This window comes from Danio aesculapii, chromosome 10 (genome assembly GCF_903798145.1).
Source record: "Danio aesculapii chromosome 10, fDanAes4.1, whole genome shotgun sequence".
Taxonomy (NCBI): Eukaryota; Metazoa; Chordata; class Actinopteri; order Cypriniformes; family Danionidae; genus Danio; species Danio aesculapii.
Window position 1 is genome coordinate 33,803,243 of NC_079444.1, and position 131,022 is coordinate 33,934,264.

The following is a 131,022-nucleotide window of genomic DNA, read 5'->3' on the forward strand; positions in this document are numbered from 1 at the left end:
TGTGTACATTGTGAAGTTTGCTGTTTATGTTTGCAATGAGGCAACGAATACATGTAGAGTGTTAAATACAAGTGTTCGATGCATGTTTATGTATTGTGTCATATCACTCAGCTCTTGCTATGATTTTTCTAGAGTGAAAGGGTTAAGGTGGTTATTAATTCCTACCTGTGATTTCTCATGTGTTAATGCTTCAAAATACAACTCTAAATACATCTCTGTCAAGTATAGTCAAAGACTATAGAATACACAAGACATGTCACTCATTTCTTTTTGAATGAGGAAAAGTGTAACAGTCAATATGATGAATAAAGCCTTGCCTACCAGTACATTAACCAATCATCGATCGCGATATGGCGAATAAAGCCCGTCTTCTAGTACAGGAGCCAATCATCGATCGCTATATGGCCAATAAAGCCCGTCTTCTAGTACAGGAGCCAATCATCGATCGCTATATGGCGAATAAAGCCCGTCTTCTAGTACAGGAGCCAATCATCAATCGCTATAGACTGACAATACTCTGGGGGAGGGGCTCGGACCAGACAAGAGTTTCTGCAGATTTGTGTGATTTGGACACTTAGAATTGAAACTAAAGAGACAGTTGTTGTTTAATTTTCTTAGTGATTCCAAATATGAAATTCGATCAAAAAATTGGCAGTTTTGGAGAATTTGATGTTTCCCTATTCAAACTGAGTGCCTGAGCATACTGCCTGAGAGGGGTTTCAAAGATGGCCACCGTGTGAAATTACTTGCCTTAAATGGACTTTAAAGGGTATAGGGTATAGACCCTTACAATTATTAGCATATAAAACAGTTTATGAAGAATATACCTGCTATGTAGACTTTAGAGAACAATTTAACTAGAATCCGTTCACTCTGTGGCACCTTTAAAGTGTAAAGGTTGATTTTGTTCGCAAGCAGTCAATAGCTATGTTTCCAACCACCTATTTTCATGCACATTTTGAAATATTGCATAAAAAAACCCTGGATGGAAATGCCAAGATGCATATAAATTTTGAAAATTAGCAAAAAAAATTTTGAGTAGGATAAACTTTTTATCTGATGAGAAAAAATGTGCATAGACTACAATATAAACACTTTTACTGAATAAATTCCAGTATGCGCATTAAAAAATGTCATGTGATTTTGTTATAAGTGATCATGTTATGATAAAAAAAAGTATTAATGGGCAAACCAGTGGGCTGATTGTCAGTGGTTCAATATTATTATTATAATATTACTATTACCTTCAGAACTATAGCATCACTGCTCCCAAAGAGCACCTCGCGGCTCTAAAATTCACCACCTGTTTATTGCAGTTTGGCTACGTTCACACTGCAGGCAAATGTGGCCCAAATCAGATTTTTTTTGCCCACATGTGACTCAGATCTGTTTTGTCTTGACAGTGTGAACAGCTCAAACTGCACGGAATCTGATCTTTTTTCATTCAGATTTGTGCCACTTTCATATGTAGAATTAAATCAGACAAAGATCTGATGTTTTCCAATCTGACCGCAGTGTAAACGGTTATGTCGGATTTCATGTGACTTTTATATAATCTTTGAGTGACATGCGTCTTCATTCTGTGCTGCGAACACCATCTACTCCTCAGCAGCATAGTAGAATGGCACACAGGGCAATTACTTTACCACAGTAAGTTGGTTGTTCATTTTGGAAAAAAAATGAAGGCAAAACTGGTGCTTGTTAAACAATTTGGACAACGATTGAGGCATGGGTTGATCACGAAGCTGAAAAGCGTCAGGGGGGTTTTGCGGATAGGAAAAGGTCAATAATAATATTAAGCATAATCTGACAACGTGCTTACTTCACACAGTATACACATTGTGTGCATAATTAGACATTTTGTACTGTCCGTAGTTGTACTTTTGCAAATCTGGGTCAGTTTAGGACCATGATCTGTTCACACTGCAAATCTATTATTGGCCGCATTTATAACAACAGCTATGCAAAAAAATCAGATCTGAGAGAAAAATCTGATTTAGGCACTAACCCTTGCAGTGTGAACGTAGTCTTTGTCTTCTGAGGTGCAAGTCATTTATAATATAAGAAAAAGACTCACGCAGCTTCTCCTACCTCAGCAAATTCCGTTTTTATTTTGGATATTTGGTGCCAGTTTATCAGAAAGTGACGATTTTTGATTCGTTGGATGGAAACTCTGCATTATTTGCAAATCTTTTATGCGATTTCCAGTTTTGTGCATACATTTATTCACATCTTTGGATGTAAACATCGCTTATGAAAGCGATGATAGGCTGGCATTATGCAAATTACAGTCTTACAGCCTATGCAGGTTTGTGCAGAAAGACTAGAATTACCAACAACTCAAGTTTCAGATCAAAAGTAGAGTGGGAAGCTCTATTTATTCTTTGCTTTGTTCTTTTTAGAGCTTTTACGTTCACATACAGCTCTTTTACACAATACATTAAGGGCAATATCCAAACAAACAGGTAGTTTGATAATAGTAAATGACTCTTTAAAGTCAGCCCTAACTGTTGTTTGTCATTGAGAATTCCTTTGATGTAACGTGTTTGTCTGCCTTTATGGTTTGTCCTCAGGCTATGTCTGCCGTATTGTGTTGTGGGCCTGTGTTTGACAACGTGGGCCTTTCTACAGATGGATACCTGTACAAGTGGCTGGACAATATCTTAGCCTGCCATGATCTCCGAGTAAGCACACTTGCTCTTTTTTATTGCTGGAAGGATCAGCTGTAGTCCTTGTTATAACCTGCTGATGCTGAACAGACTTCCTGTTTAAATCTTTTGTCAGATTTAATAACCATCATTAAAACTAAACCAGCAAGCCTGACAGGATTAGCATAAGAGGAAAATTTGTATTATTAGCTTTAGGATTAATCTTGTTTGTTTAGGCCTACAGTAAACTATAATGACTAGTGTAATGTTGACGTTTGGATTAACTTCAGTTCAGTTATGATTGAAGGAAAAGCACTCATTTAATTACTAATGTTTATATCACCGCCTTGGGATACAGGTGCATCGGCTTGGCTGTGAGGTTGTCATTTTGCTCCTGGAGCTCAACCCAGATCAGGTGAATCTGTTTAACTGGGCTGTGGATCGCTGTTTCACTGGATCATACCAGCTCGCTTCAGGATGCTTCAAAGCTATTGCTACTGTGTGCGGTAGCAGGTAATCAGAGCTGAAATCATCAATGCCATGGTGTTCCTTAAAGAAATTTGAAGATTTTATTATTAGACAAAACATATTTCTTTTTCTTTTTTTTAGGAATTATCCATGTGACATCGTGACTCTTTTGAATCTGGTGCTGTTTAAGTCATCTGACACAAGCAGAGAGATTTATGAGATATCCATGCAGCTCATGCAGGTACGTTTAGTTGCAGTTTTAAGAAAAGGAATCTACAGTGCTCAGCCTATATAACTACACCCCTCACAAATCTCTCTTTTAAATTCAATGCAGCATGCACACAACATCATAAAACATTAATATTAGGTTAGATATAGGTCATGACTTCAGGTGACAAAAATTCAGTGTCTAGCCAGCGTCTAAGGAAGTTATTTTGACGTCCAATAATGACGTCAAATTACGTTGATATTTGGTTGATTTTAGGTTGTCTTGGAGAGTGAAATCCAATGTCTGATAGATGTCATAGTGGTAACTTCCACACAACGCCAAGGTGTAACATGATTAAACGTTGATATTTGGTTGATTTTAGGTTGGATGTGGACATTGGGTTCTGACGTCAACCCGATTTTCATTTCCAAATAAAATCCAAAAATCCAAATTCAAAATGTCCCCCCATGGGGTACAATGTCAATATGATGTCATGTTAATGTCTTGTGGGGGATATTTTCAATAGGAAGCTATACAATATTATATTTGTGCATATACATTAGATTAGTCAGTACTGAAACCAAATCTGGACTAGTAAGTAAGTAAGTAAGTAAAGTTTATTTATAAAGCACATTTAACTTCAGTTTAAAATAACAATAAAAGTAATAACAAGAATAATAGTATTACAGCAACAATGCACAATAAAGATTAAAAGCCTGGGAAGGCAATAGAATAAAAATGAGTCTTGAGTCTGGACTTAACAATAGAGAGAGAAGAAGCACTCGTAATGTCCGGTGGCAGCTGGTTCCACAAACGTGGAGCAGCGATTGCAAAGGCTCTAACTCCTTTCAGTTTAAGTTGTGGCCGAGGAATTTGCAGAAAAATTTTATTTGATGACCTACTGTAAGGGACCGAGGAGTTGACTGTAGGTTAATAAGTTCAGATATATAAGAAGGTGCTTGCCTATTTAGTGCTTTAAAAACAATAAGTAAAATCTTAAACTGAATTCTAAAATTAACAGGAAGTCAATGAATGGATGCTAAAACTGGTGAGATATGAGCAGTTTTTTGGTCCCTGTTAAAAGTCTAGCTGCGGCATTTTGAACCAACTGCAACCGTGGCAATGAAGATTGATAAATAAGGAATTGCAATAGTCTAGGCGAGATGTGATAAAAGCATGGATGACTTCTTCCAGATCTTAAAAGGAAAGAATGGATTTGAGTCTGGAGATGATCCTCAGCTAACAAAATCTAACAAAATAACTTACAATAACGGTCCAAAAATGTATATGTTATAGAAAAATATTAAATACAAATTTAAAAAAGAGGAAAATCAAGAGAAGCAAAAAAATTAAAACATTTAGTTGAAATTTTGTAGTTTGTAAATTTTTTTTAAATATTTTGCTTAAATTTAATTGTATTATCTTTCAATTTCTAAATATGTTTGGTGACTAAAATATTATTTTAATAAATATACCTGTTTAATAAATCTGTTTCGTTTAAATGCACCAAAATACATTGCCTATATTCACTGAGAAATGGATAAAAATATTTATTTGCAAAATGGGGTGTACTCAGTTATGCTGAGCACTGACAATATATTTATTTTAATTTCTTGTATTTTCTGTATCGCTCAGGTTTTGGAGTCCAAGTTGTCCGTTTACTCCAAGAGGACTGTGGGCCAGAAATCAGGAAGTATCCTGTATGGCACACATGGTCCTTTACCACCATTGTACAGCGTCTCTCTTTTCCAGCTCTCAAACCAGCTGGCCTGCATGTATCCTGAGCTCACCCTGCCTCTCTTCTCAGGTCTGTGTGTCTGTGTGTGTGGCATATTTACTCATGCTTTACAAGGAAAACTTCTCAACCACATGTTTAAATGTGTCATCAAACTGTTGCTCCATCAAAAGCAAATAAACACATATGTGCAAAAAAATGGATGTCTTTTCTCACATGCAGAGGTCAGCCAGAGGTTCCCTACCACTCATCCCAATGGTAGGCAGATCATGTTGACCTACTTGCTGCCATGGCTGAATAACATAGAGCTGGTGGACACAGGACTGCTCCCCCCGGCCTCCAGTCCGTGCACCCCAGAGGAAGAGACTCGTGAGCAGGCAGACAATTTAGGAATCACCCACAGACTCAAGGGCAATGGTTGGGGCTCACTTCAGGCCACCTCTCTGGTCCTAAACAACCTCATGTTCATGACTGCAAAGGTAAGTGTGTTGCATTCAGCTGTAATGTGCTAGTTACATGTTAGCAATAAGACAAAATGTACTTTGTAAGCTCACAGTGGTCTTCGTATTGCTAGTTTTTCTGGTAATCGTTAATCCAAATGAATTAAATGGGTTTAAGAAACATGCTAGTAATGTGTTAAGTCATGCTAGCAACATGGAAAACATGATAGCAGCATGTTTATTCATCATTGAAATATCCTAAAACATGCTAGCAATGTGATAAATGTTGTGTAATATGCTTACATGTCAAATCATTTAACAATATGCTAACATTTTCTAGCAATGTGCTAGTAGTAGATTTAAAGTGAGCATGCTAGACACAGCAGGCTTAAACATGCTAGCAATATTCAAAATCATGAGCCTTCAAACTTTAAGCTTTTATAAAGTTATTTCAAGCTTTAACAGTCATTTATAATCAAACTTTACTTGTGTACATGACAATTAAGCAAGATTTGTTGTTATAGGTGGACTAGGGAAAAATACAATATTATGAAAGTATTAAAAATTACCCCTTTAAAATTTCACCAAATGACTATGGATATCATTTTCTGTATTTTTTCTCTACAGTATGGGGATGAAGTCCCAGGTCCTGAGATGGAGAACGCCTGGAATGCTCTTGTGTCCAATGACAAGTGGAGTAACAACCTGAGAATAACACTGCAGTTCCTCATTAGCCTGTGTGGAGTCAGCAGTGACACAACACTGCTGCCATATGTGAGCCATACAGACGGTCTTAACCCACATTCAGTTTATTAGCTCTACATAATGGACTAAATTTGTATTTGACTGTTTTAGATTAAGAAAGTGGTGATATATCTGTGTCGGAACAACACCATTCAGACCATGGAAGAGCTGCTTTTTGAGCTTCAGCAGACAGACCCAGTAAACCCAGTCGTCCTACACTGCGACAACCCACCATTCTACCGCTTTGCTGCCAGCAACAAGACCTCCGTTGTGGCTTCAGGTAAATCAAAGAATAATGTTTGACAGTTTAACTTTAGTTTAAGTAACAATTTCCTCTATGAATTAGTGGCTTATTACATGCCTAATATTAAGATATTAGAACTTATCAAATACATATTCTGCATGATCTTATTTTACACGCCTAATCCTAAATATATAAACCTAAGTAATAATAGGAAGCAATATAGAAGTAGCCATCAGAAGATGAGTACACTGTGGTCATAAAGAGATGGACATCATCAGCAACAATACTCAGGTAGGCTGAGGCGTTTACACGATGCTCAATTGGTACTAATGGGCCCAAAGTGTGCCAAGAAAATATCCCCCACACCATTATACCACCACCAGCAGCCTGAACTATTGATACAAGGCAGGATGGATCCATGCTTTCATGTTGCTGACACCAAATTCTGACCCTACCATCCAAATGTCATAGCAGAAATCGAGACTCATCAGACCCGGCAACGTTTTCCCAATCTTCTATTATCCAATTTTGGTGAGTCTGTGCAAATTGTAGCCTCAGTTTACTGTTCTTAGCTGACAGGAGTGGCACCCGGTGTTGTCTTCTGCTGCTGTAGCCCATCCGCCTTAAGGTTCGACGTGTTGTGCATTCAGAGATGCTCTTCTGCATACCTCGGTTGTAACGAGTGCTTATCTGAGTTACTGTTGCCTTTCTATCAGCACAAACCAGTCTGATCATTCTCCTCTGACCTCTGGCATCAAGATGGCATTTGCGCCCATAGAACTGCTGCTCACTAAATATTTTCGCTTTGTCAGACCATTTTCTGTAATCCCTAGAGATGGTTGTGCATGAAATACTCAGACCAGCACGTCTGGCACCAACAACCATGCCGCGTTCAAAGACACTTAAATCCGCTTTCTTCCCCATTCTGATGCTCAGTTTAAACTGCAGCAGATCGTCTTGACCATGTCTACATGCCACATGCATTAAGTTACTGCCATGTGATAGGCTGACTAGAAATTTGCGTTCACGAGCAGTTGGACAGGTGTACCTAATAAAGTGGCCGGTGAGTGTATATTGCATCACCAAAAATGATTGAGGTCATGTCCATGTGTTGTGCGACAAGTCAATATTTTGATTATTGTGACAGGCCTAGTTCTTACTTAATATTCTGTTTTTTGTTTGTTTTGTTTATTGGCAAAGGTACAACATCTAGCAGTAACACAGTAGTGGCTGGGCAAGAAAACTTCCAGGACGCAGATGAGGCAAAAATCACCAGAGAGACTGAAGACAGGTGCAATTTTCTTTAAAGAACTTTGATTTTTATAAATGGAGAAAAAGCTTATTTATTTATTTATTTATTTATTTATTTATTTATTTATCCATTCGTTGCCAGATTTTTTGGAGATCTCTAAATTCTAAACCACATATGGGCTTTACACTTCTCCTCCACTGTATATATGCTAGTTTGAAATATAATGAAATAAAATATAATGAAAATAAAAAAGTTAATATATTATGCACTTTATAATGCATGCATGTTCTGTGTCCCCTAACATAGTTTGTGTACATGTTTCCTCAGGTTAAGCAGTGCTGCCCGAGCTCACAACCGTCTGGAATCACGATACAGCAACAGCTCTGGAGGTTCTTACGATGAGGAGAAGAGTAAGTTCTGTATAGTAACAGATTATTTTGTGGTTTAGAAGCCCTGTGTGCACTTCCACCACACATGATAGGTTACTGTCAGTAATCCCCCAGATTACAAGAACAGAGCAACAGATGGTTCACAGCTGTCAATTCACTCACTAATACATACAGTGAGGATACGTACACACTCATTGTTTTACAGCTGTACATTTTAAAAGCTGATATCTGTACATGTGGCTTACCATTTGGCACATAGTGTATATGACACCAACACTACATGCTCATGAATACATACTGGCATTGCTTGTCCATATTAAGGAATTTTTGCACGCATGTAACTGCATGTCATCCAGTTGTGCTCTTGGAAGTGTTTGCTTTGGGTGTGAGAGCTGCCAGCTTTTGTCCTGCTCACATACCTGTCATGACAGCAGATTGACATGTTGCAGGATAGCATGTATTACTGGATGATGTGCTCCGAATTAACATCACATTAGCTTGACAGACTGCAACAGACTGAAAAATAATAATTAAAAGAAATGAGTTATTCTAGTGTAAAATGATATTTGAATTCTGAATTGACCCCTCTGAATTGTCGTGTCACACAGGATTAATTGATTAAATTAGATTTAAACAATTATCTAAAAGTTATTTAATAATTATTATGAACTTCCTAATTCATATTTGTATTATAAATTATACATATTGGGAATTATTATAATTTCTTATTTTATTCAGACTGGTCATATACAACGGCAAACAATATAATAATATTTTTATTTATATAAATTATAAATAGTCTGTTTATTGATAATTAATATAATTCCTTATATAATTTTAGAAAATATCAAGAAAGCAAGAAAGTATTTTTATTTAGACATTACATTTAGCAGACGCTTTTGTCCAAAACAAAGTACAATTAGGGAGGCATTCAGCGATTGAACAAAAAGAGGCAATACACAAGTAAAGAAGTGCTAGTTATACAAAGGAACCGTTAGTACTCGAGAATTAAATGCTAAAGTATGGAGGGAGGAGTTTTTGTCTTTTTTAATTTAGAGAGAGAAGAGTGTTTTCTACAGGTGGTTTGTCAAACCCACTCACCTCTGTGAGGCACACCCAGAATTGCATAATGTTTTGAGGTTTTAATATAAATCATTGCATAGAAGGTAATAGAAACTCAGCAGTTCATCGGCAGATTTAATGCTAATTGTATATGAAAATGTTATACTCATTAATTTTTGTTTACATCTATACATTAGGGTCCTAATGTGCTTGCTTTATGAAAATGCACAGCAGATTTTTATTTTCAGCTAATTATTATGTGTGTTTGTGTTGACAGATGACCCTCTGCCTCCATATGCTGCCTGGTTGATCAGTGTATTGGAGAGTAACAGACCTCAGTCTCTTCCTATGCCTGTAAATGGAGGCTGTTGGGCTCCGCTTGTTGACTACCTGCCTGAAACCATCACCCCTCGAGGACCCCTTCACAGGTACCAAACCAAGAATTTCTTCTTTTCTTGACTTCGCATTTAAGACATAACTGCACAGAAGATTTATGAAAGTTCTTAAATGCACAGGGTCATTTTCTTCCTTTTGTGGTTTAAGTTTTACAACACTCCAACAAATTCTCCTCACACATAGAATACTTACCAAATGTTGACCCAGACATGCATGGATTCACCATAAACTTAAAGTCACTGTTCATAAGCAGCGGATGGATTTTATTAACCCAGTCCCATAAAACTCACTTGTGTTAGTTTGCTCTAGCGTTTTACTGCAGTTAACTATAACTCGGGTTTGTTGACGTAAGACAAACTGTTTGTTCCGTTTCCACAACAACAAGGATTCTTACCAGCATCGTTTTGACATTGAGGGATTTTTTCGGGAGGGATGTGCGGACTGCCTGACATTCATTATAAGGCAGTACAGCAGCATTTTTAAGATATTTATAAACTATATGTCAGGTTAATCAGATCTGTGCCATCTCACACTGACATCTGAACATTAAGATATACATCAAAGGCTCATGAGTTATTGAAAATATGAATAGAATTGCATAACAGAAATACCTGCTAAAAATGTATTCTGTTTGGGTGTATGCAGGACAAATGAAGAGTCCTTCTCTCTGTAATTAAATGGTTTAAGTAGATAATACATAATCAATTCTACTGTATGTCTGGTGCAATAAGGATTCATTTTAAACCTTTTGCCATTTTAAAAGATATAATTATTTATTCCTTCATTCATTTTCTTTTCAGCTTAGTCCCTTTATTAATCTGGGGTTGCCACAGCGAAATGAACCACCAACTTATCCAGCATGTTTTATGCAGTGGATGCCCTTCCAGCCGCAACCCATCTCTGGGAAACATAATTTACACACACAATCATACAATACAGTCAATTTTAGCATGTCCAATTCACCTGTACCACGTCTTTGGACTTGTGGGGGAAACCGGAGGAAACCCAGGCAAACACGGGGAGAACATGCAAACTTCACATAGAAATACCAACTAACCCAGCCGAGGCTCGAACCAGCAGCCTTTTTGCTGTGAGGCGGATGTGCTACTCACTTTACCACCGTGTTACCCCAAGATATAATTAAATAACAATAATTAAATTAAATTAAGACAAGAAATAAAAATAAAGAGGATTTCTTACATTGTGAAATGTAAACTTTTTTTTTTTTTGCGAAAAAGACACAAGGATAAGCTGTAATAGTATAAAATAGGCTAGTAGCTCTGAATAAATCTATTTGCAAACATAATTGCATCAATAGCAAGACCCTTTAAAATACAAGTTGTTTTATAGAATGATAGAATGTGACTCATATTCTGGAAAATCAGGTATATGCACAAATCTTAGCAGATGCCACGACTAAAGTTAGAAATGTAACTCTGTTCTTGTGTGTGTTCTGACAGGTGTAATATAGCTGTTATCTTCATGACGGAGATGGTGGTGGACCACAGCGTGAGAGAAGACTGGGCTCTACACCTGCCTCTGCTTCTTCATGCTCTTTTCCTGGGTAAACAATGTCTTTCTTTTCATTTGTATTAAAATGTGGGGAAATCCCTGAGCTAAGTCTCAACCCTTCTTAGCTAAAAAAAAAGAGAGACATGAAGGTGTGTGTGTTTTGTGTCTGGATGTCTGCGTGAGAATGCATGTCTTTGGTGTAGTCTGTATAGTGCCCACATTCTCCTCCGTAACTCACCCCAGCAGCCTGTCTGAATAACACAGCACAGAAATGCCAGAAATGCGAAAAATGTCTGTGATGGAAAATGAGGTGGAGAAGGATAGAAGGAGGGGGCTGGCAAAATGCCATCTACTCATGGCTTATCTCTCTAAGACTCCTGATGTCGTCAGGACCTCCTGCCCACAACACATTTCTTTTTTTTTTGTCTTTTGACTAAAGGCATTCAAGTGATATTCTGTTTTTCAACCCATAAATATTCGCTTGTTAAGTCGTGACGTATCGGTGACGTATGGAATACTGTTTCTGGTTCCAAGCCGCTACTCATTTGAATTGAGAACATGTTTATGATCACTTTTTAGTCATATCACACATTAAAATGAGTTTTATATCAAATCATAGAGTACACAACAGTCTCTGGACTTGCTGCATCACAAATACCAAAATTTTAACAATCTATAAAACATTAATCACTTTCTGGCGATCTTATATTAGGCATGGACATATACAGTTGAAGTCAAAATTATTAGCTCCCCTGTTTATTTTTTTCCCCAATTTCTGTTTAACGGAGAGAAGATTTTTTTCAACTAATTTCTAAACATAATAGTTTTAATAACTCATTTCTAATAATTTCTTATATCTTTGCCATGATGACAGTAAATAATATTTGACTAGATATTTTTCAAGACACTTCTATACAGCTTAAAGTGACATTTAAAGGCTTAACTAGGTCAATTAGGTTAACTAGGCAGGTTAGGGTAATTAGGCAAGTTATTCTATAATCAGTGTTGGGCAAGCTACTTGAAAAATGTAGTGAGCTAAGCTTTTAGCTACTCTACTTAAAATGTAGCTTAACTACAATAAAAGCTACCCTCTGGGAAATGTAGCAAGCTAAGCTAAAAGCTACATGGCAAAAGTAGCTTAGCTACATCAAAGCTATTTGTACAATTTTCATTTTTAAATCAAAGCAACTTAAATCCAAGTCAGTTATATCATCAATAAAACTGTCAATGAAACATATGAGGCTTAATAGTTCAGTTCAGTTGTTTACGGTAAATAATATGCTGTATTTAACAGAAACAATTATAGTATATAACAGCTAAAAAAAAATCCAATAAAACCAGGTGTTACACATTTAAAATACTATAGTAATTTATAGTAAAGGGAAATATTTTGGAATAAGCATTATAGTGTATGTATATACACACACACACACATATATATATATATATATATATATATATATATATATATATATATATATATATATATATATATATATATATATATATATATATATATAAATATATATATATATACTAAAGTAGTTTTGTTTTTTGAGCACAGCATCAGAAGTAAGTTTCACCAGAGGTGGCAGTAACGCACCAAAAACTTTGTTGTTGAACACCGTTAAACAGGAAGAAGAAGAAATCGTCGTTCTCGCCATCATATGGATTTACTTTCCTCGGCTAGACACTGGCCTCACAGCTCCATGAATGCTGGTGCCGTCACTTATTGATCCGCGATCGGCAAATGTAGCTTGTGTGGACGCTACTTAACTAATAAAATAGCTTCGCTACTAAAAAGCTATATGATTTAGAAAGTAGCCATGCTACTGAGAAATGTAGTTAGTCACTACTTGTAGCGACACTACTGTCCAACACTGTGTATAATGATGGTTTGTTCTGTAGACTATTGAAAAAATATATATCTTAAAGGGGCTAATAATTTTGACCTTAAAATATATATTTTTAAAACATCCATGATCGATTAACCAGTGGAAAATCTTCTCTCGCCGTACATGTTCCCTACTTCTTGTTGTGTGTACACAAGAACTGTCAACACTCTCACGGGGAATCTCACATGCTCTGCACCCACAGAGATGCACCTTTTTGGGACTTAAAAATGCATCCGCCCCGCTTTTCAAAATCTCCTAAAATATCCAGGATTCTCCTTTTGGTTTCCCTTTCTAAAGTCGTCGTTTGTTGGTTAATTGTATACGTTTTTGCATTACATTTTTATTATAAGCCTGATTTACTTTTGCTTGGCTTTGCAGCTGACAGCGCGTGCACAGCAGCAAGAGCAAGAGAAACATTATATAATTAATTATTTGATCTAAACGACTCAGATAAACTTTTCTATATATGCAGAGAGGACGAAATTACATCTAAATTGGCTGCAGAATATTTGTACACCATTAGAAATGGTTAATTAACTCGTTTGTCTTATTTAAATAATCTAAACTTTTATTCTTGTAATTAATATATATTTTTAGAGATATTGTTTGTTTTTATTCCTTTATGTCATTTATTTCCCATTTGCTGTATATTTTTGTAATTTGATGATGATGATATATTACATATTTTATACATATCCTCATGCTATGGCAGCAGATTTTACGTATCAGTCGGTGCACATAGCTCCTCCTGAATAAAAGTAAAACAAATAGTGGATTTCTTTTTTATTTCAACAGTCTTTTTTTAAACTTTAACCTATTGAAAAAAACAGGGTATAACAGTGTCATAATAAATTAAAAATATTATTAAAAGTCACTTTTTTGGTCGCATGTAGGTACCATGTGCCATGGGTAAAAGGTGTGTTTCAATCCGGTTACCACTGCAAGTATATGTGAAACGTAGGAAGCACTGTACTAAAGATTTTTTTTTTTTGTTTTGGTTGAACTGTCACTTATTATTTTAATCATTCATTCATTTTCCTTCAGCTTAGTCCCTTTAATCATCAGGTTTCGCCACAGCATAATGAACCGCCAACTTATCCAGCATATGTTTTACACAGCGACTGAACCTCTATTCAGTCATCCACTCGCTCACTATACTTTGACTTATTCCCTGCTTTACTAGGGGTCACCACAGTGGAATGACCATCAATTATTCATGTTTTACTGGCATATGTTGAACTGGCGGATGCCCTAATTGCAACAAAACAGCACAGAGAGCACACACACACAAACACACTGTCTCATTCTCACACACACACTCATACTCTATGGACAAATTACACTAAGCAATCGTGCTGCAACCTCAAATCACAAATTCCAAAAATATTTAACTTCTGTGTGTATAATAGATCTGACAGTTGAATCTGAACTCTATTATTATTGTTGTGTTAAAGTTATGTCACAGTTTAACCATAGGAATTCCCATTGAAAGCAGTTTAGTTCAGTTTCCGAATGTGTTTCATTCCTGTCTACTTCACTGACTCCTGTTTTATTCAGTTTAGTTCATTTACCTGTGTGTTTCTGTCCTCTCAGGTTTGGATCATTACCGCCCAGAGGTGTTTGAGCACAGTAAGAGGTTACTCCTGCATCTTCTCATTGCCCTTTCCTGCAACAACAACTTCCAGGTCATTGCCTCTGTTCTGTTGCTGACAAGAGAGATTGGTGACAACAAGACCCTCACTGTAAAATCCAGCTACCAGCCTGAATACGTCTACACAGGTACTCTTGCTCTTGACCCACAATAACAAACTTCAAATATAGCTTGACATATGCCTTGTCAATGATACAATCACAAGTGGTCACTTCACACCAATCAATGTTGTGTTTAATAGACGTCCAAGCTTTATGTCTTTGCTAAAATAAGGCAAAATGTGGGTTGTCAGTGAAAAACTAATAGACGTCTAAAGGGCGTCACACAATGGATGTGCCCTCAGCGCCGCAACATGGTGCGCACATGACAACTGGAAGTATCGCACACCAGACGCGTACATTCGCATGCTATTTAAAATGAAACTATTCAGATCGCGCGCTGTGACACGGCAGAAATATGAACAGTGTCCTGAGTCGTGGCTGGGCGCCGCGGACAGCTGCTGACATGCGGCGCCGGTGTGTGTATGCTGATAAATGGCGTGCGACCCCCTTAACAATAGTCCAAGGATTCATTCATTCATTCATTTATTTTCTTTTGGCTTAGTCCCTCATTTATCATGGGTCACCACAATGGAATGAACCGCCAACTATTCCAGCATATGTTTTACGCAGTGGATGCCCTTTCAGGCGCAACCCAGTATTGGGAAACACCCATACACTCTCACAACCATTCAAACACTATGGCCAATTTAGTTCATCCAATTCACTTATACCACGTGTTTGGACTGTGGTGGACACTCGAAGCAGTGACATTCTTGTTGTGTTGTGACCATACTAACCATTGAGCCACTGTGCTGCCCTCCAAGGGACTGTCAAAATAGTGACTGTCAAAAATTGATGTGTTTTTGACTATTGTTAGATGTCTATTACATTTTACTAACAGTCCAAATTTAGCCATATTTTAGCCAAGGTGTCTATGTTTGGATGTCTATTAGAAACAAACACAAAAAATGTTTGCAGGGTAGAGACACATTACTGTTTCCAGCTGATATTGGCATACATGTTTACATGGTAATGCATGTGTAAAGTCAGATAAAATAATGTTCTAAAAGACATGCCTTCGGTGTGTGATGGGCTTTTGGCAACCCATAAAGATCAAGTTTAGTCAGTAGGATTAGTAAGATTAGTTGGTCTTTTGTAACTTTCTGAATATATTTGAGCACATTTACAAGAGCAATCTGACTGTGTTTTTGACTCCCTATGAAAGCAGTCAAAAGAAGACGACTATAAACGTTTTAGATTCAACTACATTTCTAACACAGCTTGAATTTACAGTGAGGAAGTAGGTGACTATTATCGGGCTAAACCCCAAGGGTTAGGATAATGATTTAACTCTCTTTGGCATAGAATTCAAACTATTTTTGGCAGCTGTTTGTCTTTCTTGCTTTGATAGAGACTGACTTGGAGGTAATTAGGCCAGACACTGTGCCAAGTCTTATTTTGTATCATGATTGAGGGTTTTCTGGCATTTAATCTTTAATCCTGCATGCCACTGATGCTTCTGCTTCCTTGTTTACTGATATTTCAATAGGCACAGGTGCGAAAATCACTACTGACAGTTACAACTTGGAACACACCTCACATTTTTTAGATACGTGAGACTCACGATCATACAGACTTTTCAGGCCGCAGAAACAAGATGTATAATTAAAAAAAAATGTGTGTGTCACATAAATAAACTGTCCTCTTGTCTGAACAGGGGGGTTTGACTTCCTGCGAGAGTGGCAGGCGTCACCAGTGGCGGATTCTGGACTGAGCTCGTCCTCCACTTCCTCCAGTGTGAGTCTGGGAGGAAGCATCGGAAACCTGCCGCAAATCACAGCTGACCTGGAGGAGCTAGATGAGTCCTCCACAGAATCAGAGGAGAAAACCAACAAGCTCATTGAGTTCCTCACCACCAGGTGTGTGGCACTGAAACACATTTAGGGGAGTTGTTTTAATATATAGATACAAATTTGTGTATCGGTTTTCCCATAAAAGAACTGTACATCTAGTTAAATGACATATGAAATGTATAGAAATATTTTTATTAGGATGACAAGATAAACAAATGGTGCATCAACTAATAGAAATTACAAAGCTCACACATTTCCTAGCTGCTAAAAAAAATCTTTATTGCTACGTTTAAAAATAGTTTATATTTCTTCATAAAATTCATATATTACATATTATTAATTTAACTATTTCAAATGATTTGAATAATTTTATTATTTAATATATTAGTTTAATTAATCCTACTTATCTAAATTATTTTACATTTGACTTTCCCACAAATCAGATTAGGAAAAAAAAAAAACATCAATAGAACTAAAGTGCAGACTTCATGAACTGTCCAGCACAGGCTCATTCTGAAAGCGTAGCCCTATAAACGTTTCTGGAGATCGCGAATTATGTAACTAGAAGTACATATGGCTGCATTTCATCTTTAAAATGAACACTACGGGGCAGTATGATGCCATTCCTTTTCACGCTTACCAGCTGACCACTTACCTCCATATGGACCGATGTTACCAGTTTGGCCAGTTAGCTTGCCATGTACGTCGGTGGACTTGAGAAGCAGAGAGGAGATGACCACAACCACTGGGTTTGAGTCCAGTGTAGATCGGTTGCAGAAATTGGATAAGACAAAAACAGAATGCAAAAATTAAAATAAACAAGTAAATAACAGGGTGAGAATGTGGCAAAATCTGAAAACGTAGTAAAAATCATGCAAGGGCTTTTCTTTTTCTAGATTGTTTTTTAAAATTGTTGGTTGGGTTTAGGGAAGCGGGTGAGCGGGTCAATCAGTGTTTTTAATAACACTATTTGTTGGGTTTAGGGAAGGAGTAGGGTGGGTCAGTCGATCGGTTAATCACTCATTCAGTTAGTCAGTTAACAGCGGGCTTTGGTGGATTTACGAGAGAACAGCAGGCGCGAATGGCACTCGTGAGAGAAATTTGAGATCTCAAAAAGCGTACACATCGGCCTCTGGTGGATTCGCGAAAACAAAAACTGCAAAAAAAGTAGCTCCTGGGACGTTTTTGGCACTCTTCAGAAATGTATATAGGGGTACGTTTTCAGAATGAGCCTAGGTTGGAAATTTCCATTTATTTCAAACCACAAATTTTGATATCATATATTGATATCAGCATATATTTAATAGACATTGAAAAATATATTTAAATAAAAAGATATGTGACCATACAAGTTTTGTTAATTTGCGATCCTTATTATACAACATATACTGTATTGCCCTTTGCAGGAAATAAATGCAGATTTATAAAATGGAACACTTAGCAGTTTAGCATATCATTCATATTCTTGGTGAATCTGATCACCTTTAAATAGTTAACATGAGACAAATAATGAATTTGATCTTTTAATATCACTTCCTCACTACAATAATACATAGTACAAACCTGGTAAAAAATTAAATGGTGTTATTGGAGGAAAATCTTGAGTGTAATGTCACGTGGAAACTATGAATAAGGCCCGTTCCCGCATCAGTAGGTCAAGTTAGTGAGCAGTAGTTGATGTATTTGTGATTTTGGTGGTGGTGGTGGTGGTACAGTGCATGGAGTACTGTCCTGTCCTTACACAGGGCTTTCGGACCGCTTTGGTGCCATGAAGACATCACTCCGAAGAACCTCAACTCTAAGAGTGCTGAGCAGCTCACCAACTTCCTGCGGCATGTGGTCTCTGTGTTCAAAGAGTCCAAATCAGGTAATCACCAAACACTGTTTTGCATTTATGTTTCATATTGACATTAAAAAATATTGTATCCATCTTTTTCTGCATGTGCCGACGGTGCTTCAAATGATGGGTTTCGCTTCCAGTTTGCAGAACATCTTTTAAAAATATCGAAAGCAGACTATTTTAAATATTAAAGTTGTGCTATAAATAATCCATATATATATTTAATATTATTACTATTTATTGACATACAGAACATCATTATTCAACACATCTGTAATATTGCTGTGGAAAGTTGTGTGGAGTTTTTCATAGTCTGCTGATAGTAGTTTGTTAATTGTAATAAATTCATTTGATTCATTGCAGTTTAATGAAAGTTACTTCCACAATTCATGCAAAGCCTCATGAAATTCAGGAAAAAATATTATATATTACATTGGCACAGTGGCTGATTGCTAAGTTTCTGTGTTGTGTGTCTAGATTTCCATCTAGAGCATCAGCTGAGCGATGTTGCTTTGCAGACGGCCCTCTGCAGCTCTTCTCGCCATTACGCCGGACGCTCTTTCCAGATCTTCCGTGCCCTGAGACAGCCTCTTTCTGCCCACGCCGTGTCAGACTTACTCTCGCGTCTGGTGGAGGTGGTTGGGGAGCATGGAGATGAAGTTCAGGTGTGAATCAATGCTATTATAATGCTATTATAATCATAATAATACTTTTATTTTTCTGGAATACTTGATCAAATGTATTTGAAAGTTAAAGTCTGTGTGCTAACTTGCTTTCCAGGGTTACGTCATGGAGATTTTACTCACTCTGGAGTCTGTTGTGGACAATTTGGCTGAATGCCTCAATAACAGTGAACTTATGGCAGCTTTGACAAGGTTTGTCTTTTATGGTGTTTACATTACAAAACTTTATAATTACAGTATAGTACAATCAATATTTTGGGGTTGGTACAAAAAAAGAAAGAGACTTTTATGCTTATTATCAATAAATAAAATAAATCATTGAATAAGAATAATAATAACAAATGTTGATCGTAATAATAACTATTAATGCTAAATAAAAATATTTATTATTCAGTCATAAACCTACTAAAATGACAGAAGAAAATGTGTAAATAAACTAGGGGTTCAAACTATGGATGGAAAGTAATCAAAATGGATGGAAAGTAATCAAAAATGACAGCATAGATTGTATTAAGCAGAACTAACATTTTTTTGACATTGATAATAATAATTTATGTTTCTGAGACTAATTTGATGGATTCATATTAGATGAATTTCTAATTCAGCAAATTACATTTTAAAATATATTAAAAGAGATAAAACCGTCTTTTAAATCGTAATAATATTTAATTTAAATGCCATACTGTATTTTGAGCAAAAAATGAAGCCCACATTTTTAAACAATAGTACATATGTGAATATATATATATATATATATATATATATATATATATATATATATATATATATATATATATATATATATATATATATATATATATATATACTGTATATAACAAGAAAATGTGTTTTTTTTACAATATATTCAACACTGGCTCATTCTGAAAATGTAGCCCTATATATGTTTCTGGAGATTGCAAATTATGTAGCCAGAGCCACGTATGGCTGCATTTTGTTTTTAAAACGAATGCTAAGTAGCGGTATGACGTCGTTCCTTTTCGAGTTTTCCAGCTTACCGATTACCTGCATGTAGACTCTTTTTCCGCTTTTACTAGTTTGTCCAATAGCTCGTACATCGTACGACTCGTTTGTCGCCGAGCAGAGTTGACAGAGATGCAGAGCAGAGTTGACCACGACGATGGGGTTCGAATCCGGTGAAGAACAGTTCGAGTAAGCTGGTAAGACAAAAACAGAAGCCAAAAAAAGGAAATAAACAAGTAAATAACAGGGTGAGAATGTGGTAAAATCTGAAAACGGTAAAAATCAGGGGGCTTTTCTTTTTCTACATTGCTTTTCAAAACACTGCGGTTGAGTTTAGGGATAGGGAGGGTGGGTTTATCGGTCGGTTAGTCAGTCAGTCAGTCAGTCAGTTAGTCAGTCGACAGCAGCCTCTGAGGAACTTATGTGAGAACAGCAGGCACGAATGGCAATCGGGAGAGAAATTTAAGATCGAAAAAAGTGTACTCAGCGGCCTCTTGTGGATTCACGTGAGAACAGCAGGCGCAAATGGCACTTGCGAGAGAAATTTAAGATCTAAAAAAATGTACGCAGTGGCCTCTGGTGAATTCACAAAAACTGCAAAAAAGCGTAGCTCCTGGGACGTATTTGGCGCTCTCTAGAAATGTATATAGCGGTACGTAATCAGAATGAGCCTGGGTTGCATATATTTCTGAAATGTCTCATCCACAAACAGAGATTCATCGCCAGACTTCCTGGTGAGTGGGAAGCTCAACCCAAATCGTAAGAGCACAGGACAGATCAACCTCCTCCAAGAGGCCGGGACTAATGAACGTAACAGGCACCAGCGCAGTTATTCTGTCCCCAAGAAGTTTGGCGAAAGTGGAGAAAACTCATCCTCCAACCCGCCTCGCAGTGCCACCCTGGATCGCATCCAGGCCTGTACCCAACAGGGTCTCGTGCGCTCGGCCCGCAGCACTTCCTCCAACTCCACCCGCGCCGACACAAGTGTCATCACTGACCCGTCGCACTCCAGTCATCCAGCAAACCTGCTTGCCACCATCTTCTGGGTGGCGGTGTCGCTCATGGAGTCAGACTTTGAGTTCGAGTACCAGATGTCATTAAGGCTGGTGCACAAACTGCTGGCGCGGGTTCCACTGGATCTCCAGGAGAACAGGGAGAGACTAGAGAAGCTCCAGGCCCAGCTGAGGTGGAGTGGCTTCTCTGGACTTCAGCAGCTTCTCCTGAAGGGATTCACTTCTCCGACCACGAATGATCTTACGCTTCAGCTGTTCTGTCAGCTTACGCCTGTTTCACGAGTGCCAGTGGTGGATACATCACAGGCTATAGGTGGGTAGAATGGGTTGAAAGTTTTCAAGCTGAAAGCTGATATTGTATATCATCAGTGCTTCCCACAGGTTTGAAATACTTCCGGTAGTAGCCGGATTGAAACACATCCTTTCCCCACGGCACATAAATGGTTAACTACATGTGACAAATGTGATTTGTAAAAATACTTATTTATTATGACACTGTTATACACAGCTTCCATTCAATAAGTTAAAGTTTTAAAAAGAAATAAAACTGTTGAAATAAAAATAAAGTAATCCACTATTTCTCTTATTTTTATGCTATTTATGAGCAATCTGCACACAGCTTCACTTTCTCTGTCTGCTGTGTGATGTCAGCTGTGAAGCCAAGCGAAAAGTAGTCTTTAATAAAAGAGTAATGCAAAAACGCAACAACTTTAGAAAGCAAAATCAAAAGTCGACTCCCGGACATTTTAGGAGATTTAGAAACACCAGCCAGAGTGGCCGGAAAAATTTTTATACCACAAAAAGGCGCATCTCTGTGGGTCCCTGCAGAGCACGTGAGACTGTCTGAGGAAGAGTGGTTTACAGTTCTCGCACATACACAATGAGCAGTACGAAATTGGGCGAGAGAAGATTTTCCACTGGTTAATCGAACGTGGATGTTTGGTTATCTTGGGTGGATACAAAAAAAGTGTAAAAGGATGATAATATTGGTAAAAAAAACTGTCATCAAATATACTTGCCCAAGTCCTATGTGTGGGAAGCACTGATTATTATTATGAATGCCTTGTATTATCTTTTCTTATCAGTGATTAGTTAATACGTATTACTAGCTATGTTTCCATCCATTTATTTTTATGCACATTTTAGAATATTGCATAAAAAAGATCAAAATGCACATAGATTTTGAAAATGTGAATAAAATTCATATACAAAGCAACATATAGTTTCAATAACTATAAACATTCATTCAATAATGGAAACACATTTACTGAATAAAGTCTAGCATGTGCGTCAAAAAGTCATGTTTTAACAGATAATGTGGGAACTAATAAGGGCACGATTAGACAGCATTAATGGTTTAACCAGTGAACTGACAGCATCATTTGGACATTGGTCATTCTAAGTGAAGTTTATTAATAAACTAATTTCAAGAGGATCACGTGCTTATGATTGATCACGGCTGGTCCTGCTTTATCCAATTTATGATTCACCAATCAGACTATTCCTTGGCCACTATAAATACCCTAAGTTCCATATAACAGCCATCTTAGTTTTGAAGAATCCCCCCTTCCCCCCTACTCCTCCTCCTTTCCTAGATGGGGGGCATGGTGGCCCAGTGGTTAGCACTGTTCCTTGACAGCAAGAACGTCACTGGTTCTAGTCCTTACCAAGCCTGCCGATGTTCCTGTGAGGAGTTTACATATTCTCCTCCCACCGGGTTCCCCGGTTTCCTTCCACCATCCAAAAGCATGCAACTTAAGTTAATTGACTAATCCAAATCGGCACCATACACATGCACCTAGTAAGTAGTTATTTCTTAAGAGCAATCTCTATCTGTTCATTAGCTACTACAGCAGGGGAGTTCTCGAGATCTACCTGAGCTCAAACTCCCCTCTCACCTTGCAAATGGGAAGGAGCCCCGGTGTTGAGGATCTTATGAGCTCAGGGCTCTCTCCTGGGACAGCATGTCAAACAAGCTTTATAATCAATCATCAGCTAAGTGTGAACTCTTGAAAATCCCTTAGACAAAGTCCGTCATCAAAGTGGTTTAGTATTATTACCTCCAGAACAAAACTGTGCTCCCAAAGAGCGATCTTGCACCTCCAAAAACACTGCACGTTCATTGCGTTTCGGTTTATCTGCATTAATTCTATAAGAAAAAAAGGCCCACAGTGGCTACGTAAGTTCACGTTATTGGATGGAAATATAGCTACTGTTCCTACCTAGTATGTGTTTAGATGCATCTACTCTGACCAAGATGTGTTGATGCATATTTCATTACATTGATCTACAGCCTGAAAACCAAACTTGATTCTGCTTTAAGATCTATGCTTTAACATATTTCATTTTTTATTTTCCATCTGCCCAGGTTTTCCTCTGAATGTGCTTTGTCTGCTGCCTCACTTGGTGCAACACTTTGGTAGTCCAACGCAGTTCTGTAAAGAAAGTGCTGAGCGGATTGCACAGGTCTGCACATTTCTATTATAAAACACACCCTGCACTTTACTGACATTTACACCTCAATTAGAAGAGAAACCCTCGTTTTCAACAGCTAACCCTGAATTGTGACAGTGGTAGCATCTATGCATGTATAATAAACAGTTGGTCACATTAACGTAAACTAATAATCTCTTTATGTATGAAAATAAAATATAATTTAAGAAAGTATTAAAACTGTCAGTATAAGATAGTATAAGGTCAGTAATCTTTAGTAAATTTATTCTATAAGACATTAACAATTACATTTCACTATTGTTTATTGTGTGTTTTCTAGGTGTGTCTTGAGGAGAAAGACAAGAACGCTAAGCTGTCTAACCTGGCGCATGTGATGACCCTTTATAAGACTCGTTCCTATACCAGAGACCCCTTCTCGTGGGTTAATGTGGTCTGTCGCTACTTGCATGAGGCTTTCTCAGACATTACACTCAGTCTGGTGACGTATATGGCTGAGGTGAGCTAACCTGATGAGCACGAAAGTCCTCACGTATAACATACAAAATGGTATGTAAAATTGCATGCAAAGAACAGTGTTGTAATGCTAGCTGATCTCTCTTCACAGTTGCTAGATAAAGGATTACCCAGCATGCAACAGCCCCTGCTGCAGATCATCTATAGCCTGCTAAGCCACATGGATTTGGCAGGAATTCAGGTCAAACCTTTCAATGTTGAGGTGCTAAAGACCATTGAGAAATTTGTACAGGTGAGATTCTTACTGAATTAGGATTCATTTGGTCATTTTTAAGCATCTAAATCTGATTTGTCAAACCAATATGTGTGTGTGTGTCCTAGACGGTCCACTGGAAAGAAGCTCTGAACATTTTGAAGCTGGTTGTTTCTCGTTCAGCTAGTTTATCACTGCCATCCTACGCCCATGGTGATCTAGCCCACCTGGAGGTTAGCCGTATGATGTGGGATGGCTCATCTAAAGCCCTGCCAGGAAAGACGATGGAATTCCATTTCGATATATCAGAGGTATATTGTTGCTCAATTGTTCACATTCATGTGTGAAACTGTATTTTTGCTCTTGAAAATGTCAGTTTTCAGTGAGATCACACACCTTTTCTGACTCATTCAGCTCTTGAGGTGTGGCCCTGTTGTTTTTGACTATGCATTTGTTATCAGATCCCACAAAGGGCGCAGCTTCTTTTCCTTTGTTTTTGGTGCATAATAGGCCAAAGGAGAGTCACTCAAGTTTTCAGCTCACTTTCAGCTGGAGAAATGGAGGTGATAGTCAACAGAAGTCCCGAGAGAAGTTTTTACTGCATTTATGATTATAACCTCTCATCACACAGTATTATATAATACAGATTGATTGCCTGCTTTTGTATGTTATGTTTGACAATTAATTAGGTCAAAAATCATAACTTAAAAGTGCAGTAGGTGATTGTCTTCAGAAACATTTTTTGTTGTGCTGGTTGAAAGTCTCTTCACATTCCAATAGTAATGATTGGATTAGATAATGATTAAAGTAAATGATCTAAATATATTTAAATGTATTTTTATGTTCTGGGTAAGGCATAAGACTAAGCAAAGTTCATCCAAATAAAAATTGTCGGCCCAATAATTCCCATAATTCTGATAAGTAGCCCAAACTGTCTGTCGGCAAATGTAGATTTGTACAACGGCGCATCTCTGTTCAAACAGATCCGCCGATGCACGTGCACGTGCGCAGCGGTCACGTGAACACGAATGACAGCAGTAAAACAAATGCTGAATCAAAACTTTTTTAAATCCTGAATCAATATTGGAGTTACTTTTGCATGCAGGAGGAAGGACGACACCATGGCTGAAGTATTTCTGTTAGACAGGTAATGTTCTGTTTTAAAACTATTTTAGTCACGCAGAGCTGATGTAGATTGTGTTGTTTTACGAATGGATTATATGCACAGTAGTGTTGTTCAGCCACTGAAATCTGCCAGTGATAGATTGATGTGACTATTTACAGTTTCATAAGGGACCTTTTACAGCATCGATAATGTAGATTTTATTTGGTTTAACAACAAAACATCAGTAAATAGCGCTATTCCGCATAGCCTGCTTAACTGAGGTGAAGTTGCTTTTATATTTACATTGATTCATTTTTGAACAATGACAACCTGTGACGCGCTCCCTAAATTTTTTACCATGCTGCTCTGAATATTCGATCTGAAATAGCATGTAAGCATGACTTAGTAATAAGTGTAATTCTTGCACGTCGCTGGACAATCACTAAGCATACAGTAGTCGCTTTAGGACAAAGCATGTGAGAGTCCAGTGAGCATGAAATATTGCACATTATGACAAGTTTTGCTCGCTACACAACAGAAAACGTGCTAGATATAATAAATTTTTTGGTTCAGAATTGTTGTATTATAAAGTACTATAAAGTTTTCTAACCGGCGAAGGGGAGGGATTGTATTTGATAGATATTATGCTAACCGGTTAGCATTCAGGCAGATCACCTACTGCACCTTTAATATTATGTTATTTGAAAGGTTCCTAATTTAGTTTTTTATGTCTTTAATAAGATTACATCTATCAAAGGTCCATTTCTAATAATATATGCCTATATTTGTAATATAATATATTTTTGCCTCCTTTATCACAGCAGCTACGTTTACAAGCACCAATTTTTCGTTTATCTGAATGAATTGAACCTGGTTGCAAATCTGTTTACATGTATTCTAACCATTGTTGTCTGATTCAGATATCCATTTATATGTGTTTACTTAAACTGTACATTCTGATTAAAACATGTGCGCATTTACTTTGTGTGGATATGACACCATCAAAGCTCATTATACTGTATAGTAGTCAGATTCAGGTGTTTACATCAGGGGTGGGTCAAAACTCAGACCTGGAGGGCCGGTGTCCTACAGAGTTTTGCTCCAACACTAATCAACATACCTGAACATGTTAGGCAGTGTCTTCAAGATCACTAGAAAAGTATAGGCAGGTGTGTTTGATTATGGTTAGAGGAAAACTCTGCAGGATACCGGCCCTCCAGGACAGAGTTTGCCCACCCCTGGTTTACATGGTCGTTTGGTTTGCTATTGGATCAGATTGGAAAAGGAATAAACCACCGCTTCCAGTCTGCTCAAACTTTCATTCAATTTGAAGTGTTTATATGAATATTTTTCAATCCAGTTTAAAAATCAATCTGATTACAAACTGATTATTTGGGTGCATGTAAACATAGCCAGTGTCTGATACAAGTTGTTCAAAGATCTGGTCTTTCTAAGCCCCTCATTTCCGAGAGCCTGCTCTGCTCTGATTGGTCAGATGACCCAGTCTGCTGTGATTGGTTTACCGTATTCATATCTGAATTACCATTTTCATTCAGAGGCCTTTTCAGCACATGTAAACACAGTGCTATTAACAGTAATTAGAGTGTTCATTTGACAGTATCGATTTGAATGAGAGACTCATCTCTATTACAGCTATGTTAAACACTATAAAAATGGTCCAAATAGAATAAAGGGGCACTTTAAACACTCCCATCCTCATCTAATATTAATCTTCAGACAATTCTAGGTATAATCTGTGTATTTAAGATGAACTTTGTAATTCTGGGAAAGCTGGAACTCATGGAGACTGCTTTCTTCCTTGAAACCAAATTTGTGTATGATTGCCCTCTTGTGGCTTCAGGTGCAATTACAGGAAACTCTCTCAGTTCCTAGAATTGAGTGCTTTAGCCTTTTGTCTGGCCCAGATGAAAGCAGTGATATCCTGTCCAGATGGAATGGGTGCACACTGATAAGGACTTCAGCAATTAGACTGTTTTTCCATGCATGCTTGTTTATCTACAGGAAGTCTGTGACTCATGGGGTAGTGCGAGCCTGTGAGTGCTGCTCAGGACCTGTAGATGTGCTCAAGTTTGTGTAGGATTTATATGACTTATGTCAAGACATGTTTATTTTGATAAGTGGTTTATACTGTATGTGCTCGTTCGCGTTTGTGTCCAGACTCCGGTTATTGGCCGCAGATATGATGACTTGCAGGGATCAGGAGGGAGAGATGGGAAAGCCCGTGCGATTGCCGTAACCCGCAGCACGTCCTCCACTTCTTCAGGATCCAACTCAAACACCGTCCTGGTGCCGGTCAGCTGGAAACGACCACAATCATCACAGGTGACAAACATTTCATCCTCATGCTCATATTAGACACGGTATGAAGAATTCTTTTAGGTTGTACTAAACTGTGATGAAAGTCTAAATGACTGAAGATCAGTGTATTCTATCAGTGTCTGCTTTTTTCAACCTGTAGTTTCTTTTTGTTTCCCAGAAGCGAACGAGAGAGAAGCTGGTGAATGTTCTGTCACTCTGCGGACAGGAAGTTGGCCTTACCAAAAACCCATCTGTAAGTACTCAATGAGTACGTTTACATGGACACCAATAATCAGATTTGAATATGATTAATACAATACTCTGATTAAGAGTCTACCATGTAAACAGTGTTTTTTTTTATTAATTTAATCCATAATCAAACTAAACAGAAATGGAATTAAACAAGGAGTATGCCGATTTTAGTCGCATTATTGAAGTGCAGTGCAGACATGTAAACACTGCAATCAAACTATTACCATCATGTAGGATTTTTGCCAAATTTTTTGAGGTTATTCCCTACACACACGGCTGTTTGACACTTATTTCTGTGCCTATCGAGTCAGTAGGACCACAGACACACACACCTCAAAAATGCAGAGCTTTTTTTCTCCTATTTGGCATACACTATCAAATTCCTTTACTTTATCTGTCTCAGGTGATCTTCTCATCCTGTGGGGATCTGGACCTCATGGAGCATCAGCCCAGTCAGGTGTCATCTGAGGATGGGACCCGCGAGGACACCCTGGATGATACCACATCAGAGCAGCAGTTCAGAGTCTTCCGAGACTTTGACTTCCTGGATGTAGAGCTAGAAGACGGAGAGGTTAGTAATGATCAGATGTTATTACTGTATCGTCTTTTACATTCTGATGTGTTTCATTTAAACTTTATACACTGTTAAATTAGTACTGTTATTTATTATTAAATTGATCAAAAATGGCAGTAAAACATTTATTGTATTTAAATTCAGTTCTTTCTATTCGTCAGAGAATACTGAAGAATGCTATACTGTTTGTATTATGACGAATGCAAATCAAGAAGTGATTCCTAATCAAAACTTTAATCAAAAAATGTCAGCACAATTGTATTAAAATAGAGTAAGATACAATTCCCATTCCTACTAACAATAACCCAAGCTGGTTGTCTTGCACCTTTCTTTCTTTTCTTCTTCAATTATTTCTTTCATGTTTTCTGTGGATAATGAGATGATACTATTGCTGGTCTGAGACTGCCTGAATAGTGCGGCCATTGCTTTTCCTCTGGTCTTTCTTACTGTTTGACTAACACTCTCTCTCTTCTCTTCTCTCCTGTGCTGCCATAGGAGCTGCAGGTAAGAACAGCTGTGTTAGCATGTGACCTGATTCGCTTTGAGATGTGTGTCAGTCATGTAGACCTTCATCCTGTCATAGGCTAAAGAGATTAGTTTGATGTTTAAAGTCATATTTCATACAGTAGAAATGCATGTTAGCAGCATCTCATACCAATATTTTTGTTTCATTCACATTCAGCCATTTCTTACTTAGTTAGAAATAATAAACTCTTACAATTCTGAAGACACTTGCAGGCTTAAGATCCTTAAAACCAGCTTTCTTTTTCACTCTGACTACAAAGGAGATTATTACTTCTTTTTCATTTACAGAGTCAGAAATGTTTTCTAATATTGTATTTCCTGCATGTGTTCTTCATCTGTGCATGATCAGTTAGAAGAGTGTTTTCTCTACGGTGGGTGTGATTTTATTAAGTAGGATTCAATCTCGGATTGACATCAATTATTGTTAGATATTATCTATTATATTGATGAATGTGATTTTGCCATATACGACGCGTTCCTAGATTAGCAACTATGTTGATCCCGGAATGTCATTTTTGATCGAAAATGTAATCCCTACCCCTAAACCCAAACCTTGTTGTAAATTATTTCCAAAATTAGAGAGGAATAATAGTTGGATAATAATTATGTAGAAGAACATACCCCGAATTGTAAGCCTAATCACACTAACCCTATTATTTTAAATCAGTGTTTTCCACACATAGTCTTTTTCTGAGAGGCCACCCAAGTATATTTAGTGACATTTTATATATATATATATATATATTATTATCATCCTTTTAAACTTTTTTTGTATCCGCCCAATATAATCAAACATCCGCGATTGATTAAGTAGTGGAATATCTTCTCTCATTTACCCCTTTTCAAAGAGAACGGTCAACACTGCTGAACGGTCCCACGTCTCATGTGCTTTTGCAGACCTACAGAAACATGCTTTTTTTTTGCATCCGGCCGGGGTTTCTAATTATACTAAAATGTCCGGGAGTGGCTTTTGCTTCTTTTTAAAGCTGTCATTAATTGTATGCGCAGCCATGAGAGAAACATTAAATCATTTATTCTTTAATCTAAACGACTCAATAAAACTAAATGCTCAGAGAGGATGAAATTACATCTAAATTGGCTGCAAAATATTTATACACCATTATAAATGGTTAATCAACTCATTTGCCTTTTTTAATAATCTACTCATTTTATTCTTGTAATTATTATTCATTTGTAGAGATATTGTCTGTTTCATTTCATTCATTTATTTCTCATTTGCTGTATATTTTATTAATTTTTTATATTGATCATGTCAATAAATTACATATTTTATTCATCTGAAATGCTTTGGTAAAACTGTACAAAATGTTATGCTAATAGAGCAACCTGAACTTGAATGAGAGATAAAGAGAAGCAGATTTTACCTGTCAGTGTGTGCACATGGCTCCTGGATTTCATAAAAGAAAAATAGTGGATTTCTTTTATTTATTTCAACAGTCTTTTTTAAACTTGAACCCATTGAAAAGAAACAGTGTATACCAGTTTCTTAATAAATAAAAATAATATCAAAAATCAATGTATGTTTTGTTTGTCGCATATACTGTAGGTAACTGTTTATTTGATGTGGGTAACAGGTGTGTTTCAATCCGGCTACCACTGCAAGTGTATTTCAAACCTGTGGGCACTCTATATATTATCTACTAATATGCTGATTTTGGAACAGCAAAACTGTTCCGAAATGTAATCCGTACCTAATCCCTAGCCTTAAACCTATCACAACTGTATATTTTTTCCAAAATCAGAGTGGAATAATAGTTTGTGAACAATGATGTAGAATCACATAACCCTAACTAACTGTAAGCCTTAACTAAACATACACTGTAAAGTTATGCCATACATCTGTTTGGCTGATTGGAATGCTGTTCCTGGATTAACATAGATGTTGATCCAGGAACATGTACTACTTGGTAAAAATCACACTAACCTTATGTTTGCTTCCTGGGGCCTGAGATAGAGTCTGAAATGGTGCAACTTTGCAAACTGTATATCTGCTAAATGAGTGCTGTGTGCTTGTTTTAATAGGGTGAGAGTATGGATAACTTTAACTGGGGAGTACGTCGTCGCTCTCTGGACAGCACAGACCTGACTGAACTCCTGGAGGAGAGCCAGCACTCTGACATCACTCCCTGCATCGGCATCGGCATCAGTCTTCACGACCCCCAGCGGGACTCTGATGACTCCTCTGAGGAAGAGTCCAACTCCACCAGCCAGAGCCTCTCCCACTCTCAGCTAGTATGTGCTCTTCTGTACATCCACTCTATTCATTCATTGTTGTTGTAAATTTCTATCTATCTGTTGTATCTAATTTACAGTTGAAGTCTGAATTATTAGCCCACCTGTATATTTTTTCCCTATTTCTGTTTAACGGAGAGAAGATTTTTTTGTCAACACATTTCTAAACATAAAAGTTTTAATAACTAATTTCTATTAACTGATTTATTTTATCTTTGCCATGATGACAGTAAATAATGTTTTACTGGATATTTTTCAAGATACTAGTGTTCAGCTGAAAGTGACATTTAAAGGCTTAACTAGGTTAATTAGGATAATTATACAAGTTGGTAATTAGGGAAATAACTGTATAACAATGGTTTGTTCTGTAGACAAGCAATGATATTGACCTTTAAAAAAAAAAGTAAACCTTTAAAATTTAAAACTGCTTTTTTTCTTGCTGAAATAAAACAGGTAAGACTTTCTCCAGAAGAAAAAATATTATAGGAAATACTGTTAAAAATTCCTTGCTCTGTTTAACATTGTTTGGGAAATATTCGAAGAAGCCAAAAAAATAAAAAGCTAATAAATTTGACTTCAACTGTACACACATAGCTATAACTAACTGTATAGGGGAATTACCAACATACATTACACGACGTCACACGGGTTTAATTTCGCATAGCAGTTGCAAAAAAAGACTGGTTGCAATAGCTAACGTGGTGTTGTGCAGTAGGATGCCAAAACCGAAAGTCCAAAAATAGAAAACTTAATTTTACCGTACACCACACTGCTTTTAATGCCAACCGCAGACGTCTTTGGCTAACAGCCATCAGAAAAGCTGAATGGAGTGAGGACCTAATTAAAAATGCTCGACTCTGCAGTTCTCATTTCATATCAGGTAAGTTCACGCTATGATTTCAGCAAAAACAGTTAAATATGGTGAATTAAACTGTGGACACTGAATGCTTAGAATGAAATGTAATAATGTAAGTTCACATACCCTGCCGTACAGGTGCAGTTCGCTGTCAGAATGCAGTTGTTTTGCTTGTTGATGATTACCCAGGCCTTGTAAAGCTCCGTTTTCTTTCCTTGTCTTTAGCTAGGCAGAACCTCGTTTTTTAGCACTACAAAGTTTTGAATCTGGTAATCATGGAACATTATTTCTTGCACATGACCACACAGAACAAAATTGTAGGCATTCAAACACTAGTTGGCCTTTAACTTCTCTCTTGTAAAATCACTTGGAGTTTCAATGAGATGTATATTTCATCTTATCCAATATCTACTGGGAGGGTGCTATTTCAAATGGAACTGTCAGACAAACGCTGCTCACTTTAATGTTAATTTTGCAGAATAACTGTGCTTATCACTGGTTGACAAGCTGTTATAATACGCTGAAATCATTATGTAAATAATATATTTAATATGTAATCAATATAACTTCTCTAATACAACAACAAACTCTTTACCGCATTGGATGTCATTCCCTCGATGTAAATGTTAGCTCTCCTGTTTTTTTCTGCAACCTTGATGCATGCGCATCCTGAATGTTTACAAACCGGTAATTTGCCTATATAACTAATGTATTACTAATGTTTCATCCATCCAAACCATACACACATCCATCTTTTGTCTTTCATTTTGACCTGATGTAAGTTTCTAAATCTGGATTTTTTTTTATTTCAGACGATGAACCTGTCCCCCTCAGAGGACACCAATCATACAGACTCTTTGTCAACTTCCTATGACACCACGTCAGCTGACCCAAATTCCCTTAATGCTGCAACACCCTGCTTGGGAACCTCTCTACCAGATGACCACATCATCCCGCCGGTATGTTTAGTCTTAATGTAAATTTCATGTCAAGTCCATGAAAACTTCTTCAAAGTGCCCAAATAAAATCAACACTACAGTACAAGTTAGATGTGTTAACATACTTTACAGTGAAAGGCAAAATGATCAGCCCCCATGTTCAGTTTATAATCTTTTTCAAATATTTCACAAGTGATGTTTAATAGAGCAAGAACATTTTCACAGTATTTTCTACAGTACATTATTTTCTTCTGGAGAAAGTCTTTTTTCTTTTAGATTGGATGGAATAAAAGCAATTTTTTAATCTTTAAAAAGTTTTTTTCCTGATTGGCTACAGATCAAACCCCTGTTGTCCAGTGACTTGCCTAGTTAACCTAACTTGCGTAGTGTTGGAAAAATAAAAACCCAGTCTAGGAGACTCATTTCAAGCAGAAATCTTTATTAAGGCGTTTTGGTTGTTCTGCAGTCAAACAGCATCTTCTAGAACTCCAAGAGTCTGCAAGAGCCAACTGGAGTCTCTTAGGCCCTGTTTACACTAATACGTTTTCATTTTAGAATTTAAACCAAGTTTTGCTATGGTTACGCCTTCTGTCCACACTATCCCGGAGCACTCAGCCAAACCGTGTTACCTGAGAACAAGTAATAGATTGAAAAGATAAAGGGTCGTTAGATAGAGACACGATGAAATTAATATCATGTTTAACAAATATAGTGAGATTAGATCCAGCGGTAGATCCTTGATGAACTGTTCGACTTGCGCTGCTCTAATCTGGGGAGCTATGCTGACTGGCTGGAGCTCAGGCATGCGCATGCGCATGCGCATGCGCATGCGCATGCGCATGCGCATGCGTTGCATCGCATGACAGAGTGTGTGTGTGTGTGTGTGTGGTCTTGTGATGTGCATTTTCAGTGGTGTAGTGTGGACGGAGATCTTTTTAGAAACGCTAGGTGAAACGCCAGTGTGGATGTGGATCGTTTACATTCAAAATTGCCGTTTTAAAACTAAAAAGTATTAGTTTAAACGGGGCCTTACCGTCTAAAAATGACAAGTCTGATTTGAGACAGAGCTGTCCTGTCTATACTATGTTTTTAGGAGGGGCAGTGTGTAGAAAACAGGCATTACTAGTTTTAGTTTAGAATCTTGTTTTAGGGTCTTGAATAGATTCTGAAGTTTCACCCTGACCAGCTTAAAAAGAAGCTCAAAGAAGCACAGTTGTTGGGACCCTGCCCTTAGCATTTGCATTCCTTTGGCTCAGCAAGTGCTCAGGAAGCAAGATGTTTTAATGTCCCTCATAAATGTATATTTCCACACTAGTTAGCTTTATTAACTTAGTTAATCCTTTAAATTGCACTGTAAGCTTGATTAATAGTATCTTGCAAAATAACTAGTGAAATATTATGTTCTGTTATCATGGCAATGACAAAAAAAATGTTATTATTATAACTGTTATGTTTAAAAAATTTGGCTTAGGAAATATTTGAAAAAGAATTCAAATTTCACAGAAGGGCTAATAATTTGGACTGTCATTTAAGACTATAAACATCGAGGAGAGAAGATCAGCAAAGTCTCTCTCTCATCTTCACAGGTTTTACCAGAAGACGAGGAGTCAAATATCCAAGAGGACGACATGCCATTCGGCGTGAATGATCTGCCGATGAGGTTCGACTGCGGCTCTAGCACTAACCTGGACCTTCCTGCAGAACTAAACAGAGCTGGAATCAACCAGAACCCAAACTCCCTGCCCAGGTACATACAGAAGCACTTTCATAGAAACAAAAATGCTTACCTGTATGGTTATTAAAGATAGACATAATTTGGTTTTTTAAAGCTACCATTTTGGGGAGGACCGAGATGATCTGGATGAGCTGGGCTTTCCTCCTCCACCCTCCCCATTTTTCTCTGCCATTTTGGCAGCGTTTCAGCCTGCGGTGTGTGACGATGCAGAAGAAGCCTGGCGGAGTCACGTTAACCAGCTGATGTGTGATACTGATGGATCTAGCGCTGTTTACACATTCCACATCTTCTCTGCCATGTTTCAGGTAACATTGCCTTTATAAACAGTTGAAGTCAGAATTATTAGCCCTCCTGAATATTTTTTCTGCAATTTCTGTTTAAAGAAAAGTTGTTTTTTCTTAACACATTTCTAAACACAATAGTTTTAATAAATCATTTCTAATAACTGATTTATTTTGTCTTTGCTATGATGACAGTAAATAATATTTTACTAGATACTTTTCAAGATACCAGTATTTAGCTTAAAGTTACATTTAAAAGCTTAACTAGATTAAGTAGGTTACTTGGGGAAGTTAGGGTAATCAGGCAAATTATTGTATAATGATGGTTTGTTCCGTAGACAACCGAGAAAAAAATATTTCTTAAGAGGGCTATTATTATTGACCTTAAAATGCTTTTAAACTAAAAACTGCTTTTATTCTAGCCGAAATAAAACAAATAAGACTTTCTCCAGAAGAAAAAAATATTATAGGAAATGCTGTGAAAAATTCCTTGCCCTGGTAAACATCATTTAGGAAATATTTGAAAAAGAAAAATAAGAAAAAAAAATCACAGGAGGGCTAATTATTTTAACTGTACATGCACAGATATCATATTTGGATATGTCAGTTCATAATAATTTATATGTTATATTCAATTATACAAACCTTTGTCTTTCCCTCTACAGAACATGCAAAATAAGTTCTGCTCTCTGACCAGCGATGCTTCCACTTACCTTGGAGAAGGCCTGAGGGGAATCGGGTCAAAGTTTGTGCAGTCATCAGATATGTTGGCCTTATGCTCAGACTGTCCTATGCTGTATGTGGATGCAGAAACGGTTAGTAAATATTTCACGTTCACTGCGTGTTTCTACCTCCATTACTAAAACATTATTGGGAAAGATTATTGTGTGCATGAATTTTTTAAATGTCTTATATTTGCTCTAGATTGTTTCATATGGCCTTCTAGAGAAGATGAAGTTCAGTGTTCTTGAGCTGCAGGAGTATCTGGACACATATAACACCCGTGAAGAAGCCGTTGTCTCGGTAGGTCATTCAAGCCAGTCCGGCTACTTTTATGGTTTGTTCTTGTTAAAGGTCTTGTTTCTAGTCCAAATAACTCAAAATTCTTAAATCAATGAGCATTTTCTAGACAAGCAAACAACATTGTTTTGTTTTCAGAAATAATAAATCAAAATTAAGACACTGCAAATGGGGTTAGTAAAATAATCTTGTTTTTGCTTTGGAATAAGATTTTTTTGGCTTACCCTATTGCCAGATTAATCTGCTTGTTTTATGGAAAATCTTGCTAAATTTTGATGTATTATTTCTGAAAACAAGACAATGTTGCTTTACTTGTCTAAATGTAAGAATTTTTAGACTAGAAACAAGACCAGTTGCTGCAGATTTGTCGGCTGCACATCCATGATGCGAATTTCCCGTTCCACCACATCCCAAAGGTGCTCTATTGGATTGAGTCTGGTGACTGTGGAGGCCATTTGAATACAGTGAACTCATTGTCATATTCAAGAAACCAGTCTGAGATGATTCACGCTTTATGACAAGTTATCCTGCTGGAAGTAGCCATCAGAAGATGGGTCATAAAGGGATGGACATGGTCAGCAGCAGTACTCAAGTAGGCTGTAGCGTTGAACGAGTCTAGCCATTCTCCTCTGACCTCTGGTATCAACAAGGCATTTGCGCCCACAGAACTGCCGCTCACTTCTCTTTGTCGGACCATTCTCTGTAAACCCTAGAGATGGTTGTGTGTGAAAATCACAGTAGATCAGCAGTTTCTGAAATACTCAGACCAGCCCGTCAACCATGTCATGTTCAAATCCCCTTTCTTCCCCATTCTGATGCTCAGTTTGAACTGCAGCAGATCGTCTTGACCATGTCTACATGCCTAAATGCATTGAGTTGCTGCCATGTGATTGGCTGATTAGCAATTAGCGTTAACAAGCAGATAGACAGATGTACCTAATAAAGTGGCCGGCGAGTGTAAATTTATTTATGCTTTGTGGAAACACATTTATACAGTAGTTTGTGCTATAAGTATGATAAATTTGCAAGTTATTGAGGCTTTTGCATGATGGATGTTTTAAAATAAAACCCATCATCTTACACTGAAAGACGTTTCATGCTCATGTCCTCTTCTCATCTTTCAACAGTGGTTGCAGAACTGTAAGGCCACGTTTCCCAGGTTTCCCGATGATGGAGTAATCACCTGTCAGCCTGGAGACTCAGAGGAAAAGGTGAAAACAGCTGTCTGTGTTTACATGACATTGTTTACATTAATCCAATGATACGCAGTAGTTTCTAATAGAGTTATTGAGTAGGTGGCCATATATACACTACCATTCAAAGGTTTGGGGTCTGTGAGATTATTAATGTAGTTTTTTTCTTTATTTTTAAATCATACTCACTACAGGTGCATTTATTTTATAAAAAGTAGAGCAAATTAAGTTTTATTGATTTTCTTTTCTTTTTTTTAATTAATATATAGCTTAAAATAAAATTAAAGCAGGCATTATATCCTGTTTAGTGTCGTTTTGATACATCAGATACTGTAGCATTCTTATGTGCTGATTTGCTGATATATGTAAATTACAGTAATACTGTGCTGCATTGTTTGATGTATAAAAAGCTGTTGTTTAAAATCATTTATTACATTATAAGTGTCTTTATTTTCAATTTTTACTTAATGTAATGAATCCTTGCATGACTCCAAACTTTGTACTGGATGGTACTGTATATACACTATCATTTCAATCCAATGCAATTTCTGTACTCCTGATGATCTTGTGCACTTTCACCTCTTCTGCATGATTTATACGGGTTGCTTCTTGGGTTGAACGTGACTGGCATTAATCTTCTAATTATGTTAATGGGATTTCAGAGCAGACGTTCGGTCTCACAGATTGCATGCTGGGAATTAATGCTGTTTATTTCTCCCTTGTCAACTCTTTCCTGTTTTATGACATGCTTGCTCTGCAGCAAATGGAAACTCTGGCTGTAAGTTTGAAACTAAGAACCGTTCTCTTTCTTTGTCTTCTGCTAGAGCGAGTGTTTTATAGTTTAGTACATGTATTGAGTTCAGAGTGTTTATATGCACATTCTTACACAACCTTAATCACTTCTCTTATTGAAATGAACTAATATTTTAATCGTTTTTGTGCATATCAACACCCTCATTGATGGATATCATAGCTGTGTATTTACTCTTTGTGGCTGTCCATATGTGTGATTCCTTTATTGTCATGTGACTAAAGTATTCATATCTTCCACAGCAATTGGAGTTGTGTCAGAGACTATACAAACTTCACTTCCAGCTCCTTCTGCTGTTTCAGTCCTATTGTAAACTTATCGGACAAGTGAACACCATCAGCTCTGTGCCGGAGGTATACTCTTTTTAATGGTTTTTACATTTGAATCAAAATTAATTATCAGATGTGAGCAGATTTGGAAAAAAATGAAGAGACCACCAGTTTCTTTGGATTTATTACAAGCCCGCAGCCTGGGGGTTTAGGTGGTTCGAAAGACCCACCCCCCACTGGCAAAGTCCAGAATTTGGCCCCTATATGAGCTCATTTGTCCCATTTTTGCAGTATGCCATCATAAATTGGGAAAATAACCGATAGAAGGAGGCTTTAAGACACATTTAATTTTTAATTCTTTAAATTTACAAATTCTGACAGAGGAAATGAGCTGGCCAGTTTGTTATTTACCTACAGTCTACAGTTTTTGTTCTGCCAACTTATCCAGCATATGTTTTACGCAGCAGATGCCCTTCCAGCCACTGCCCAGTACTGGGAACCACTCTAACAAGTAGAGTCAAATCAAGTCAATGTTTATTTATAAAGCGCTTTTTAAATACAACAAGTGCTTACCAAAGTGCTGTACACACATACACCATCTAAAACCAAGGACAAATACAACATACATGAGACTCTCATATGGTATTAAAAGCCAAAGAGTAAAAATGGGTTTAAAGAGTTTTAGATTTAAAAACAGAATGGGTTTTGGTCTGCCTAACATGGAGAGGCAAATTATTCCAGAGTTTGGGGGCCACCACTGCAAATGCACGGTCCCTCCTGGTTTTTAACCTTGTGCGTGGAACAGCCAAAAGTAGCTGATCAACACATCTAAGTGCCCTTGATGAAGTGTATAATTGAATTAATGAAGAATCTTAATAAAGTATCTTGGTGCTAGTCCATTTAGGCATTTAAACACCAAAACTAGAAGCCAATGAAGAGAAGACAGTATGGGTGTAATGTGCTCCCGTTTACGTGTCCCTGTCAGCAAACGAGCAGCAGCATCCTGTACCATCTGCAGACAAGTAAGGGAGGCATGGCTAATACCCACATCGAGGGCATTACAAAAATTTAGCCGAGATTATTGTAGCCTAGCCTAGCCGAGATAAAAATATGTATAACCCTTTCAAAGTCGTTAAAAGACAGAAAAGACTTTAATTTGGATAATTGCCTCAACTGGAAAAAAATAGCTTCAATTACTCAATTAATCTGTTTATCCAGTTTGGAGTCACTATCCATAATAACACCCAGGTTTTTTACATCGGGTTTTACAAAAGGATTTAACACACCATGATCTAGAAAATCCTGAGAGTTCCCCTGGATCCAAATACACTCTCGAATTCACACATCACTCATACACTACGGCAAATTTAGTTCATCCAATTCACTTACAGTGCATGTCTCTGGACAATGATATACATATATGATAAAACAAGTCAGAAACATTGTAAATAAAAAACTGATCAAAAAAATACAACAACTGTAAATCCAGACAGACTGAGAAATTCCAAGTGGCCTTTTGATTTTTATATCCATAGCTGTATATATATATATATATATATATATATATATATATATATATATATATATATGTGTGTGTGTGTGCCAGTCCTGATAATTTTTTTTAATGTCTAGCTGTGGAACATGTCTCGTGAGCTGAGCGATCTGAAGAACTGCCTGCGCCTGGCTGAAGCTTCCTTAGCAGGCGATCTAGAAGACCGCCACAGGCATGGTTCGCAGTCCATCTTCTCCAGCTCCGAGACAGCCGTACAGGCCATCCTGGAGTGCTTGAACAACAACGACTTCTCCATGGCCATCCGCTACACGCAAGAGTGCAGGTGAGCAAAGACACCACTAGAGGGAGACAAAACTCTGTTGAGAGCAGGGGTCACATAAAGGACACACATTCATTCATTTTCTTTTCGGCTTAGTCCCTTTATTAATCTGAGGTCTCCTCAGCAGAGTGAACCGCCAACTTACCCAGCATAGGTTTTATGCAACAAATGTCCTTCCAGCTGCAACCCATCACTGGGAAACACTCACACATTCAGACTTTTTATTTTCAGTAAGCCAGCTCAATTGCATCCGGTGAACTGGCAAGCTGTTAAAAATCACATTTTAATCCTGTTTAAGATCTGATTTCTTTAAAAACCAGTGATCTTCACTGCCTGAAAGATATACGATATAAAGTGGGTGTCAAACCAGACATGAAGCACTGAAATAAATTACATAGTTTGTGCAACACAATCTCACTGCAATGCGTAACTTTTTGATTTAGTGGCTAATTCGTACGATCTAATTCGTACAATTTAGTACGATTTGCTCATCCGCCAATGACGGTTGGGTTTAGGGGTGGGGTTAGGTGCCCCGCCTCCTTTTTAAAATCATACAATTTTGTATGACTGACTCATACGAATTAGCCACTAAACTGTCAAAATGTAAAATACTTACGTTTTCTCATGAGATCAGGCTGGTTTGTGCCATGTCTTTTAAATATGGACATTTATTTTACCACAGTATTTTTAATGAAGTTTCTGAGGTAGCCTTAAACATCTTTAATCTTTAATCTCATTATACGCTATGCTGACGTCTATTTAACTGATTGTATTTTAATGACATTACAACATCGATGCTGTAAAAGGAATTGAAAATATTCACGTTAAGCTTTCACCGGAAGTTTATCATGGCTGAAAAACACTAGCTGTGCACATAGCTCATTGTTTGACACTAAAAATCTTACATACTTTACCTTTAAGTTTATTTCTCATTGTTCTTTTTGAAGTATTAGCCTTGATTTAGGTATTTAGAATCATACAAGTTTACTGCTATTAATATATGTGTCCTTTTGCTTAACTTTCTTCTCCTTTTTAGACGAATGTGGCCAAACGACATCTTCGGCGGTGGCTCCGAGGACGAAATCCAGACTCTCCTCAATGTCTACTTCCGTCACCAGACCATCGGCCAGACTGGCACCTTCGCTCTGGTGGGCTCCAACAAGGACATGTCAGAGGTCTGCACAAAAATCATGGAGCTCAACGGAGAAGTGCGTGACATGATCCGCCGCGCTCAGGGGTACCAGGTGATCTCATCCAGCCTCGTGGACTCCAGCGTGTCCGGCGTGAGTCTCTGACACGAAGCCTGCAGCACCCCGGACCGGCCCTGGCCTGGACCTCCCGACCACTGGATCCCTCCATAGTCACCACCCAGCCTTTCCTGCTCCATCCCTCTTCCCACAATCCTCCACCCGCTCCAGACCAGATCCAGTGTGACGTTTGGGAGTGCTGCCGCCCTTTCGAGGGTGTCACTGATAAACTTGCGCCCTTCTTAGGGAAACTTGCACGAGCGTCCTTGACTGTACTGAATAGGAAGGGGCTCCTGAGAGTGAGCGTATCCTCAGGTCCTCAAATGTGCAGCAATAATGGAGAAACGGAGCTGCTCCTGCGAGATTCCTTGGAATGAAGTCACTCAAACGCATCTTTTAATTATTGCACTATGTTGACGTTTTCATGTCGTGAATCATGAGAAGGAAAAATAATCCTGTTTGCTACTGTGAGCAATGCTGCATTTTTGGAAAGGAAGAACCCGAGTGAGAACTTTGCACTTTGGTTTGTTTGTTTGTTAGTTAACGTGGGGAATGTGCAATGATGGATCATTGAAACGGATGCCTTTCTACTGTACTTGTTCAAGAATGTCTTTAAAAACGCTGAAGAAGATGGGACGATACAGGATACTGTTTGTATGTCTTCGGTCATTGTCACAACTGTTTGAAGCTAAAGCTTGTGTCTTCGTGAACCTGTCCATCACTGACGTACCGCTAAATATCAGCCTCCGCACAGAGACATTCAGCTGATAAGCTACTACTGATGAAGCTGATTCTACTTCAAGTGCTGATATGAGATTGTCTGGCTGTTTTTCAATCGACGTCCCGCACCCCGTCGTACACAGGCTCACGTTGTAGGGTAAATTTGTATTTAAGAAATCTGTGTTGAACAGTTTGTCAGTTCAATTTGCCAAGCATGCATTATTGTATTTACTTTCAAACTGTATTTATTAAAAGTTGTATTTTATTATGTTATTTGTATAAAGCAGAAAAGGGAGGCATCACATGGAGATTAGTCTGTGTCACTAGTGCATGCCTAGACAGATTGCACATTGTAAAGCCTCTTTGGAACAATTGTCTTGGTTTTTTTCCCTCCTAAAATGTAAATATTTAAAGCTTTTGTGAAGTAAATTGTGCTCTCTTGTTGAGATTCTCCAGTTTCTTCTTGGATTCACTGAGGCATGGAATAGGGATGTCGATTTTACCTCAAGACTACTTTGATTTGAAGCAAAAAATGTAAGTCACTCTCAAAACCTTACATAGACTGATTGTTTTGCTATCTCATTCATTCATTTTCATCTGCTTTTCTGGGGCCAGGTCACAGGGGCAGCAGTCTCAGAAGAGAACCCCACCCCCTTCATCTGTGGGGATTCTGAGGCTTTCCCAGGCTAGCTGAGAGACATATTCCCTTCAGCGTGTCCTGGGTCTTCCTCGAGATCTCTTTCCAATTTTTTTTTAGCCTGATTTATTTATTTGAGGGGGACTTAAAGTGTCAGAATATCTGGCATACATTTAGAAATGAAGACCAACTCAACTCAATTTATTTCTAGAGCACTTCCAAACAACCACAACGGGTACCAAAAAGTGCTGTACACAGACTACATGCAAACATATAAGGAACAAAAGTACATAAACTCACAACACATAGCTAAAGAAAATGTCTTTTCAGTTACCTCTAAAAAGACTCAAAAGTAGATGTTCTTAAGGAGAGTGGAAGATTGGTCTAAAACAGAGCAGCTGCTATTAATTAAAAAAATAAAAAGCTCTTTCACCTCGACATTAAGCATGATCGCAGAACTTGCAAATAGAGTTGATCTTTAGAGTGAAGTGAGCTCACGGCTTGGTGTATATTAATTAGCTCAGAAATATAGTCAGGGGCCAGGCCATGGAGGGATTTAAAAATCATACAGCAGTAATTCTAAACTGGATTGGTAGCCAGTGTAGGGAAGCCAGTATAGGTGTGATGTGCTCTCATTTTTGTGCCTGTTAAAAGCCTGGCAGCTGAGTTCTGGACCAGCTGCAGACGGGAGAGAGGCCTGACTCACACCCAGATACAATGAGTTGCAGTAATCCAGATGAGATGACGGCATGTACAAACTTGAAGTCACTGAGAGGACAGACTTCAGCCGAAGCCTATAGCATACACAAGACGTGAAGCCCTGCCTTCTAGTACAAGAACAAATCAGCGATCGGGCTGGGCTAGGACCAGATGTGAGTTTCATCAGCTTTTGTGTGACTCAAACATGTAGAAACTAAACTAAGAGACCGTTATTGAAGGCATGTCGTTTTATAATATTAAATTGTAAGCCTGGCAAATCAATTTGAGAATTTGAAGCTTCCCCATTCAGATAAACTGCCAGAGCGCAGTTTCAAAGATGGCCACAGAGTGAAGTGACTTGCCTTTAAAAGGACTTTGCTTCAACTTGGCAATAGAGCAAAGTTTGTTTTCTATTTGGCAACAGCTTTAATTTGGAGATCAAGTTTAGTCAAAAATAACACCAAGAGGTATGTATATTTCCAGGAAGCAATGACAGATTGCCATTAGAATTTAAACCAATTCACACTTGACCTCATTCATTTTGAGAAAGTTATTCGATGATCAAATTTAAGCAGAGAATCTACTGGGGAAGGAGAGAGAGAGAGAGAAAGAGAAAGAGAGAGAGAGAGAGAGAGAGAGAGAGAGAGAGAGAGAGAGAGAGAGAGAGAGAGAGAGAGAGAGAGAGAGAGAGAGAGAGAGAGACAAAACATCCAGTTTTGAATAGCCTGAGGGTGAGAAAATTAGCAGCACATATTCCATCTCTGGGATGACAATCTCCATGTCCTTCACAAAAAACAAACAGACATTATGCTGCAATACTTTATTAATTCTTAGAAATTTATACATCAGACATACAAAAACATACACGATTCATCCCACCCAATATGATTGCATGGGCCGCCAATGCAGATTCTAAAACCCATCGTCATCATCGTTGACCAGAACAATCAGACTATGTACTTGAAACTGTAGATGGTGTCACAGGACAGGCCTTTGCCCTTGCAGCGTCCGCACAGATCCTGGCGGTGAGGACGGCGCATGTCAATGTGCCTCTGCTTACGTTCACAGCAGCAGCGAGCTTTACAGCAAACCTGAAATCAGGAGTCAGTCAAGCAGCTTTAGATGCATATGAAATGGCCCAGAAGTCTTTAAAATAAAGCCTGAAGTTTGATTGGCAACAAGAACATCCAATGAAAACGCTGTATTTGAGACTTTGGCTTCATGTTTTAGTGGTTTGTGGGATTTCACCTAGTGGGACATGGTCCTGGATTAACATCAATGTTGATTACGGAACATTCCAATCAGAATTAAGGGATAGGTTGACAGTTTATGCACTTCTACATACATGGTTATCAAACTATTACTCCCCTCTGATTTGGGGAATAATTTACAGTTATGGTTGAGTTTAGGGAATGGATTACATTTTCCAACAAAAATGTTAATCCAGGATTGCATCGTACTTTGAAAAAAAAAAAAAAAAAAAAAAAAAAAAAAAACACCCTCACAGTTTATTAGTGAAGGTTATGGTATACTGGCATGTACCTAGATGTTTTACGATCCATAAAGTGGGTTTACATTATGCAAACGGTTACCTGGCACTGAATGGACTCCACCCTATATGGATTCAGTCCTGCCTGGCACTTCCTGCAGTGCTGCTTGAAGTACACCTGTGGGGAGGATGCAGATTAATTAACACCTTAAACTTTAAAAATGTCAATATGCTTGAAATATATTAAATGCATTTACCTTGGAGCTTCCCGAGATGCACCACACAAATGCACTTTCCCATCGGATATTGCACTTGCTGCAGTGATAAAATCCATACTTCTGCTCCAGAAACTAAAGTAAATCGTTAAAATGTTTTTAAATTGAAAAAGGAAAACGTTAAAATTACATTTCCTCAACTTGAATTAAATATTCATGTTCTGACATGGTTTAAAACAAACAAAAAAACTGATCATTAGCTGTACTCGTCCAATCAGCATTGAACTTCAGCCTAGTATTTGCATATTCATGTATTAACCTTAAATCGGCCGTTACTGATGTTGCCTAATGACTTCAAATCAAGGATTAGTTACGAACTTGAAATGTGCGATAACCCAAGTACTTTAGAGGAAACAGTAATTGGCGTGGTAAACCTTTCCACTCAACAAACCTGAAAGTTAGACCGTTTATCGCGTTGAATCAGCGACTTCTCGTGCCGTGATTCGTCGTGAGTCTTTTCATCCGGTTTGCAGAACTCGTCATCATCTTCATCCTCCGTCTCGCTGTCAGTCTTCCGGTCCTCGTCCTTTCCATCGTCCTTACTTTCACCGGCAGTCGTGGATAAGGAGAAAATCCTGCGGTCGAAGACGGGAGAGTAGATGGCCACCGGCCGGGAGAAGCGCACCGAGTTGACTGGTGTGCTCGGCAGCGTGTCTTTCAGAGGGCTGACGGTGAACGGCTTTCTAGGTGAGTCCCATTTATCACCGCGGTAAAACAGCGTTTTAGGCCCGAGCGAGCACTGGATAACGGCATCTACCTTTGGGTTTACCTGCACACCGAACTCTTTAGTGTTGGCCTTGCGGAGGCGCGGGGTTAAGTTTGGGTTTACCTGAGATAATATCGCCTTTAACTGCGCGCGCTTGTAGACGTCGAAGTAATCGGGGGCGTCTGGCGCTATGTAAAAATTGTTTCCCTTTTTGTTCCAGTTTTGGTGCTTAAATTTCGCGTTGCTGGGATAAAAGGGGAAATAGCCAGGGTACCGTCCACAGTTATAAGGTGGAATGATGAAGTCCTCCATTTTTGGTGGGATCACGAGGAAAAGATCTCCTGAATATTTATGATCTTGCTTAGCACACGCCTTAATTGGTGCGAGCTCATTAGCATTGATCAGGTGTGGGCGTGGCTCATGAACGCATATTCATGTGACGCTTTTTCATCAGGTTAAAATTTTTTAATATATGTATATTTAGGGCATTAAAGTTGTAACTGCAAGTTGGTGTTTGTTATGAAAAGTCAATCATTGATAAGGTTAGCCTACAGCAACAATTATTTCAAGATGTTGCAATAGTCAATATATTGACTTATCGCATTAATATGACCAACATTTTTAATAACGTAATATATATTGCCCATACATAAAAATCTTTTATGCAACATTTCAGCTGATTTCGTGGGCTTTGTTATCTCATCCAATCTCTAATGGAAGCGTCAGGCTTTCTATTGGAGAAAATAGGTTTTCTATTGAGTAAATAAAGTTTGGTAAAGTTTAGTGTCACTCAGGCCACCATACACAATATGTTCTGGTTCAAAGCAAGCGTTAACCTCCCGCTCTCCCTCGGGAAGCCAATACGGAAGTAACTGAAACTGCAATTTATCAAAATTCCGCTAGTCCTGGCTCCATAATAGAGCAAATTGCAATTGAGCCCACTGTTAGAATGGCCAACTTTACAGCAAAAAAAAAGGTGTTTACAGCCTGGTACAAAGAATGATTTTGGTTCATATAGCAATTATTACCCTCCATGACAACTGTGAGGGGGGTGAATTTTTTATAACTCATCCATTTCCTTTATATTAGGTTATATTAAGTTTGCATAATTAAGGGCGTGGCCACTTGAGTGACAGCTAGGTCTCGCTGGTTGCCGTCACTTCACCTCAGCTGAATCCGGCAGATTAGCCACTGATCTCGGCATATTCATCGTATTTTTGTTTTGTTTTATGTGGCTTTACACACTCAGCTGCCTTGGACTTATTTCTTACAATTATCAGATGATATGGCATGCTGTGTGCATTTAATTGTGCTCATCAACCATTCATGTGGTCTCCGTTTCCCATGTGAGTAAAGTTATATACTTGTATACCGTCTCTATAAATGTATTTGTTTTATTTAAGATCATTTATCATTAATATTTTTCTTTAGACATGTAATCCACTCCAGAATGTGACAGATTGATTAGCTGTAGGCTCTAGAACAGTCATCTGAAGCGTTATCATACAGTGTTAAGGTGCGGTCACACTTGACTTTTCTTCCCATAGACTTCCATTCATACGCACGCGAATACGTCAGACCGGAAACGCGGGGTCATGCGTTAAGTTTCGCAGGTTGCTGCGGTGCAAAGTTCAAGCTTGGTGAACTCTGACCTGCTAAATCGCATCACTTGACTGCATGAGACCAATCGAGGATCAAAACAGGACCTCTCTGGACAGAAATTTAAAACATTGAGCTATCGCTCGCTTTTTTAATGTCTAATCATCTTGTTTAATCCAGCCCCTTTTCGCAGCGCCGCACGACGGAATTTCGCACACACAAAGCCCGGTGTGACCGTAGCTTTATGCTGGAGTTCATCAATAGTCTTGCATTTACTAACACACACTATATCTGAAGTGTTTGGATGTATTTTGCGTTTTCCTCCTGTAGAAAAACATCATAAGAGCAATGCTTAGTGGCTCAATGTATTACTACAGTGTTTTTGAAAGTCTAAACACTTTATTGATATAGTATACAGCCAAGCACATGTGGTCAGAACACAAACGAGTCGCAGGTAATAAAGTATCAAGCGTTTCTCCCAAAGTAAAGTCTGTCTGCCAGGTCTAAGCAAAGTGCCAGCAGGTGTCTGTAGCTCCGCCCACTCTATGCCTCTTTGCCCTTGTTTGGTATCCCGCCGTGGGTATATACAAGTATATAGCACACAATTCTCTAAAGCATAAAATATATCGGACAATGGACACATTTGAATATATATGTTTATTTTAAAACAACATGGAGGGATTAGGAAGATAAACATATTAGATGGTCTCAGCAGCATTATTATTCCTGTGGCTGTTAAATGCAGTATAGAGCAGGGGTTTAAAACTCAAATTGGCGAGGGGCCATTTCAGTGACTGACAATTCATGGGAGGGCCGTTTTAACATTCAAGTACAAGAAAAAAGTAGAAACCTGACATAAATGATGCATCTTAGGACAATAAACATGACGTTTATATTTCAAGCATTAGCTGTCACCAGTGATAATGCAAATCAGCACATTTATCGTGTCACACATCAGCTGTTGAAATATATCTGTGGTTGTTAGACACACACTCAGTCATTCTTCTACAGATGCAGTCAAAACTCTAGCTTTTTGTAAATATTGAAGGGGTCATTTAAATTGCTATGAAAATACTACAAATGATAGGCATAATAATTATTATTCTATCCCAACCAGTTGTATTGTCCCAATGGCATAAGACAGCAAAGCAGTTTGGGTAACTTTTGTGACTTTACTGCTAGTTGTTCTTCTCAATATCTTTATTTTCTGTAAATCTACAACAAAGAGGGTAAGTAAGAACATATTCACAATTACTTTAACAAGTTATATTCAACTAGCAGTACAATTTTTCTAATGTACATAGTTTTTATGCAGACCTTAATAAGCATATGAGAAAAATCTAATAAACCAGACCATTTGAATAGAATATTAGCAAAATTATTAATAATGAATATTATGAATATTTGCAAATATAGAGATTTAGTAAAAATAGAGCACTTATGGACAGATATTTCACATTTAAATTAGCCACAGAATTAAAATACATGTGTCTTACTCTCGACTGCACACTGAGAGAAAATGAAAGTAAAACTAATCTGAATGCAGTACTTTAAATGTCTTCTAGATGTAGGCTCAAAACCACAAATGGCTAAATGCGACTGCACAACAATGATAGAGGCTCAAAAATATATATGTTTTGGCGGGCTGAATCTCGTTATATTTTTGAGGTCAGTTGCAGGCCGGAGGGAGGAGGAGAGCAGGCCGTAAATTGCCTACGGTTATGATGCGTAATTAGTCAGCCTTATTGGATCTACAGAATGTAAACAATGCCCACTGAACTCTCTGAAATTCACATATGTTGCTGATTATTGCTGCTGAAAATGATCAATTATTGTAATGTTTTGTGTTGTACTAATTCGTCAGATTGGAAAATATATAGAGTTCTACAGACTGCCAAAATTTATAACAAATCAAGCAGATGAGAGAAAAAACTGAGTAACTAATAATAACAAATAATCATTTGAATAGCTAATTTCGGAAAACTTATTTCTTTTGCCTTTGCCATGATGACAGTACATAATATTTTACTAGTTGTTTTGCTTTTACTAGTAGTCAGCTTAAAATGTTATTTAAAAGTTAACTAGGTTAATTAGGCAAGTGATTGGACAACAGTGGTTTGTTTTGTATTGCCAATCGAGTGAAGTGAAAATCAGATTGGGGACTAATAAAATTGAGCTTAAAATTGTTTAAATAAAAAATACAATGCGTTCTTATTCCTGCCAAACTAAAAGAAATACTTTTAGTATTTACCTTTTAGTATTATAAGAAATACTTAGAAAACGTTGGTCCTTTAAAAAGCACTTGGGAAGCATTTGGAAAAATATTAAAATTTCACAGGAGAGCTGATAATTTTTTTTACCTTCTGTATTTTAAGCTGTATTTTCTACCACTTATTAAATTCAGTTTGTTAAAAAATTGCACCATTTCCTGCATACTAAGTTCTCTAGATGGTTTAGCAGTGTCCACACATTTATGTCCCCCATGGTTTATTCTCATAAATAGGCAGAACAGTGTATTCAGTAGTACATTAACTATCAACTAATCCATGCTGTTGTTTACATCAGAGTATCACCAGTATGACTGTGCATAAAACTGACCAAGTCTTAACCCTCTATTGCAAAATCAAGATTGAATTTTTTGTCAATATTGCACATTTCTATGTTGAACTTAAAATCTTAAAGTTAACACCAACCTGACTGCGGAGTAGTTTGCTTTTAAGGAAGGGCAGTATTTGTTTGTTTGGCGTGTTGCTAGGCTTTAATTTAGTGTAGGGCAATAAAATGTGGATTTTAAAACCCTCTGTTATGCTTCACTTTATGAAAGGCAAACAGAAGGAAGTAAACTGAAGCTTAACAAAAGCTCTTAAAATTCTTGGTTCACCATAGTTCAAACTTGAGTTTACTACTGTAGTTTAATGTGTGCTTCTTTTGCTGAGGATATTCTCCTGCTGTATTATCATAGATCTTTTTATATTATACTGTATTTCAGTGAAAGAAACTGTGGACTCAGTGCCATTATGATTTATGATAAAATTGTGTGTATGTTAGCTCACAAAAGCACAAGCTTGTTTTTTAGGAACTTTATCATTTGATCAGTGTGCTTTTGATCTGGATTCTGGGGTTAATAAGTGAACAGTATTTGAGTGAGCATCTATCAGCCAATACAGAGGAAGGCCTGATGGTGTTTCAGACACAAACATCACTCTTTAATATTTAAGTAAGTTCAATGTTCACTCAGTGTGTGCTTTTTATTCCAGTTGAAAGCACGGTTCCTTTTGTTTGGTTTCCTTCTCCTGTTCTCTCTTTCCATCCAGCCATCTTTATTTAATACATTTAATGATAGTCCTTCATAACTTTAATGTAGGGGTGTTCAATATTAACCTTTTATCGGTGGAAAACAACTTCAATGACATGGATTACAATGAATAAAATATAAATATAACAATCAGCTGACAGCACTGACATTATGCTGCATTTCAGACACAGTTGGGACTGGGGATTTCAGCAGTGAAATGCCCCACCTCCGAACGCAATGCATATTTCTGGTGGCATTATTCTAATGTAGAAAGTAGGAAAAACCTTAATCCGGAGTTATCTGGAATGCAGCATTACCAACACTATCTCATGGCAATTCATAACTTTTTTTTTCCAGTGGCTAATTTGTATAAATTCGTATGATCTCATTTGTAGAGTTTAGTAGGATTTGCTTATCCCCAATGATGGTTGGGTTTAGGGGTGGTGTTTGGTGCCATGCCTCCTTTTTAAAATCGTACAACCGAACACATACTAATTCGTACGAATTAGCCAGTAAACTGACAAAACGTCAAATAGTTGTGTTTCCTTGTGCGATCAACCAGGCATTACTCACAACCAGTGGTGGAAAGAGTACTGAAAAATCATACTCAAGTAAAAGTACCATCACTTGCCCAAAAACAGTAGTGAGTATTACACAGTAAAAAGTTGATGCGTTTGCATGCAGTTTGTGCAGAGATGTGTAAACGTAACGTTCTGTAGTGCATTCAGTTATCTCCCCATATTCCTTCCTTCCTTCCTTTGTTTGTTCGTTCTGTCCGTCCTTTATTCATTCATTTGTTAGTTTTTTTCCTTCATTTGTTCCTTCCTTTGTTTCTCCCTTCATTCGTTCACTCTTTCATTCTTTGGTTCATTATTTTGTTCCTTCATTAGGTCCTTTGTTCATCTATTCGTTCCTTCCATCCTTCCTTCCATTGTTTGGTCAGTCTTTCCTAGAATCCTTCCTTCATTCATTTGGTCCTTCCTTTTTCATTAGTTAGGTCCTTCCTTCCTTCTTTCGGTCCTTCCTTCCATTCTTTTTTCTTTCCATTTAGTGATTAATTAAGGCTGTTTGGTGATTTCAGTCATCATACAGTCGACAACTTTCATTTTCTCATCAGTGACATGCAGTCTATAAACAGTCTCTGGGTCATTGCGTGTAAAGATATTGGACTTCTTCGTGGACATTTTTAATTCTTTCAAAAAGGTTTGGTGCATTTATAAAGTGCCCACGTCTTGAGGTTGTTCAGTATGATGCGATTTACTTTCTTTGTTTGATTTGATTTGATTTGATTTGACTGGAATCGAAGGACTGGTTATTCTACTTTAGCCAATCACCATAGACAAGAAAGAAATAAAGTAGTGACTGCAGGTTAAAGGAAAGTAGTAGAGTAAAAGTACCATTACAGCAGTAAAAATGTACTCAAGGGAAAGTTAAAAACACATTTGTAAAACTACTTAGTAAATTACAATTCCTGAGAAAAACGACTCAATTACAGTCCTTTGAGTATTTGTAATTAGTTACTTTACATCACTGCTCACAACCATGCACATAGGGGTTGCCCGCAACAAGTTTGCTTTTCCAAAGTAATGTTTATAGGTAAATGCAACTATTTAACTTCTGTTGAGTATGTGAGGTGTGCTATTCTTTTTCAAAAGGCTTGTAAAAACACTGAAAATGCTTGAGTTCTATTCTAGTGTTTCAAGGTTTGAAAAGTGCTTAGATTTTGGAGAAAGTGCTTGAAAATGTGGCGGCAAGGTGGTGTAGTGGTTAGCACCAATCCCTTAGGCTGCTGGTTCGAGCCCCGGCTGGGCCAGTTGGCATTTTTGTGGGGAATTGAATAAAACCAAATTGGCCGTAGTGTATGAGTGTGTGTGAATGTGAGAGTATATGGGTGTTTTACAGTACTGGGTTGCAGCTGGAAGGGCATCCACTGCGTAAAACATATGCTGGATATGTTGGCGGTTCATTCTGCTGTGGCGACCCCTGATAAATCAGGAACTAAGCCGAAGGAAAATAAATGAATGAATGCTTGAAAATGTAATTGTGTTTATCTTACTATATACTGTAGGTAATAATAATTAACCATTTAATACTCTTTGCTTTTGAAAATGAAATCTCTGGAGTCTGCAGAAAAGTCTGTAGTGTTTTCTGTCTGTCTGTCTGTCTGTGTGTCTTTATTTTTATCTGCCCTTTCAAATGAAAATGAAAATAAATCTATGGGTTAATGTTTGTAATTCTGTAATTTGCCATACTTGTAAAGTGCTGGAAATGTTTCAGAATTGACCTTGAAAGATCTTAAAGTGCTTAAATCTGAATTTGGAAAAGGTGTAAGAACCATGGCGACGCAGTGGCACAGTAGGTAGTGCTGTCACCTCACAGCAAGAAGGTTGCTGGTTCGAGCCTCTGGGTGCTCCGGTTTTCCCCACAGTCCAAAGACATGTAGTACAGGTGAATTGGGTTGGCTAAATTGTTTGTAGTGTGTGGTGTGTGTGTGGATGTTTCCCAGAGATGGGTTGCAGCTGGAAGGGCATCCGCTGCATAAAACATGTACTGGATAAGTTGGCGGATCATTCCACTGTGGCGCCCCAGATTAATAAAGAGACTAAGCCGAAATGAAAATTAATGAATGTAAGAACCATTCATTATGTTTTTTCCTTGTTTACTGTTGGTTTCCAACACAGTCAGGTTCTCTAACAACTTGATGGATTTGCAATTGATTTGCAATTTTTAACACTTTCTTTGTAAATATTATGAAGGAAACCAGACCAAATGAGAGACCTATAAGTAGATAAAACAAATTTTTCATTTTTTTGAGGTGTTTTCAAAAAGATAATTCAACTATTTTGTGTAGTTTTTGTTTACTGTTTAGACCTGTCATTGCAATCATCAATAGGAGAAATACATTATTTTCACCAGCCAACATAAATTTACACAACACTAACCTTCACTTTTGACTTGCATACAAACAAGCCCTCCGGCGAAACACAAGACTCACACCATTGATTTTTCCCTCACCCGGATAGCACATGGAGGAATATTTGGAAGAATAGCTGTTCATTCAGGTATACAAATTATTTTAACTGACAAAGCCCAGTTTTTTGCCTATTGATTGAAGCAACATATTTAATCCACTGAATTTTGCACACTAGTAATCAGTCAGTGTGACAATAATGTTGCTTGAGTCAGGCTGGCAAAAATAACCCAGATAATGTAACCGTGGCCCCATCAAATGGCTAGTTTAAAGCTAATAAAACAATCTCAGGGAACATATTATTGACATTATCATATTACAAAGCCAGTGTTTCCTTCTGTGTCCAGGTGCACATTATCACCAGCCTCCAGATGGAGAGATATTTCATATACGCTGTCTCATATATGACACATGCAATTCAATCAAATGCACACGATTCCAAAAATAAAAGGGGTTTATATGCACAAATAAGCATCTTTATTTTAGAACAATAAATATTTTTTATGAAGACTCAAGGATCACAATACAGCCCCCAAAAGACTCATTTATTTTTATTTTAATTACACTGTAAAACTGCTGGGTTGTACACAAGTCCTTCATGTGTTCCCAACACAAAATGATTAAGTTATCTTAATAGTTTTTTTTGTTTTTTACAGTGGATGGAACATAAAACAATTAAGTTTCCCCCAAAACGCCTTAAGAATTGCATTGTTTCAACTAATTTTAAATAAGTAGTTTTATCGAGAAGCAAAAGTCATCTTTTGAGTGTATTTGTGCTTTCCTTCAAAACAATAGGGTTTACCCATTCGTCAATTTGTAATCATTTTAAATTTCAAGTGTTCACACTTAGCTGATGATTGATAATAAAGTGTGTTTGGCATGCTGTCCCGAGAGACAGCCCTGAGCTCAGAATATCCTAGAGCCCAGGGCTCCCTCCCGTTTGAAGGGTGAGAGGGGAGTTTGAGCTCAAGTAGGATAAGAATAGCTAAGAGATATAGCTGGCTAAGAGTTTGTTTTATAATGGCACTTTGGATTAGTCAATTTACTTATATTATATGTCTTTAGATGGTGGGAGGAAACCAGGTAAGCTCATTTTAAATAAGTTGTTTGAACAAACAGCAAACACAATTTTTTGAGTGAATGTTGTCTCATTTTTTCATAAATGTGTCTATTACTCTGAATAATAATGAAGCATATATTTAGGCTTTTTTTTTACTAAGTTTATTTAAAACATTAATGAAGCATCTTGCATTTAATATGTTTTTACATATACATAAATTAATGTTTGGTCATTTAATTTGATGCAGACAATCATTTAAAACATAACTTTTTACAGGATATAATATATACAGACAAAGTCAGAATTATTAGCCCTGCTGAATTATCGGCCCCCTGTATAATATTTTCCCAATTTCTGCTTAATGGAAAGAAGTTTTTTTCAACACATTTCTAAACATAATAGTTTTTTTCTGGAGACAATCGAAAAAGAAAATTGCTTAAGAGGGATAAAAATGTTGATTGAAATGGTTTTTTTTTTTAATGCTTTTATTCTAGCCAAAATAAAACAAATAGGACTTTCTCCAGAAAAAAAAATACAATAGGGAATACTGTGAAAATTTCCTTGCTCTGTTAAACATCATTTGGGAAATATTTAAAAAAAGAAAAAAAAAATCAGAGGAGGGCTAATAATTCTGACTTTAACAGTATATAGTAAATAATCTATTATATCCATCATGCCTGCAGTTTAAACTGTGCAAAAACAACAAGACCAAAATTATGGAAATTAAATTAATTAATTCAAAATACTGTATTAAGTATTGTATTTTCATGACTGTTAACATTAATGCTCTATACATAAGATATATTTCATTCATAAACTGTTTGTCATTCAAAGTCACTGAATAACCTGTTTAGGTTACAGGATAACTAGGTGATCAGTATTGCTGTAATACACAGTTCATTAATAGATATATATTTTTTTATTCTTTAAAGAAATTAAGTTGTCATTAATATCCATTTTCTTATCGTTGCTGTTGTCATCGTATAATAATATTTGCTGTATCATACACTAGCAGGAGGAAATCTGTTATATTATGGAGGCCGGAATTGTGCAGTGCTTGGATACCTATTTACCCGTCAAGTGCCTGGGTAATAATTGATAGATTTCCTGAGAGGACAACAGAAAAAAAAAACGGGCCCAGATGGGTTACACCACAGTGAGGTAAGAGATTCAGCTCACTCCTTTAACATTTGCAACACCGTCAAGTTCTCTGACACCATGAAAGTGACATGGATTCCTCTGGCGCTCACTTTATTCTGTCAGTTCCAGGGCACAGTATCTGATCCAGGAGCAGGACAGCACACATGGGACATTTTCAGCAAACTTCCATATCCCGATGACAAAGCATTTCTCTATGAAACCTTCCCTGATAAGTTCATGTGGGCCGTCGGCACCGCTGCGTATTCGGTGGAAGGAGCCTGGGAAAAAGACGGAAAGGGTAAGTCAATCTGGGACACTTTTACTCGAGGAGGGACACGAGTGTCCAGAGGAGACGTGGGTAGCGATAGTTATCATAATATCCCGGGAGACCTTCGAGCTCTTCAGCAACTAGGAGTCAGTCATTATCGGTTCTCCTTGTCCTGGCCGCGCATTTTCTCCAACGGCACCAAGGAAAGCTACAACGACAAAGGTGTGGAGTATTATAAAAATCTGATCCGGGGTTTGAAGGACATTAAGGTGCAGCCTGTTGTCACTTTGTATCATTGGGACCTGCCTGACAGTTTGCAGACGCTCTTTGGAGGCTGGGGAAATTCGGTTATAGTGGAGCTGTTCAGAGACTATGCCGATTTTTGCTTTAAGACATTCGGATCGGATGTGAAATTTTGGATCACTATCGACAATCCTTTTGTCGTGGCCTGGCATGGATATGGAACTGGGGTTGTGGCTCCGGGTATTAAGAATGACTCTGATTTGCCTTTCAGAGTTGGGCACAATCTGCTGAAGGTAATAAGGGCCACGTGCTGAAATGTTTGTTTGTTTGGAGTTTAGGTATTGAATAGATACTTTAGAGTTTAGGTACTGAATGGAAGGAAAACTGCACACAAATACTATATACAGTGCTCAGCATTTATAAGTACACCCCTCACAAATCTATCTTCTAAATTTATATTTTTAATAGGAAGCTATACAATATTATATTTGTGCATATACATTATATTAGTCAGTACTGAAGCCAAATCTGGAGCTCATCTAACAAAACGGTCCAAAAACTAGTAGACCCAAATGTATACGCTGTAGAAAAATATTAAATATAAATTAAAAAAAGAGCAAAAATCAATAGAAGCAAAAAATTGACAAATTTTGTGGGTTGTAATTTATTTTTGAAATATTTTGCTTGAATTTAATTGTATTATCTTTCAATTTCTAAATATGTTTGGTGACTAAAATATTTTAATAAATATATCTGTTTAATAAATCTGTTTTGTTTAAATACACCAAAATACATTGCCTATATTTACTGAGAAATGGATAAAAATATTCATTTTCAAAATGGGCTGTACTCAGTTATGCTGAGCACTGTATGTGTAATCTGTATGTGTGTTTTTATTTCAGTTGTTTTAGTATCAGAAAAAGTATCAGTAGTAGTATCTTTTTATATTTAAAAAGATAAAAGTAATATTTGATGAGCCTAAGCGACATCTTTTTAGCAAAATTGAAAAAAATAATTCAGCCCGGTTTGTACAGTATGTATATACAATTAAAGACAAAAATATTAGCCTGTCCTGGATTTTTATTTTTATATTTTTTCAAACATTTCTCATGTGATGACCTAACAGAGCAAGACAAATTTGACCAGTATTCCCTATATTATTATTATTATTATTATTTCTATTATATAAGCCCCTTCAGGAAATATTTGTTTTTCAATTGGCTACAGAACAAACCACTGTTTATCAATGACTTAGTTAACATGAGTTGAGCCTTTAAATGTCACTTTAAGCTGAAATATTGTGTGTTGCAAAATATCCAGTAAAATATTATGTACTGTCATCATGGCAAAGATAAAGAAGTTAGTTATTAGAAATTTATTTTACATCAAATTATTTGGTTAATTTATTTCTTGTGACACTAAAGTCAGTTTTTCTATCACAGGACCAAGTTAAATTCTGAAATACATTTGCACAGAAAATAATCATTTTAAGGTAAATAATATAATGAAAAATCTGTAAATATGAAATGATATATGTCCAATAAAATTTATTTACATAAAAATATAAAGAAATGTGTAAATAAGTAATAAAAAGACTAAATATTCCACAATATTATTAATATACTGTATTTTTAGTCAAATAAATACAGCATCTTCAATCATAAGTGACTTCTTTTGAAAACAAAGAAACATTTGGCTTCTATTGTACAGTTAGAATTATTAGCCCTTCTGAATTATTAGCCCTTCTGAATTATTAGCCCTTCTGAATTATTAGCCCTTCTGAATTATTAGCCCTTCTGAATTATTAGCCCTCTGTATATTTTATTCCCCAATTACTGTTTAACGGAAATACATTTTTTAAACACTAATTTAAACATCCATTCATTCATTTTCCTTCGGCTTGGTCCCTTTGTTAATCAGGGGACACCACAGTGGAATGAACCGCCAATTTATCCAGCATATGTTTTACACAGCGGATGCCCTTTCAGCTGCAACCCAGTACTAGGAAACATCCATACACACTCATTCACACACATACACTACGGTCAATTTAGTTTATTTAACTCACCTATAGCGCATGTCTTTGGACAGTGGGGGAAACTGAAGCACCTGGAGGAAACCCACACTGACACTGGGAGAACATGCAAACTCCATACTGCCAAAATGCCAACTGGCCCAGCCGGGACTCAAACCAGCAACCTTCTTGCTGTTATGCGATAGTGCTTACCTCTAATTCACTGTGTCACCCCATTTCAAAACATTCATTCATTCATTTTTCTTTCGGCTTAGTCCCTTTATTAATCAGGGGTCATCACAGCCAAATAAACCGCCAACTTATCCAGCATATGTTCCACACAGCGGATGCCCTTCCAGATGCAACCCATCAATTGGAAACACCCATACACACTCATTCACACACATACACTACGAACAATTTGGTTTATTCACTTCACCTATACCGCATGTCTTTGGACTTGTGGGAGAAACCAGAGCACCCGGAGGAAACCCCCGCCAACGCGGGGAGAACTCCACACACAAGTGGCAACTGACCCAGCTGAGGCTTGAACCAGTGACCGTCTTGCTGTGAGGCAACAGCACTACCCACTGCGTCACCGCACCGCCCCCCATTTCTAAACATAATAGTTTTAATAACTCATTTCTAATAACTGATTTATTTTATGTTTGCCATGATGACAGTACATAATATTTTACTAGAGATTTTTCAAGATACTAGTATTCCGCTTAAAGTGCCGTTTAAAGGCTTGACTAGGTTAATTAGGTTAACTAGGCAGGATAGGGTAATTAGTCAAGTTATTGTATAACGATGGTTTATTCTGTAGACTATCGTGAAAAAAATACTGATTAAGGTGGCAAATATTGACCTTAAATTGTTTCTTAAAAAATTAAAAACTGCTTTTATTCCAGTCGAAATAATACAAAAAAAGACTTTCTCAAGAAGAAAAAACATTATCGGAATTACTGTGAAAAATTCTTTGCTCATCATTTGGGAAATATTTGATAAAGAAATTCCCAGGCTAATAATTTTGACTTAAATTGTTTATACAGTACATAAAAAAAACATGTTTTCAATTGTCTTCTAGGCTCACGCTGCAGCCTGGCACCTGTATGACGAGCGATATCGTGCTACTCAGGGTGGTCGAGTGTCCATGGCTCTGGCATCTCACTGGATCAAACCCAGCAGAACCAGACAGGAGAGCCGCAAAGCCTGCCAGCGCTCTCTAAACTTTGTGCTCGGTTGGTTCGCCCGTCCGTTGTTTGTAGATGGAGATTATCCACCCTGCATGAAGGATAATCTGACCCACAGACTGCCGTCCTTCACTGAGGCAGAGAGCGCGTATGTTAACGGAACTGCAGACTTTTTTGCTCTGTCTCATGGACCTGCTCTTAGTTTTCAGCTGATCAATGACAGTCTGCGCTTCGGCCAGACTGAAGATTTGGGTCTGAGGATGCTGTTGTACTGGGTCTGCGCAGAGTACAACAATCCTCCGATCTTTGTGGTGGAGAGCGGCTGGTATGGAAGTGGCAACACCAAAACGAAGGATGCCAAGCATATGTACTATTTGAAGCGCTTTATTATGGAGACGCTAAAAGGTATGTGGATGAATGAAGGTATTTGATGATATTGTGAGGGTTCATTTGGTGTTTAAGGGTTGGTTTGTGCCAGTGGTGGGAAGAGTACTGAAAAATCATACTCAAGTCCAGTCAAGTCAAGTCAAGCTTTATTGTCATTTTACATGTGTGGACATACAGAGGAACGAAATGTCGTGTCTCACAGGACAATGGTGCTACATAAATTAATCATAAATACAAACACAACACTGAACGTAAGCTATTTAAAAAAATAAACCTATGCACAACTAACATATACAATAAGATACTTAACTATACTCATAAGACAGGCTATACAAGTACTTTTACATGAGACTGAACAATGTTGCGCAGGATATTGTTTCTACAGTGTTTCAACAGGTGGTTTTGTCAAGCCCACTCAACTGTATGAAGCACAATTTGAAATGCACAATGTTTCCAAGAGACATGGAGTGAATAAGAAAGTGTCTATAGTGCTAATGTGCAACCTGGTGCAAGAGTCAGAGAGATGAGAGGGTCTCTTTTCTACAGATGGTTTGTTGCCATCATGCATAGGACAGGTAAAAGTACTATTACTTATCCAAAAACAAATTGCAAGTAGAATAAAAGTTACTGTTGTAAATATTACTCAAAGTATGAGTAAAAAGGAGATCTACTCAATAGTGAGTAGTGCATTTTACATTCTGAGAAGTTTTCATGCATTTCATGCGTGTGTGTGAAAACGTAATATTCTGTAGTGCATTTAGTTATTGCTTAAGGCCACTTCATTCATGGTACAGTAAACATTCATCATATTCTCATTAGTGACATGCAGTCTAAACAGTCTCTCTGTGATGTCGTGAATCACAGGACTGGTTATTCTATTTTAGTCAATCACCATAGACAAAAAAAAAATAAAGTATTGACTGCAGGTTGAAGGAAAATAGTGAAGTAAAAGTACAGATACAGCACTAAAATTGTACTCAAGTGAATGTAAAAGTACACATTTTTAAAACTAGTAAAGTATAATTCCTGAGAAAACCCACTCAATTACAGTAATTTGAGTATTTGTAATTTGTTACTTCACACTATTTGTTACTTTTGTGCACATAATGAAAATTTATCATTTAACGGCACTCATGTTGTTTTTTCAAATCCACAGAACTTTCATTCAACTTTGGAACACAACAATATTTTTAGTTAAATGTTTGGTCCATTGAAAATATGATTGCCTAAAGAGCTGATGCCTTAAACGATTTATAAATAGGTAAAAAAATCCTATGAATAAATTAAATCTGTTCATCAAAAAAAAAAAATCATTTATTATCATAAGACTTAGTTTAAACCACTGACTTCAGATAAATTCATATTTTAATCTTTTTACGATATTTTGGACAAGTTTTGAGTAGACAGAACAAAAGTCTTTTTGAGCGACGTGATGTATATGGATTTTTGGTAACTTTTTATATGGCTTTTGGTGATTATTCCTTTATATTTTTAACAGTTATATTCATACTACAATTTACTGTTTTTTAGAGGTGTAACCGTACGTATCACAACCCAACGTTCGGAATGCACGTGACCCGTGGATTATAACTTTTACTTTAATCTAACATTTATTACAATTCCAGAGTAATCGCCTCCCGCATCATTCAAATCACGTATATGAAAGCATTTTGACTTCCATGTAAAATATAATGATGATGGAAGAAAGTGTGGTGGGACCTACCTTAATGCTGTCTTAGGTTATTAATTAAAGCTGTTTTCTGTCACTGTTTGTTTAGCCTGCATTAATGCATTCAGTGTAAAGCGGCACAATTTAACGCTAAAAGACTGGGATCTTAGTTCAAACCCGCGCAACATGAATGATAAATGATAATGATTTGCATATGTTTATTAATCCTAAGCGCTGCATTCAAATCTGTGTTTGATCAAGAGAGATTCAGTTTTTCCACTTTTTCAGTTAGTTACACACAATTAAATAACACAGAAGTACTGGGAGAACAGTTTATAGATCAGATATTAACACTGATTTTTATGGTAAAGATTAAAATCATCGTTTATTGGAACTTGACGCTGGAGTTATAACAATTACATTGGGTAACCAATGGGTGGAGACAAACAACCATCAAAATGATGTCACTGAATAGGTTTTCAAAAATGATTCACCTATGATGAAACATGAAGTTTTTTGTATGAATTGTTGAATCATTAATTGAAAATAAATATGATATGTTGTACAAGATGTTAGATTTCTATATTTAGCATTATCAGCAACAGCAGCAAAGATCATTTTTCGTATTGAATATTTTTTTCAGCTGGTTCTTTCTTCATTTTTATTTTTATTCAAATTACAGGTTCTATGTTCTGTTTTTTGTAGTAATATTTTTGTATGAATGAAAAGCAAATGACATTTGTCTCCTCCCCTTTTTTGCTGATCTGAAAAATGGTCTGATCCGTGACTCAAAAACCATGATCCGAACCACTAGATTTGTGATCCGTTTCACCACTACTGTTTTAAACATATCAGATTTCACAGTCAATCATAAACATTAATTTTTTTGTCTTTCCAGCAATCCACGTTGACAGGGTGAATGTGATTGGTTACACGGCCTGGTCTCTGCTAGATGGATATGAGTGGTACCGTGAATATGCGATACGCCGAGGGCTGTTCTATGTAGATTTCAACACTCCTGACCTGAAGAGAGAACCGAAGGCATCTGCCACTTTCTATAGCAAACTTGTAGAGAAGAATGGCTTCCCTCAGCTGCCAGAGAACCGCCCTGCACAAGGCGTATTTCCCTGTGACTTTGCTTGGGGAGTGGCTGCCAACTCCATACAGGTACAAATTTCCCTGCTTATCACCTTTAAAGGTGCTCTAAGTAAATTTTGCCAAACAATGTTGATATTTAAAAGCACCAAAACATACAAAGAGCATTTTACTGCTGATTGGCTGGAAATGTGTTTTGAGACTTGCGCCGACACTGGGGTCAAAATTGCTTAGTGCATTTTTGAGCAAATTATTTTTTAAAAACAACAGTTTTTCAATGTCAGTTTAATTTGAAGTCTCTTAAGGCACTTTTCCACTGTGTGGTATGGTACGGTTGGGCATGGTTTGGCTTGTTTAGGTTCAGTTTTGCTCAGCTCGTTTTGCATTTCCACTGAGATTTAGTGCACTTAAAATGGGCGGGATTATTGCTATACACTACCTGACAAAAGTCTTGTCGTCGACCCCAGTTGTAAGAGCAACAAATAATAACTTGACTTTTAGTTGATCATTTGGAAAAGTGGCAGAAGGTAGATTTTTCAATGAAAACTGTTGAGCTGCATCCCAATCATCACAATCACCGCAGAAGTCCTATTAGAACCCGCATTTCTGTGAGAACTTTCTCACAGAAATCAGTCAAGTTTGGGGAAGATGGTTTGGGGTTACATTCAGTTTGGGGGAATGCAAGAGATCTGCAGAGTAGATGGCAACATCAACAGCCTGAGGCATTAAGACTTTTGTGCTACACATTACATTACAAACCACTGGACAGGGCAAATTCTTCAGCAGGATAGCGCTCCTTCCCATACTTCAGCCTCCACATCAAAGTTCCTGAAAGCAAAGAAGGTAAAGGTGCTCCAGGATTGGCCATCCCAGTCACCAGACATGAACTTTATTGAGCATATCTGGGGTAAGATGAAGGAGGAGGCATTGAAGATGAATTCAAAGAACCTTGAACTCTGGGAGTCCTGCAAGAACGCTTTCTTTGCCATTCCAGATGACTTTATTAATAAGTTATTTGAGTCATTGCAGAGATGTATGGATGCAGTCCTTCAAGCTCATGGTGGAGTCAAACACAATATTCATTCTTTTTCCACTGCACCATGACTTTATATTCTATACTGTGTATTATTTCTGTTAAGTGACAAGACTTCTCTCTAAGCAAAGTCAGACCTTACTATCCTGATTAAATAATTAAAAATCAAGGCATGATCATATTTTATTTTGGTAAAATAAACGTAATCTAGAGGCCTTTGCCTTTCATATAAGCCACGTCTGATACCAAATGATCAACTAGAAGTCAAGTTATTATTTGTTGTTCCTAAAACTTTAATAGGTGACACAACTCAGATAGTGATATGATAGCAGATATGAGTATTTTTTTTTCATTCCGGGTCATCCCATCCAGCTCTTGCTATATTCGCTTCTCAGATACCAACTGGATGAACATCTGAACCACGATGCTGCTATTCAGGTGACTCTTGCAGTGGTAAATTATTAGTGGAAATCAACTACACAGTTGTAGCCGCTGCTGACTATGTAAATATAGTGGCTTTGTTGTCTTTTCACAAATCCAATAATGCTGGTAGTGATGATTCTCTGGGAACAATCGTTAATCAGCAGTATGTTTACGTCACGTTTTGATAACAGTACATCTTGCAGTACAGGTGGTACTAAAAAAGTAAGTACAAAGGTACAGAATGCAGAACCCCTAAGAGTGAGCCATACTGATACCTTCCCTTAACCTGCTGTAAAAAAGCACCTTATTGACAATATTGTGAATTTATTAATAACAGGTCTTATTATTGTCAATTCCAAAAGCATTGAAAACAGATTTTTTTTTGTGGAAACAAGTATTTTTCACTGATTCATTGATAAACAAAGTAAACGCAATTTGGATTTAATCTTCATTGATGCACAATGTCTCTTTTTTTAATTCAATAGTAAAACAACTTTGATACTCAGAAACACTCACCGCACACATTTAATCAAAATGAACGAAATAGCCTGACTTTGTACACCACAGTCCAGAACATCAAACTTACTGAATTGTTTTTGTTTGTCCCGTTCAAAGGTCATTTTTGCAGAACTTCTGCGTTTACCTTTAACTCTGACCTTAGTTCAAACTTCAAACACTACTAAACATCATTTGCAGTTTATTCTTTTGAAATTCTCCATCTGAAATCATCCTGTTTTATAGGTTGACACTACACCTACACAGTTCACCGACCCTAATGTTTACATCTGGAACATTTCTGGAAACGGAGAGCTGAAAAAGCTCCCGGGCCTGCAGGTGCCCCTTCTGCGCAGGACTCCCCACTGTGCCGACTACAGCAGCATCCGCCAGCAGGTGTCTGATCTACACCGAATGCAAGTCTCCCATTTCCACTTCTCCCTCAACTGGTCCTCCATCGTCCCCACAGGCCGCGTGTCTGATGCTAACGAAACATTGCTAAGATACTACCATTGCTTTGTCAGCGAGCTACAAAAATCGAACATAACCCCTGTGGTGACCCTTTGGCACCATACAGGGAAACTGTCCAGCCTTCCTGCACCAATGGAGGCCAGTGGTGGCTGGCAGAGTGAGGAGACCGTCCAGGCCTTTGTGGACTACGCCAGGTTGTGTTTCCAACGACTAGGAGCTCGTGTCAAGCTCTGGATCACACTCAATGAGCCCAACGATGAGGATCTTGAATACACAGTTGGTCACCAGCTGCTACGTGCACATGCGCTAGCTTGGCACGTCTACGACAGAGAATTTCGCAAGGCCCAAGGTGGCAAAGCATCGCTGGTTCTTCATATGGATTGGGTCGAACCTGCGTTTTCATTCAACAGGGAGGACGTGGAGCCTGCAGACCGAGTCCTGGACTTCCGAGTGGGATGGTTTGCGGAGCCCATTTTCGGTAGAGGTGATTACCCGGCGGTGATGCGTAGCTGGCTCCAACATAGGAACACTATTGATCTTTTCAACTACCACTTACCCACGTTCAGCGAAGAGGATCGGCTGTTGGTGAAAGGAACCTACGATTTCTTCGCCATCAGCCATTTTACCACCTCGATGGTGTACGATGGAGTGGAGGATAAATACACCTTTAAGGACAAGCTGCAGGTTCAACTGATATCTGACGTGACCTGGATCATGTCGCCAAGACGCAACTCTCCTGTGGTTCCCTGGGGTCTACGCAAGGCACTGAACTGGGTGAACTCACGATACAAAGGAGTTCCCATTTACGTGATGGCCAATGGTGTTCAAGAGGATACCGCTAGGTTTAAGGACAGCTTGCGCAGCTATTACCTTTACAACTATGTGAATGAGGCCTTAAAAGGTAAGAAATCGCTTGTATGGCTTTAGGGTTGTCACAATACTGGAATTCGATACCAATCGGTGCTGAAATTTTAAAAAATGTCCATTTCCAGTAAACATTTGAGCACTTTTGAGACAGAAATTACTGTGATTGGCCGTGAAGGTCATCGGTTCACCGAACTCACTAGTACTGCATGTAATCACAGATAAAGAGACACTGGAGCATTTTAAAGCCATGGCTCATCAGCGGAGCGCTCGTATGTCCGCTTATAGACAAACCAGCTGATCGATGTGACTTTGAAATGCTCCAGTGTTCTTGTATCTGTGGTTACACTCAGTAAACAGCGGTGAGTTCGGTGAACTGATGAACTTCACGGTCAATCACAAGTATTTCTGTTGAGCATGTGAACACAATGGCAAATCAGCGCTGTTTAAGAACGCGCTCAACAGTGCTCAAATGCTTGCAGGAATTGGTATCGAATTCTAGCATTGTGACAACCCTAGTTGGTTTGCAGTAAAGTAGTTCATGCTGATTAAAAAATGTAATTATTGTTTAAATATGGCTCCAATAACCTAGTGGTTAAGTGCGCTAACATAAAGGTTCACTGTGATATGAGTTTGATTCTTGGCTCTGGGTTCTTTGCTGAACCTTCCCTTCTCTCTGTTCCACACATTTCTGTCTACACTTTCCACTGTCCTGTCCAATAAAAGGGTTTTAAACAATATTTAAAAAAATAAATCAAATAAAGGAAGTATACATTACCATAGGTCCAAAAAAATAATATTAGCATATAGTAAATATTCAAATTAAAGGGGGCGGCACTGTCGATTCAGAGCAAAAAGGTCGCTGGTTCGAGTCCCAGCTGGACCAGGAGGTGTTTCTGTGTGGAGTTAGCATGTTCTCCCTATGTTCACGTGGGTTTTCGGGTGCTCTGGTTTCCCCCACAGTCCAAAGAAATGTGCTATAGGTGAATTGAATAAACTAAATTGGCTGTAGTGTGTGTGAATAACTATGTATGGGTGTTTCCCAACACTGGGTTGCAGCTGGAAGGGCATCCGCTGCGTAAAATATTCTGAAATAATTGGCGGTTTATTCAGCTGTGGTGACCTCTGAAGTAGAGACTAATGGCTGATTTATACTTCTGCATCAAGCACACTCATATGGTCTGGTGCAGCCTTTGCACGTATGTTATATAGCCCTCACCGTGGCTGACGCTGACACGCAACTCTCAAAAAATTTAACTACATGTCGCAACGACATGTATCGCAAGCTCTTTGATTGGTCGGCTTGGTAGCTGTGACTAGTGAGGGCGGTGCTGATAGCTGCGAGCCCGAAGGAGCGAGTGTTTACAAGTGACGAGTCCTGCGAAGGAGCTCCTGATGGAAATTTTTGTTTTGTGTTTACCTTATGATTATAATTGTTGCATGTTCACCAGTTCCTGCCTCTGAATGAGCGAGTTTGAGCTACTTGAACATTAAGGTAGCCTTTAGAAAAACAAAACACCAGCAAAGAAACTTGACACGGAGGAACAAAAAAGCTTACTGCCAGCTAGCGTTTCTGAAGTGTTATTGCAGAGCAACACAAACAACGGGCAGAAGTATAAATGCACGACTACGCACAATTATGCACATCGGTCACGCCGATCACTCGACGCAGAAGTATAAACCAGCCTTAAGCCGAAGGAAAATAAATGAATGAAATAAAAGGTGTTAAAATGTAGAATTTATAAACTCTCATTATTAGTGACACTGTGGCCAATATGTGAACTGCAGCCAACAACGTATTGCTCGCACTCATGCACAGGTTTTGGCAGTTTTTTTTGAGTTTCTCGCTATAAACTAAAAAAAGACAGTTTCCAGCAGTACATTGTTAAAATATTTAGATGCATATGTAAATATTCTCTTGAAAGATACAGTTCACCCAAAAAAATGAAAATTCTGCAATCATTTATTTTTGTGTTTCTTTCTTCCGTTAAACATATAAGAGGATGTTTTAAAAAAAAATGCTGGTTGCTGCACCCATGTATTTTTTTCCACTATTATAGTCAATTAGTGCCATCAACCAGCATTCTTCAAAATAACTTCTTTTGCGTTCAGCGAAAGAAAGAAACTCATAAAGGTTTAAAACCACAAGAGGTAGAGTAAATGATGAGTTTCTATTTTTGTGAACTGTCTCTTTAATGAAACCAGCAAAAATGACAGCGGTGAGAAAACAGCAGTTAAGAGAGTATAACAGAGGGATCACAGTGGTAAGCAAAAGTAAATGTAAAGCAAAAAAAGGCAATTCATTGTCAGATGGGGTAGTGAAAAGTGCATGATAGTGTGATATTAAAGTATATTGGAGACTATAGACTTTAAAGATCTTAGAGTATAATTAAATGAATTAATTATATATTATTAACTAATTAATCTAATATATTTCATCCAAAATAAAATAAGCAATTCACAAATTTAAACAGTTCAAATGAAAGAACGTGCTAATTATAATATAAATATATATGCAAATTATTATGTAAGGGGCGACTCTGTGGCACAGTAGGTAGATAGTACTGTCACCTCACAGCAAGAAGGTCACTGGTTTGAGCCTCGGCTGGGTTAGTTGGGATTTGTCTGTGGAGTTTGCATGTTCTCCAAAGACATGCGGTACAGGTGAATTGAATAGACTAAATTGTCTGTAGTGTATGTATGAGTGTGTATGGGTGTTTCCCAGTACTAGGTTGCAGCTAGAAGGGCATCCGCTGCGTAAAACATATGCTTGATAAGTTGGCGGTTCATTCCGCTAATCTGGTGACCCCAGATTAATAAAGGGACTAAACCGAAAAGAAAATGAATGAATGAATGAATTAATTAATATATAAATATTACGTTTATTGACTAATTAATTGTATATACACACACACACACAAATATATTAAATATAATTAGATGTAATTATTACTATTATTATTATTAATTATTAATAATATTATTCATTGCCATTTTATAGATTGGTTTACTTTTTTATAATATCTAATAATATCTAATGCAAACCATCCTAGATATTTAGTTCTCCAACATCATCTTGTTTAAGATTTATTTTTTACTACAATAACAGACTTGGAAAAGTTCTGACGAATCAAATCTACGCAGTTTCTATTTAAAGGCACAAAGCTCATGCCGTACACACATCCCCACGCAGCGGCTTAATTATTAAGCACAAAACTAGGGAAAGTTTGCTGACCTTAAAAAAAACTAGCACACCGCTCTTCATCTGAGCTGTGGAAAAATATTTGTTTACTATTCCCAAAAAATTGGCCTCATTTATCTTGCTCTCTGAATTCGATTTAAAGTTACGTCATGAGTTCACTACGGTCATTTTCTAACCTCTGATTTGTTTTGTTTTTTAGCATACATGCTGGATGCAGTGAATCTGAAGGGCTATTTTGCATATGCATTCAGTGACCAGCGGGACCCAGGCTTTGGCATGTATGGTCACGTGCAGGAAGAGGTCATTTCAAAATCCTCGCTGGGCCATTACAAAAACATTATCCGCCACAATGGCTTCCCAGCCCCGGGCACATCTCAGCATCAGTGTCCCCATGCTCCAGCTCATGGATCGGGCCGATATGTCCTTACCAAGCAGCCTGTGGTCGGCTTTCTCTCTCTGGTGAGCTCCTGCATGCTCATCACTATGTGCCTTGTTATCTACTATGCATTTAAGAGGCACAAGTTAACCACTAAAAAATGATTGATACAGTTCTGTTGACACTTTAATTTATTTAGTGGTTTTCTCATTATAGTAGGTCTCTTCATACTGTGCTTAACCCTGAGTTTTTGTTGTACTAGATACGCATGGGATGATAACCAGTTTATCCAAGGTCAGTTTACCTTGGTTTGGAAAAGTCAAGGTTTTAAAACTACTTAAATGTTCTGCCTTTACAAGTTGTTAAGAAATCTTTACGTTTTAAAGACAGCAGAGGTCAATCGTTTATTTGAATTATTTAACCCGACATGTTTACTGTTCCAAAATATTATTAATCCTTCCTAATATAAAGCATATTATGTTCAATGGGGAAAAGGTTTATTTTTTACCCAGACATTTAAAAAATAGACTTTAGAGCAGTAATCACAATACAGTGAAACCTTGATGTTTTCATCCAAGGTTATCATACCATAAGTATCTTATACCAGCCCATGCCTTGTACTAAACCCCAGTTTTAAGCACAAGTAAAGAAACGTTTCATATTTGTGATTTAGAAGCACTAGTGCTGTGCTTAACCCTAAACATTCAGTCTGAAATGATATGGCCTTTGAATGTTACAGCAAGATGTATTCAAATATCACAGAAACAGCATAAACTGTAAGAAACAGGTGTTTTAGTGTTTAAAGACAATAATAACAATTGTAATTGGAAAAAAATTTTTCAGATGGAGTGGATTATTTATCACAGGATTACGTTTATCCAGAGTAAAAATGACCCAGGGTTAACTATTTCAGGTGTGTAAAGCCTGAATATATGCTATTTGTAAAATGTAAACATGAAACACTGTACAAATTAGGTTTTTCCACTTGCCATTCTTAAGCAAAAGATTTGGACTTTGATTGGTGCTCATTTAAAGAGGTTAAAGAGATAGTTCACCAGAAAAAAAGAGAAAGATCTGTCATGATTTACTCACTCTCAAGTGGTTCCAAACCTTTGTGAGTTTCTTTAAACTTGAATACAAAATAAGATATTTTGTAGAATGTTTGAAACTGGCAGCCTTTCTCATGGACTTCTAATTTCCAACATACTTCAAAATATTGTCTTTGTTCAACAGAAGAAAGAACCTCAAACAGGTTTAGATCAAATGGAGGGTGAGTACATGACAAAAGACGTTTCATTTTTGGGTGAACTATCCCCCTTTAATTGGGAGAGGTTGTAAAGTGGAGATCTAAAATGCTCATTTCTCTGAATTACATGTGTATAAATGAATGCACATTTTCATAAATGAGTCCCCAGGATAGTTATGTAATGGCTAGCTTTAAAATCATTATTTATTTGTAAAAAGTAAGATATTTGCATTGTTTTGTCAAGTTTGCACAGCAGTTTGGTTTTTGCACCATAAAACATTTATAAGCAGAATGTATTGTATTTGTTTGGCATGTTTTGGAGGCTCTTAGTACGGTTAGTCTAAATAAGTGATGTTAAAGAGATCGTTTACTCAAAAGTGAAACTGTATTCACCATTTACCAAACTAAAAATATCTATATCAGGGGTGTCCAAACTCTGTCCAGAAGGGCTGGTGTCCTGCTGAGTTTAGCTCCAACTTGCTTGAACACAACTGCCAGGAAGTTTCTTGTACATCTAGTAAGAGCTTGATTAGCTGGTTCAGGTGTGTTTGATTAGGGTTGGAGCTAAACTCTCCAGGACACGGGCCCTCCAGGAGCAAGAGTGGACACCCCTAATCTATATCAAGCCTTCATGTGTTTCTTTTGTATGTCAAACGTGACAGAAGATATTTTAAAGAAAGCTGAAAACCTGTAACCATTGACTTACATAGTCAAGGGAACACAAATACTGTCAATTCTTTCAGATTTGCAGCATTCTTCAAAATATCTTCTTTTATGTTTAACACAAGAAAAGAAGTTTAACAGGTAAAGTTGAGTATGTGATGACAGAATTTTCAGTTTTGGATGAAGCGTCTCTTTAGAACAGTTCATGTATTTTCTGATGTGTAAATTACGTGACGACATGGTCATTGAATAATTGTTAATTATCATCATAAGTCCACTTGTGTATCATTGCCTTTTAAGATTTACTGTAACTTATTTGCATTTAAATGATTGTCTCTGTTCCCAGCTCTTATTGTATTTGTACCTTGTTGTCAATATTTTGCTTATTTTACACTTATCCAGCATTCTGTACCCCTAAGGGTACAGAATGCTGGATACCCACTAGCTTGCATGGTTAGGGATCTGTAGAGCTGCGCAACGATGAATTTGCTCTTCAGTGTTTGGACTCTCAGTAGTGATTATTAAACCACACTGAACTGAACTTAAACTTTAAAAACTGAAATACACTATTTTAATTTACTATGATCTTCTATGTGAAGCTGCTTTGACACAATTTACATTGTAAAAGCGCTATAGAAATGATGGTGAATTGAATTGAATTAAAGGACATTCCCAGAGACAATAACATTTGTAGATGTCTTTTATTATGAAAAACAGTAATATAATCTCTCATTTACATTTCCTCAGAACATAAAGTTGTCAAGGCCATCTTCCATAAACTTCTTGTAGATGGCCATGAATTTAGCGACGAAGGCCTCCAGGTGGTAGATGGCTTTGTTGCCCAGCTGCAGTCTATGTTCATAGTAGGCCGCCATCTGAGCCACTTCAGCCTTCAGGTGTCCATCACAATTACTCAACAGCTCCGTCACCAGACCCTGGAACACAACGCACATTTCATTTAACGCTCAAAGTAAAGTGACAATAATTTCTTTAGGATAAAAATAAGCAGCTGTACCTTCATGATGACTTCAGGTGGGATGCAGTGAGTTAGAAGTTCATACAATCGTGCCCGAACTTCCAAAAGCCTGCAAATTTGAAATAGTTTAGTTTCCAGTATATGCAAATAAATAAAGCTGTGGTGAAAAACTGTTCAAGGAATCATTTTGTATGAATTCTGAGATCCAGACCTCTGAGGGCTTTGCTGGCTAACTATAGCATTAGCAGTCTCTCTGAGGTAAACCTCCCAGTCCGTCTCCGGGATGTCCTGGTCTGGAGAGAAGGGATACCTGGAGGAAAGCACATTTGGAAACAGATTACAAGCGTACTCTTCAGGTGAGTTACACTCAGTCTGAGGCTGAAAATTCGTTCTTTATTGTTTTTTACAACGTAAAAGTCTCACTGTTGAACTCTGCAGGCCTCGCACATCAGCAGGGCCTTACGGAGATTACGGCCAGATTTCTCTGATATCTGTTTGGCCAGTTCTGGAGGAAGCAGCAGACCCTCCTTCCTGCACACGCCTGACAGAACACTGCACACCTGAGAGGAAGAAGGTTGGATTGTTTTCAGATGATGAATTTATGATGCTGGTCTTATATAAATATATATGTATGCGCAGTTGATGTCAGAATTATTAGCCCTCTTATTAAATTGTAATTATTTTATATTTTTTCCCCAATTTGTTTAACGGATTGACTGATAATAAAACTAATTTCTAATAACTGATCTCTAGATATGAGAAAGATACTAGTATTCAACTTAAAGTGCAATCAAGCAAGTTAATTAGGCAAGTTATGGTAATTAGGCAAGTCATTGTAAAGTTTGTTCTATAGACAGTCGAAAAAATCTATAATCACTTAAGGAGGCTAATAATATAGAAAAAAAATGCTTTTATTCTAGCTGAAATATAACAGATAAGACTTTCTCCAGAAGAAAAACAAACAGGAAATACTGGGAAAATGTCCTTAATCCATTAAATATCACATGAGGGATATTTGAAACAATAAACAATGTGCAGGAAGGGATAATAATTTTGCCCTCAACTGTATATAGAGTCTCTTACTCTCACCCAGTAGTATCATGCCACTGTTCCATTTCCTTATCTAATTTATTAGGTAATATACGTGACGGCACATCTGATTATTCAGCATCTCATAATGCTTCAGAAATTCTACAATATTATTTGATCAATAAACTTCAGTCTAAATGTTAATAATAATAATAATAATGCATTCCATTTGTGATTTGTCTTTTTAAACCAATTAACTGTCACCTTACATTTGGAATTCACACTGAAATTATTGGTGATATATGCATATTACACATAGTTTGTCAAGTTCAGATGCAGAAAAAAATAGTTTATTGAAAAATTTAGTGAAAATGTCAACATTAAGGGGTGCAACAGTAAAATTGAACACATAAAAACACCATTTTAAACTAAATAAATGAATAAATGCCTTTTAATCAACTTTTTAAAATGGTTATAGTATATAATATTTTGTGGAATCACTTCTATAAAAATGACTAGACCGACAATTTTAATAAATTAAATGCTGAATATAAAAGTAGGGTTGAATCATTTAAGCATCGACATCGCAATGTGTGTATCCTCAATAATCACATCACATGATTAGATTATTGATTAGATATTAAAAGATAAAGATATTATTAAATATAATTAAAAATGTATATATGCAATGATAAATTTTGGTTTGGTTGTTAAATTTCTGTACCTGAATACCGTTAGACTCCCCAGAAAACGATAAAGCACTGTTTATTTCACTTACTATATTCATATCGAAATATATATCGCAGCAAAACAAAATATCGCAATGTCATATTTTTCCAATATTGTGCCGCCCTGATATAAAGTATTCATTTCTTAAAATAAAAAAGCTGTTGTGCAATTAAAAACAGCAGCGGCGTGGAGTGTCTATTTCACACTAAAGGCTTCAGCTTGGTGTTTTTGTTCTGGTTAATATTTGTCTCATTCTGCTTGTACAACAACACAAAGTAAATATATTCTCAGATTATTCATGCGTTTACCTGATGAATATAAAACAACATCACTATAAATATTGTGACTCCACAACATATCGTTTCAGCATCGATAACGCAATAATCACATCGTAAAATCTACAATGTCAGTTCAGTTTATTCATCCACTAGGAAATTTAAGTGGGATTACACATTGTGAAGTTTAATCTTAATAGGGTGAAATTTGTTTGTTTGCTTTATGTTTTTAAGGTCTATGACTGTGAGATTTGAAGTGTATTTAAACCGATCGTGCAGGAGAAATTATAACTTTAACAAAGATTGTTTATTTTTATACAATGAATACTAAGCAGTGTTATTTATTTACATTTGATTATTTAGTTTCTGTACATGAATACGGTAAACTCAATCCAAAACATCATAAAACGCTTTCTGTTTGATTTTATGAAGATTATCTGTCCTACGGAATCATCCTGATCGATATAAAATGATGAATTCTTTCCAAATTTAGCCATGCAAATCATTGGGTGAAGTTCCAATCATATCGCAATATATATTGAAAAACAAAACATCTTAATCCTTTTTTTCCAATATCATGCCGCCGATACGTGGCGAATTGTGTTCACAATTTGTGCCCAGAGCTAGCCAAAAAAAACATTTGAGTGGGCACGTGTCCTCGCTGCACCCTCACCTCTTCCACACTTGGCAGAGGGATCCTCACAGCCAGACACCTGCTCCTGATGGGGGCGATCACTTTTGAAGTGGAGTTACAGCAGAGGATCAGTCGACAAGTGGCCATGTACTTCTCCATCGTACGGCGCAAGGCATGCTGGGCATCTTTAGTGAGGCGGTCCACCTCCGTGAGCAGCACCACTGTAAATAGATGAGGAAAACAGCTTAGTTATTCAGTGTATTCAGATAAATTATCTAACCTAATGAAAGAAGAAAGCCAAACCTTTGAACTCCCTCTGAGCGCTGGACTGAATCTGCTGAGACTGGGCGACGGTTTTTATCAGCTCCTGAATGACCACGCGGTCACTGTTCCCGGCATCACTGAGGGAAAAAACACATCAGATGTGAAGAGTCAGATAACACAGAAACAGAAAATATTTGATTCCCATTCATTTATATTTAACACCTATTGCCCCTTCGCTAAGCCCCGCCCTCCTTAGTTACTGTTTTTACGCCTGTCAAGCTTTCGTGCCTGACACGTCTATTACAATATGTATGCGCCAGTGTCAGACATTCCCAGGGATATAATTAGTCATTTTTGACGAACAGCTAAGATATCTGAGATAAGACAGACAAAAAAGGACTGCAGTATGCATTACAGGGGTATATTCACCACATAATATGCAACCGATTAGAAAATAATTTAATCAAAATTGAAGCTAGGTTAGCTTAGCTGCCTCATACGCTGACCATTTAACAGCTTAGTTCATGCACAGCAAGAGAGGTGAAATTTAAAAATAATATAATAATAATAATGTTAAACTGTGATTTCCCTTTTTTTAGCCAAAAAACCTGATAGATTAATTGCTGTGCAAGGAAATATAGCACTAACTGGCAAGGAAACACGCATGGACAGTGCTTCTACACAATTCATTCATAGAAAGAGCAGCCAGAAAGGGGAAATTGATGAATTTATGCCAAATATTAGCATCATTGACCCATAACAATGCACAGTACCTATAACTGTCAGTATGTCTGCATGCTTTTTATACAGTTTCTATTCTAATTCGCAGTTAAGTGGAAAAAATAAATGAATTAAAATGCAAATCAAAGTATAAATAGCAGAAGTGGATGAATAGATTTTCCCTACCAGCAAATATTAATCCAACACCAAATATAAAAGCAGAAACTAACCCGCTATAACGTGTCACCAATGACTAAATCTCCAAAAGACCGACAAAGACATCAGTGAATTGTAGCTCTGACATGGACATGAGGGTTATAAATGACTGAAAAACAGCTGCAGGAAAAGTATATTGATCGCAAGTGCTCAGATTGTGATCACATCTTGGTTTTGTATATAAATATTCGCAGCTTGAAACAGATAGAAATATGATTGCTATTAGTATGACTACTATTGCGAGGGTTTAAAAATGAGCAGTGCTCATAATATCGAGTGAAAAAGAAGAAAAAGACAGCTGTGAAACATGACCTGCTTTGTATTTTTGTAGGAAATACAGTTTAGATCTTTTTAGAGTAAAAGGTTTTTAAGTTATTGCCGTCTATCACTGAATGTGTCAAGAATATTGAAAACAAAACCAACTTAACTCCGCTCTTTTAGCACCCCTCACAGAGCTTGATCCATGCTGGTATTTCTCCCCTTGGGTTTTAGGTTTTGAAAGGGTACAACTTTTAGGAAGGTCCAAACTTTTAGGATGATTTGCACAATCATGTGCACAACACTTTGGCTTGTTTCCCTTGCTCGTAAGCTTGACAGACCTCCTGCGCGTAGCTACGGTTGCTAAGCCATGATTGGTGTGTGGTGGTTTTTGGGTGTGGCTTAGCGAAGGGTCGCTTGGTGATTTCCTAAAATCTAATTCATTTTATTAAACTATAAAAATGACCATATTTTTATTATCGCCTACAGAAGATAAAAATTGTTAATAGTTACATTAAAAATGACATGCAAATAAAAAGCCATCAGACTTTCAATTTTTATTTTTTCATCGGATTGCGACACTTGGGGTTTTTACGTTATATTAAAGACACAGTAATAGCGTCAGATGCAGCAGATTGATTTTCTGGCACCAGTTTAAACTTTCTGACACAGTTACGGAACTCGCATACATTAAAACTCAGTATAGGCCATGACTGAAGATGGTCTCCAAAATTACACCAAGAAGAGACTTAGGCCTGTTGGTGTGTGCTGTTAAGTGCAAGGTTTATATATTTATAACCACCTAAGAGGAGTGTGGGGGTCGCGAGTCACTGGCATTGTTATTTTGGGGGTTGAGGGCCATATGTATGCAGCCATAGATTTTTCCTTTACAAATTTACAACTACAGGCATGCATAAATGGAATCTACATATTTTTTGTCAAATTGTCTTTAGTATAGTTTTTTAGGTACTGTGTTGTCATGTAAACATACCTTATATGAAAACAGGCCTGAGGAAACATACATGAGGCATTTACACTACACCATCTTTAAGTAAGTATGGGCTCATTTATGCATTTTATCTCTTTATACAAATGAAAAAATATCAACCTTAGTCTAAAAAAAACTTAAGATATATAAGAAAAACTCCCTTTATAGTACATTGTTGCCAATGTGCACAAGAATTAATCTTCATTACCTTGGATTCACCTCTAGATGGTAGTTGCTGGCAATAGTGTTGATTTCAAGCTTCTTTTTAGATGGAGTCTACGGGAGACAAATGGTTTATTACTATACTGCATAATCAGAAAATAACTTCACCCCAAAATGAAATCGACCTGTTTTTGTTTTTTTCTTCTGTTGAACACCAAGGAGGATATACTAAAAAAAATGTTGCAGGAAAAATCAGCCATTGACTTTCCATAGTATGTTTTTGTTCATATGAAGTAGGGCTGCACAGTATATCATTTCAGCATTGATATCGCAATGTGTGCATCTGCAATAGTCACATCGCAAGATATGCAATGTTGAGTCTGTATTATAGTTGACCAGGAGCTACAGAACACATGTGATTTGTTGAGTCACTGCTAAGTTTAACCATAATAGAGTGAAGGTTTATCATTTGCATGTATCTTTAAGGCCTGTGACTGAGCATTTCAAGAGAGATTAGAGCATTTGGGCACAAAAAAATATGTTTGGAGGTGAAACAAATATTTATTGTATTTACTTATAAAGAATTTATACAACAAAAAAAGGCTTTTCTTAGAATTTTTTATCTTGTTTCTAGTCAAAATATCTACATTTCAAAGCAAAGACAATTTTACTTACCTCATTGGCAGATAATTTTGCTTGTTTTAAGCAAAAACAAGGTGAAAACTAAATATTTTACTTTATCTAAGTGTTTAGATATTTGGACAAAGCATTTAGAAAAGCAAAGCAAGTTAGAAAAGCATTTTTTGCATTGCAATTATTTAATTATTGTACTTGAACACTGTTACTTCCAAGAAAACCATCAAATAGTGCTATTCAAGCAATCTTGTGAAATTTTGTTTTCAGCTTAGTCCTTTTATCTTGTGAAACTGTATTGCAATATTTATCGCAGAAAAATAAAATATCGCAATATCAGTATTTTCAGATGTCGTGCAGCCTTGACATGAAGGTCAATGCCTGCTTTTTCTCCAACATTCTTCAGAATATCTTGTTTTGTGTTCAACAGATGTTTGAGTTTAGAATCGAGTGCAAGTAAATGGTAAGGAAATGTTCATTGTTGGGTGAACTATCCCTTCCAGGGGTGGGCAAACTCGGTCCTGGAGAGCTGGTGTCCTTCACAGTTTAGCTCCAACTATAATCAAACACACCTGCTTATAGGTTTCTAGTGATCTTGAAGACACTGATTAGCATGTTCAGGTTTGTTTGATTAGTGTTGGAGCTTAACTATGAAGGACACCAGCCCTCCAGGATCGTGTTTGCCCGCAGCTTTCTTTCCTAAAAATACCGTGATAGACTGGTGTTCAATCCTTAGTTTCTCGACCCCGGCTCCATAAAGCTCTCGAAGCAGACACATGATCCGAGTTTTCTTGCCAGCACCAGACGGTCCATATACCAACAAATGCGGAAAATCACCACACTGAACCTGGAAAATTAAACAATAAGAGCTTATAATCTCATTACACGTTTAGATAGCATTATTCATTCAGCATGTGAAGTACACAACAGTTCACGGTTACAGCTAAGCTAATGCTGATGGAGTTGGAAACTAACGTTGGAAATTTAAAGAACCTTTTTCAACAAGACAGTATAATGATGTACATGTTGTCAAAATAATAAAATAGTTATTTAACTTGATTCAGTCTGACATAACGTTAAACACAACCAACACCATTACAGTTTCTGCTGTTTTACCAGATTTTTGAGCTGGTTTGCTTGCTCCTTGTGGTAGTCCAGTTTAGCCAAGGACGTCGGTCGGTATTTGTCCACCCATAAGCTCATTTTTCAGTTTAAATGATGATAGTAATGTACCCGTGGAAGAAGTAAATAATATAATGTTATTGTCATCCGCCTGCTCCCGCGAAACACAAACCCGCGCAGCGCGCTGTCAGAGCGGCAACTACAGGGTGCGAGGAGGGACAAGGGGTGCTTTTGCGTTTTGTAAAATGAAGGAAAAGCTAATGTACTGTAGGCCATCTGTTGGAAGTGTAAAGAACATATTGGTGTATTGTGTTCAATTACTGCCTAATAATTTATCGATAACCTACAGAAACAGTTACACTTTAGCACTGATTAATTCACTATAAACATTCTTCTAGGATTCTAAAGCACATTAGACTGGTTTAAGTTTATTCTGAAATATTTTTACCAATTTTTTTGACGGTATAATCTTAAATTAGTGCTTGAATTGTAGCTTTTGCAATTAGAAAAGCTTTTTCTAGTAAACGTGGGACACTGGAGTGTGTTAATCTGATTTATCTGATTAATATTTCCTTAGAAGGTCTGTTTCACCATAACACAAAAGAGCCTCTTTTGTGTTAACATTTTTGGTCATGTGGACGTGCTTCAGAAGAATTAATATATCTGAGTGAATGAAATGATATTACAGCATGAAATGGATCTGGAGGTGATCCAAAATTAATTTCATTTATTTATTCATTAAGTCTGATCTTCTTCCTGTCTGTCATTTTGGGCTTGTTTTAAATCAGATGCCAAAACAGCCCAGTCTGACAATACTGATCTTAAACTTAATTCATATCCCACTACTGGAGGAACAACAATATTTTGCTTATATACACAAGACACATCATATAAAGATTTGTTTTTATTAGATGCCGTATTTCGCCGAATATAATATCAGCTGATAATGGGGATTATGAAGTGTCAAACTATAATGCCAGGAATCTTCTCCAAAACAACAACAAAAATTTTATTTAACCTTCAGTAAACACAAAGACAGTTAGATTTACACGTAAATACACAAAAACAGAGTAAAGATTACAGCTACAATAATTCATGTAGTTATATTATGTATGAACAGGGCCGGCCCTGTATATTTGGGGGCCCTAAGCAGAATCATTTTGGGGCCCTAACTTGCTCTAAATAGTGGAGTATTGCCATTGCTATTCAGCCTACAATATTTTATTGATTTTATTGCTTATTAAATACAATCAATGAAACAGAAAAAGCAAAGCCTGATTTCTTTTACTTAACTCTGACTGGTTTGTACATTTAAAACAGCACTGTTTGTGTCAACTAGCAGCTTTAAAAATGAAGAATTAAACAATCTTTAATAAAGGGACGAGTGATTCCTACTTTGCATCCTTCTGGAGTATTTAAAACACATTTTATTAATTTAGCAAATAGACTAAAGATTCTATAATAAGATCGTAGGTTGAGTTTTTTTTTTAAACTTATAAATCCCAAAAGCAAAAACTCTGCAATGAAACAACACTAAACAATAATTAGTTATATGCAGTACTTGGTAATAAAATATACATCCTAAACTCATTAAAAACTATTAAAAAACAACAACAACAAAACAATTAGCATTACTGCAAAAATTGAACCATAAATGATAAAATCAATAAGCAAATAGTATAAATTAAATATAAAAAATATTAATATAAAAAACATATAAGAAAAAAGGAAGCAACAAATACTGGGTTAATGTTAATACCCAGACACACACTTTATTATTCCCATTAGTCTCCTTCCCTGTTCCTTAATTCAATTAGGACATAACTTTTATAAACATGTCTTAGGGAAAAAAAATATTACCAGTGTGCAAAATACTATTGCAATAGCGTTTTAGACTAAAAAAACGGGTCTGTAAAACCAGGAAAAAATAAAATATTTCATATATAAGTAGACAACGTTTATTATTCTGTATTTGCCTATTTTCGATAAATGTGCTATTAGATTGACATCATCATTAGCACTTAAAAGTGATGCTAAAATGATGTTGTGCTTGCCTCTTGTCATTTTTCTCCTCAGTTTTTCTACGCCTGAAGAATAACGTTAGTTTCGTTTCATTTCCGCGTTCCAAATTACAAAATAAATCAGGTATATAATGGGGCAGGGAATGAAGCAGAGGCCATGGTGGCTGTGTCTGTTCACGAATTCGCATTCTTGTGGTGACGGGTCGGTCTTGCAGGTTACTAGTTCTGCTAGTGTAAATATACTCTTAAGAAACTAAATAGCTTTGTTTTGGACATTCTTTTATTTAAATAAAGCAATTGCACATTCAAAATACTTAAAAAGAAGGATTTGCAACGGTGGGACTGAGAAACCCCAGCAGCGCATCTGAAGACAGAAGAGGAGTATGTGACATCAGTCTAATAATAAACACCTGATTTTAATAAAATAAAATAAGATGAAATAATGTAAATGAAAAACCTAAAGATACATGCAGGATGTAGAATACTGTATAATACACTATGTACTTTTTCTGATATACAAATTATATTAGTAATTCATGTATTAGTAACAATTGAAATTTTATTGTCATTACAGTGAAATGCTAATTAGCAGAATGCAAAAAATATAAAAAAAACTGCAGTATAATATACCATGTGGTAATGCTAAGCTATGCTCTAACATTAATGATGTGCACTTTAACACTGATGTAAAGTTTTTGATAAATGCACTTTAGACACTGAACTGTAACACAACAAACAGCTAGGCTTACAACTATGGTTAAAATCAAGAGCATTTTGATTGACTACTACAAGCTGGTAAAACATCAGATAACCGTGCCAATGCAATTAACGTTATGACACCTAATGCTGCTGAATAGATCTAATATTTTCACATTTGCCTGAGGAAGGAATGATGGGGGTAGTTACATTACAGTTACTATTTGCCATAACATCTATGCCATTCCATAACATTAGCTGACGGTAAAACTAACAGATGGTGCCAGCTATTTATTGATTAGCAAACCATATTATGCCATACCTGTCAACACTGGGATGTAAAAATAGGGGACAACAATTAGCTTCAAATAGAAGAAGACATTGCAAACATTAGAAAATATTGACTATAAAATAAATGATTTTGCCTATTAAAATCAGTGGCCTATTCAGAAATTAAATCAAGTTATAAAATCCCATTCGCTTTTTGCTGTATTTAAATATTGAATAGCATTACTACAGTTATTTAGTAAAGAGCAACAAATGAATCTCTCATTTTGTTTTGTGATAAGAGAATGCACAGATCTATAGGCTAATGAAAGCATTTCATTACTTTAGTAACTGTTTGTGCTTATTTAAGAGAAAATTAGTTGTGTTTAAAATAATACAAGCAGAACGAACATGTTTACGTATTATTAAATGTATGTCTGTTTAAACACACACCTAAATCCCCAAGTATGCCAAACTTTCGCTCCTCTTTAAATGGCGTGTACAAAAGCTGATCTGGGAACAGTTTATCAAACAGAGCACGCCCGTCAGTCAGCATGCATCACTGATTCAGGGGTCATTTATAAAATAATAATTTCTTAATAAAAAGTGTGCAATCTCAGTGAATCAGCTATGTCAGTGGCGCTGATCAATCCACAATAATTTGGTGGCTGCATTTTATTAATTTATTTATTTATTGAAGTATTGTGAATTTACGTAAGTACAAATAAATTAATAATATCAACAACTAAATCATATTGGGGTGGCCAGAGTTTACACAAGGGTTGCCGTGGCCACCCCTTGGGGACGCCCCTGTTTCAGCAAGGAAACACCTTGCACAACTAGCGGTTGTGGGGGCCGCTTAGTTCGCTTATAGGGAGGGCCAGTTATGTGTATAGATTTCAAAAATGCTAGGGCCCTGAGTCTGGAGTGGCTTGAAGCTAAAAGATAAATCACACACAACAAACTTATTCACTGGTCACTCTTTTCAGTCTTTAAATTAGGACTTTTTATTGAGGAACTCTGTAGTTTTCCATCATTATAATTGTTTTAAAGAATAAAAACATACATCAAAATCTATTTTTAATAAATATTTTTTTGTTACCTGTTAAAGTCTATGATCTTTTCATTTTAGTCAAGCATTGTACAGCATTTTACAATGACACACCAATGACAAACAAATGACATATTAAAAACACTCACCTCCTTATTCTTTAGCCATGTGTGACATGGAAAATCTCCCCCAACCTGCAATACAACAAGAAAATACAGATAAATATGAAAATAAATTTTAAACAAAAGTAAATAAATAAAAATGTAAATAAAAGGAAAAATAAGAACAAAACGAAGTGAAAATGAAAAAAGTACAACAAAAATGTTTGATGAAATAAGAAAACAAGAACTACAATAAAAACTGATTGTGCTCTTTAAAATTTGTCTTCTCCCAGAAATCCTCGAACAGCTTCAGAAATCTCAGGATTCGCACAGAAATGCTCTGTAAAAATCGCCTCGTATATTAACCGACAAATTGCGATGGGTTGGGTTGTTTTTATATACAGTCAGAAATTATATCATAACACGCTCAACAAAACTTGACCGATCAAACTTCAGCGCCATCTTGGATCACCCCGCGGCCTGCGCCCCCCTTCTCCCCCACCACCAATGACAAATAAATAGAACGAAAAGAATGCCGTTACGTCATAGGACAGAATACAGTTTAGAATTTCCTCAGAGTGACAAACGAACGAGTACAGTGAACAGTGTTTTAATGACTTCAGCGACTTGTTTTGCATCTCAAATAGCAAATAATATGTCAGCTGTGTTTTTTACTCGAGTTAATACGATCACGACTGACTTTGTCAACGATAATCATCAGAGTGACATGATGGCTTCTCCTACACCTCCTAACATGATGAGAAGCCCAACAGGTGAGCTGAGGGTTTACAAAAACGGTGTATTCCCACCTGTTATTTAATAATAAAGTAAATTAATGAGTAAAAAGTAAAATAATAATAATATATCGCCATATAAGGTTATTATTGTACAGACTTAAGAGGCCAATATGCAACGTCTCTTGATTGTAATGTGTTTTTTGTGTAGTAATGATTTTGTATATTTGAGACCTGCTCTCAGTTTATGGACTGACATTCTGGCTTTTAAGTTTCTCCTTTCCACTCAACAGAAATTGTGCCTTGTTAACGTTACTGGGGGGAAAACATTTTAGTGTTACTTTAATCTAAATCCTATGTGTAGACCTACACAGTAATTTTCTTAGTTTTTGATGGTGTGGAGGAATATTTGTATTATTTTAGCAAACTGAGTGAGAATATTATATTTAAGTCTTTATTTGTTTAAGCAGGGATGAATTAATACAATCGAGCTAAAGTTGGTTTTATATTCACACATTCTGACTTTCTCCTTAATAATATAATAACAGAAAAGTATTGAATAGTGCTAAAGTTGATTTGAAGTCATTCTTACATGCGATTTCAGACCCAATATTCAAATTAGCATGGTAAACAATATATATGGACCATTAAATGAACAAATGTGCAAATATAAAAACAACTTCACCTCAATATTAATAAATGTCCAGGACTCTGTTTCTGTAACTGAAGTTCTGGAGCAAGACTTCTCTTTTCAGTTGGATTTCTAAGACTCATTGTTAAAAGTTTTAAGTCATAGTTTACTCACAGATTTCTTAACCGAAGATCCAGAGCGGGAGAAATTGTTCACTTTGAGTTTGATGATTGCTAATGGAAAGCTGAAAAAATGTTGATATATTTTCATTAGTTTGTGTGTGTGTGTGCGTGTGTGTGTGTGTGTGTGTGTGTGTGTGTGTGTGTGTGTGTGTGTGTGTGTGTGTTTGCGTGTGTTTGTGTGTGTGTGTGTGTGTGTGTGTGTGTGTGTGTGTGTGTGTGTGTGTGTGTGGTAGAGAAGTGGTTCTTGAGGAAGGATGTAGATGTGGCACCCACTGACAAAAAATAAATAAAAGGCTACATAAATTTAATTAAACATTGTGATGGGGATTGTTAAATAGCTCAAACTATAACTGGTAAAACTCAGAATATTGACTCAAAAATGAGTGATTATAATAGTTTGGATTTTGTGTGAGCAGGAGTGAAATGTTTAAATGTGCAAAATAGTTGCTTATAGGATTTTTCCTTATGTCTAATATGGACTTATGACTTACCGACTCTTTGTCAGGTTGTATTTGACATTTTAAGTCATCGAAATGATTTGCAATTCCTTGTAATTAATTTTATTTGTCAAACATTTTCTTTTAGTTAATTGTTAATTGTTCTATTATTAATTGTACATTTATTATTGTTGTCTCTTTTGTGTGATTATCGTTTATATGTCTAATTTTCAGCAGTTTGTCTATTTTAAACCTGTGGTTAAAGAGTTTTCTAATATTTCCCTGTCCATTTCCTTTATTTTAGAAAACCCAGAGAAAGGAAGGAAAGGGAAAAGAGCCTCTGCTTTCTTTAAGAGAGCATGGAAGGCTGCAAAGCGCCCTTTCCTTTGCTGTGACCGGAACAGAGTGGTGCCCTTTGAACCACAGTCAGATATCGATGATTTCGGGCACCTGCCTGTTCCAGGTCCCTCCAGGACCGTCATGGCACATGCAGACCTTGAGCCCGTGTGGCAGCCGGGCCAGGTCTGTGAAGATCCTCAGCCGTTGAGTGTTCCGGGCCCCTTCAGCATCAAGCAAACAGCAGATGCGCCAAATGCAGATCCGGCCCGTCCTGAGTCCTCAGCGGTCCTCACAGGTCATGTTGACACTGAACAGGTGCTTCTGCCAGTCCAGGTCTGCGACCGTCTCGAGTCGTTGTCTGTTCCAGGACCATCCAGGATCAAGCCAACGACCATCGCAGATCATGTTGACCCTGAGCAGATGCGTCCGCCAGTCCAGATCTGTGAAGATCCTCAACCGTTGAGTGTTCCGGGCCCCTCCAGGATCAAGCAAACAGCACATGTGCAGAATGCGGATCCGGCCCGTCCTGAGTCCTCAACGGCCCTCACAGGTCATGTTGATACTGAGCTGGTGTGTCTGCCAGGCCAGATCTGGGAAGATCCTCAGCCAATCAGTGTCCATGGCCCCTCCAATATTAAGAATATGACGGATGCAGATTCGGCCTGTCCTGAGTCGCCTCTGTCTGTTCAAGACCCGTCTAAAATTGATGGGATGGATGGTAAGTCATCCTGAATTTGGTTCATTTTATTTCTGCCATCTGTTATTTTTTATGTTTTGTAGTTTTTAGCTTCAGATCAGACAGTGTCATTTGTTGTACTGTTGGTTGTGTATTAATTAATACAGTGCTAAACATATATGAGTACACCCCCCACAAATCTCTCATCTAAATTCATATTTTCTATAGGATGCTTTACAATATTATATTGGTGCATGTACGTTAGTTTAGTCAGTACTGAAGCCAAATCTAGAGCTTATCTAACAAAATAACTTACAATAATGGTTCAAAAATTAGTAGCCCAAATTTATATGTCAGGGAAAAATATTAAATATAATAAAAAAAAAAATAGCAAAAATCAAAGAGAAACAAAAAATATAGAAAATTTTGTTATAATATTGTAGTTTGTAATTTTTTTTTTTGCTATATTTTGCATGAATTTAAGTGTATCATCTTTCCATTTCTAAAGATGTTCTGTCACAAAAATATTATTTTAATAAATAAATCTGTTTTGTTTAAATGCACCAATATATATTACCCATGTTCACTCAGAAATAGATAAAAATATTAATTTTCAAATGGGGTGTACAGCATATATGAATATGCTGAGCACTGTAGCTGCAGCTCTGTTCATGGAGATGTTTCTGTTTGTTTTCTTCATTTTAGAAAAACCCAAGAAAGGAAGGAAAGGCAAAAGAGTCTCTGCTTTCTTTAAGAGAGTATGGAAGGCTGCAATGCGCCCCTTCCTTTGCTGTGACACAGACATAGTCCAGCATCTTACGCCACAGCCTGAGCCTGAGCCTGAACCCGAACCCGAACCTGAACCTGAACCTGAACCCTTATCCGAACCCAAACCCGAACCCGAGCCTGAGCCTGAGCCTGAGCTTGAGCTTGAGCCCGAGCCAAAGCTGGAAGATAAAGTAGACCCAGAGGCAGTAAATCTGCCAGGCCAGGTTCCCGAGGAGCTTAAAGAGGCTTTTGGTCTCTCTCGTGGTAAGTCATCATTTCCGTCTATTTTCTGTAATTCATAATTAATATAAATTATTTATTTACATTTATTTGATTCGTTTCACACCAGACAATTCAAGTAAATCTCCATGCTCTTTTTCTGTTTTTCAGGATCTATGGTGTCTCATTTTGAAGTGAAAGACCTGATTGGAAAAGGAAGTTTTGGCAAGGTGTATCTGGCCACTCACGTATTTAGTGAGAGAGTAAAGGTAGGAAACTATTTTTTAAATTCAGTCAACATTTTCCTCCTGATTATTAAATATAAATAATTTGTTGGCTTTCATTTCATTTGTTGTTGTTTTTCCGCAGGTTGCCCTGAAGTATATCATGAAGCGTAAACAGGACCGGTATCTCAGCATTGTAAGTTGAATAATTCACACAACAATGAAAATGTACTGACCATTTACTCATCCTTCACTTGTCCCGTACCTGTCTGGACCACTTTAAACTAAACTCAAAAACAGATATGTATGAAACAAGTAGCCACTGACTTCCATTGTAGAAAAAAGAGCTTTTTAAGTCAATGCTTTCTGGTTTTCAGCATTCTTCAAAATATCTTCTTTTGTGTTCAGCAGAAGAAATAAACCCAGAGACGAGTTTTGAACACATGAATGTAGGGCTGTGGAATTAATTAAAATTCATTTAATAATAATAATAATAATAATAATAATAATTCCTTACATTTATATAGCGCTTGTAGGAGCCATATTTAATAGTTTATTGTTTTAGGTAATTTATATATATATATATATATATATATATATATATATATATATATATATATATATATATATATATATATATATATATATATATATATATATATATATATATATATATATATATATATATATATATATATATATATTTGTGCGTTATACTTGCATGTTATATACTTTTATTTATATATATATATATATATATATATATATATATATATATATATATATATATATATATATACTGTTTTATATACTGTTCTTGCTATTTGCATGTCATATACTTTGAGTTACTTTCTACTGCGTATGTGTAGTATGCTTCATATAGTTCCCACAGTTTGTGTGACACACGTGAGTTTTTAGTGCGATCTGCAGAAGTTGAAGAGCACAAGCTTTTGACCGTAGAAGTGAAATATTGGAGTCATTGTTTATCAGGCTGGAACAAACAAGTTGTATGTGAGTGGATTTTGACAACATTGGCACGTGTGGATATCTGATGTGAAAATACAACGAACATACATTGAATTAGATGGACTCTCGTGTCTTGATCGAATGTAAGAGCACTAATACGCGTCAGGACTTGTGAATTAAGCATAATGGTCACAAGTAACCTATAGCGCTTTTCTGGCCACTCAAAGCGCTTTACACATAGGGGGGAATCTCCTCATTCACCACCATTGTGCAGCATCCCCCTGGATGACGCGACGGAAACCATTTTGCCCAGACCGCACGTCACACACCAGCCGATTGGTGGAGAGGAGACAGTTTTAACAGTAATGGAGATAAAAATGATCATTGCGTCATATCCCGACCTCTTGTAAAGCAGTCTGCATTCATTTCTACACAAAGCTCAGTTTCACGTGGAAATCAGTGAAATCTTGTAATGTTACTTTTGCAGCATGAGATGTGCTTGATTTATTAGAGTGTATATGATTCATTCATGTCTTCAATAGTGCTAAAGAGAGCTTGTGCTGTTGTGTGCATGTGCTCAGCCTCAGAGACGGACAGAACACACACATGTAGAGTCCTCTTTTAGATTAAACTGCATGACTAAATGCTCAAATACAAGCAAAAATGCGTCAAAACTTGGAGCTTAGTGATTATTTACTTAGTGACTAGTTTTTGTTACTGTACTTTGTGCCATTCTGCTTTGGTAATATCCTTGAAATCTGTTTTTTTTTTTTTCTAGGATGGTCATTCCACACCCGTGCTTGCGGAAGTGGCAATGATGCTTAGGTTGATGAATGCCCCAACTTGTCCCAGCATCATCGGATTACACCACTGGATTGAGAATGAGAACGACTTTGTTCTTATTCTGGAGTACCCAGAGTCATCCCAGACCCTGGGTCGTTACATCAGATATACATTGGACATTGATGAAAACCAAGCACGCCGGTTAATGCGTCAGTTGATCCAAGCTGTCAAGTTCTGCGCTGAGCATGGAGTTTTCCATGGTGATATACACACGGGGAACATACTGGTGACTCAACCCCGATTACAGCTCAAATTGATCGACTTTGGTTGTGCTCGGCCAATTACCAGCGAGCCTTTAAAAAGCAGTGAATATCGAGGTGAGTTGGCATTTTGTGTTAGTTTCTTTGGTCACAGTATTGTCTTCTGAAATGACTGAATTCTGAAGATGTCTCTCTTACAGGAGCCATATTTTACACACCACCTGAGGTTTTAAGGGATCCCACATTCCTCCCTAACCCGGCGTATGTCTGGACAATAGGCATCATCCTGTATGAAATATTGCATGGACGATTGGCCTTTTACAACACACATTCGATAATCATTGGAAACCTTGAAACAGACCTCACCTTATCTTCAGGTAAGCAGACACCTCTGAACAATCTCAGCCTCAGTGACAGAATAAAATGTGCCAGTCACGAGTGAAAAAGGATGAAATATAATCCTTACAGGCACTGTAGATATTAAAGTGACTTAATTGTGGATGTTTTGTAAGATTTGATGTAATAAGATTTAAACACGTAATGAATGTTGAGTATGCAGACATACAGTTAAAGTCAGAATTATTAGCCCCCCTTTGAATTTTCTTCTTTTTTTAAATATTTCCCAAATGATGTTTAAGAGAGCATGGAAATTTTCACAGTATGTCTGATAATATTTTTTCTTCTGGAGAAAGTCTTATTTGTTTTATTTCGGCTAGAATAAAAGCAGTTTTTAATTTTTTAAACACCATTTTTGGGACAAAATTATTAGCCCCTTTGAGCTATATTTTTCTCGATAGTCTACAGAACAAACCTTCGGTATACAAAAATTTGCCTAATTACCCTAACCTGTCTAGTTAACCTAATTAACTTAGTTAAGCCTTTAAATGTCACTTTAAGCTGTATAGAAGTGTCTTAAAAAATATCTAGTCAAATATTATTTACTGTCATCATGGCAAAGATAAATTAAATCAGTTATTAAAAATGAGTTTTTAAAACTATTATGTTTAGAAATGTGTTGAAAAAATCTGCTCTCAGTTAAACAGAAATTGGGGGGAAAATAAACAAGCAGTCTAATAAATCAGGGGGGCTAATAATTCTGACTTCAACTGTATTTCCTTTGTGATATTTCACACTCTCTGTGACGCTTCTCAGCATGCCTGGACCTGATTTCCCAGTGTTTGATCCGCAATCCAGATAAGCGGCTACAGTTGCATCAAGTTGAAGAGCACCGGTGGTTCAATCCAACGAGCCCAAATCCTGTGCAGCAGTCAGACAAGAGGTAGAGGAACACACCGAGCACAAAACTACATCAACATTCTTTCTTTGCTTCATGCTATTCCTGATGTTTTCTCTTCTGCTCTTTTTAGAGTCACAAGTCTTTTTTGACAGCATTATAACTGTGTTATTTCTGATCTTTTTCCTTCATTTTAGAAAAAACTAAAGAAGCGAGGAAGAGGAGAGCACCATTTGCAGAAATGTCATTAAAGGGACTCTTTACCCAGACATTCAGTTATGAGTTACTATGTAATTCCAAAACCCTAAGACCTTACTTGTCTTTACTAAGGACATGATTGTAAGCAATTAATGACAAAACTCCATCAGGAAATCCAGTGCTGTCACAGTTGTCTCCTCTAAAGTGTCATCAAAGATCTGCTCAACTATTTTCTACTTTATAAGTAAATCAGGTGTTCTGTCATAAGAGAGGGTGATTGTTTTATATTTAAGTGTTCATGATTGTTTTGTAATGTATTGTTCTTTGAAATGTTTTGTAATGAATTGCTTTTGTATATTGTTGGCTAATAATTCAAATAAAATCCTGTGAATCAAACTGAAGCTCTGATCATCATTTCTGTGAGTTTTCTAAATGACTCCTTACTCAATTAAAGAGAGAGTTCTCCCTTAACTGTTTACTCATGTGGTTCTTTCTTCTGTTGAACACTAAAGAAGATACTTTGAAGAAATCTGAAAATCTGTAACCATTGATGTCCATAGTAGGAAAAGAAATACAATGGAAGTCAATAGTTTCCAGCATTTTCCAAAATAGCTTCTTTTGTGTATAACAGAAGAAAGAAACTCAAAGGCTGAGTAAATGATAAGAGACTATTCATTATTAGGTGAAGGGATGTCTTTAACAAACCAGTAGTCCCATATACTATGTTTACTATGATTTAACACAGATTTGTGAAGCCAAATGGAACCACAGAGAAGGTTTTACTATTAGACAATATGTTGTTTTATATTACAATATCATATACTAATACAACAAATAGTGTACTGGGCTAATCCTTTATTTAAACAGCAGAGTTTCAGACTGGACATTGTTCAACTGTAGACTCAAACGAGTATATTGGAGCCAAATAAAATCTCAAATCACAAACTGAAAATAAAAGGATAAATGTGTGCGATTGGACTCCAGTGTGCATTGGAGCTTTTCTTGATCACGGTTAAAATGGTGAGTGAACATCACATAAGTGAACATTGTCAGATCTGTCGTTCGTGTAACTTTGGAGACTCAAAATTGTTCAAACTGTGACAATCTCTGTTTAAAGCAACAGTTTAGACTTGAGGATTGGATTTGAGAACCACTGCTCTAAGAGAAGTTCCTTTTTAGATGCCTTAGGACAGGGGTTCCCAAAGTTTTCAGCCTGCGACCCCCAAAATGACAATGCCAGTGACTCGCGACCCCCAATATCCTCAGAGGTGGTTATAAATACAGAAATCTTGCATGCAATGGCTCACACGCACCAATACACCCAGGTATATTCTTTGTTTAATTTGTTTTATGTATGTTAGTGCTGTAAATGGGGCAGAAAGTTTAACCTGGTGTTATAAAATCAATCTGCTGCATCTGACACTATTGCTGTGTCTTTAATATAATGTAATTACCACAGGGGTCGCAATCTAAATATATACGACTAATTTTTCTCTTTAGTAGGTTATGGATAAAATATGCTAATTCAAATGGTTTAATAAAAATAAATAGATTTTTGGAAATCACCAGGCGATCCCCCCTCATTGTCCCCCGACCCCTTGAGAGGTCCCGACCCCCACTTTAAAAACCACTCCCTTAGGAGGCCCTTGTTGGGTTTAGTGAACAGTATTTTAAAAATCTAAAGCACATTTGTCCACAATAAATAATTAGAAGTTTCCATTGATGTTTAATAGGATTAAACAATATAATGCTACACTGTGTTACATTAGGAGGAAAAAATTAATTTGAATGTTTTATGTTTATTTACGTTGTTTTTTTTACTTCTTGCAACTGTTTATACGTGTGATTTTAATATACTTTCACTCATTTTTATTTTATTTTCCCCTAAAGGGATGTGAGATGTATATGTTTGTACTACGTTTAAACATATTTCAATATTATTTCATAATCAAAGGGGAAATGTCCAGCCTGATCACCTACCCTAGTATTGTACTCTGCTGCATGCCTGATATACTGAATATGCCCCACACATCGAAACATTGTTTGTATCCTTTTCCTGCTCATTCTTAAAGTGTGACAGAAGTAAATGCTTGACTTGAGTTATATAAGAGACATGCATTAAAAGCCACATCAAGGATTTTATATAGTGTTGTAGGAATAAATCTTAACATGCACTTTTTGGCAAATCTGTTCCATAAGATTCATGCCTTTTCCAATTGATTTCTTTTTTCAGTTATTGAACTCCTGAAATACAGTATATGAATCATTTAGATTAGGATTGATTTAAATGCACAGTTTATTATTTATTTTCTTGCTGTTGTTCACAATCACAGAGATTTTAGTGAGACCAGTCTGCCAGCGATCAGAGTAGGCAGGTAGAGCGTGCAGGAGTAAGAATTTTGAAAACATCTGCGAAAAAAGTAGAAATACGACAAACAACGAAACGCAGCTTCCTCCGCGATCCTGCTGTCTGGCCGAAACAGCTGTCAGATGATGAGCGCTGTGAGCTTGTGAAGGGAGGGCCTGTTCAAATGACATTTTCCAGTGAAACGACCGCAGATTCACAAACAGCAATTACTCAATCATATGAAAAATTGTGCAAAAACAGCGTTTTTTATTTGTGTATTTATTGCTTTTCATTTTACATTAGGAAGATGAACGTTCCTTTAAATATAAATATTAAAATATACTTTATTTATATATAATATAATATAATATAATAATATATATATATATATATATATATATATATATATATATATATATATATATATATATATATATGTGTGTGTGTGTGTGTGTGTGTGTGTGTGTGTGTGTATATATATATATATATATATATATATATATATATATATATATATATATATATATATATATATATATATATATGTATATGTGTGTGTGTGTGTGTGTGTGTGTGTATGTGTATATATATATATATATATATATATACACATACACACACACACACACACACACACACACATATACATATATATATGGAGTGTGTGTGTATATGTATATATATATATATATATATATATATATATATATATATATATATATATATATATATATATATATATATATATATATATATATATATATATATATATATATATAGTTGCATAGTTAAATACGTCGGATTTGCAAATATGGCCTGGTTAACACTCTTGGTCTGGGATTTGTGGACATGTAAAAGTATGACGCAGAAGGAAAGTAACTATTAAAATTTTTGTCACCGATATTTTAATTATTTATCCGAGACGCTGAAACTATTGTCTATTTCTTTCTATATCTTGTGCATATAGGTTTTATTTTTTAATATTTAATGAGGGAACCGCTACGACAGTTTTTGATTGGTTGTTTCTTTCTGGCTTCTGAAATCATCACGGCGTCGTCGTGTCATGTTTTGGCGTCATTGGCGTGGGCCTACTTTTGGCAGTTTGGCACGAGATTGGGTTTTAGCCCTACAAATATCATCTTTCGTTCAATACCAACAGTACAAATGTCTATTTAACCCGGAGCCGTCAGGGTAACAAGATGATAACCCAGAGTTATGGTAAAAGGCCCTGTTCAACAAAAAAGCGCGGGATTAAGTGGACGTGCATCAGGTAACGTAAACACTTTTATCAACCAAGTGAAAATATATCAATATACTTAAGTGTGCAAAAAACACTATAGTACACTGAACACTTTTTACTTTATTATTATTATTATTATTATTATTATTATTATATTTAGCCCTTTAACTGCCTGCTCTACCAAATGGTTGACCATGTTTTGATTGTTTTAAATAATGACTGTTATAGTTATTTAAAGAATGACTTTTAAATAATGGTTTACACACACAGGATTGTTGGTTTACAAAACAATCAAACAAACATAATCATGTTGCACTACTACACTTGAAAAACAAGAAAACATGTTAAATAAGAATCTGAAATATTGTATGGCATACTTCAAAAAATAAAGATGATTTAGTATTCAAAAATATAGTCCCCGCCTCCATTCAGAAACTCGGATATTTGAATATGCTAAATAGTCTCCACCTCATTTCAATAACAGCAGCTCAATCAGAACCTTGGATATTTGAATATGCTAAATGGTCTCCTCCTACATTCAGAAGTTCAGATATTTGAATATGCTAATTAAGTTATATTTTGAGTATTTTTATAATAAATTGGTTTTACACCATATTTTCAGATTTTTCATAGGATATACAGTTGAAGTCAGAATTATTAGCCCCCCTGTTTATTTTTTCCCCCAATTTCTGTTTAACGGAGTGCAGATTTTTTTTCAACACATTTCTAAACATAATAGTTTTAACAACTCATTTCTGAATTATTAGAACTTTGCCATGATGACAGTAAATAATATTTCACTAGATATTTTTCAAGACACTTCTATATAACTTAGTGACATTTAAAGGCTTAACTAGGTTAATTAGGTTAACTAGGCAGGTTAGAGTAATTAGGCAAGTTATTGTATAACGATGGTTTGTTCTGCAGACAATCGGAAAAAAATAGCTTAAAGGGGCTAATAATTTTGACCTTAAAATGTTTTTAAAAAAAATAAAAACTGCTTTTATTCTACCCGAAATAAAGCAAATAAGACTTTCTCCAGAAGAAAAAATATTATCAGACATACTGTGAAAATGTCCTTGCTCTGTTAAACATCATTTGGGAAATATTTAATAAAGAAAAAAATTCAAAGGGGGGCTAATAATTCTGACTTTAACTGTATGAATTAATTCTGGTACTTTTACCATAAACTCACATATCTATCATTTATTAGAGGTTGATATTTTAGAAATTATGGGATGTGTTGAAAAAAAAAATGCATTGAGTGTGACTAGCAACATTAGGAGTTAGTAAATGCAATCCAAATGTTTTTTTCTTGGCGGAGCAGTGCAGGAGTCATGAAAATACCATCTTGTACTGTCTGAGTTTAACTTAAATTAGCTACATTAAATTACCTAAAACAGCATGTATAACTTAAAAAATAAGAAACATGATTATCTTAGTTTAATGCATTACGATTAACATAAACCATATCAGGTGTTGATCTTTTTTTAAAGTGTAGTATGGGTATGCAGTTTGGATGAATTTTTATTGACATGCTGTTTGGCAGAAACTCATCAGAACATGAAAACTGACATTTACTGCTCGAAAACGTTCTTCAGCCTTACTGCAAAAGCTTTTTTTTTATCAGTTCACAAAGCCATTGGTAGCCATAAACCATTGCAGTTTTTGTTTATCTTATATTAGTCTATTTTTGGAGATGCTATGTTAATATTGCGCCAATAGATGGCAGTAACAGCTGTTGTATGGCATGTAGATGCTTGCACCTTTTGGCTTTAAATATTAAAGTATGCATTTAATCAAGCAAAAATGACAGTGGAGACGTTTAAAATGGTCCAGAAAGAAAACAAAAATGCTCTTTTAAATTTTTAAAATTTAATTAAGATTTCTAATAGATAACATCACACTGAACCTCCAAAATATGAATAAATACATACAAATATTTTAAAGTAGTTTTAAATTGGGATAATATTTCACAATTAAACTGTGTGTTTTACTCAATAGTAATGCTCTGACAAGACAAAACACTTCTTAAATGTAACAAAACTAATCTTGCTTATCCCAAACATTTGCGCAGTATTGCAAACCATCCATTCTTGGATTCTAAATGTGCATCTTATTCTGTGTCAGATTAAAAATGAAGCCTGTAATGTAGCTTGTGTTGTACAGGTAAAGCGGTTCTGGAGATATAAGATTGTTTGTCAGTTTGGTGAGTGTAAACAGATTCCAGGCAGTTGTGGCATTTATATTTCCCAGCCTGCATAGCACATTGCTATCAATTCTGAGAAGGCACGTCTTGCTTTTAGCATTGCTGTCAGTCTCTTTCCTGTCAGCACAGTTTAGAGACACTTTGAAACCCAAAAGAGTTTTATTTATAGCTCTGCATTGTGAGCTCATAGTACTATCTGTACTGCTTGTTGTATTTATCCATCCATCCATCAACTCTTTATAATGTTTTTAATCCTGGGCAAATGTTATAATGATTAATTGCATCCAAAATAATTATTTTTACATAATATTTGCGTGTGTATTTTTTATTAATTAATTATATGTGATATGAACTCATAAATAAAAGCTAAATTATAAAAAAGGTGTTTGTCACATATAGAGAGTTACATTTATATATCATTTGTGTCATATACATATCTATTTCATTTCTAAAAATAAAATTAAAATAATAAATTCTCACATGTATGCATGCATGTTGTGTGTACTGCTTACACTCACCGACCACTTTATTAGGTACACCCTACTAGTACCGGGTTGAACCACGGCCATGATATGAATCTCCTGTTCCACCTCATCCCAAAGGTGCTCTATTGGATTGAGACCATACCTCGGTTGTAACGATTGGTTATTTGAGTTACTGTTGCCTTTCTGCTGAAACCAGTCTGGCCATTCTCCTCTGACCTCTGGCATTAAGGCATTCGCACCCACAGAACTGCCGCTCACTCGATATTTTCTCTTTTTCAGATCATTCTCTGTAAACCCTAGAGACGGTTGTGCATGAAAATCCCAGTAGATCAGCAGTTTCTGAAATGCCACTCAAACTCAGACCAACCCATGTGGCACCAACAACCATGCCATGCCCAAAGTCCCTTAAATCCCCTTTCTTCCCCAATCTGATGCTCGGTTTGAACTGCAGCAGATCGTCTTGATCATGTCTACATGCCAAAATGCATTGAGCTGCTGACATGTGATTGGCTGATAAGAAATTTGTGTTAACAAGCAGTTGGACAAGTATACCTAATAAAGTGGCCGGTGAGTGGTGTATATATACAAAGTAAATATATATATAGCTCACACACTTGTATACATTTTTTTTTATTAATTGTGATTATTCTTTACCCAGCACTAATTTATTTGTCTATCCACATAATTATCCATCCATCCATCCATCCATCCATCAATCTATTGCTCTGATAGTTTCATCCAATCCATCGTTCTGTCTAGAGTTTTATCTATCCATCCTTCATGTATTTTTTAATCCATCCTTTTATTGAAATTTTTTTATTTTACAGTAATTTATATTTAATTTCATTGTATTTTCTTTTGATGTAAAACGTAACCTGGGGAAAAATAAACTAAACTAAGACGTCTCCATGAAGGAATGATTATGAAAAGAGAAATAGAGAGAGTCATTGATAGGCGTAGAGAGAAAAAGAAAAACAGAATGTTCTTAAGGGTCAGAATGGGCACATTTAACGGCCGGATCGTGATTTCCACAGCCTGGACACTTCCAGCAAATCAACAGATTGCTTTGTGCCATGGAACTCGAATCTGTCACAGGCTGTTTAGTGGCGGTACTCGCATGGGCGCCTCTTTGAGCAACTACTGGGTCTTTAAACAAAAAGAAATCCCCCCAATTTTCTTCAGTAATGGCCACAATTAGAAAAAAATACTCATTTTGTGCCTGGCGACAAAACCACTTTCTGTTCTTTTGCAACCCCAAATCTCTAAATACCCAAACACACAGCTCTAGTGTGTGTGTGTGTGTGTGTGTGTGTGTGAGAGAGGCTATTTTTGCTCTCTTGAGGCTGGGGGAGTGTGGAGAACACAGAGAGTGATGGAATGTCTTCAGCTATGAATTGCAGCGAGTCACACCGAGAGAGAGAGAAAGACATTCACCGACCGACAGACAGACACATACACGCAGACAAGCATCAAGCATACACAGCAGTGCTTTCAGCATTCATTAAATGTTCATGTGTCTGCGAAGCATGGAGAAATCGTAGAGATCTCAGCTCGCAATTCATTGGCTAGATTAAAAGAAACATAATGCAGCATCCCGCAAGCTGATTTAAATTATATTTTTTACTATGGAAAAAACTGTTAACGGGAGTCACAGTGGCGCAGTGGGTAGCACAATCGCTTCACAGTGAAAAGGTCGCTGGTTCGAGCCTCGGCTAGGTCAGTTGGCATGTCTGTGTGGAGTTTGCATGTTCTCCCCGTGTTGGCGTGGGTTTCCTCCTGGTTCCCCGATTTCCCCCTCTAGTCCAAAGACATGTGGTATAGATTAATTGGGTAAGCTAAATTGTCCATAGTGTGTGAGTGTGTGTGAGAGAATGAGTGTGTATGGGTGTTTCCCAGTGATGGGTTGCAGCTGGAAGGGCATCCACTGCATAAAACATAGACAAGTCAAAATAAATAATGCTAATCAAAAGGAAAAGTGTTGGCTCACTATACACAAACAAATAGATTTTATTTTATTTGACATTTTTGCATTATTGAGGAAAAGGCTTGGTTATGGCTGTGACAGATGTGAAATTATCACTTGTGTGACTTTGGTAAATCAAATATAATAGTTTCAAAACATTGACAGACATTTTTCTGTAATTTTACAGTACGGTAAAATAGAAGCCTAAAAAATCGTAGAAATGGTTTTGCTTAATTTATTTCATGGCAAGGTTGACATTTGCATTGAATTGCTCAAATAATCGTGCATTCTTGCACAAATATAATATTGTGTATCGTTTCATAGTGAACGAGTGATTTGTTAGGGGTGTACTCGTATGCTGAGCACTGACAAATCTAAGTGGTTCATCGTGCTATTCTGTAAAGACTTGAGAGCAAGCTGTCTGTACATTTGTAATCATAGGTAAACACAAGTATAAACCTAAATCTGTATCTTCAATTGAAATGTTAATATATATTTTTTATGAATTTGTAATGTTTGGGTATTCCCTGTTGTTGAATATTAATTAAAATGTTTTGATGTATGCTGCTAGCCATCAGTGGCGGATTCTTATACTAATTTGTTTAAATGGCTGCCAAAGAGAATATTATATATTCCCATTCATTGGAACTAATACCAACAAAACTACAGTTTATACAAGTACTCTTAGTTATTATAGACAATTTTACTGTTTTTGTGTATTGTATCTCCACATTGTCAGAATTACTAGTAAATAATAAAGCATAGTGGATAAATTATTTAGCATAGAGCAAGTCGTGTAGCACCACATGATGCATCCATGCATTCTATATGGGCAAACCCCTTGTGTGAAGAGCATGGTGTAAATGTAATTACTGACACCAGCTCAGCACACTGCACGAGACGATGAGCAGTCATACTGCAGTGCTGGAATGTGTTACCATGTGAGTAGACCGCACCCCCCAATTAATTTAATATTGCATTAATTAAGGATAATTGTTTTGAAGAAAACCTGCTGTAATTTTTCCATGGTAAAATCCTCTGTTTCATTGTTGGTTGATGGATTCTGCCATCTGGCCCCCAGCTGAAACCACTGAAATTACTGCTATAGGCTCCTATAGTGCAAACGCACACTGGGTTGTGTTATGAAACAAACAAAAAATCCTTTTAAAAGGTCCATCTACAATTTTAGTGAACAACATAAACTGTTTAAGTTGTTACCAACTGTTTAAATGTTACTTACAATAAGCAAGGATGCATTCAGTTGATCTACAGTGACAAAAAAGACAAATCGGTGCCATCTTAGTTTTCACAAAAGCAGCATATCCATAGTATTTTACACATCAAGTCCATGCCATAACCACTCCACGTTCACAATGGCATCATCCTTTATCCTATACAGTAAAATGATCTCCAATTAATTTTAAGGGATCATGCCACAGCGAATATGGAGTGACTTCAACTGTATTTATTCTGTCGTCTTTGCATCAAATTACATAAAATAAATGACTGATTGTGTGAGGCATTTGTAATGCAGGATCTATGGGGGCAGGACAGTAAATTTGTTGTTGTTCTCTCTTCTGGCTGCCGTTATCAGTCTCTTGATAACACTATTGTGGAATTTTTCTTAATAGGAAATTAGGATTACAAATAGGATTGTATAAAATGTATTTGTTGCACTCTCATTCACTGCGCTCGAAGTTTCCACAACTATGATGACTTGCAGAGAAACCCGTAAATGTGAAAAAGGTCCATTAGCGCAGTGACGGGTGTGTGAAGGGACAGTGACTGTGATTTTTTTGGGGGGTTTCTGCAGTGATGCACTCACAGACCCATCACAGTATTAAAACATGAAACTGGGTTTGATCCAAGCCGGACATTCCTCCAGAGTCCAGCGGGAACTTTGGAGACAGACGACCATTGTGTGATGGGTGAGGGTTTAAGAGTGGATGGACAAGGAGGACTCGAAGGCGGCTGAGAGGGACAAGCATGTTTTTAACACCCCAGTTCAACCCAACACACACCCACCCACCAGAAATAGCAGTTTTATGGCCGTTTTGAGGACAAAAGTGGTATTCTTGAAGAGGATGTAATAATGACCATCGGTTTTCAGCAACATGACGTACTTGTTCTAAAAAGCTTTTGGACAATAGGATATTTCTGTCAGTTTTCTGCTTGAAATTTTAATCTGAATGGAGAAGAAGTGAGGTCATATGGCTGCCCGAATGGTTTCCACTATGCATGAGCACAGGAAGATCCTCAGTTTGTTGATGTGTGTGCTTGAGTCATGGGGAGTTTTGGTCTTCTGCTGTATAGTTGTGCTTTAATGGGACAGAATTGCCTTATACCTGGAGGTGCAAACTAAACCATGAACAAGGACGAGCCTGCTGTTTTGTGTCTTATTGAGTAAAAGGAGTGGAGCTTATCAGACAAAGGTACAGTGAATAAGGTACTGCATAGTGATTGTCTTTTGTACTTTAATTTCAAGGTCGTTGTGCTTTGTAAGGATTTATTACAGTGCTAAAACAGTGAAAAGGTTATTTCATTAAATAGTGAACAGGACCCTACTGAACTGCAATCTGCAGTTCCAATTTGATTTTTGAAAAAAAATAAAGACACAAATAGTGATGAAAGCCAAGTGGTTCACAGTTTTGGGGATGTGAGTCAAATGACAAATTTGAGATAATTTACAAGGGGCTTAATTGACTTTAGGAATATGACAGCAATGTTATGTTTTTTATAGACATTTGTAGATGTATTAGTCAAATTTGTTGACTTTAGCAGTCTTTATTAAAGATTATGCTCCTGCCGACACTGACAACAGTTCATCAAATTGGTCTTGGCTCAGTCGGAAGCATCGCTGAAAGCTTCCATCACCCAGGTACAGTTTCTGGAAGAGTTTATGAACTCACAGTGCTGTGTGCACCTCTGAATGGATTTAGTGGACTCGGCTCCAAACAAATCTACGCTATATTTCAATATTCCTAAAGCACACAAACATTGCTATTCTCTCAGTAAATTCCATGTTAGCCATTTAGAAGCGAAGCTAGAGTCACTGGGCAGACAGAAGCCCCGCCCATGACGCAAATCCGTGTCTGTTGTGAAGTGAATTTGACGCGCAAATGATTTGAAGTGCGAATGAAGCGAGTGAACATTTTGAGTTTGCGCGTCTGTTTACGCAAGTATATCGCGATTTATCTGCACGTGCCGCATCTGGTGTGAACACAGCATAAGGCGAGGCAAGTTTATATAGCGCATTTCATACACAGTGGTAATTCAAACTGCTTTACATAAACAGGAATAAAAGAGACAAGTAAAAGAAATAAAAACAACAAAGAATAAAAATGATTAAAAGCAGATTAAAATGTGTTAAACAGGTTTTGAAAGAATGAAAAAGAAAAGAAAGACATAATAGTGTGATCTGTCGGACATAGCACAGTGCTTATTCAGTAAAGGCACAGCTAAACAGATGTATTTTCAGTCTTGATTTGAATGTGCAAAATGTTGGAGCACATCTGATCTTTTCTGGAAGCTGATTCCAGCAGCGGGGGGCGTAGTATAGTAGCATAATGCCAATTCAACCTGCTTTGACTAAACTCTTGGAATTTCCAATTTATTTTATCCTAAATATCTGCGTAACCTCTTATGTTTGTAATTGGTGAGCATATCTGGGGCCATTTAGTGATTTATAGACAGGTAATAGTACTTCAAAATCTATTCTGAATGTAACTGGGAGCTAGTGTAAAGACCTGAGGACAGGCGTGATGTGTCCTGATTTTCTGGTTCTGACTGCAGCGTTCTGGATGAGCTGCAACTGTCTGACTGTCTTTTTGGAAAGGACAGTGAGGAGGCCTTTACAGCAATCCACCCTGCTGCTGATAAAAGCATGAACAAATTTCTCTAAGTCTTCACTTTAAACAAAGCATCTAATTCTTGTAGTGTTTTTAAGATGATAGTATGCTGATTCACTTACTGCTTCAACGTGACTACTGAAACTCATATCTGACAACAGAATAACACCAAGATTCTTGACCTGATTCAACTGTTAATTTCATCAATGCAGTGGCAGAGGGTGTCAATGGGGCTGTAAAAACATGTACTTTTATCCCTTATGTTTGTCTGTATCTACTCAAAGTCAATAATTATTTAGCTTTTGGTTCTTAATTAAAGCTTAATGGACCCGTGTGGCTCATTTCCAGAGATAAGGATTTTAATGTGACCCTATGAGTAAACTATTAAATTATCATTTTCAATGATAAAATATCAAATGTGCATCACTTTGCACACAGCTCTTGCTTTTAAAGAGGAATGTGTCTGAAAAACATAGTATTGAACCTAGAAATGTATCTTGTTTTCTTATATCAAAGAAAGTAAATAGAATATATAGATGGTACTCTTGGTAAATAACAACCCATGGATTTTTTGGGGGGGTAAAGAGAGATTTCTTGAAAAGGTTTTGATGTTTTTAATTGCCTTAAAGCATCAAACATGACTTTATAAGGATCTTGATTAATGAAATCAAGTGTTTACTGACTCTGATGGAATAAAATGTATTTTCAGAGTAAGCAGACGGGTTATCAGTCCAGCAGAGAGAGCCCATGCACACTCCCCTTTGGCAGTAAAATGATCATCAAACACTGTGACTCTGACGTTTGTTCTAGCTTGATTTGTAATGCATGTAAATGCAGCCTTGAGGCTTGGAGGCTATGGACAAAAACAGCCCCTCCAATCACATTTGATAATGTTTACATGGTCTGTGGCCTTGAATGGCTCTTTCTCATGTTAGTCACATTGTTTGACTTTCATTAGTTGATGCCTGATAAGATTTGTGTGTGTGTGAAGGGCAAATGTACAGTGGAGTAAGTATGCACATCCTCCATGTTTGCCTCCACATTAGACACAATGCAAGTCTCTTTGATTAATTAGTTCGTCCGAGATCTCTTTACCTACTTCCTCCTAAAAAAGATCAGTTTACTGTGTCACAGAGAGGACTTTTCTGGATCTAATTTGAGTGACACTCATTTATTTCCAGCATTCCTTTACTTGAGCATTTAGTGGGTCATGCACACCATTGGAGGTTCTGGAAAAAAAAAAAACAAGCATATTTTCATACATCTACTGGATTTTTTATTACAGTGTATTTTTGTTGAGGCTATTCCCATTTACAGTGTTGGGGAAAGCTACTTTAGAAAGTAATGCTTTACAATACTGAGTTACTCCCCAAAAAAGTAATAATACTTGCATTACTATTATTATGTTAAGTAATGTGTTACGTTACTTTTGAGTTACTTTTTCTGAACTGCTTGAAGCTTGATCTCTTTCATAACTTGCAGTGGGTTTTTGTTTCTTCTTTTTTTAAATAGAGGAGCTCTGCAATTAACAACACATTGTACAAACTTCATTTACCTTAAAACAAAAACATAGAAAAAAAATTAATGTAGGATAATGTTCTGAAAACTTCCTGACCCCAGAGGCACTACATGCCGTATATGCAGATCAGTGAAAGTTTAAAGCCATCCGTTTGATACTTTTGTACTTTTTGTCCTATTAAAAAGTAAAATCACTGTCCGTTCAGATAATCCTCTTTTCCTTTTCTTCCATGTGTTCAAAATAATGTGAATACCTCTATTGCAGAAATGTAAGGCTCTGCCACCCTTATTTCTGTTTGTTCCATCATTCTCTCATTGAGTGCGCATTTATTTTAATTCAGCAATTAATTTTTTAAAAGTGATTTAACTAAACTAAAAAGTAACACACATTACATTTTTTAAAAAGTAACTCGGATATTATTACTTAATTTTGAGAAGTAATGTGTTACTTGTTACTTGTAATATTGCTTATAAAAGCAATATTATTACGTAACTCGCATTACTTGTAATGCGTCACACTCAACACTGCCTATTTATATCTAAGTCATTCTTTTCCTCTTGCCAGAGTTGGTGTGTGACTGGAAACCTGCTTTCATAATTGATATTTACTGTTGTTCTGGTATAGTTTTGTTGTCATAACAGCATCCTAATGTTTGTCTATCTTCTGGTTGATCTTTCTCTTAATGCCAGGTTCAGGCTGCACAATAATTTTGACTGTTGTTGCTGGAGTTTATTTGGTAAATGTGTTTAGTTTATAGTATCTTATCAGATAAAAAATGTATCCAGTTGTGTGCATATATATTAATGCAGATTTTCAAAATGTATCCACATCTCAGCCCTGTAACCAGCCTATTTCTCAAAAAGTGGAGCTTTTTGCAGTTATTCTCCTCAATTTCTATTAAATTATTCGAATAGTTCATTTAAGTGACCTCTTAAGAACTCATAATTGCTGCATTAGCTTGTTGGATGGTCATCATAACCATACTTTTTGATGCAGCAAAAATATTTCCTACAATTTTGCCAAAGTGCGTTCCATACTGTTTTACCACAAAGTGTTTATTTAGAAATGTGCATTTAAACTAAGTCATTACAGTTTTATAAATAATGTTATTAGATTAGAATTCAAAATTTAAAAAAATTGAATAAAGTATAAAAAATACAAATTTATTATCATGCATCGTTAAAAAAACAAAAAGAAATCTGTTAAAGCTTTTTAAAACCCAACTAAAAAACATTAAAAACTGTAGCCTGTAGGTAAATAACAAACTGGCCGGCTCATTTCCTCTGTCAGAATTTTTAAATTTGAATAATTAGAAAATTAAATGTGTCCTAAAGCCTAATTTTATCGGTTATTTTCACAATTTATAATGGCATACTGTCAAAAATGGGACAAATGAGCTCATATAGGAACATAATAGACCGTCTAATTGTTGGATTAAGTGTAATAAATTAATTCAGGATCTTAATATTATCATACTTGTTTAAAATCACTTTATTGTAAAATATAAAATGCAAACAATAAAGTGTCACATTAAAATGAATTACTATAGTTAATCATTTAAACAATATATAATATAGTTTATATATTATCTTATCTTAACTGATTATCTGATTATAAACTACTATTTTTTACTTTATCTTTTAGTAATATATATATATATATATATAATAATAATATTGATGACGATGTTCGAGAAGACGTTATTAACCCTAACATCCGTCGTAACCTATCGTAGGTAGATCCGTCGTATGGTTTGCCTAGGTTGTGTGTGCCTGAAACGTGTGTGGTTCTGCGGACCTGCAGCTGGATATTATTGGGCCCCACCTGGCTGTGGGCCTGCATCTCGGCTTTTTCGTTAAGCCTTTTTCATGCAAGAGTGCAAAATACTTGTGGAAATATCGACCTTCAAAACTAGAGCATAAACAAACCTCAAGGAAGGATCATCAAGGCAGGAGTATGGCATAATTCCCCCCAAAAGCACCAATACCACAGTTTGTCTTATATTTTCATTTATAAATTGTCTTTCAACTTAGTCCCTTTATTCATCGGGGGTCACCACAGTGGAATGAACCGCCAACTTATCCAGCATATGTTACACAGCGGATGCCCTTCCAGTTACAACCCAGTACTGGGAAACACCCATATACTCTAACATGCACTCATATACACTACGGCCAATTCAGTTTATTCAGTTCACCTATACTGCATGTCTTTGGATTGTGGGTGAAAACTGGAGCACCCAGAGGAAACCCACGCCAACATGGGGAGAACATGCAAACTCCACAGATAAATGCCAACTGGCCCAGCCTGGACTCGAACCAGTGACCTTCTTGCTGTGAGACGACAGTGCTAACCACTGAACCACCATGTCTTTTATTTGACTATGTTTTAAAGCTATGTATGGAAGAGCCTCTGTGCTTCTATTGGAAACAACAGATCCCTTCATGGACGACTGAAAGAAATCAAACATAGCATCTCTCAGCATTCCAGACATGGTTGACTGTTGTTGCCTACAGCTAAAGAACAAAACAAAATCAAGTACAGCAACCCGGATACAGTGATGGAGCCTTTCCCTACATTAACTGATCCCTTGTTTAATTTAATTCAGTCTGAAGGTTTTCCTGACGTGATGTTTCCTTTTTTAGCTCTGTCCACTAATTCACTCTACTAGACTGACCCATTTTTCGAAAAGAGCCTGAGATCATGCAGACTGTCTGACTTCACCCCTTGTGATCCCGTGTGACATTTCTTAACCTTGTGACTCTTGTACCAGGCAGTGTCAGACTAGAGCTCTCCCTGGGGAAATAAAGAGACAGTTCGTACTCTAATGGTGGCATTTACACCAAATGCAGCTCATTTCATTTGTTTTCATGGCCGGAGTCAATCAGGTCTGTGATGAAGATTCAGATTTTGAGATTGTACTGTGTCGATGTTGTCAAACACTGCTGTGGATTAAGGGCGGATGAAGTACGTTTTCAGGAAACATGAGCACTGTGATTGTCCTCAGATTGCTACAGCCCTCGCGGTCGATTAAAACCCCCATCTGTTTAACGCAGACCTGTTCGAGTTAATACTTTCTCCATTTTATTGATTCTTTTATCTTGTTAGACTGAGCAAAGTCAGGAAGAGAGTGTGAAAAGAGGGTTTATTATTTTAAATACCCTCCAAATGGACTCCGTACACAAAGGATTAGGGTTACAAATGGTGAAACCGAACCCACGCATGCCTCATTTGCAGGCCCAGTTGAGTAATATGTGTTAATTCCAGGCTCTGTGAGGGGTTGTGTGTGAAATGTGGACTAGCGGTAAAGCTGCAGCAGGGGACATCATTGCCTGGAACTCAACGGATTTTGAGTCAGGCAGAGGTTGCAGAAATGACCCCCAATTTACCCTTAATCCAAGCTTACCGTCACTCTCCAAAAACAAGAGAAATCTCTTGAGTCAGAGGTCACAAAACAGTGACCTGCTATTAAAAACTCGGACAATTTTTCCCGAGATATATACTCGTGCATTTTTTTTTATTATCCATCTTGTCACTTTAATACCAAGTGATGTAAATAATGTAATTGAGGTCAAGCAAGCAAAACATTCCCAAAGTTATATTGCCATTCAATAAAAGAAACAAATAAATGGTTGTGTAATACATTTCACACACTGTAAAAAAATTCAGGGTTCCACGCAATTTCTTCATGTTTTCCCAACGCAATTCGATTTAAGTTACTAGGGTAGACAAAATTAATTGTTTCTTCGATGCAATGCAGACCCAGACAATTTGGTATCAGAGTTCAGAAATAGATCCTAACCGGATATTACACATTGACGGCATTTATCTAACATGTGCTATGTCGTGGTAGAACACTATGGCGAAGGAGGTGAGGGCAAGTAAATAAAACGTAGAAACTCTACAAAATTCACTGCGGGTGTTTGCTGGACAGTCATTCACTGACTCTGAAGTTACAGCAGAAGCCCCTATTTCACTGCTGGAGAAAATGAAAGTAAACTTCATCTCTTTTTCTCTCTTTCTCTTGCTCTCGCTCGTTTGACCTGTCCTCTCGGCTCTTATAGCGATACAATGCACCGAGATATCGAATTGAACCGAATTGAGCATGATAATCGTAACCGAACTGTGAGAACAGTGTAGATTCACACCTCACACCATAAGTTAGCTTAATTGTTTTACAAATGTAAGTGGATTGAATATAAAACAATTAAGTTGTCCCAAAAAATTATTGAGAATGGTGTTGGTTTAACTCATATTAAATAAGTAGTTTGAACAAGCAGCAAAAACAATTTTCTGAGTGCATGCTTAGGTTTGATATTTATAATAATTTATAATTCGGGGTGCACCGAAAATTCTGGATGCATTTGGCCAAAAACCCAATGAAGGCTCTCTCAATTAGATCAAATTTGAAGGCTCCTTCTCAAGGCTGAGATATACTTCTGCGTCAAGCGCATGCGTATTCTCCAGCGCAGCCTTCACACAGTCACATAGCCCTCGCCGTGGCTAACGCCAACGCTGATGTGCACCTCTCAAAAAATATAACTACACGTTGCAACAACATGTAGCGCAAGCTCTGTTATGGTTGGCTTAATAGCGGTGACGAGTGTGGGCGGTGCTGAGAGCCGTGAGCCCGATGGAGCAGTTATTTACAAGTGACGAGTCCCATTAAGCATGATGAAACATCAACTGAAACATTTGTTTTATGTTTACCTTATGATTAAGTTGTTGCATGTCCACCGGTTAGCGCCACTGAATGAGCTAATTGTACATTTAGCGTTCAGAAAAAACAAAACACCCCACAAGAAACTCGACACAGAGCTAAAAAGGGAGAAAAATGTAATTTGGTTTCCATTTATTACAAAAACAGCACTGCAAGACACGTTTGGTTTTAACGAACAGAACTTAGAACCTGTAATTTTATTAAAAATAAAATGAAGAAATAACCAGCTGAATAAAAATAAAAAGTAAAATAAAATGAAGAAAAATTCCCTGTTGCTGATCACGCTAAGTGTATAAATCTTTCTCATTTTCAATAAATCATTCAGTTATTCACTCAAACATCATGTTTTATTGCTAGATGTATCATTTTTGAAGAATTATTCAGTGGCATACTTTTGATGGCTGGATGTCGCCACCTTTTGGATAAGTAACGTAATCGCTGCCTTCCATTTTTTTATTTTTGAGTGATGTTAAATTCATATGACTGTGACTTTAATCTTTACCATAAAAATCTGTGGTTTTATCTAAACTATAAACAGTTATCCCAGTATTTCTGTGTTATTTGACTGTTTGTAACTTCATAATGCAGCGATATAGCATATAATTAAATGCAGCGATTTGAAGGATTAATAAACATATGCAAATTACCATCATTTAAAATTTATGTTGCGTGGGTGTTGAGATCCCGATCTTTTAATGATTAATTGTGCAGTTTACACTGAGTGCATTAATGCAGGCTAAACTAGTGACAGAAAACACCTTTAATAACCTAAGAAACCCACCACATCCTGAATAATCTACCACAACTTCTTCCGTCATCATTATATTTTACAGGAAAGCCTAAATGCTTTCATACATGTGATTTGAATGACTCGAGAGGCGATCTTTCTGATCGTTACAAATTTAGTGTGTGTGTTCCGAAATGTGGGTTCCATACAAATCACAGATCAACCATAATCCGTTACACCCCTAGTTGGACCGCTTTAATGCTCACATTAACAGAAGAATTGAACTAGCTATCATGAAAACAGAGTTAGAATTATAACAAACATTTGATTGTGTTGACTTCTGAATGAGTGAGTGTTAGTGTCAGAAAGCATGGTTTGCAGTGTTCGGTTGATGACATGCTTGTTTGTCTACATGTGCATGTATATGTGTGTATCATTTTGTTTTGTTTAATGCATATGTTGGACTTTAAGGTCGTGGGATCATACCAGGCCTCTCGAACTGCGTTTATTTTTCCTTGGCTACCGCTGATAAAACGCAGCTGTCCAAATGTGTCTCTGAGAGTTAAGTGAGCCACAGAGGACCGAATGCATCCAACCTCACACACCGTCCAGCCATCTGCTGGCAAAACAGATAACAGGTCCGTCCTCCCCCAACCACAGGGTCGAGAAAACAGCCATTGTGACCAGGTCATGGTGCACTTCTGGACCGGCGCAATTACATGCTACATATTTCCTCCTGGGTTAAGCAAACATGAAGGAAATTTAATTCTCTTTTATAATCTCTTTTCCTGAGATGGTTTTTTTTCTAAATGTAGAGAAATGCTAGAATGTTTGTCATCACTGTTGTTGCATATTTAGTTGATCATTATCTTCAGTTTAATTAGAGTAATGTGTTCATTATACAAGTAATAATTAAAGAGCACAGGCCACTTTAAGAGTTCGGAAAATATGTGATGACGTTGATGTTAGACAGGATCACAAGTTTTTGTCAGTGTGAGAGTTGTTGAACGGGAAAGTGAAGGACAACAATAAAAGTCTAAACGTTGTAGTACATTACGTGGCATCTCTATGGACAATGAAATTCAGACTAATTTAAAATGAGCTGAAACAACACAATTCTAGAGTTTTTTTGGGGGGGGAGGGGGGCAGTTTATTTGTTTTATGTTCAATAAACTTAAATTTGCAAACAATGGATAAGTTAACTTAATTGCTTCATGTTGTCCCTACTAGGGTTGCACAATATTGGAAGAATTTGACATATGCGATATATATTGTGATATATATGATAGTGCTGTGCAACTAATTAAAAATTCAGTTTCAATTTCGATTTTGGCTTCTTACGATGATGAAAAAACTTTAATCGAGATAAAACGATTACTGCATCATATACCGCCCCCTTTCCAGTTGGACACATTTGTTGTTCTGCAAAGCTCAGCTTCACGTGAAAATGACTAAAAGCACGTACTGTAATGTAGGCATGGGACGATAACCGTTTTCAAGGTATACCGCGGTTTGGAAAAGTCAAGGTTTTAAAACCGCAAAAATTTTCTCTAATACCGTTCCCAAGGTATGTGTAAGATTTTTTTATTTACTCTTTTTTTGTTTGTTTTTTAGGACAACAGCATCTCCAGCAGAAAAGATATCCAAAGATACCGTTTTAAATTGTAAAGAAATCAGTGTTTTTGAAACTAATGAAGACGGCAAAAGTTAATGATTCATTTTCATTATTTAGCCTGACATGTTTACTGTTCCAAAATATTATAAATCTTTCAAAAAATAAAATATATTGGTTTCAAAGGGGAAATTTTTTTTTTTTTTTTTTTTACCCAGACATTAAAAAAATATATATTTTAGAGCAGTATTCACAATACCGTGATACCGTGAAATCGTGATATTTTTATCCAAGGTTATCATGCCATCAGAATCTTTCACCGGCCCATGTCTCCTGTAATGTAACTTTTGCAGCACAGGATGCGCATCATTCATTGACGTACATTTGAATCATTCATGTTTTTAAAAACGTGAAAGAGAACGCTTGCTGTTGTGTGTGCGCTCAGCCTCAGAGACGAGCAGAGCACAGCACACACATCTAAAGTCATCTTAATGTGAGCGCTTTAATGGTCAAATACATGCAAATTTGTGTCAAAACGCGGTGTTTAGTGATTATTCATATTAACTCGCATTGTGTAATAAACAAACGAGTTGAGAATCAAAAGACATGTGAAAGTGAAACCATTAATCAGAACCGCACTGCTCTTAAAGTGACAGCGCACAATATTGCTGCTGCCGACTGTTTTTATTATTAATAGGGTATATGCCGAGCTAGTGTGTTTCTCATACTGATAAACTTCCGGTGACCTGTTATTGTGAGTTTTTTCCATTTTATACGGTTCCTTTTACAGCATCAATGTTGTAATGTAATTCAAATACAATCAGTTAAACAGACTTCTGCATTCATTTGGTTGCTCAAGCGTAAAACGGGACAAAAAGCCATTTGTTCGCACGCGCTCGTCAGAATCGGCAGGCTAGCGTAGAAGCTCCATTGAATATACTGGGGTAAAATAAATGTTCATATTATAAAGACAGGGCGGGGAAAAGTGTTATTTAATGCAGTGCTTCTTGTACAATCTGAGACCTACTTTATATCGGATATCACTTAGCCAGTGGAGATCGCTGATTTTGAAAGAAAACAGACCTTAAACGTGCCGATTTTGCCTTGGCATACAATTCACTGGAAACGATTAACCCAGGTTACTGGCAAATTAAAAGTCACATTAGCATGCTTCAGCATAAACCCCATTAACAACAAAAGGACAAAATCACTCACTGCTCTTAACTGAAGGAATTTTGTAGCTGTAATTAAAGTGTTTTTCTTACTGTGAGGATGCTTAAAGCACAGTTTGTTTCATATTTTTATTCTATTTTATTTATTTCCTTTTTCTTATTTACAGGGAGGAAAATAACTGTGCATTTACAGATGAAGTCAGAATTATTAGCCCTCCTGAATTATTAGCGACCCTTTTGCCCAATTTCTGTTTAATGGAAAGATTTTTTTCAACCCATTTCTAAACATAATAGTTTTTATAACTCACTTTTAATAACACTAATAACTAATATTTTATCTTTGTCATGATGACAGCGATTCAAATGCTTAATTAGGTAATTAGGCAATTCATTGTATAATAGTAGTTTCTTCTGCAGACAATGAAAAAATATATATTGCTTAAGGGGGCTAATAATATTGACCTTAAAATATTTAAACCTGCTTTTATTCTAGCCAAAATAAAACAAATAAGCCTTTCTCCAGAAGAAAAAAATATTATAGGAAATACTGTGAAAAATTCCTGAATCTGTTAAACATCATTTGGGAAATATTTATTTTTCTTTGGGAAATATATATTTTATCTTTTTTTGTCTCATGAAATGCTTCATTCTAAATGTGTACAGTATAACAATGCTTGGGCTGTTGGGGAAAATAGATGAAATTAAACAAATGTATTGACTCTGTAGCAAATACAGCCAGCAGTCAAACTGAATCAATAGTATCTGGATGCAGCTTAATGCATAATGCAAAACATTCTCCTCTCTATCATTTGAACTTAGTGTGGTTAATTTATAAAATAATTTGGAGAGGATCACATGCTTACGACTGAACAAAGCTGGAACCGCATCAGCTCTGTATATTGCACCAGTCAGATGAATACTGACACACTATAAATAACCAGGTCATGTTCGTCTTGAAGAATCCCCCCTTCCACCCCTACTCCTCCCCTTTTCTGATAGGGTGGCACGGCGGCCCAGTGGTTAGCACTGCTGCCTCACAGCATGAACACAGCAAGGTTCGGCCAGTCAGCGTTTCTGTGCGGAGTTTGCATGTTCTCCCTGTGTTCGCGTGGGTTTCCCGGTTTGCTCCCATCGTCCAAAGACCATAAGTAAATTGACTACTCCAAAATAGCATCTTAAGACAACTCTTAACCAGATATATCTCAGCATGTTCACAAGCAGGGTAGTTCTCGAGACCTACCTGAGCTCAAACTCTCCTCTCGCCCTTAAAACAGGAGGGACCCCGGGCTCGAGGATATTCTGAGCTCAGGGCTCTCTCCCAGGACAGCATGCCAAATACGCTTTATTATCAATCATCAGCTAAGTGTGAACTATTGAAATATATATAACTTGTGTGGACATTGAATGGTTTCACTAAATGTGTTAGGTGACCTTATTTACAAGCTGTATTTCAACTCCTCTTATGGTTGAAACACAGACTGAGCAAATACATGACACAGTAAATACCTTGTGATTTTTATTCTTGTTTTCTCACTGTTACTAGTAGGAAAGTGTCCTTGCATCTGGCTTGATCCCTTCTGCGCTCTGTATCATGGACACAGATCTCACATTTACTAACTGCAAGTTAATCAGTATAGGGAACTGATTAGATGGACATTTTGCTCTTTAAATTATAGCTACTTTGACTTCATTGGTGTATTCTTGCATGACAGAAGAGTATTATTCGCTTTATCACTCAGCAATTAACACATAAAACTGAAATAAGGGGCAGTTGGGACACTAAAATTACAGCTGAAATATGAGACTGTTGTGGGAAAAATGGGATTTGTGCTCATCCTACAGTAAGTTCACTTTATTTATAAAGCACAATAAAACAACAGTGGTTGACCATTGTGTTGAAAAATATAAGCAATCGGAATAAATAAAATGCATAATCATAAGTAAAATAAACATAAGCCCCTGTTGGCTTATATACTGTAAGCCTTCTCTAACAGATGGGCTTTAAGCCTTAAAAAGCGATTCTGTCACAGTTGTTCTAATAGAAATCGGATGCTGTTTCACAATTTAGGATCGGCTGTGGCAAAAAGTACCAGTCCTTTTAAAACCTCAAAAAACAAAAAGCACATTTTAAACTCTATTTTAAAGTAGACTGGGAACCAGTGCAAAGAGAATAGGACAGAGGTAAAATATTTTTATTTGTGAGTGACGGTCAAAAAATACCAACTACATTTTGTACTGTTTGTAGGTGATTCAAATATGATTTGTTAATTCCAATATATGTACTAATATGAGTAGAATTGGGTGAAAATCAAAAAGTTAAGGGTCTGTTCATATAAACTTCCCTTACCCACTTGACAGAGTGAACATATTCATTATCATCATGGTGGCAGGGATTCCCCTGAGGGGCATGGATTAGGGAAGTTCATGAGTGTGTCTGTGGGGTGTGAATACATTGATAATCAAACACAGTAAACATTGATATTGTCACATCTAATTAGCTCTTTCAAACTATGCACTTGTTTTTACTTTACTTTAAGCTATATGTAGATACACACACCTGTTTTGCAAGAAAAGTGTCCTTTACATTTTCTATAAGTGATTTACGATGTCTGACAGTTCTTTAGATCTGCCGGTTTCAGACTGTTAAATGAATTTTTTCTCTCATAGACTGATTGCCGAGATTATGCATTCACAATCATATGAACCATTACAAGGGTGGTCAGATTTGTATTATCTATTTTAATTATTAATAGTATTATTATTTAAGATACAGATCAGAGAACATATTTTTAACAAATGTTTCACTATTAAAGGGCTGAACCCCCATACATTTTGTTTTTATGTCCCTCAGGGGGATCAAACCTTAATTAGGGGGTCAATCCCCTCTAAATCCCCCTGTAATTCGCACCCTGAGTGTGTCTAAAAATGATGCTCCATAGTTGACCTAAAACAGAAAAGTGACCATAGAAAAAAGTTTATACTACAATATTTTCCTCTACAGCACCCCTTGTGACTGTAGTGAGAATGCAAGGTGAACTTGTATTATGTATTGCATTCTGACCCATTAGTGCAACAGTGAAATAAACTTATCAAAAGACTGTCGAACGTCAGAGGAATGTGAGCCTGTCTGATCTTGATATAGTATTGCACACACACAGTTTGGTCTAGCTCAGATGAACTTGTGGTCTGAGTGGGAGTTGTTCTAGAAAAATGCGATCTTTCCCCTATTCTTCTCAAAAGAAACATTTGTTCAGTCCGAACTGTACAGTCTCAACTAACACTTTCATGTATTGTTGAAGTTATTCTTGGTCAGACGTAGAGGGCCAGCATTTCCTCTGGGTCCTTTCTTTTTTTAGAAAATCACATGCAGGCTGGATATGTGGGTCGAAGAAACCTATTATTTCTTCAGCTAGTCGAGTGGCCTTCATTCTATCCCAAGTAGATCAGTTCATAGACACCCCTGAGACTAGCTAAGAATGAGGGTCAGAAAGAAACCAAAAATAAACCTCCGCTTCCCTATAAGTGTCAATATTTTTGGAGTAAGAGGTTAACCCCTTGATTAAAGAAATATCTAGGGCTTATGAAATGTAATAATATTTTATTACATTTATTTTTTTGGCTAATCTGGCTGGTGCTCATTCATTTTATACTGTGTAAACACAAACATGTTGCAATACGGCTGTGCTGCATTTGTATGTGTATTTACAACAATCTAAAACTACTGTAACTTTGATGGACAGGTTTGAGTATTTTGGAAACTTCTGATTTACTGGGATTTTCACACACAATTATCTGTAGGATTTAAGGCCAGGACACACCAATTTTCTTGGCACAGTTTGGTCCATTTATTACCAAATGAATATTATTCAAAAACCATAGCCTACCTGAATATTATTTTTGACCATGTCCAGCCCCACAGTGTCTCCTTTGTTTTGTTTTTTTAACACCAGTGGAAGAAAAACTAGTTAATGAATTGAATGTTATTGTGGAACCCACCGAATTTGCTAATGATGGCCAGAAAGAAACCAAAAATAAACCTCTGCTTCTTTAAAAGTCTTATTATTACCAAAAGGATATTGATTAAAAGCCATAGCGTACCTGGCTATTATTGCTGACCATGTCCCGCCTTATAGTGTCCCCATTTTTTATTTATTTTTTGGTTAGACATTAGGGTTGCACAATATATCGTTTCAGGATCAATCCACAATAGTCACATCGCAGGGATCTACAATGTAGTTGTAATGTAATTGAATTGACATTACAATTGAAAACTTAGTGGAGTAATTTCAAATTTCAACCTTCGAGTGGAAGTTTATTACTTGCATGTGCTTTTAAGGCCTGACTGTAGGAATTTTGAGCAACTTAAACATTTGGGCACAATAAATTAAATGATTGTAGCTTAAAGTTTAATTGTACATTTGTATTTAGCTAATACGATATAATGTTATTATTATTGATATAACTTTTATTATTATGCAGTGATTATTTAATTTCTGCTTCTGAGTATTGTTTGACTCCTCAGAAAATCATAAATCATTGTTTATTTACATCTTTCGTCTGTTGTATTTAACTTTATATTTTATGCAGATACGCTTCCCTACACAATCATCTCAGTTGATCTAAAATTATGAACTCTTTACAAGCTATTCAAATCATCTGGTCAAGTTGCATTTATATCGCAACATATGTCACAGTGAATGGAAATATTACAATGTCAGTTTTTTTCCAATATCGTGCGTCCCTATTAGACATGCCGTTATTTTTCTGCAGTCAGAAATCTCAAATCATCTCAAACTGGTTTCCTAAACATGAATGAATTCACTATCCGCTACAGTCACCAGGGTTTATATAATAAATTGCACAGAAACCTTCCTACAAGTGAACGTACACCAGAATAAATTTGTATTAATTGTAATTATGATTATGGCTCATATGAGGATTTCAAGTGGTTCCATTAAGTCAATCATTTAATTTATTTAATTAATTAATCGTTTGAATGTGTTTTTGAGGCCTGTAATTGTATAATTATTTTTAAAGCATTCATGCATAATAAATTGTACCATTTGTAACATTAATAACAATTAATTTTATTCAATTGTTTATTTTTATTATTCAATTATTAAATTCTTTCCAAATAGAGATATTAAGTGATCTGAAATCTTAACATATCTTCATATCGCAATATATCTTGCAGAATAAAAATATATATTGCAATGTTACATTTTTCCAATATCATGCAACCCTAATTTACGCTGCAAAAATGCAGGGATCCAGACAATTCATTCAGTCCCAACACAAATCGATTAAGTTAAAGGAGCAAATTTATATGGATTGAACATAAAACTATTAAGTTGTCCCAAAATAAATCTCAAGAATTGTGTTGTGTCAGCTCATTTTAAATAAGTAGTTTAAACAAGTAGCAAAATGTCAAGATTCTGCCACTTCGGTCTTGTCAGTTCTTGGCAGAGGCAGAGTTCAGACACTAGTCCTGTCTTGTCTTGTATGTTGTGTTCGGCTTGAGCTTTCTTGGGTTGAGCACTCTTGTCCTGTTCTTGTCTGTCTTCGTCTTTGTATGAGCACCGTCTTGGTAGCGCTCGGGCCGTGCGCACTCCCACTTGTCGTGGCCGCACGAGGTCCGGGTGTGCTCAGGATGCACGCTCTCGTCCTGGTGTTTGTGGTTTGTCTGCAGCGTGCTGTTTTATTTTCAGTGCCTCAGCCTAGTTGGTTTCGGTTTTGGTTGGAGCTGGGATGGAACATGCACGTCACATGGGCGCGGTTGTGTTTTAATTTATCAAGTGCTCGTGTCTTGCATTCTGTTTGTGTTGTTGTGTATGCACGTGGCTTCATGTTTACACTATGGCTGCATGTTGTAGTGTTTTGTTGCATGTGAACACGAGAATAATGGGTTCTCTCATGGGTTCGCTGCGTGTTCTAGTCCTGTTTTCACGTGAACTCATGGCTTGGGTTGTGTCTTTGTGTCATGTGCTCTCCTGTCCTTGTAAACCCATTATTATTTAATCCTGTTCATTTGTCTGTTAATTAATTATTTCTCCTTTATAGCTCCCTCTTGTCTGCTGTCCTGTGCCAGTTTGTCGTCATTTATCGCCTTGTCCTGTCGTGTCTAGTCTTGTTCCACCCCTGATCCCTGCCAGCCTGCCAAGTTTGTTTGGTTGTTTGTTTTGTTAAAGTTTTCCTCCTCTGGGTTGTTTTTGTTGCTTTTTGTTTTTATTTCATAATTAATAAACCCATTTAATTTGCTGCACTTAAGTCCTTGCTCCTTTCCCCACCCACTGACCGTGACAGCAAACATCATTTTTTGAATGTACGTTGTAAAAAATGCTGGTTCCACACAATTCCTTCAAAAATAAGCTGCTGTTAATAAATATAACATATTTGTAAGTAAAAATGCTACTAGTGCTGGTAAAGTTGGTGTTTGTGCAGTCATATTGTAGCTCTGAAATCAGAGACTAAAATAGAGTGTCCATTGATTGCTGAGTGAGATCTCTGTCTGCTGGCTCTCTAGTGTAATTGGACCCTTCGATCAATAAGAAAGCATGAGCTCAGCACTTGCTGGACTTCCGAGCTGAAACAACCTCATCAGCTCTCGGGACAAGCGTTCAATCCCAAACCTCCCCAGAAACACGCACAACCAGTTTAATACTCCCTCTATACATTTTTTTTTATGTCTGTTTAAGACATACTCACTTTTTAAAGGTGTAGATAATGGTGTTGGAATGTTGATGATGTTTGTCGAGTCTTTAAAGGACAGTTTCTCACGCGCTAAAATGAATGTTATTGCGATCTGTCTAAAAATGGACGCCTTGCTGATGGCCTTTTGAACTTGGATGCTGCGTTTGTCATGTCTTCGCATATTGAAGCTGTTGTTGTAGCCGCACTTGTGTTTTTAGTTAGCCTCCAGAGGTCAAAGGTCATAGGTGAAGTTTATCTGTGCTCACTTTCTGCATATTGTCACTGACTCATTTAGCATTTTGCTGTGTTTTCTCATAGGCGAGGGGATGATGATGATGATGAATTCAACTTCTGCAGGTAGGTGGACATTTATTTCTATTTTACACTTCTCGTTCCAGTTTTTTATCACTCATTCGGTTTTTGTTCTTTTTCTTCCTGTTGTTCTTATTTCTAGCTTCCACTGGTAACAATTTTTGTAAATGACGCAAATTTTACTGTAGGACAGGTATTATTTGTAAACTAACTCTACAGTAATTAGCAACAAATGAAGACTTGTCGTTCCATGTACTATAACTAAGGAAGCATCTAAACAACTCAGCAGACCCAAGATGTAAATACAGCAAGATAAATGGTGCTGTAAATGTAAAAACAGTATTTTTACTATAATTGATTTACTGGCGAACTGCTGCCAGTAAGCTACTATAGATTCAACAGAAAATTGTTAACAGTGTGGATTCTAGTTGGGGGCCGAGCACTGGTGGTGCGTTCCAGTTTGCGCCATATTGGATTGGCTCAGTTCCTAATTATTATTATTTTGTTTTGGAATGAATTACATTTTTGAGGGTCTAAACATGCTCGAATTGACAACTTTGCACACACATCAGAAGTGGCCAAAATTTATGTTTGATATAGGTTTGAAAAGTGGGTGTGGCAAAAATTTTTATATATATCAGCTTCAATTATTATTGTCCACTGCGCTCTGTCATCTTAAGGCCACTGGTGAGCAGTAAGCCTAGGTGCGAGTTCCCTTCCATTGCTGCTCGCAGCCTTAATTTCGATTCTTTTTCGGGGATTGTTGTTAGTCTGTTCTGATTTTATTAAAATATTTTTCTTTTACATTTTTCTTTTATTTTATTATTCCAGCATATAAACACTCTAGCTATATACAGCATCTGTATATACAGTTGAAGTCAAACGTGTTAACCCTCCTGTGATTTATTTATTTGTTTATTTTTTGTTTTAATAGGTTCATATTAGATCAGACAGAAAATAACACTGTGCATAATATTGCATAATATTGACACATATGGACATATAAAACATGCTATAAAAATCACGCACTGATACAATTCACCAAATAAGAAATTATCAGGAAAACGAAATTATACACTAAATAAGTATATAAAAATAAGGTAAAATATCACGTATATACATACTATATATATATATATATATATATATATATATATATATATATATATATATCTATTCTGTTGCTATATTCTTTCTGTTTATTAAGTTTGTAAAATTCAATTTTTTTTTTTGTTCTGTTTCTAGTGTTGTGTTCACACCAAATGCATAATTACGTATTTGTGCGACTAGAGGCGAATTTCTGCCGGGCGATGGAAATGGTATCTTTGCATTTGGTGTGAAGCCGGCATAATTCAATTTACTTTTCTAATTCCAATTCCTGTTCTTGCTTCGGTTTCATTTCCTTTTCTTTCCATATTTGTTGTCTTTTGTTGTTTCCATTTCCATTCTTGTTTACTATCAGTAGATTTTTACAGTGCTACTTTAAAGTACAGTAACATACTTCATAACCGTCCTACTGTAGTAACTTACTGGCAGCAGTTCACCAGTAACTTATGTAAATCAATTACAGTAAAAATATTGTATTTACATTTACAGCATCATTTATCTTGCTGTCTTTGTACTTACATTATTATATATTTTTACTGTAAAATATAGTCATTTTCACAATGCAACTTTAAAATTTCCGTAACATACTGCATATCCTACAGTAAAATACAGTTCATATTACAGTTAAATGCTGTGTTATTTACAAAAATCATTAACCGTGTAGGATCGGAGATGTATATTAAGATCATGCATATTATGTAGAAATTAATTATGTGTACAAATAAACAGCCATAATAATAGGCAGGTTATAAGCCACTAGTTAATACTGAGAAATTTTACTTAAATTGTTACCACTTTTCTTTTCAGTTCCAATTCCTATTCCCACATACATAATTGCTTACTCACAGAATGTCGCTTTACAGGCATCTACTTCCATGCATGACAGTAAAATTGGATTTCTGGGAATGATCTCTCAGGTCTTTCCAGTATATCAAAGCTCAGCTTTCCAAAAATAATGACAGGCTGTTTTCACTTTATGCCACAAAAAAACACACATTCACAAAAGACTCAACCACAGCTCAGAAACCACACAGAGAGGCCTTGAATGAACAGATGATAATGAGGAGAAACGAGAAAAAGGTCAACATTTTAGATAGCTATTTCTCTTTGGCTGTCTCTCTCTCATTAAGGTTCATATCCATGATTTTGTGGTCACAGAAGGCTTTGCGATGCCCTGCTTAGCGTTGTGCAATAGCTTTTATTTCATACTTTTGTGGCCATTGGAAACATGAGCTAAAAAGTTTGGAGAAGGAAGGAATGTTAGTTTTTAAATGTATCTGTGTGCTTTTGTTTAAAATGTTTGAGGTTTTTGTTACCAATTATTTTTATAGGTTTAAAGGTGGCTTGATAACAGTGTAGAGGCATGCGAAATAACATTCAAAAATAGCATGCGGTTTCCATGTCAGCAAAATTATTGTAGAAGAATTATGCCAATGTTTTTGTTTAGAGAACAAAGAGACAATTCTCTTTGCAAGAGGGTTTGACACCAGTTTCATTTACATGGACCCTAATAATCCATTTATAGTCCAACTGAATTGGATGAATGAGATTCAATTGGCCACATTTGTCTTGATGAGGAGGATGATGATGATGATGATAATAAAACACTATTTTGCTGAATGTGATTTTGTTCTGGTGTCTAAGCTCGTTTACACCAAGCACGACAACTATAAAGTTCTAAAAATCAATCTGAATGTAAAACAACAGCAGAATTCAGACCACAACTGTGTGGTCAACTAAAATGAACAATTCTTTATTGTTTGTCAGTGTGGATGTAAATTTGTTTCTTAATTTTTGCTTAAAAATTTTTGCTTTTTAAATGTAAAAAAAAAAAAACAAAAGGGAGATTTTTTTTGCTTTCATAAATTAAATTGTAAGATCATTCTGGTAGGTTTCTCAAAGTGACTGCTTTTGGACGTTTGACTGTTCATTAAATAAGTAAGTGACATACTTTAATTCCAGCTCACACATTGTTACATCCAAGGTGCGAATTACAGGGTGGTTTGGGGTGGAATGACTCCCCTAATTAACACTTGATCATTAAAACAAGTTATATGGGAGGGTCAGCTCTTTAATAGTGAAAACATTGTTTCCTCTGATCTGTATCTTGAATAATGATATTAGATAATATAATAGATAATGTAAATTTACATTTGTTCACCTCTTTAACGGTTCATGCCTTTGTGAATACATAATCGCACGGTAAAAACCATCAGTCTGAAATCGGCAGATCCACAACACCGATAGACACCGTTAGTGCACAAAAGACACTTCTCATGTAAAAAAGGTGTTTATTTAGATGTTTATTACAGCCTTAAAAGTAGTCAAATTACATGTATAGTTTGTATAAGTTGTCCTAAAGTAACATTTGAAATAACTAATCAGATGTCATTGTAGGTCAGAATACACTAAACATGTCTTAAACACTGAAAACTTAAATCTTTTTTATTAATAAATTAGATATAATTTAAATAGATACATAAATGTGACTCACTGAAGCATGTATTATGAATGTAATACACAACTTTACAGAAAAAGTAGACCTCCCCCTATCGTCAATGTGTAATTCGCAACCATGGTTACATTAATTATGATATCATTATAAATTACAAATTCATATGTAAAATTACACCCATATTCATAAATACAACCCAGGCTCATTCGAAAACGTACCGCTATATACATTTCTGGAGTGCGCCAGCTACGTTGTTTTGCAGTTTTTGTTTTTAGCGAAGTGTACACAGAGGCCACTGATTTCTCTCGCGAGTGCCATTCGCACCTGCTGTTCTCACATAAATCCACCAGAGGCCGCTGTCGACTGACTGTTGATTGACTGACTGACTGATCGACTGACCCACTCTCCTCCTTCTCTTAACCCAACCAATAGTATTTTCAAAAGCGCAGATTGACCCGCCCACCCACTTTCCTAAACCCAACCAACAGTTTTCAAAAGCAATCCAGAAAAAGAAAAGCCCTTGCCTGGTTTTTACCACATTTTCAGATTTTACCACATTCTCAGCCTGCTATTTACTTGTTTATTTTATTTCTTGACTTCTGTTTTTATCTTACCTGCTTTCTGGAACTGTTCTTCACCGGACTCGAAACCCGTCATTGTGGTCAGCTCCTCTCTGCATTTTAAGTCCGCCAATGTACATGGCAAGCTAACTGGACAAACTGGTAACAGTGGGAAAGCCATCCATATGGAGGTAAGAAGTCAGCTGGTAAGCGTGAAAAGGAACGTCGTCACACTGCCCCATAGTGTTCGTTATAAAAACGAAATGCAGCCATACGTACTTCTGGCTACATAATTCGCGTTCTCCAGGAATGTATATAGGGCTACATTTTCAGAATGAGCCTGTGTTGCAACAATGAGCATAAATGAGCTGTTTTCCTAATTAGGTAAGAAATGTTGCATCTTTATTATTATTTTTTTTAAGAATGCAAGCAAGGGGTGAGCTGTGTGTACATGTTAAACTAGCAGGAAAACCCTGTAAATGTGTGCATGGAAAAAAGCTTGTGACATATAAATGCACTCATCAGCCCTATAACACTGCTATTGTTATAGTTGTCCATGCAAATGTATGCATTGTGTATGCATTGTGATTGACAGTGTCAGGCATCGGACTGCAGACACTAGCCTGAGTAAATAAGTGTCCGAGCAGCTCTTCATTGTGTGTTTATGAAGGACTCAGGTTTACCTTGGACTCCCAGTGAGCCATTATCAGGAGTCGCGTCACGTTACTGTTATTGAGGAGCTCTCTGGAAGTGTGTGGATGTATGTAATGGGCCCCTTGAGGCCCCTGTGAAGTCAGAGGTCATGCCACTCTAGGCCTCCAAATGCCCTCTCACATAACCTCACTGGCGACAAGCACTGCATGTGTGTGATATTGTGTCGAGTGCCCTGGTGGTGAACATATTTGTTCCTCTGTATATTAGTGTCTAGATTTGTTAGAATGTGCGTCTCGATTTATTTGTGTTTATTGTGCCATGGGTGATGATTTGCACTAGCTAATATGCTTACTCTTAACTTTGACAGCTGATAAGTGACTGGTTTTGGTTATGCTTATGTCCTGAGACGGTTTCATTTGAACTGAAGAGTGAGAGAGCAGCTGTGTAAAGCAGACTGAGGAATTCAGGAGCTTTGACGAAAAAAAATGTGAAGGAAATGCTAGAAATTTGTGCAAATCTTCATTTATGCTGCAAACTGGGTGATTCATTGCAATGAGATTGAAAATGCTATTAAGCAGTGCTGTGATTGATCACATGGAAGCATAGTAAATCTCCTCTGAAGGCCAGATGGCACTCTTAGGCAAACACTTCAAATACCAACAAAGAAGAAAACCAGGAAATCCCCATATTGTTTCTGAACAAACAGAAGATTTAACAACTTTCATTGTATAAATGTAACTAATAATCACAACTACAAAATCATCTCACAGAAAGATTTATCTCAAACACTAGTCTGAAGTCATTTTGGAGTAAAAATGTGTTATTAAATGTGACAGTTCTTTCAGATGTAGCAGCAACACAATGTTCACGAAGAAGCTATGCAAGCTGCTGTCATTATCACATACCATGTCATTACCTCCATTTCATTATCATTCAATTAAGCCTTTTTTGAATTTGAACATGTTTGCGTAGTTTGTCAGTGAACTATGGTTGTGTTATTCACTGTAAAAAATGCTGGATTTCACACAATTCCTTTGTGTCGTACCAAAGCAAAATGATTGTTAACTTTTTTAAGTTGAGTGAACGTAAAAAATTAAGTTGTCCCCCCAAAAACTCAAGAATTGTGTTGTTTCAATTGATTTTAAATAAGTAGTTTGGTAAAGCAGCAAAAATATATATAATCTGAGTGTAAATGCTGCTCCATTCGAAAGAATGTGCTGGAGATTTACTGGCGTCATTGACACAATGCGCATGAAAGTTGTCTTAAATTAATCAATCATTCATTTTTTCGTTAATTTTCCTGCGGCTTAGTCTCAGTTTCAGAGGTCGCCACAGTGGAATGAACCACCAACTATTTGGCCATATGTTTTACACAGTAGATGTTATAGTCAAAATGTATTTAGGCTAGCTATTAGTTTAGAATTAAACAGCATGTAGATGAACTATTGTTTATATAACACAAACAATTGTTTAAAATTCTAGTTAAAAATCTGATTTTTTCATTTTAATATTTGCTAAACATTACACTATTACATTATATTAATCAAAATATTGTAAAATAATAAGGCGCAAATAAATGTTAGATAAAGATGGAAAGAAATCTTAATGTAAAAATTACCTATACAATTTTAACAAACCGGGTCAGTTGGCATTTCTGTGTGGAGTTTGCATGTTCTCTCTGTGTTGGCGTGAGTTTCCTCCGGTTGCTCCGGTTTTCTCCACAGTCCAAACACACGCGATATAGGTGAACTGAATAAACTAAATTGTCCGCAGTGTGTGTGTGTGTGCGTGTGTGTGTGTGTGTGTGTGTGTGTGTGTGTGTGTGAATAAGTGTGTATGTGTGTTTCACAGTGCTGGATTGCAGCTGAAAGGGCATCTGCTGTGTAAAATATATGCTGGATAAGTTGACGGTTCATTCCACTGTGGCAACCCCTGATGAATAAAGGGACTAAGCCAAAGGAATGAATTTTAACAAACCCTTTCAGACATTTTTTAGGAGTAGAGATGAACTTAAGGGGATAGTTCACCCAAAAAAGAAAGTTCTGTCATCATTTACTCACTTTTGACTTGTTCCAAACCTGTTTGAATTTCTCTTTTTTGTTGAATACAAAGGAAGATATTTTTAAAAGAATGCTGAAAAGCATCCAGCTTTTATTAAAATTTCTTCTTTATGGTTCAACAGAATAAAAGAACCCATAAAGATTTGGAACCAGTTGAGGATGAATAAATAGTGAGTAAATTTTCATTTTGGGGTGAACTATCTCTTTAAACTGGGTTTTTACTGTGAGTGGATGGGGAACCCTTTTGTAGACCTTTATAACAAACTAAAAACCTTTAAAATAGCATAATAGGTATTTAAACTTGGGGCTTGATTTAGAAGGTGTCTGTTTATGCAGACAGCAAGACCCTCTGGGAATTCTCGAAATAAATGTTCCAGTCTTTGTTCAGTTCTGTACTATATACTGTGCTTTGGTAAGAACTTGTGCAATCATCAAGATTCACTTTTATTAGTTGAGCTGCGAGTGGCATGGTGGCTCAGTAGTTAGCACTGTCACTTCACAGCAAGAAGCTCGCTGATTCAAGTCCTGGCTGGGCCAGTTGGCATTTCTGTGTGAAGTTAGCATGATCTCCCCGTGTTGGCATAGGCGGAGGGTGAACAAACTACAGGGTAAGGCTAATATATGCGCTGCCCTTTAATGCATGTAAAAAGATTTTGCGACCGACCAAGAAGAGGTTTTAACAAAAGCACCACCTATCAACAAACATCTATTATATTCAACACGCACATTAAATTATTTTTTTATCTAACCCACTGATCCCCACTACCGAGCAAAAGTTTGGGGTCAGTTTATTTATTTTTTTATTATTATTACTTTTATTTGAAAATCAAATTAAAGTTATTCTGTTCATCAAGACGGAATTTATTAAATATTTTAAAATTGTTAAATATTTATTAAATCTTTATTTATTACTTACTGTATGCAGTCTCAAATGAAATTATTACTCCTTGTTGCTTTTATTACTATTACCAATAATAATAATAATAATAATAATAATAATAATAATAATTAATATTAGAGAGGACGCAGCCCTCACTATTCTTCCACCCTAGGCAGCCACCTAGGTCACCTCTGGACACGCCAGCCCTGAGAATACGAAATCATTCTCTTTTTCACGAGGCAAATCAAAAACCGAACTTGTAATTCAGCATTAATTATTTGACATGTAAATGTAAAACTTCAAACGTTTGCCTGAACAAGATTACTACACTATAGGCTAGACTATATTACAATAAAACTATCAATTTCATTTAATGCTGAAAACAAGTTAAACCAGTGTAATATATTATTATACCTCTCTCTTATTACTCATTTGTCATTTTATTACTTATGTCCTTGACCATCAAATCAGAATAGTCCGCTGACCAGCACTTTTGGTTTGGTTTTCTGAGCAGCTGCGAACTCTAGTAATAAACAGCGCTCATCAGTGCAACGTGCGGGGTTGGACAGTTCCGTTTCTGTGTGGAGGGGGACTTTAAATTTGATTGACAAATTTACAATAGCTAAGGTGTTGTGTTAATCATCAACATTAAATTACATTCATATTACGCCTTACACCCGTTACATGTTTTCAATGCATTTTTTTCTTTGCTGCTATCTCCGTGGGCTCTGGCCAGGGGGAGGCTAAGCTCTCCCCAGCCTTACACACGCTCCGCCTATGGGTGTTGGCGTGGGTTTCCTCCGGGTGCTCCAGTTTCCCCCACAGTTTAAAGGCATGCCGTATAAGTGAATTGAATAAACTAAATTGTCTGTAGTGTATGAGTGTGTGTGTGTGTAAATGGGTGTGTATGGGTGTTTCCCAATACTGGGTTGCAGCTGGAAGGGCATCCGCTGTGGATAACATATGCTGGAATAGTTGGCAGTTCATTTCACTGTGGCGACCTCTGAAATAGAGACTAAGCTAAAGGAAAATGAATGAATGATAGTTAAGCTGTTGTACTGTGTGTGGGTGTGTGTACCTGTTTTTATATCCCACTGGGGACTTAAATCTGAATCCACACAGACTCATTGGGGAATTGTGTCATAGGGTAAAAATGCTTCAAAATCACACACCGAATTATTCAGAAAATGTAAAAATGCAGATTGTTTGGTGTGATTGATGTGGTTGCGTTTAGGGGAAGGCAAATAAAATATACGATTTGTATAGTAGAAACATAGTTACGTCTGTTAGAGTCTCCACCGGGATATAGGATTATGTGTATGTGTGCCTGTGTGTTTGTGTGTGTTCATGGAAGGTCATTCTGCCCCAGATCCTCTCTGTACTGAGACTCAGAGACCAGCAGAGGTAGAGAACATGCTCTTCACTCCCTGCTCAAAGTTAAATTTAGCTCCTGTCGACTGTAGTGTGGAGCAGATGCACAGAGAGAGAGTCTGTGGACATGAGGGAGAGATATTGAAGAGAGAGAGAGAGCATTGTTTTCTTCTGTTAGTGCCTTTAGGTTGATAGTTACTGGACATCAGGTGTTCTGGTCTGGTCTGTTCCTGGATTTATCAGGAATGACCAGCACCTAAAAGCTTTGTGGCGCCATTGATTTTTCCATTCAGTTACAATAAAGCAATAAAATATTGAGATTTACATAGATTAGTTTTTTATTAATGAGTGTTGTTATGCATGATGCAATGCAGACACATAATTTACTGTGTTAAAAAAAAAACAATATTTAATTATTTTTATTGAATTCAATATATTGAATATTATAGAACCATTGTTCTGTTTATATTGTTTGTTTATTTAAAAAACTGCAGTATAAAACACAAACCATAAAAATAGATATTCTCTTGCGCATAACAGTGATTTTAATACATTTACTATTCAAATACAGCTGAAGTCAGAAATTAGCCCTACTGTGAATTTCTTTTTCAGATATTGCCCAAATGATGTTTAACAGAGCAAGGAATTTTGCACTGTATTGCCTTTAATATGTTTTCTTCTGGAGAAAGATATTTGTTATTTGTTTCTTATTTGTTTTATTACTGCTAGAATAAAAGTAGTTTTAAATTTAAAAAAAAAAACATTTTAAGATCAATATTATTAGCAATAACAATATCTTTTTCGGGTTGTCTACGAGAAAAAAAAACATTGTTATACAATAACTTGCCTAATTTAACTTTCCTAATAACCACAATTAACCGAGTTAAGCCTTTAAATGTTACTTTAAGCTGTATAGAAGTGTCTTGAAAAATATGTAATCAAATATTATTTACTGTCATCATGGCAAAGATAAAATAAATCAGTTATTAGAAATGAGTTATTAAAACTATTATGTGTTAAAAAAAATTGTCTTTTGTTTAAACAGATATTAAAAATATACAGGCGGATGATAATTTAAGAGGGCTAATAATTCTGACTTGAGCTGTATATTAATATGTAAAAATACATTTTTATATATGTCAAAGACCAGATGCCACATTTTGGTGATTGTATCACATTAAATTTTGAAATAATTTAAATACAAGTGTCTGCTTTTATGTTTTCAAATGTTTTGTCAAAATGAATTGTACACATCTGGGTGAAATAATGTTCTGTTGTCATTCAGCATTCTCTGTATATCTCTGTAAAAATGGGATTTTTGTTTTTCTGACCTGTACTAATTAAAATGTAAAGTAGTTTTAGTACTATAACATTATATAATGAATTTATGTAGTGCTCAGCATAAATGAGTACACCTCACACAAATGTACATTTTTTCTATAAGATGCTTTACAGTAATAGCCCCTATTACAGGTTTTTGAAAATGAGATTCCATGCAGTGTGTAAAAAAGCTCTAAGTGAATGAAAACATCCAGCTGAGGTTTAAATCTAAAAGTGCATCTTGTTTAAAACTATTGATTCTTTAGCGAAATATTTGACTCAGAGTCAAATAAACGAATCGAGTTGGGTTCGGATCTTTT

At 36.6% G+C, this 131,022-nt stretch overlaps 5 protein-coding genes across 6 annotated transcripts in view; 3 read left to right on the forward strand and 2 right to left on the reverse strand.

Moving 5' to 3' along the window:
• The window catches only part of fryb (furry homolog b (Drosophila)), a 99,760-nt gene extending 57,169 nt beyond the window's left edge, over positions 1-42,591 (forward strand). Inside the window, 35 exon segments of the mRNA XM_056467294.1 lie at positions 2,574-2,684; positions 3,007-3,161; positions 3,258-3,357; positions 4,960-5,131; positions 5,282-5,538; positions 6,127-6,273; positions 6,355-6,523; positions 7,688-7,778; positions 8,067-8,149; positions 9,468-9,618; positions 11,047-11,150; positions 14,587-14,772; positions 16,403-16,604; positions 18,284-18,405; positions 18,856-19,043; positions 19,159-19,253; positions 20,755-21,368; positions 23,424-23,521; positions 23,829-24,005; positions 24,114-24,254; positions 24,344-24,526; positions 27,499-27,663; positions 27,818-27,892; positions 28,295-28,462; positions 31,034-31,243; positions 32,912-33,058; positions 34,624-34,784; positions 34,867-35,077; positions 35,719-35,868; positions 35,978-36,076; positions 37,201-37,284; positions 38,027-38,044; positions 38,320-38,430; positions 39,979-40,181; positions 41,215-42,591. Of these exon segments, the coding sequence (XP_056323269.1) occupies positions 2,574-2,684; positions 3,007-3,161; positions 3,258-3,357; positions 4,960-5,131; positions 5,282-5,538; positions 6,127-6,273; positions 6,355-6,523; positions 7,688-7,778; positions 8,067-8,149; positions 9,468-9,618; positions 11,047-11,150; positions 14,587-14,772; positions 16,403-16,604; positions 18,284-18,405; positions 18,856-19,043; positions 19,159-19,253; positions 20,755-21,368; positions 23,424-23,521; positions 23,829-24,005; positions 24,114-24,254; positions 24,344-24,526; positions 27,499-27,663; positions 27,818-27,892; positions 28,295-28,462; positions 31,034-31,243; positions 32,912-33,058; positions 34,624-34,784; positions 34,867-35,077; positions 35,719-35,868; positions 35,978-36,076; positions 37,201-37,284; positions 38,027-38,044; positions 38,320-38,430; positions 39,979-40,181; positions 41,215-41,473 (5,607 nt within the window). The 3' untranslated portion in view covers positions 41,474-42,591.
• Positions 42,592-44,286: 1,695 nt separating this feature from the next.
• On the reverse strand, positions 44,287-46,263 carry zar1l (zygote arrest 1-like). The gene is made up of 4 exons (XM_056467129.1): positions 45,637-46,263; positions 45,228-45,320; positions 45,074-45,148; positions 44,287-44,572 (listed from the first exon to the last, which is right to left on the reverse strand). Exons 1-4 carry the CDS (start codon positions 46,261-46,263, stop codon positions 44,429-44,431), a joined length of 939 nt encoding a protein of 312 aa, XP_056323104.1. The 3' UTR covers positions 44,287-44,428.
• A 9,636-nt stretch (positions 46,264-55,899) lies between these two features.
• kl (klotho) lies at positions 55,900-72,330 on the forward strand. 2 transcript variants are annotated; one of them, XM_056466997.1, is made up of 6 exons: positions 55,900-56,037; positions 56,140-56,820; positions 59,629-60,139; positions 62,689-62,957; positions 65,083-66,208; positions 69,573-72,330. In XM_056466997.1, exons 2-6 carry the CDS (start codon positions 56,254-56,256, stop codon positions 69,911-69,913), a joined length of 2,814 nt encoding a protein of 937 aa, XP_056322972.1. In that variant the 5' UTR covers positions 55,900-56,037; positions 56,140-56,253; the 3' UTR covers positions 69,914-72,330. The 2 variants fall into 2 exon arrangements, with proteins under 2 accessions (XP_056322972.1, XP_056322971.1); XM_056466996.1 differs by lacking the exon at positions 55,900-56,037 and having other exon boundaries at positions 56,071-56,820.
• A 10-nt stretch (positions 72,331-72,340) lies between these two features.
• On the reverse strand, positions 72,341-79,864 carry rfc3 (replication factor C (activator 1) 3). Its single transcript, XM_056466998.1, has 9 exons — positions 79,659-79,864; positions 79,252-79,389; positions 77,956-78,023; positions 75,605-75,702; positions 75,341-75,522; positions 73,058-73,194; positions 72,846-72,944; positions 72,674-72,743; positions 72,341-72,593 (listed from the first exon to the last, which is right to left on the reverse strand). The coding sequence occupies exons 1-9, from the start codon at positions 79,743-79,745 to the stop codon at positions 72,402-72,404; spliced, it is 1,071 nt and encodes a 356-aa protein (XP_056322973.1). The 5' UTR covers positions 79,746-79,864; the 3' UTR covers positions 72,341-72,401.
• A 7,552-nt stretch (positions 79,865-87,416) lies between these two features.
• On the forward strand, positions 87,417-120,450 carry LOC130235919 (serine/threonine-protein kinase pim-3-like). The gene is made up of 8 exons (XM_056466455.1): positions 87,417-87,831; positions 87,958-88,055; positions 88,156-88,206; positions 89,755-90,136; positions 90,220-90,396; positions 91,172-91,298; positions 120,302-120,340; positions 120,438-120,450. Exons 1-8 carry the CDS (start codon positions 87,417-87,419, stop codon positions 120,448-120,450), a joined length of 1,302 nt encoding a protein of 433 aa, XP_056322430.1.
• Positions 120,451-131,022: the final 10,572 nt, after the last annotated feature.

Excerpts from the sequence above, each read along its gene's own strand:
- kl (XM_056466996.1), top strand. The coding sequence starts at position 56,095 with ATGAAAGTGACATGGATTCCTCTGGCGCTCACTTTATTCTGTCAGTTC. Across the intron at positions 56,821-59,628 it reads TTGGGCACAATCTGCTGAAG|GCTCACGCTGCAGCCTGGCA; the intron begins GTAATAAGGGCC and ends ATTGTCTTCTAG. Across the intron at positions 66,209-69,572 it reads TGTGAATGAGGCCTTAAAAG|CATACATGCTGGATGCAGTG; the intron begins GTAAGAAATCGC and ends TTTGTTTTTTAG.
- rfc3 (XM_056466998.1), bottom strand. The coding sequence starts at position 79,745 with ATGAGCTTATGGGTGGACAAATACCGACCGACGTCCTTGGCTAAACTG. Across the intron at positions 75,523-75,604 it reads CGCTCAGAGGGAGTTCAAAG|TGGTGCTGCTCACGGAGGTG; the intron begins GTTTGGCTTTCT and ends ATCTATTTACAG. Across the intron at positions 72,594-72,673 it reads CACCTGAAGTCATCATGAAG|GGTCTGGTGACGGAGCTGTT; the intron begins GTACAGCTGCTT and ends GTTGTGTTCCAG.
- zar1l (XM_056467129.1), bottom strand. The coding sequence starts at position 46,263 with ATGGAGGACTTCATCATTCCACCTTATAACTGTGGACGGTACCCTGGC. Across the intron at positions 45,321-45,636 it reads ATAAACGGTCTAACTTTCAG|TTTCTGGAGCAGAAGTATGG; the intron begins GTTTGTTGAGTG and ends GATTTACTTTAG. Across the intron at positions 44,573-45,073 it reads TGGAGTCCATTCAGTGCCAG|GTTTGCTGTAAAGCTCGCTG; the intron begins GTAACCGTTTGC and ends TCCTGATTTCAG.
- LOC130235919 (XM_056466455.1), top strand. The coding sequence starts at position 87,417 with ATGGGGTGTACAGCATATATGAATATGCTGAGCACTGTAGCTGCAGCT. Across the intron at positions 88,056-88,155 it reads TATTTAGTGAGAGAGTAAAG|GTTGCCCTGAAGTATATCAT; the intron begins GTAGGAAACTAT and ends GTTTTTCCGCAG. Across the intron at positions 88,207-89,754 it reads AGGACCGGTATCTCAGCATT|GATGGTCATTCCACACCCGT; the intron begins GTAAGTTGAATA and ends TTTTTTTTCTAG.